We start from the raw sequence: 138,973 nt of genomic DNA on the forward strand, positions 1-138,973 counted from the left end.
CAGAAAGAGATAAGGAAGGGGAGCGGGTGACGCTGAGTCACACAGCTTGCGGGGCTGACTGCTGCCGGCAGAAGGGAGCACCGTCTGAGTTGGACCTCAAACTAGTGAGCTTCCCAGTTCCTGAAAAGTGAGGATGAAATGCCACACCCTAGGCAGGCTCAGAGGTCCCCTGTCTAAAAATTGCAGATGGTTGGTGGGAGATGTGCTTCCTCACTCCTCTGATCTCCATGAGAAGGGGAGATGGGTGAATTCCGATCGGCAAGTTGTCGACTGGGGTCTGAGGCTATGTTGTCCAGGTCTTTTGGGAGAAGGCTGCCCGCAGGGAACCACGTTCTGCTCTGCCCAGATCTTCCCAGGGAGGCCTGAACTTTTCCTGCCTTTCCTGTGCCTGCCTGGGTCTGTCTGCCAAATTCAGAGACTGACAATTAGGAAGCCCAGAAGTCTCATTTGTTCAGAGCACAGGCAGGAAACAGAGTGCCATATACTGGGCTCCCTCAAACCCTCAAATCAAAATATTGTGAGGCATCCCAGCGTAATATACTTTAGGGCCCCTAACTGTAGAAGAAATTTCATGTTTGTTTTTTTTTTTGCCACACTGCACAGCATGTGGGATCCTAGTTCCCCAACCAGGGATTGAACCCGAGCCCCCTGCATTGGAAGCATGGAGTCTTAACCACTGGACCACCAGGGAAGTCCCAAAATGTCATGTTTTTAACACAGCTCTTAAAGCCCTTCACAATCCAGCTCCCACCTATTGAGCTCTCCAGCTTGATGTAATCCCCGGCCAAAGCCAGGCTGTCTGCTCACCCACCTCCGTGCTTTTGTGTCCTTCCCTGGGTCGTAGCCAGCCTCCAAGATGACCCCAGTGATCCCCACCTCCTGGTCCCTCCCCACACCCTTGTGAGATCCCTCCCTTCGAGTGGAGGCTGGACTTATGAATAGAAGGTAGAAATGACGGTGTGAGCCTTGGAGACGACTTCATAGAAGGCTGACTCTCCTCATTCAGCTGGGAGAAGCCATGTCATGACCGGCATAATGGACAGGTCCATGTGGGGAGGGCTAAAGTCTCCTGCCAACAGCCCTGTGAGCGAGCCTGGATCCTCCAGCTTCAGTCATCTTGAGATTGCAGCCTTGACCAACAGCTTGACTGCAAGCTCATCACAGATCCTGAGCCAGAACCACACAGGTAGCTGCTCCTGGATTCCTGACCATCAGAAACTGCAAGGTAATAAATTGCTGTTTGTTTTAAGTTTTGGGTAATCTGTTACACAGCAATAGATAACTAATGCACCCAACCTGCCTTTCTCCTTAAAGCCTGCTTGTTATTCAAGGTCTCAACTCAGACTCTTCTTGCTCCTGGAAGCTTTTCCCGACTCCCTGTAGAAGATACCTGATGATTTAGCCTCCCAACATCCTCTCCATCTTTGGCAATACTGCCCTGACTTTTCTCCCTCTCTTCCTCCCTTCCTTCCTTCCTTTCCTGTGGCCATGCTGTGTAGCTTGCAGGATCTCAGTTCCCCCACCAGGGATTGAACCCATGCCCTCAGCAGTGAAAGTGCCGAGTCCTAACCACTGGACCACCAGGGAGTTCCCACCCCTGACTTTTCTTTAGGAAACCACCCTTCTCCCATCTGAATCTGTGCGTGTTGAATGAGGCTGATTCCACTCTAGGCTCTAGGGGTTGGCGTTCAGCCTAGGCCTGGCCTATCCATTCTCCTGGAGCCCACTGTTCAGGGATGCAACCTAAGTCAGCCCCTGAGGGTCAGCCCAGGAGCCTTTGCTGGAGGTAGCAGGAAACAGGTCACCTTCATCTGCTGGAGTTGCAGAGCTGGAAAAACAGCCTACAGCTACAGGCAGAGCAGGAAAAACAGCCTGAAGCTACAGCTTCCTTCCTTCTTTTTCCTTTTGTTTCATAAGCACAAAAGGAAAGCCTCTCTAGAGATGAAGCCAGACGAAAAAAGATGAGCCTAGGGATGGGGATAGAGATTCCTGATGCAATTATTGAAGTGCCTGGATTCAACTGTGCCTGAAACTAAATCTACCTCTAGACTTTTCTTTCTTCCTTTCTTTCTTTTCCCTTCCACTTCCCCTCCCTCCCTCCCTTCCTTCCTTCCTTCCTCTCTTTCTCTCTCTCTCTTTCTTTTTTTCTCTCTTTCTCTCTCTCTTTTTTTTGGCCTTAGGTAGTGTGTGTTGATTTGAGATGATCTCAGTCATCTTGAAGTGAAAGAGTTCAGACCAATTTCATCCCCGTGGGTGGAATTAGGGACCCCCTCCTGGCCTCCCAGAGCCTCTAGTGCTGCCCCTACCACTGCACTTACCACAAAACTGCACCTGCACAAGGAACTGGTGCCCCTCGCCCTGATTTTTCGTAATGGTACCACACTTTTGCTTACACCACCACCCCCTGCCGCCCCGCCTCTTAAAAACAGGGATGTGTCATGTTCCTTTGTACATCCAGAGGACCTGTCATAAAGAGGTGCTCACTGAATAACTTATAATGAATGAATGGATGGATGAATGAGTGTCTTCTAGTTGGCCAGGAGACTTAGTGGACCAAGAAAGGGGAGTTGTTTGTTCAGAGGCCCTGCTACAAGGCCCAAGTTACCCTCAAGACCTCTCTGAGCTGACAAAGGACTATTATTTCTTAATCTCTTCATCCAGACCACAGCTGAACCAGCCCCACCCCTGGAACACAAACCAGGCTCCTATTACAGAAAAACAAATCTGACCTGGCCGTTTCCCTGCTTCAAACAACTTTCGGTGACGTGTTTGGCAGGAGGGGGTGGAGACCAGTGAGCATTTGGATCCAGGGAACATTCTACACCATAGAACGTTCATGTGTTTATCAATTGATTCATTCAGCAAGCATTTAATTAGCACCTGCTCTGTGCCAGGCCCTGTACATGTTGCTTCATCTTTACAGCAAGCATTTAGGGCCATGTATTTGTTATCTGTTGCTGCCTAACAAATCACCCCAAACTTAGTGGCTTAAAACAACAAACATTTGTCATCTTGCAGGATCCAGATGCAGCTCAGCTGGATGCCTCTGGGTCAAGGTCTCCCGGGAGGTTGCAGTCAAGTTGTTGGCCAGGGCTGCAGTCATCTCAAGGCTCAACTGAGGCTGAGGGATCCACTTCCAAGCTCATTCACGTGGCTGTTGTGAGGCCCCAAAAGATTCACTGTGAGCTCTCTCACGTGGGCCTCTCCACATGGCAGCTGGCTTGCCCAGAGCGACTGATCTGAGAAACAGCAAGAGTGTCCGAGACAGAAGCTACTGTCTTTCTATATCTTAGTCTTAGGTGCGACATGCCATCGCATCTGCCATATTCTGTTCATTAGAAGTGAGTCAGTCATAGTATGAGTGTGTTTCGTGTTTGGTAATTGCAATCATTGTTGCTTTTGTTGTGGTCATCCATGTACAATGCTTGGTGTCAGTCTATTTATCTCTTGTAAAAATAAAATACAGTGTGTGTGTGTGAAAAAAAAGAAGTGAGTCAGTAAGTTCAGCCTACACTCTAAGGAAGGAGATTACACAAGGGTTTGAATACGAGGAGGTGGATTAATTGGGATGACCATTTTAGAGGCTACCTGCCACAGGTAAGGTATTATTATCCTTCATTTCATACTCAGCCAGCCAGCTAGTTAAGCAATGTGTCCATGTCTCCCAGCTAGAGAGTCGTCTGACTGCAGTGCTTTAACATTTCACTAAGCCATTCGGGAGTGAGGTGGAGGAAGGCAGGGGGAAGGTGCTGGTAGAACAGCAAATGGGGATGGAGTCTTTATTAACTATCTACACTGCGTAACTGAATATCCACAACTTAGTAGCATAAAATAAACATTCATTACCTCACATGGTTTCTAAGAGTCAGGAATTCAGGAGCAGCTTAATTGAGTGGTTCTTGATCAGGGTTTCTCGTGAGGCTGTGGTTAAGCTGTGGTCTGGAGCTGCAGCTTTGAAGACTTATCGGGGCTGAGGATCCATTTCCAGGATGTCTCACTCACATGGCTGTTGGCAGGAGGCCTCAGTTCTTTGCCACTTGGACCCCTCTCTAACCATGCTTGACTATCTTTATGACACAGAAGCTGGTTTCCTCCAGAACAAGTGACTCAGGAGAGCCTAAGCAGAAGCCTCAATGCCCTTGCTACCCAGCCTGAAGAGTCATATGCTGTCATTTCTGCAGTGTCCTGTTGGTTACCCAGCTTGGCGCTTCGCAATGTGGGAGGTGATTATACAGGGCACGGGAATATCAGCCACCCGAGGCTGGCTACTATAGGGTCCTGGAAGATTAGTAATCCTAAAACTCAACTTTTAGTAAGTCACTCCCTTGGTCAAAGAGATCCAGAGCTTTCCCATTTACTGTAACACAACATCTGATTTCCTTAGTTCTATCTCACACTGTCTTTTGGGCTGATGGGCCATCTGGGACTGGCAGCTTGGTCTGCTTACAGACCTCAAGTGTCCCCACAGAGATGCTTGTTGATGTGCCCCCTCCCCATCCTGTCTGTTCTGTGGGAAGGCCCGCCTCTCTGGAAAACCTCCATTCAGCCTTTGATACATAGTTGTTGTCCCCCCACCCACCATGTGCGGGCTGTGGTTGGATGCTGGGATAAGATGGTGAGCAAACAGACATCCATCCTCCATGGAGAACGTCCAGGCAACATGGGGAGGTAGACACTAGCCAATTAATAATCTCTTCACAAATTGTGACAAATTCTCCCCCCAAAAAACCTACGGGTGCCATGTGAGCATATAATGGGGGACCTGGCCTACTGTGTACATGGTAGTTGAACCAAGCCAAGAAATTAACTAGGCTGGACAGGTGTATTAGTATTAGGTTCAGGTGTAAGTGTCTGAAAATCCAAAATAACAGTAGCTTAAACAAGACATGTTTATTTCTCTCTTGCTTAGAAGTCTGGGGAGGTGTTTGAGAACAGGTACTGTGCCATTCAGTGGCAGGGACCGAGGCTCCTTCTATCTTGTTGCTCTGTTCTGCATGGCCTTCACCACATGGGTCAGGATGGTGGCATCCACATCCTGGGCAGCCAGATGGACAAAGGGACACAGTGGGTAATATCCACCAATAATCCCTGAAGCAGCCACAAGATGCTTCCCCTTACATCTCAATGGCCAGAACTTAGTCACACGGCCACACCTAGCTACAAGAGAAGCTGGGAAATACAACTCTCATTCTGAACACACTCATATGCCCAGCCAAAAACTGGGAGCTCCATCATCATGCAAAAATAGCAACCATAGTCAACCCTCTCTTGCATTTACTCTGCGCCGGGCACTGCCCTAAGTCCTTGACGCTCATCAACACATTTCATCCTCACAACAGATCTATGAGGATGGTACTATTATTGCCCCAATTTTACAGATGAGGAAACTGAGGTACAGAAGTAAAATAAGTTAGTAAGCAGACAGGCTAGAATGTGATCCCATGCAGTATGACTCCAGAGTATGGGCTCTGTTACCATAGTTAACAGTTACGAAGAAAGTGAGAATCTATTGGGAGACATGCACATTCTCTGTCCATATAGCAAGGTGCAAGGCAAAGATAGGAACATGCTCAAGGCAAAAGAAAGAGCAAATGCAAAAGCCCCCCCCCCCACCGCCCCCTGCATCCCACCAAAGCAAGGTCTTTTATCGCAGCACCTCTCAAACTTAAATGTGCCAGTGAATCACTTGGAGATCACGCGAAACGCACACTTGGTTCAGTAGGTCTGGGCTGGGGCTGAGAATTTGCCCCATGGTGCCTAAGCAGTTGGCCTGTGGACCACCAGCAGACTGTGGACCACATTTTGAGAGGGAGGACTCGTGGTCAAGTGCCCACCACTCCATGACTCCCCTCCTGCACAGGGCTGGGCCAACACACAGTCCTTCGGGCTCAGTGGCTACCCAAGGCCCCTTCAACCTTCTTGCTGCCCCCAGGTTTTGAGTTCTGGCTGAGATTTCCCTCTCTCTCCCAAGAGTGCCAGGCCCCTTGTTGAATGAATCAATGAATGAATGAATGAAAAGGGAATGCTGGAGGGCAAAGGGAAGGAGAGCCAACTGGGTGTATGGTCCAGGGGAAGAGTTTGGTTCACTGCCCACACTCTACACCGGACCGGAACTGGCACCGTGCATTCTGAATTCTCCCAGAGGAATAGGTACCACCATTTCCCCCTATTTATAGATGAGGAAACTGCCAGCTGGCCCTGCTTTTTGAACAGGAGCCCCCACCTTCCTCCCCTGGGGTTTTTCAAGCTCTTTGTTACCACAACCTTGGAGGTGGGGCCAACCATAGAGGGAAAGTTCAGAATGAGTGTCCTCCACCTGGGTGTTGTGTTACAACTACCAACTCCTCTAACCCAGCAATCCCGGAAGGAGATACTGATTACCCGTGAATTTCGCAGAAGGAAACTAAGGCTCGGAGAGGTCCCCGGTGGGCCAAGTCACAAGGCAGGTCTTAGTCTGCTGTCCTGAACGGGCTCGGAGCCGGCCCGGTGAATACCATCGGAATGAACCACAAATGGAAGATGCAAGCAGAGAAGCAGAGCTACCAGGCCAACCACAATAGCTTCAGGTGACGAGCCCTTACTAGGTGCCAGGCATCACACTAAGCAGTCTCCCAACTTTCTCATTTGATCCCCAGGAAAAAGCTCCTCCAGTAAGTGTCATCATCCTCTTTGTGTAGCCGTGGAAAGGGGTGTGGGCTCAGAGAAGCCAAGCATCTTCCCCAGAGAGGCACAGCAGGGACATGGTGGGTCCCCTTTACAAATCTAGGCCTGCCTGCTTTCCTCCTTTCTTTCACAGTATCAGGCCCTTTACTCAGAGTTTGACGCTGTGTGTAGCCCAAATCTGGACCATTCCATTTAATTTTCACAACCCAAGGAAACTGTTTTACAAACGCAAAACAACGTAGGAGGCTCGGAGAGGCAGAGGGATTTGCTCAAGGTCACACAGAGAGAAGGTGATGAAAAACACAGTGCGGGGGCTTGGAAGGAATGAATGCGGGAGTCTTTGGGTGCTCCCTTCCTCTCCAAGCCTCGACCCCCATCGCGCGCCCACCATGGCCAGCCCCTCCCCCTCCCAGCCCCCAGCCCCCAGCCCCCAGCCCCCAGCCCCGAGCCCCTTAGGCCCCCAGGCCCTCAGGCCCCCGGGCCCCTTTAACAGGGCGGCGGAAGGGGCGGCCGGGGGCGGGGGCGGCGCCCAATGGGCTGCGCGGAGCGTCACTTCCCGGCGGCGGGAGGCAGCGGCGAGTGTCGAGGGCTGGGGGCGGCCGGCGGGGGCGGGGCGGCCGGCGGAGGCGTTGGCAGCGGGCTGGGACCCACGCGGCGCCGCGGCCCACCTGGCCTGCAGGGCTCCCACCCCCGGCGGCAGCGGCGGCGGCGGCACGATGCCCTTTGACTTCAGGAGGTGAGTGTGGCGACCCCGGCCACCGGGGAGCCCCCTCCGCAGGCGCGGGGGATGCTCGGGCATGCCGCGGACCCCTCCCGCCTGGAACGCAAAAGCGGCCCTTCGCCCTGTGCACGCCTCGGCAAGCCCTCGGGGACGCCGGGCGGGCCCCCGTGCCGCACACAAAGCCAGCTGGAGCCTCGGAGGGCCTCCTCGTGCAACGGGAAGCGAGGCCACCCACCTCTCGGGCCGCTCCGCCCCTTCCCTCCGCGGAGCCCCCTCCCCAGGCTGCCCCGACACCTCGCAAACTCGCATCCCCTTCCCCCCATGCTGGGAAACAGGTTTCCTCCCTCCCCTAGATAGGAGCAAACAAGCCATCCCCTTCGTCTCCTCTACAGAGCCTCCTTTCGTGAACCCCACCCCAGCTGACAGGTGCGTCCAGGGCACCTCGGATGAGCCCCCAGGGATCCGCAGGGGTGTGCAGACCCATCCCGCCAGACAGCTGCTGGAGGGTTTCAGGTTTCCATAGGCTCAGACTCTCCCTGACTGGCCGAACCGGAGGCCTGTACCCCAGCCAGTCCTGGTCCTGTGCTCTGGGTATGGGGGCTCCATGGGGGAGGGGAGGAGGTAAGGGAGCTGTGGGCAGGGCTTTGCAGAGGGCCTAGCCTGATCTGACCTTGGTTTTCTACAGTCACCACAATGGGCCCTTTGTGGGGTCCAGCCGCCTCATGGTCCACGTTGTGCTGGGCTAGGCCTTCTGGAAGTCTGCCTAACAGGGGGTCTACATCCAGACTTTCCCTTGAGGTATGGAGCCCCAGGGGATGCCCTGGCCTGAGGCAGCCATACTGTGGTGTATAGCCAGAAAAATAGCAGGGCTTAGTGGGGAGGAGCTGGATCAGAATCCTGGCTCTGCCCCCTCCACTGAACAGCTTGGTATATTCTAGAAGTTAGGGGCGAAGGCTCTGGGTTCAGACCTCCCCTTAGCTGCTCAGCTTGATGTCTTGGGCAAGTGTCTGAGCCCTCTCAGTATCTCTGTGTCACCACTTGCAAATTGGGGCTAAAAATAAAGTCCCACCTGCGAGGGCTGAGTGCATGAGAAGCGCTTAATTCAGAGCCTGGAGGGGTGCAGAGCTCAGAAGTGGGAGGTTAGTGGAGAAGCAGCCTCTCCATGAGGCCACTTCCTCATCCACAAAACAGGGATTCTGGTCCCTGCCAGCTCCTTCCCTCCCTACAGGTGTGAATGAAGTCAGGGTAAAACGACAGACTTCCTGGGAAGAAAAGCCTGGCAGTGACCCCCATGGCATGTGGGCATGTTGGAGTTTAAGCATGGAGAGAACAGTGGCCTTGGAACTCTTGCACTGGCTGACGTGGTACTCAGCCTGCCCTGGGCACCACTGCCATCTCACAAACAGCCTGCCCCTTCCATGCAGCCCTGGGGCTGGCACCAGGGTCTCAGACAAATGCTTGCAGACCCAGGGCATTTTCATACAAGGAAAGCCCCTGTGATGGAATTCAGGGGCAGTCCTCATACCGACGGTTAACATTCAGGACATGAGAGAGCTGTAGCTGGCACATTGATTCCTGGTTCCATAAAGCCTCCGCTTACCCAGGTTGATATTCCTGCCCTCACCCCGCATCCCTTTGTGATTCAGTAGGTTCCAGTGATTTTGACCTTATTGGGGAAGTCACTGCTTTCGGGCATAGAATTCATTCACTCTGCACCTAATCTCCCATTTTAGAAGGAGGAAGTTGAGGGCTGAGGGTCTTGCCCTGGACCTCATGGAACTTATATTGAAGGGTGGGCCAGGGTCCCAGGTCACGCACAGCTCCTGACCTGGTGCCCCTTGAGTTGGAGGTTTGGAGTGTCCAGGTACCATGGGGGCCCCAGCTTAATGAGGTGTTTTAATCAATTTCCTTGAAGGCTTGTGCCACCACAGAACAGTGAGAATGGATTCAACACTTCCCATTCACACCTTGGAGGACAAGCCTAGTAACCTACACTTCTTAAGATGTGTTCGTTCCAGGTCTCAGGTTCTAAGGAAGGGTCCACTTTACGCGCACTTCAGTGTTCATTGGTCAAACGTCTACTGAGTGTCTGCTCCGTGCTCAGCCCTCCGCCACGTGCCCCACTGCAGAGCTGGGTGACATGTGACTCGTTTGCCCAGGGCCAGGCAGTGGTGAGCTGGTGGAGCTGGGATTCGAACTGAGGACTGTTAGCTGCAGAGCCTTAACTGTGGGAGAAAAAGGAGGTCTTGGAGGGTCCCACAGCCCTGTCAGATCTCTTAAAAACCATGGGGAAATGGAGAGGGGCATGCTCTGGTTGAACCCCCCCTCTCCCAGTTCGAGGCCAGGGAGAAGACCAGGTTTCCTGATCGTTTTGCTCTCCTTAATACAGAACACAATCAGAAAGGGGGAAAAAGGAACCTCTTGCTCTTTCTTACCAGAACTCCTTGTTTTCCTAGTGCCTGTGGGACCTCGTGCACCTTACCTCCTGTGTGCTTTCCTGTCTGTGAAATGGGGATGAGAACAGTACCTGTTGTTGAGAAGATTAACTGAGCCAGTGTGTGTAAAGCATTTAGATACAGAGTATGCACCCAATAAATATTGGCCACTCTTTTCATTATTTGTGTTCTTTCATCGAAACACCTGTATTTCCTAACACTGTATAATTCACTTAATTATTTTATGCTTATTCTGCTTTTTCCTCCCATGAAAACATGAGCTCCCTAGGGCAAAGATCTTTTTTTTTTTTTTTAACATCTTTATTGGAGTACAATTGCTTCACAATGGTGTGTTAGTTTCTGCTCTATAACAAAGTGAATCAGTCATACATATACACATGTTCCTATATCTCCTCCCTCTTGCGTCTCCATGCCTCCCACCCTCCCTATCCCACCCCTCTAGGTGGTCACAAAGCACCGAGCTGATCTCCCTGTGCTATGTGACTGCTTCCCACTAGCTATCCATTTTTTTTTTTTTTTTAATTTTATTTATTTATTTATTTATTTATTTTTGGCTGTGTTGGGTCTTCGTTTCTGTGCGAGGGCTTTCTCTAGTTGCGGCAAGCGGGGGCCACTCTTCATCGCGGTGCACGGGCCTCTCACTGTCGCGGCCTCTCTTTTGCGGAGCATGGGCTCCAGACGCGCAGGCTCAGTAGTTGTGGCTCACGGGCCTAGTTGCTCCGCGGCATGTGGGATCTTCCCAGACCAGGGCTCGAACCCGTGTCTCCTGCATTAGCAGGCAGATTCTCAACCACTGCGCCACCAGGGAAGCCCTAGCTATCCATTTTACATTTAGTAGTGTATATATGTCCATGCCACTCTCTCACCCTGTCACATCTTACCCTTCCCCCTCCCCATATCCCCAAGTCTGTTCTCCAGTAGGTCTGTGTCTTTATTTCCATCTTGCCACTAGGTTCTTCATGACCTTTTTTTTTTTTTTTTTTTCCTTAGATTCCATATATATGTGTTAGCATACTGTATTTGTTTTTCTCTCTCTGACTTACTTCACTCTGTATGACAGACTCTAACTCCATCCACCTCACTACAAATACCTCCATTTCGTTTCTTTTTATGGCTGAGTAATATTCCATTGTATATATGTGCCACATCTTCTTTATCCATTCATCCGATGATGGACACTTAGGTTGCTTCCATGTCCTCGCTATTGTAAATAGAGCTGCAATGAACATTTTGGTACATGACTCTTTTTTTTTTTTTTTTTTTTAAATTTATTTTATTTTATTTATTTTTGGCTGCGTTGGGTCTTCATTGCTGTGCGCTGGCTTTCTCTAGTTGCAGCGAGTAGGGGCTACTCTTCGTTGTGGTGCGCAGGCTTCTCATTGCGGTGGCTTCTCTTGTTGCAGAGCAAGGGCTCTAGGCGCGCAGGCTTCAGTAGTTGTGGCACACAGGCTTCAGTAGTTGTGGCTCACAGGCTCTAGAGCGCAGGCTCATTAGTTGTGGCGCACAGGCTTAAGTTGCTCTGCGGCATGTGGGATCTTCCCGGACCAGGGCTCGAACCCATGTCCCCTGCATTGGCAGGCGGATTCTTAACCACTGCGCCACCAGGGAAGCCCCAACGTGACTCTTTTTGAATTATGGTTTTCTCAGGGTATATGCCCAGTAGTGGGATTGCTGGGTCGTATGATAGTTCTATTTTTAGTTTTTTAAGGAACTTCCATACTGTTCTCCATAGTGGCTGTATCAATTTACATTCCCACCAACAGTGCAAGAGTGTTCCCTTTTCTCCACATCCTCTCCAGCATTTATTGTTTCTAGATTTTTTGATGATGGCCATTCTGACTGGTGTGAGATGATATCTCATTGTAGTTTTGATTTGCATTTTTCTAATATTAATGATGTTGAGCATTCTTTCATGTGTCTGTTGGCAATCTGTATATCTTCTTTGGAGAAATGTCTATTTAGGTCTTCTGCCCATTTTTGGATTGGGCTGTTTGTTTTTTTGTTCTTGAGCTGCATGAGCTGCTTGTAAATCTTGGAGATTAATCCTTTGTCAGTTGCTTCATTTGCAAATATTTTCTCCCATTCTGAGGGTTGTCTTTTGGTCTTGTTTATGGTTTCCTTTGCTGTGCAAAAGCTTTTAAGTTTCATTAGGTCCCATTTGTTTATTTGTGTTTTTATTTCCATTTCTCTAGGAGTTGGGTCAAAAAGGATCTTGCTGTGATTTATGTCATAGAGTGTTCTGCCTATGTTTTCCTCTAAGAGTTTGATAGTGTCTGGCCTTACATTTAGGTCTTTAATCCATTTTGAGTTTATTTTTGTGTATGGTGTTAGGGTGTGTTCTAATTTCATACTTCTACATGTACCTGTCCAGTTTTCCCAGCACCACTTATTGAAGAAGCTGTCTTTTCTCCACTGTATATGCTTGCCTCCTTTATCAAAGATAAGGTGACCATATGTGCATGGGTTTATCTCTGGGCTTTCTATCCTGTTCCATTGGTCTATGTTTCTGTTTTTGTGCCAGTACCAAACTGTCTTGATTCCTGTAGCTTTGTAATATAGTCTGAAGTCAGGGAGCCTGATTCCTCCAGCTCCATTTTTCGTTCTCAAGATTGCTTTGGCCACTCGGGGTCTTTTGTGTTTCCATACAAATTGTGAAATTTTTTGTTCTAGTTCTGTGAAAAATGCCAGTGGTAGTTTGATAGGGATTGCATTGAATCTGTAGATTGCTTTGGGTAGTATAGTCATTTTCACAATGTTGATTCTTCCAATCCAAGAACATGGTATATCTCTCCATCTATTTGTATCATCTTTAATTTCTTTCATCAGTGTCTTATAATTTTCTGCATACAGGTCTTTTGTCTCCTTAGGTAGGTTTATTCCTAGGTATTTTATTCTTTTTGTTGCAATGGTAAACAGGAGTGTTTTCTTAATTTCACTTTCAGATTTTTCATCATTAGTGTATAGGAATGCAAGAGATTTCTGTGCATTCATTTTGTATCCTGCTACTTTACCAAAGTCATTGATTAGCTCTAGTAGTTTTCTGGTAGCATCTTTAGGATTCTCTGTGTATAATATCATGTCATCTGTAAACAGTGACAGCTTTACTTCTTCTCCGATTTGGATTCCTTTTATTTCTTTTTCTTCTCTGATTGCTGTGGCTAACACTTCCAAAACTATGTTGAATAATAGTGGTGAGAGTGGGCAACCTTGTCTTGTTCCTGATCTTAGTGGAAATGGTTTCAGTTTTTCACCATTGAGGACAATGTTGGCTGTGGGTTTGTCATATATGGCCTTTATTATGTTGAGGAAAGTTCCCTCTATGCCTACTTTCTGCAGGGCTTTTATCATAAATGGGTGTTGAATTTTGTCGAAAGCTTTCTCTGCATCTATTGAGATGATCATATGGTTTTTCTCCTTCAATTTGTTAATATGGTGTATCACGTTGATTGATTTGCGTATATTGAAGAATCCTTGCATTCCTGGAATAAACCCCACTTGATCATGGTGTATGATCCTTTTAATGTGCTGTTGGATTCTGTTTGCTAGTATTTTGTTGAGGATTTTTGCATCTATGTTCATCAGTGATATTGGCCTGTAGTTTTCTTTCTTTGTGACATCTTTGTCTGGTTTTGGTATCAGGGTGATGGTGGCCTCGTAGAATGAGTTGGGGAGTGTTCCTCCCTCTGCAATATTTTGGAAGAGTTTGAGAAGGCTAGGTGTTAGCTCTTCTCTAAATGTTTGATAGAATTTGCCTGTGAAGCCATCTGGTCCTGGGCTTTTGTTTGTTGGAAGATTTTTAATCACAGTTTCAATTTCAGTGCTTGTGATTGGTCTGTTCATATTTTCTATTTCTTCCTGGTTCAGTCTCGGCAGGTTGTGCATTTCTAAGAATTTGTCCATTTCTTCCAGGTTGTCCATTTTATTGGCATAGAGTTGCTTGTAGTAATCTCTCATGATCGTTTGTTATTTCTGCAGTGTCAGTGGTTACTTCACCTTTTTCATTTCTAATTCTATTGATTTGAGTCTTCTCCCTTTTTCTCTTGATGAGTCTGGCTAATGGTTTATTGGGCAAAGATCTTTATCTGTTTCATTCACTGTTGTAACTCCAGTGCCTAGAATAGTGCCAGGGCCACACTCACCCCCAGGATATGTCTCTCAGAGTCTGTCAAGGAAGCCAAAGGCATGGTGTGATTTGATGTGCCTGTTCTTCCTTTACTGGGAAACTTTTCAGCTATGGGTGGTTAATTTTCCCCCTTCCTTCCTTGAACGTGGTCTTCTCTAAGTTGTAGTTGGGGGTGGGGAATAGGCAGAGTACAGAGGAGGGACCCGAGGCCTTCAAAGATGACTTGTGTTTGTTTTGCTCCTGGTGCATTGTTTCATTAATCGCTGGACCTTGCGGTAGTGGAACTGGCCTTGTGACCCAGTTCCGTGGGCGTTGGCCCTGCCCGGACCCAGTTCCGGACCCAGTTCCGGCTGGCCGGGGCCAGAACACCTGCTGTCTCTGGCTCAGGCTTCTGGGGAGGGTGGGGCATTTCCTGCAGCCCAGGCCCAGGAGAGCCTGAGCACGGCTTTCAGGCACGCAGAGGTGGCCGGCTCCCCCCGATGGCAGCCTCTGAGTTGAAACCCCAAGACCGGGGGTGTGCTGCTGTCCTGTCACGGACCATCTGGGACCTGGGACAGTTGACTTACCTTCTCCGAGCCTCAGTTTCTTCATTTTAAGGAGAAGATGGCAATCTTCATTGCCTCACCTTGTAGGGTAGATGTAGGGGCAAGCGAGGTGTCCCTGCAGGGTACAGCCGGCTGCATAATTTGTGGGGCCCAGTGCAAAATGAAAATGCAGAACCCCTTGTTAGAAAAGTATTACGAATGTCAGGACAGTGACAGCAGAGCGTTAGACTAAGCCTAGACGCGGCCCCCTGAGCACAGGACCCTGTGTGACTGCACGGTTCACACTCCTGTGATGCCGGCTCTGCTGCGGCGCCTTGGCTCGGCTTCCATAGCCTCTCAGTCTGGCCTTCCAAGTGGTCTCTCATCTCCAAGAGACCCCAGATCTTAGAACCCCAGGGGAGCTTTCCAAAGTTGACCTGATTTTTTTCACATTCTGGTTTCAACCGTCAAGTGGGGCCCATTGCTCTGATCAAGTACGATTTCCTTAGCTCCCCATGCGGCCTTGCCCGGGGGGGCCCCTGCAGCCCCCCTCACTCCCTGTGCCGGGGTCAGCCCCGACCACCACTGCGGGCTCTGAGCACATAATCAGCACTCAGCAGATAGTACAGTGGCTTATGTGAGTGCCTGTATTTCTACCTTACCTCATTCCAGAAAGATCTTGGGGCTGTTGACGGAAACACGTACTTTACAACAAGTTTAAAAAATATATAAATAGACTTAAAAATCAGGGCCGAAGGGAAATAAAGACCAGACTGGAGGAAAAATTATTTGAAAATCAAGCCAGCATTTCACATTCATTGAGCACTTACTAGTGCCTGACACTGTGGTAAGGATCTTACCTGTGCTCATGCAATTGCCCACCAACCCTGCAAGGCAGACACTGTTGTTATCCCACTTTACAGATGAGCCAGTGCAAGTGCAGCAGAGTTAAGGGACGTGATGGGTCAGCAGAAGGCACTGGGGTTGGAATGCTGTTCTTGTGCTCCAGAGCCCCACTTGTATCCTATAGGATCATCTCTAAAGCTTTGCCCTTCCATTCACAGAGTTCAGAGAGAACTGAAACCCCCTCTAATTGCATTCCTTGGCTTTCTCATCTCTAATCCTTTCCCAGTAGTGTTCATTAAGAAGCTTAAAGTCGTCAGCCTTTATTTTTTTTTTAACTAGACTCATGTGGTCTGACACCTGATTCTGAAATTGTCTTTAAAGAACCCTCACTATGGTCTCACAGCAATTTAGAGCCTCTCATTCTGGAGGGTCCAGGTTTTCCCACTCCGGCCACTGGGGCTTTAGAGTGTAGAGCATATGTTTACCTGCTCATCTGGACGTGGAAGGGGATGGAAAAATCTCTCCTCCTGAGGCGGTTTGGATTCCTGATACCATAGTATCTTGAGACTGGGCTTTAGTCAGCTGTGGCCTCGTTAAGTTCTGTTTCCCATCTGGTAATCCTTTCATTTTTTATTTTGGAGTTGCTCCTGGGCAGTTTTCATCAGACACTGGAGAGGCAGGCAGGGTGTGAGGAGGGCATTTGGGGTGAGGCTTACCCACCACCTCTGTATCAGTGAACATCAGCTCTGCTGTATGTTAGAATCACTGGAGGAGTTTTAAAAATCCCCAAACTCAGGTGGTGCTCCAGACCCAGTAATCAGGATCTGAGGGTGGGGGACTCAGGCATCAGTATTTTATAAAGGTCCTCACGTGATTCCAGGTGCACAGCTAAGATTGAGAAGGTTGCTCTAGATCCAGAGAACCCATATTTAGCAGGCCGAGAGCACAGGGGCAGCCAGATGCCAGAGTGGGTCTTTGGAGGGGAGGTTGGGGAGTAGAGTCTGGTCCCATCTGTCCCCCCTGCAAGCACATTCCCTCCTCTGGGACTGTTCTTCACTAGTAAAGCTGTCACTAAGGCAGGGCAGTGGCGGTGGGGTTACCTTTCCATGGATATCCTTGCTTTGTAAAGTGTGGTCCCCACACCAGCAGCTTCAGCACCACCTGGGAGCTTGTTGGAAATGCAAGATCCCCAGGTGATTTGGATGTACAGTAAGATTGACTAACTCAGCATCTCCCAGACTGTGCCGCTCCGTAATGGGTCCCCCATTTGGAGATCCACAGCACGTGCATAACTTACTGAAGGCTCTGAGAAGTCCTGCACAAAAGGAACCAGAGTCACTTAGCCCAGCTTTTGCCAAACTTACTGTCTAAGCCACCGTTGTTCTTCATAGGCCGGCCAGTACCATTTCTCAGAATATTGTTTGGGAAACACAGCTGTAATTGTTCTTTAAGGAAGTGGTAATTAGCCTAATTGTCTGTTGTCAACTTTAACATTTAGGTCTCTTAATTACATTTGTGTCTATGCAGGAAAAGTACCGGATGGGAAAAAAACCTGCCAACACTAGCATGTATTGGTTTTTGAAAGCCTTGACCCTTGGGAGAGGCAGGAGGAACTCAGGGATCCCCGTACTACCAAGAGCTCGGGGATACGTAAGGCGCTTTACAAATCTCCTCATCCTCTGAGTGGGCATTATTCCTATTTTACATCCAGGGAAATTGACCCGCAGAGATGCTGGGTCACATAGCTGGTGCATCTAGGGGTCCCTGGGGGACTGACAGTAAAATCCTTCCCTTGAATGCTTCCTTCTGGAATCTGCTGGGCAGCACAGCTGGACAGGAAGCGAGATCTGTTTGAAAGGGACTGAATGTTCTGTTTATCCAAAAGGTGGAAACCCTATTTGAGATGAGAGGCCTGGCTGTTAGCAAACTTCAGTCACAGGTCCCTGAACATTGGGTGCTGGTGATGCTTTTCTCTCTTGAGTTGCCATCTGGGGCTCGAATTGCTCTGGAGGAGGAAAAGAGGCAAGGCGAATCTTACTAGTAGTGCCTGACGGTTCCTCAGCTGGTGATGTGTTGCACTCTGTGCTGGGCATGTCATTGGACTTGAAAGTCACACTGGCTCCACGAGATAGATACGATTATTAGTCATTTATTTTTCTATATTTTATCTTTTTTTTTAGATGACTATTTATTTATTTATTTTATCTTTTTAATTAACATACAGTAAAAGTGGCCTTTTTTGGTGTATTCTTCTGTGGAAGTCAAGACTTTACATCGTGTAACCACCCCCGCAGTCTGGATACAGAAGTTTCATCCCTCCAAGAAACTGTAATGCTATCACTTTATAGTCATACTATTAATTCAACGTTTTAAAATTGTGCTAAGAACACTTAAGGTGAGATCTACCCTCTTGACAGATTTTTAAGTTCACACTACAGGATTGTTAATGACAGGCACAGTGTTGTACAGCAGGTCTCTAGAACTTATGCGTATAACTGAAACTTTATATCCATTGAATAGCAACTCCCCATTTCCTCCTCCTCCTGCCAGCCCCTGGCAACCACCATTCTACTCTCTGCCTCTGTAGGTTTAACTATTTTAGATACCTCATATAAGTGGAGGCAATATTTGGCCTTCTGTGACTGGCTTGTTTCACTTAACACGATGTCCTCCAGGTTCATCCGTGTTGAGGATTTCCTTTTTTTTTTTTTATTTTTATTTATTTATTTGGTTGCATTGGGTCTTAGTTGCAGCCCACAGGCTCCTTAGTTGTGGCTTGCCAGCTCCTTAGTTGCAGCATGCATGTGGGATCTAGTTCCCAGATCAGGGATAGAATCCGGGTCCCCTGTATTGGGAGCGCAGAGTCTTAACCACTGCACCACCAGGGAAGTCCCAGGATTTCCTTTTTAAAGGCCAAATAATATTCCATTGTTTGTATACACCACATTTTCCTTATCCATTCATCCATCCATGGACACTTGGATTGTTTCCACATCTTGGCTATTGTGAATAATGCTGCATCTATCTCTTCAAGATCCTGACTTCAATTATTTCGGATAAATACCCAGTCCTGGGATTACTGGATCATATGGTATTTCTATTTTTAATTTTTTGAGTATCCTCCATAGTGTTCTCCATAGTGGCCGCACTGATTGACATTCCCACGAACAGTGTACAAGAGTTCCAGTGTCTCCATATCCTCCACACTTCTCTTTTGTTTATTTTGGTGACGGCCATCCTGACAGGTGTGAGGTGATATCTCATTGTGGTTTCGATATGCGTTTCTCTGATGATTAGTGATGTTGAGCATCTTTCCATATACCTGTTGGCCATTCGATTGTCTTATTTGGGGAACTGTCTATTCAAGTTCTCTGCTCAGTTTTAATCAGGTTATTGGGTTGTGGGGTTGTTGTTGTTGTTGTGTGTTTTGTGTGTGTGTGTGTGTGTTTTGCTGTGAAGTTGAGTTTCTTATGTATTTTGGATATTAACTACTTTTCAAATACATGGTTCGCAAATATTTTCTCCCAGTGAAAAGGTTGCCTTTTCACTCTGCTGATTGTTTCCTTTATTAATTCAGTTTTAAAACAGGAAGCCAAGGTTCAGAGCTGGGAAGTGAACTGGCCCAGGGTACACAGCTGAGGAAGTACGGGACTGGGACTTGAACTTGGGTCTGTGATTCAAGAGCCAGGGTACTTCACCATGGTGCTCTTCTGCCTCGCTGGTACCTTGACATTGTCGATTTTTATGAGTCTCCACCAGGTCTCCACTATCGTTTTCTCTCTTGCTTTCACATCAGGAGCCACTGACATGTAGAATTTAACTAAAATGTCCCTTGACTACTTTGGAAGAAATCTGGTGATATTTGACTTGTTTTGATGTTTTGCTGGGTCCAAGGGTACCTTCATGGTGTGGAGCAAGTGTCTCCAAATCTTCACGGGAAAGTGCTAGGTCGTGGGCCACCCTTTCAGAATGTCCTTCTACGCTGCAGATTCCTCCGAGGGCTGCCTTGACCTGTAAGCTTCCATTTTCCTCATCTGCAAAGTGGGGTGCTCACACTCTCCTTGCAGGATTTTTTTGAGGATGAGATGAGCTCGTGTGGAATGTGGGACCGTTTCCCTCGTCGTGGCCTTCCTTGGTAGCATTGTCCCCGGGCTCCTCGCCGAGCTCTGGTAGACCTGAGCAGAGGGGCATCTGGGGGGTGGACATGGTAAAGCCGGGGCCCCTTGGGTTTGCAGGACCAGTGATGCGCTCCCGTGAGAACACCTGGGGCGATTCAACCCAGAGCTGGGCTCCCCTCTCTAAGTGGCACCCACACGGTGACCCCAGACCCCAAGGCATTAATCTCTGGTGGGAGAGAAAACGGTCAAATGGTCACACACCCAGATGTCCCCAGGCCCTGGGCAGGTATCACGGGGCGGCGGGCAGTTGGGTGCCGGCTGGGGCCCATCAGAGAGTGACGCTCCATTGGGAAGGGGCAGCTCTCTGTGGCTTGTTGCCGTACAGATTACCCAATTTTTAAAGAAATGATGAAAGTCTGATAAATTGTGTGAAAATGATTAGTAACTGCTTTCAGTTTTATTGCTGTTGAACATTATGCTGGGCCAAACCAAAGCCTTCTGAGGGCGGATGATGGCCTGTGGCTGGCGGCATGCAGCCTGTGTGTCTCACGTACCAGTGAACCAGCACACACTCGCCGGGTGGACAGGACTTGGGGCGGTGCCCCTGGACTCTCGGGAGGTGGCCTGGTGGGTCTGGGCTCGGAGCCAGAGGCAGAGGAGTCGAGGGACCCCCAGGTTTGGGCAGAGGCATCCTCGGGGCACGATTCTTCCAGGCCTGGCAGCCAGGGCTTCCCTTCTCTGGATGGTGCTAGGGTGGCACTGCCAGCTCTGCCGCTGGACCTGTCTTTCCTCCTCAGCAGTCCCGGGGCTGGCCAAAGCTCAGTTTGAGTGGCACTCCCTTCTCCAGATCCCTTAAAACCTTCAGCCCTCAGGGTGTCTCAGGTGACCTCCCAGGGCTGTGCTGTGACCACAGTGCCCCCAACAGTGCCCATTTATCAAGTGCCAGGCTGAAGGCCTTTCCTGCATTCAGTTCATCCTCACATCACGTAGGAACCAGCTGTCATTCCCATTTGCCTGATGAGGATGCTGGACACAGAGGGGACAGGACTTGGCCAAGGTCACACAAACCACAGGCAAGTGGAACACTCTGTGATGCCAGAGCTGGTTTTCTTAACCACACTTGTGTGTCCCAGAGGGGAGCATAATCGCCTCGGTTTTGGGGGTCTCTCCATGGAAACCCCCGATGTCAGCTGCTGTCTACTTAGTTGTGTTTACAATTTATTGCCATGGAAACCTTGGCGGGGAAGGGGGCTCTGGGTTGCCTGAGAAGGGGGCTGGGCCTAGGTGACCATTTCCAGTATCTAGGTGACACTGTACATCTGTGGACAGGAGATTACCGCTGAGCCCCTGCTGGGGAGGCGGGGAGAGGGCTGCAGCCCTTCCTGTGGGGAGCAGGTGGGGCTGGCCATCCTGCCCTTTCTCTGGCTGGTCTCTGGAGCCCCAGTCAACAGGCCAGGAACAGGCTGGGGTGGTGGAGTTATTTGTTCGTTGAGCATATTTCTTGAAGGCCTACTGTGTGCCAGGCACTGTTCTCGAAGCTGGGGATATAGCACTGAGCCAGACAGACAGCTCCTGCCCCCCCACCCCAACCTCACGGAACTTATGTTTTAGTTCTGGTATCTGGCGTCTCTCTTTTTTTTAAATTAAAGACACTTTTTTATTTTGGAATAGAGTTACAGAAAAGTTGTAAAGATGGTACAGATACCTCCAATCCAGTGTTCCCCATGGTTTACACCATACATTACCACATTTGTCACAACTAAGAAACTGACTTTGGTGTGTTATTGTTAACTAAACTCCAGATTTTATTTTGGATTTTACCTGTTTTCCACTAATGTACTTTTTTTTTTTTTTTTTTTTGAGGGACTGGTTCTTTATTTCAAAAGGACACATCAAATTTCCAGTATCAAAACAGTTACACTGTTGGTTTTTCTTTCTCCCAATTGGCCCCCAAAGAGATCACACCAAAGGAGAGTACATTTTAAGCCAATTAAGCTGCAGGATGCACACCTAACAGACCTCACTGAAACCTCACCAAAAAGGGGGGGATTTGGTAGGGAAAGAAACTTTAAAAGATCAGCACACTGCCAGCCCACAGACTGTAGAGAGCTCTCACAGCCAGATGGGGTGACCAGTGTGCCCCAAAGAAGCAAAGTCTCAAAATAATATAAAATTTAAAAACAGTTTTGTTCCACTGATGTCCTTTTATTGCTCCAGGATCCAATCCAAGATCCAACATTGCATTCAGTGGTCACGTCTCCCCAGGCTCTGGTTGGGGACAGTTCCTCGGTCTTTTTTTTTTTAATTTTTTAATTTTTGGCTGCGTTGGGTCTTTGTTGCTGCGTGCGGGCTTTCTCTAGTTGCGGCGAGCGGGGGCTACTCCTCGTTGTGGTGTGCAGGCTTCTCATTGCAGTGGCTTCTCTTGTTGTGGAGCGCGGGCTTCAGTAGTTGTGGCTCACGGGCTCTAGAGCGCAGGCTCAGTAGTTGTGGCGCGCGGGCTTAGTTGCTCCGCGGCATGTGGGATCTTCCTGGACCAGCGATTGAAACTGTGTCCCCTACATTGGCAGGCGGATTCTTAACCACTGCGCCACCAGGGAAGTCCCCAGTCTTTTTTTTTTTTTTCTTTTTAAAATTTTATTTATTTTATTTTCTAAGTTAATTTTTATTGAAGTATAGTTGCTTTACAATGTTGTGTTAGCTCCTACTGTATAGCAAAATGAATCAGCCATACATATACATATATCCCCTCCCTTTTGGATTTCCTTCCCATTTAGGTCACCACAGTCCGTTAAGTAGAGTTCCCTGTGCTATACAGTATGTTCCCATTGGTTGTCTATTTTATACATAGTATCAATAGTGGATATGTGTCAATCCCCATCTCCCAATTCCTCCCACCCTCAGTCTTTCTTGTTCTTCATGACCTCGGCAGTCTTGAAGAACACTGTCCAAATGTCCTGTAGAACGTCCCGCACTCTGGGTTCGTCTCATGTTTTCTCGCGATTAGACTGGGTCGTGGGTGGAGTGCCCTTCTCAGCACATCCTGTCAGGGATACCTGGCATCCACATGATGTCACTGGTGGCACTGCCCTTCAGCTGGATCAGGCAGCATTTGCCGGGCTGCCCCCGCCGTGTCACTCCTTATTGATCAGCGGTCCTTCTCCTGACCATCTTCACTGTCAGCTGGCCCTCCTGTAGGGAAGCGGACCACCAGTGTCTAGAATCCCTTGTGCAGTTTCACGTGTTCACCGTTAGCAGTGACTCTTTCTGCTCCGCTGGTGCAGGCCGCACCGCACTGGGCACCCGTATCGCTTCTGAGGGGGTAGGAGGTATCGGGGTGTGGAGTGGTCTGGCCCCCCACGCCGCAATCTTTCCATTACGCCCCATGCCCTCTGAAAGAAGAGGGCTGTAGGAGCCAAAAGAGTAGCCTTGAAAGAACTAGGAGTACTTCATCCAGCCCAGGGAAGCTTTTTTTTTTAGGCATTTTATTTAGACAACTAAAAACAATTAGATGTTCAGAAGCAGTGTACAATGAAAGAGAAATCAAACCAGTTACTTTATCACGTATTCCCCCTCTTCTTTATAACTAAAGCAAAAAAAAAAAAAAAATGGCTTTCTGCTTTAAGGGACAAGTCAGAAAAATAGGTCAATATATTTTCCCTCTCATAATAACATAAACAGCTACAAGAAATCTAACTGTAAGCAGCGAAATTGGGTGTTGGTTTGCATATACTCATTAAAAAGACAGCAGACCATCGTACTACAAGAGTGTAACTCCATCTGCCTTAAGCTGATACTCTTGTGTTTTCAGTTACAGGTATCACCAAGTTGGTTAGTTCCAGCACTGGAGCTAATTCATATTCCTCATTGTTTACTGCTCGTGTTTACCTTAAGCAGAGAGTAACTCTGGAGGCTGATGCTTTTCTCTGTTTTAGTCCATAAGTTGTGTACATCTGCCTGATGCTCAGGCCTTAACTTCAGGAGTTGAACTATAGATGGAATCAGAATTCTCTGAAGCAATTTCTTCTAGCTCCTCTTCCACTGTCTCTGGAAAACTGATCTTCGGCTTTGCCAGCTCACCGCTATCTTCTTCAGGAAGCACACATTTCCAAAGGCTGTATGTTTTTCCTACCACAGTCTGCCATAGTCTCAATGTTCCATCTTCAGAACCACTAGCGTAGAGTTCTCCATCAGGACTAAACCTCACACAGTGAATGGGACCAAAGTGTCCTTCGTAGGATTCTAATTCTTCTCCACTATTATAATCATACTTATAAAGTTTAAAATCTTCACCCCCTGCAACAAGAAATTCTTTCTCAGGATGAAGAGATGCAGAATTGATGGTTGCAGGAGCTTCAAAAGATTTAATTGGGTCCAAACTTACTGCACTGTGAAAAGTAATAGATCATCCGTAAGTTATTACCAAGATCTCTCCCTCAGGAATATATTCCATACTGCTAACAGACATATTAAAATTTAGAGATTTCACTTCTGTCATAGTAGCATGATCCCAAAGGCGAACAGTTTTATCATCAGCTGAAAGGATCTGTTTATCCTCGCTGCACCATAGAGCCTTTTTAATACCAGAGGTATGACCACTGATTTCCTTAGGTTCTGCCTCAGGTTTGTTCAAGTCATATATGCGTAACAGTTTATCCTGTCCTCCGGTTAACAAGTAATTACTATCCTGTGTAAAATCCAGTCTTGGCAATGTATTTATGAGCCAGGGTCATCAATTCATCTCCTGAGACAGCATCCCACACTTTGGCTGTGAAATCTGCAGCTGCTGTAACCACTTTGGTGGCATCCTTATTTACTGTTGCATCCCAAACAGCACCCTTATGACCCCAAAATGTTCCAGTCCAGTCTCCTGTATCTCCCTGGCATAGCATAGGTTTACCATCTTTGCAAGCACTGATTAGGCAATAGCCTTGAGGCATGATGCCACTGAAGGCCAAATCCACCACAAGCTGCGTGTGACGTGTGGCCCGCGCAGGTGAGCGGCCTCATTGCCACAGCAGCTGCGAGCCTTGTGATCCGGTGGGGTGAGGGGAGGGGGAGCCGAGGGTGGTCTGGTCTTTTCGCTCCTCTTGGCACCGACTCCTCGAGGCCCCTCCCCTTCCCCCCCCACCCCGCACCCCCGCCCTGACTCTGGGGTTGGGCCGGAAAGGCGAAAAGGCCAGTTCGGTGGCCCCGAGGTCAGAAAGGGGTTAGGGATGGGTCAGGGAGTCTGCGACAGACAACAGAGCTACTGCTGTCAAGGGAGGGAAAGGGAGGGAGGGAGGAGAGTAGGGGAAGGGGAGAACCAGAGAACCGGTGGGCGCCGTGGCCCACACCATCCAGGGAAGCATGTTAAAGACTCATCCCACAGTCTTTTAGTCTCCTTACATAGACAGGGTGGTAGGCCTGGCCCCGGCTAATTCCTGTGGATTCAGGAGGTGGCTGTTGGCTCCGATGAGACGCATCTCTCCTCTTGTCTCTGCAGGCTGAGATCGCACCCACCCTCCTGGGCCAGCCTTAAGCCTTATCCACCTCCTCCGCCCTCCCTGTTCTTGGGGAGTGGTGATGCGCCGAGATTTCCAGAAGGCCTCCCTGACTGCACTCTCCTGTCTCCATCCGGCTCTGTGCCACGCGCCTCCCTTGCTCCCTTCCCGCCTGGCTTGCCGGGCTCCAGGCCATGGCAGTGTCACTTGTGCCGTCTCCTGCAGGACCCAGCCCAGGGACTGGCACATAGTCAGGGCACAGCAGTTCCTGGGTGATGTGCTCAGCAGAGGCTGCGTCGCACTGTGGCAAAGTAACGGCTTTGTGCATCTCCAACAGTCCTGGGTTCAAGTCTCGGCTTCACCACTTCCCGAATGTGTGACTTTGGGCAAGATGCCCTCTGGGTCTCAGTGGCCTCACTGAAAGATAATAAGCCCACTACTCAATAGTGCCTGGTTCCCAGCGCTGTCATGAGGACTAATTGAGCTCATCTCTGTAAAGCCCTTCAGACTATGCCTGGCATCTGTTAGGTGCTCAGTCATTATTATTTACAGAGAAAAGCACCAGGGTGTCAGGCTGGTATATAGAAACTGGACTAGAGATGGCCCCTTTGTATTAGCCTAAGTCAGCTAATTCCTATAAACAACCTGAAAATCTCAGTGATTTAACACAACAGAAATTCATTCCCAAGGTGGTGGGGATGCTATGCCCCTGGCAGGTACCCTGCCCTCCGTCTTGTGGTTCTTTCTCAAGAGGATGTTGGATTCTTTCTGAGGCCCGGCAGTGCGGGGAGAGAAAGGGAGGCCGTGGAGGGTCTGGATGTGGTGCTGTCATTTCTGCCTTGCCCCGGGGACCTGGCCTCACCCAACTCCAGGGGGTGTCAGGAGATCTGATTGGGCCGTGGACCCAGGAGGAAGAAAAAAGGACGGGCCTTGATACGTGTGTCACTGGCAGAGGTGGTAACTGCAGTCAGTATTTACAATCTCCCACCATTCTGGTACCATCTCCCTAATTTGGGGGTGTGTTCTTAAACAACATGTGTTATTTACTCAATAACTTTAATGGAAACTACTCAGTTTTTGAATTTAACATGTTTATTTATAAAAGGTAACTTCATAACATCTTTGAAAATGGAAAAGCAGTATCACCTGCCACAAATAGATACAAATAATTGCAAGCCTGTTCCGTTCTAGCTAGCTGGTGCGTGCTACAGTAGCTGGGTCTGTTAAAAAAGGGATGTTAGCAAGTGGTAGAGAAACGAGAGGATGACAGCCGGATAACACTGCCTCGAGACATTCTCTTTGTTGTTCTGGAACACTCAAATGAGAGCTGAACAGGGAATGGCCTTCTAACTGTGAAGTCTGATGCCATTTAACCACCAGGTCCCCGCATGGCCTGAAATCACCCAGGTCACACCGATGGCATAGGTGCCACACTTTGGGAAATGGTGGCTTAGGGGACAGTCAGCACACAATTTGTGCACAGGCAAATCCAAACCTTGTTGTAGAGAGAGGTAGATGAAATCACCTGTCACCTCGTAGCACTCATGACTTTACAGTTTCCACCTTGATCTATGAGGGGAATTAATGGTGTCACTTAACCAATGGGAAACTGAGGCCCATAGCAGGGCATGACCCCCGGCTCCCCTGCAGGACTCATGGCCTTTCCACTGTCCCTGGCTGCCATCTTTGGGCGGGGAAGGCTTACCGCCGTAGGTGCGACCACGTGGGCAGGGGTCATGTGTATTCATGCTGCTCTCTCATCTCTCTACCCCTCTCACCCCCATCACCTGCCTGGTACACGTGACTGTGCTGGCACAGGAATGCCTGTCTCCCAGGCCTGCTTCAAGGAGCCAGGAAATCAGAAGATGACCCTGGGCACGCTTGGGTACTTGTCACCCACTCACTGGCCCAGTGGGTGACACAAGATTTGTGTGGGGACCGCATCAGTGGATGCTCTCCCTGGGGAACTACTTACCTGCCTGCTGTTAAGGGGAGGGCTCCCCGTATGTCCTGGCCCATCTTTCTGAAGTTGTTTTGCAGTCCTGACTCGGGTGGACTCCACGAGTGGTTTGCTCACAGGGTAGAGGAGTCCGGCTTCCTCTCCTGCTCCTAAATCCCTTCCCACAATGTCCCACTCATTCCAAGTTATGCCAGCGCCAAGCCCCACTCATTGAATACAGGCAGTGTGCCCCGGATCTCCCAGCAACAGGGCCAAAGGTATTGTTACTCCCATTTGTGGGGATGAAGAGATCAAAGCCCAGGGAAGCAGGGTTCATTCATTCATCCATTCATGCACTCACTCAGAGGTTAACTGGGGAGGCTTCCAGGGACAACAAGACTGACATTGTCTTTACTGTCGTGGCATTTCCAGGGTAGTGGGGAAGGTGGGCAGAATGACAGTGAACAGATAATTGCACAGATGGTTATTGCCCACAGTGGTGAGTGCTGAGGAGGAAGGAAAAGGAGACAGGTGATAACGAGTTTGCGGAGGGTAGCTCGCTGGATTAGCTTGGCCAACTAGTGCGCTCCCTCCAAAAAGATCTTCCCAGACAGCGTACTTTATCTAATTTGGGTCACCCCCCCATCCCTTCCCTGTGTGTATCTTTTTATCGCACCTGGACATGTCCTTCAGATCACTTAGCACAATTGCAGTGATCTGTGTGTGCCATTTGTCACCTGACATCTATCTGTCTCGCTGGAGTCTAAGCTCTTGAGAGCAGGGACCAAATCTCTGCTCATCACTGGATCCTGGTACTGAGCCCAGGGTCTGCACACAGCGGGTGCTCAGAAAATATTTATTAAATGAAGGAAGGAGAGAATCAGATCTAAATCAGATCTAAATCTGTGGAATGTGGGGCCCATGCTCCACCAACCTCACGCCTCCCACAGCTCAGATCTCAGACAAGATGAGACCCCGGAGACCTGGCAGAGTGGTCCAGATCTTCTGGGATTGGATGCTTTGTTGCCATATCTCTTTGTGTTTGGAAAAATGTTTCTAGTTTTCTTCTAAGAGTATAAGTGCATCAGAAAAGATTTATTTCTCTAACAGCGGGAATGGGGAATGTTCCCTACCGAATGTGTCCTGAGGAATTGGGAATCTGACATTACTCAGGCCCTGCCCAAAGTGGGAATGGGTGGCCAGCTGCCTGTCCTAACGGGAGGCTACCAGGCTCCCCTCACCCCTGCTAGCTCCGCTTGCTTGAAATGGCACTTTAGCCCCCAGAATCTGAGGTGGGGAAGCTGGGAGGGAGCAGGCATCTGATATTCCACACTCACCCCAGCCAGGGGCCTAGGCCTAATTGTTCCCATTTTGAGAAAACAGAGGCTCAGAGAGGTTGAGGGCTTGGCCCAGAGTCACACAGCCATCAAAGTAACAGCCAGCCCCTAAAGTCAAGACTGTCCAACCCCCAGAAAATGATACTTTCTGTTAGATCACCTGACTGTGGAGATTCAAGGTGCCCAGTTTTCAGTTTCAGTCGAGTAATCCTGTTCTCTCTAGAACTGACAGGTTTCCCTAATCACCTGGGTCCTGTCCTGCCCCCCACCCTCAAGTCCGGTCCAGATGGGCCTGGGAATCTGCGTCTTTCAAAGTGTCCTCAGTGATTCTTAGGATCAGGTAAGCTGGGAAACCCTGAAGAGGGGTTCCCCATTATGACTTAAGTGTAACTCTGGGATTGGGTACCACAAATCTTAATTAACTTAATAATGATTATCATGAAAGCGTCACATGGGCTTAAGAGTTTAGAACGCTCTTGGAAGATGAGTGTGGTCTGGGGATGATCGTTTTCTCTGCAAGTGAGAACACTGAAGATCGGAGGGGCCACAGGAGCGCAGCTTTTCTGCACTTGGATCCCATACTTCTTCTAGTTTACCGCAGAAGTGTTTGCATCCTGGTGAGTGTTAGGTCCTCAGATCGTTCCTGATGACGTGGCTGTGGGTTTTGAGCCCTCTGTTCTTGGTGCAGAGAACTAGCCCTGACCCATCCTCTGCAGTCAGATGTTTCTGGAAGGAGGGAAGTGAGAAGCCACAGATGCTGGACAGTTGGAGAGGGTGGTGATAGAAGTAAACACCTACTGAGCATCTCCTGGGCATCAGGCACAGTGCTACGCACTGTAAATCTATCATTTTATTCAGTTATCACAACAAACCCAGGAAGTGAGGGCTTTTACTTACCCCATTTTACAGATGAGAAGGCTGGTATGTGTTCAGGTTCCGGGCTGATTAGACTCTGTAAACACGGGAGCTGGGAGGGCATGGAGATGGGTGGAGCCAGCCCCTACCTTTTGGAGCTGGGAGCCCCGCCCAGATTCACCCTGCGAGCCAGGTGGCTGGGCTGGTTCCACTCTCCGTCCTGCAACTTGGCTTTGGTTGGCCGAGCTTCGAAACTGGGGCACTCTCAAAGCCAGGTGGTTTGTCAGAGCTGAGTTAACCCTGAGTCAAAGGAGGAATGAGAGGGTTCACTCACCCGCCTCCTCCCTGCCCCGTCCCCACCCGTCCCTCCCTGGGTCAAGCCCCTCACAGTGGGGCCGCACAGACGTGTCACCTGACTTGGACCTCTGCCTGCCTCACACTCACTGGAACATGAAGAGTCAGCTGCCCGGGACTTAGCTTGTTCTAGAGCCATTGTTGCGAGGTCCCAGGCAGACCTGGGATAGCTGGGCTCTGAAGCCTGGCACATCTGAGTCCCAATCATGGTGCTTCTGCCCCCCTCACTGTGTGTTCTTGGGCAGCTCACTTCACCTCTCTGAGCCTGCCTTCTGGGGACATGAACCCTGACCTCACAGGATTACTGCTGGGAGTCGAGAGCACCTTCCACAGCTACTGGCTCATTGTAGGTCCTAATTCAGTGTCATGACGCCTCTACTTCCTTCCCCCATTTATGAAACTTCCTGTCATACTTGATCTAAGACAGAGATTATAAACTGGCAGCATTGGGGGTCAAATTCTGTCCAGTCACAGATGCGATTATTTGGTCCTCACATTTAAAAAAAAATTTAAAGTTAAATGCCAGCATTTCAAATTAGGAGATTTCACATAAAAATCTGGATTTCCAGTGCCTCTAGAAGAATGGGGCTCCCAGGCTTCCCTGGCCAAAAGGAAAGTGCCAGAGAATCAGAATCAGGTGTACTGTTATCGTTGAGGGGAGGGGGCAGTATTGTATTTCTCGTGCCTCCACTTTGAGCCCAATGACTAAAGATTCTCTTAAGGCCACCCCACAAGGAAGGAATAGTGACTCAGAAATGGCTTTTAATCTTTCAGAACGCTGGCGCAGTCTGCCCAGGTGCCACGTGTCGGTGGGTTAGCTGGCAGGACCTGCTTCCTGTAGGCCAGTGTCATCTAACCCAGACCACCTCCTACAGGCCTCATGCCAACAGTGGACACCAGGGAGCCAGTCAGGGAGGTCTCCCTTTGGAAAGAGCCAGTGGCCTTTGGGAGACAATGGAGACCAGGGTTGAGAGCTTGATCTCTTGAGTCTCCCACCAGGCTATCAGTGCCTTGCTCTGCCTTTGTCACGGTTGGGTCCCCGGGGCCTAGGGCAGTGACGGGCACACTGAAAAAACGTGTTGAACAGTGAATGAGCAGTCTCCCTGGAGTTGAACCGCAGCCCTGCTACTTGCAGAGTTGATTTGCTAGCACTTTACCCACATCATCAGCGGGGATGGTGACGGTACCTTCCTCCTGGGGGACAGTAGAACTTCAATGAGATAACTCGGCTAAATTACTCAGCACGGCACCCACCATGGTAAGTGACCAGTACGTGTGGCGTGATGATTACTTAGTTGGCACAGGTATTTCTGTGCTTGAACCTCGGTACAGGCCACCACTTGGGCCTCTCTGACCCTGCGGGTGGCGGTGGTACAACTGCTCGAGCATGCTGGTGGTAACAGCCCGGAGGAGAGGGGGCACATGGACTTGACCAAGGGTGAGGACCCCTGAGGAGAACCACCTGTTTGTCAGCCGGTGTCACTCCCTAGTGTAGAGACGTGGGATGCGGACGTGATGTCCACCCTCCCACAGGCTGAACTGGTTGGCCATGTGCTGTTGTCGCCTGAAAGACACTGCACGGAAGACACAATGGGTAGGAATGTGCCCTGGGCCCAGCAGGCTCCATGACGTGTGAGCCACTCCTGAGTCTCCTACTGCCCCAGGTGGAAGCAGCTAGAAGAGTCACAGCTGCAGCCGCCACGGCAGTGCATGCTGGCCTTTAGAGCCCCTTTCTAGCCCCAAGGGCTCCGGAAGTGGAAGGGCTGGTCAGGCTACCCAAAGTAGAGCGTCTTCCTCAGTGGGACCTTCTGCTTGATAACTCTTGGCTGTTTTTAGCACACTTACCCAGCATTTCCCTCCCTTGATCACCCACAGCGGCTCTGTGGGAGAGGAGTTACCCCTTTCACAGATGGGAAAATTGAGGCCCAGGGAGTCACAGTCTGCCCAGCTGGCCGGGGGCAATTTGCTTGTTCAGATGATTCCCACGGCCCCACCGAGAGATCGTGATATGGGGAATCAGGGCCCCGGCCTCTGTATTTTTTTTTAAATAAATTTATTTATTTTATTTATTTAGTTTTGGCTGCTTTGGTTCTTTGTTGCTGTGCGCAGCTTTCTCTAGCTGCGGCGAGCGGGGGCTACTCTTTGGTGCGGTACGCGGGCTTCTCATTGCGTGGCTTCTGTTGTTGCGGAGCACGGGCTCTAGGCACGTAGGCTTTGGTAGTTGTGGCATGCGGGCTCAGTAGTTGTGGCTTGCGGGCTCTAGAGCGCAGGCTCAGTAGTTGTGGCGCACGGGTTTAGTTGCTCCGCGGCATGTGGGATCTTCCCGGGCCAGGACTCGAACCCGTGTCCCCTGCATTGGCAGGCGGATTCTTAACCACTGTGCCACCAGGGAAACCCCAGCCTCTGTATTTTAAGCAACCTCTCTGGGAAGTTGTAATGATCAGGAGAGGGGGGAACCCAAGTAGGGACTCCGGTTTTGCGCTCTGGCCCTGCTGTTTGCTCAGTCAGCCAAATCATCTACTTCTGCGGGCTTCCCTTCCTCAGCTGTGAGATGGGGAGAGAAAGTGGTACCCACCTCAGAGGGTGGTTGTGAAAATGCCACAGGCGGTGGGTTGGTTGGTCAGTGTAACATTATTAGGATTTGGGGAGGATTGATTTGTTGCTATTGTTCCACATGGGATTTGTTACAAAAGCAATTTAAGAAAGAAAAGAGATACCTGTGAGTAATTTACAGCAGTGTCTTCTCATCTCCTTTGAGGTAGGAGTCTTAGGATGCTGGGATCAGGGTTGCTCTGCCCCCATTTTAGAGATGAAATGACTGAGGGGGCAGGCTGGACTTTGGAACTCCCACGGGGGCGGGGCGGGTGTGGAGGTGGCTGCAGCAGTGGGGTGGGGCGTTAGAGGTCACCACACCCCACCACCACCTCCCCTGTGTGGCGTTTCTCAGAACACCAGGAGACACCTCCGGGTAGGGGTGGTCACGCTGCTTTCCAGGAGGGCCGCGGGGGTGAGAGAGGAAGCACACCCACCTGCCTCCCACACCTGGGCTTGATCCAGGCAACACGGCCTCTTCTGTTCCCCCTCACTTCTCCACCGGTGGCTTGGCTGCGCCAGAAGTTCTCCCTAAAGCGTGTCTGCTGAGATGGTCTCAGTCCATCCAGCGCCCTCCTTGCTCATTTGCTCGTTCGTTCATGTAACTATTATCCGTTGAGCACCTACTGTGTGCCACGCGCTGTGCTGGTGCTGGTGTGCGGAGCTGAACCCCACGGACATGGTACCCACTCTCAAGGAGCTTCCATTCCAACAGGGAAGATAGACAGTTAAACTATCAAGAGTTATCTGAGCAAGAACGTCCAGGGATCTTTGGGGATATTCTGATCTACCTTGGTGCGGAGTTCTGAGAGGACCTCCCCTAGTGCCACCTCGAGGCCTTGTGATGAGCAGAGCTGGGCAGATGCCAGGGCAAGGGGTCCAGGCCCATCCAAAGGCAGAGGCAGGAGTCAACTGTCAGCACTTGGCAAACTGGCTGGAGAATGCATCGGGGGCACCATAAAGAGTGTGCCCTTGACCCTCAGCACAGTGCGGACAAGTTGGAGTGGGGAGCTGGGTTCCGTTTGTGCCGTGGGCAGCCTGCAAATCTGCGCTGCAGGGACGGGCCTGGGTGCAGCCCGGCGGGGACCAGGCCAGCAGCCGCTGGCTCTTGTGGTGTCCAGTCTTTCTGCCAAGAGGCCTCTTTGATTCACATTTTCCACATGGACTTGATGTTTTAGAAATGTTGACCTTCAACTAATCAAATGTCACTTATTAAATTGCAAGTCATATCCTTTTCAATTTACAAAAAGGACAGTGGACCGGTGACTTAGTTCATGGCCTGTTGGCAGGAGGGAACTTGACAGCACTTGAGGCCAGAGAAAAGACAGGTGCCTTATCAGTGACCCCCCCTCCCCCTGTCCCCGTGTCCCCAGGGGGTGGGCAGCACGTCTTCTCTGTGAGAAGCTGGGCTGAGAGTGAGGCTGGGTTAAGAGCCAGGCTGGAGACGCTGTGGCAAGGCTGGAACGCCAAGTGCAGGTGGGCGAACTTGAGCCTCCCTCTCAAGAAGCAAAGAATCCTCTTAGAAAGGTGGGGTCAGTTCATACAGGCCGGAGTAGAGTCAATGCCACGTAGGCAATGGCACCTCAGTAGAAAAGAAGGCAAAAGGCAGGATGTGCACAAACAGGGAGTGGGGGGCTTCCTGGAGGAGGGACACTCGAGAGGAGTCGGGTTGGGATCAGGGGAAGGGATGGCATTCTACCCGAGGGGCTCTGCAGCCTGATGAGATTGGGAGGAAGGGATAGCCGTGTGGGAAAGGGCAGGGGATACAACGGGCAGGTGAGGTAGGCCTGGTTTGTAGACCACCCAGAGGAGCCTGGCCTGGGGTCTGCATGTGCTGCATCAGGCAGTGGGGAGCCATAGCAAGTTCTTGAGCAGGGACGGTGCTTAGGAAGGAGAAGGGGATCAAGTGAATGTAAAAACTCCCTGGGGCATGGACAAAGGGGAACTAAAAGCCCATTGGCTTGGGTCAGTATGTTTCCCAAGACAGTGGGGGAGTGTTCTCCCTGATGGGGTGACTGGCCCTTACTCACACCCTCAAGGAGACTGAAGACAAGACTGTCAGACCATGGATGCCAGCCTGAGGCTGAATCCATGCATATGAAATGCCTAAAGCACATTGTAGACAGATGGGCTGCCATGGAATTGTAGCCAAGGGTTGGGGCCCCTGAAAACCCCACAGCAGGAATTTCACAGATGGGGAATTTAAAAGCATTTTGGAACATAACATTGGGCTCCCAAGGCCACTAGTGGACCTGAGGAACATGTTGATGTATGTTGAAGTTCACTAGAATAATACACTAAAGAGAATATCTGCAATGTGTTAAGCATCTTAGATTAGGAATAACAGGAACTTCTTTCAGCTTCAGTTTCCTCATCTGTAAAATGATCCTAACGATAGTGCCTGCTTGCTAGGGCTGTTCTGAGGGTTAAATGGACTGATGCAGATGAGACGCTTGGCATTGGACTTGGCTGGGCTAAGTTCTCAGCTGATGGCCTGGACAGTCCCTTTCATTCCTTCTTACCATCCTTACCTGCTAAAAGCATAAGCATCTCTGCTCCAGCATTTTCAGGGAGATGCTTATAAATTTGTTTCACTTTCTTGCAGGGATGCCTGGCATAAGAGACTTTCCCCCTTGAGTCTAGAACTAGACTAGAGTCTAGACAATGGTGTGTGGCAATGAGCAGTCACAGCCCTGACCCCACCCCCTCCCAGCTGTGGGATCCCAGGCAGGTCCTTCATCCTCTTGGGTCTCAGTTTTGTCACCTGCAACAATGGGCTAGTACCCCACCCCCACCCCCGCCCAGGCACTGTGTGAGGCAAGATGAAATAGTGTCTGTGAATTGTCAGCAAGTACTCCATCATGGCCACCTGGTCACCAACCCCCAGGACCCCAGGCAGCCCTCATGTATGACTCAGTCCCCTCCCCATGTTCTCGTCTTCCACCTTCCTCTGTAGCTCCTAGAGTGGGGGTAGTAGACTCTGGGTCTCTCCACCTGCTCTTTGCTTTACTTCCCTTTTCACTTTTCATTCCCTGGGCTGCTTGTTCAATCATTCATTCATTCGTCCATTCACTCGCTCATTACGTACAAATATTTATGCTGCTTGTTGTGCTAGGCACCTGGGGGGCCAGTGGTGAACGAGAGGCATATAGCTCCTCCTGTCGCGGAGTCTTCATTTTCAGCAATTAAATCAAACATCCAATTAAATTTGTACTTATCAGTTGATATGAGGTCTGTGCAGGAAAAACACAGGGGATTCTTCTAGAGGTCAAGGGAAACCTCACGGCAGTGATGTTTCAGTGGCTGTCTGAAAGGTACTTGGGGTTCATTAGGGAGGGAGGCCCAGGTGGAGGGAACAGCATGGGCAAAGGCCCTGAGGTAGGGAGGTAGCATTGTCCATGTGGAAGTGGCTGCAGGACAGAGCCGGGGAGAGCCCAGGCTGGAGGACTCAGCTGGGCCAGGCCGTGAGGGACTCATAGGGCACGATTAGGAAGATGACCTTTATCCTGAGAAGCCTTTGGCCCTTGAAGCGTTTGAAGCAGATCTTCATGAAGAGTTCACTCCGGACTGAAGGGGAAGAGCAGAGCCGTTAAGAACCTCCTTCAGTGTGCAGGTGAGGGTGATAATGCACTACTGCACACCCCGGGTCCTTTGCTCACACACTAGAGGAGCGACTCATGAATTGCACTTAGCAAGACGAGAATCCTTGTGTTGGTACAGAAGAAAGTCGCAGATGGCGGGATCGTATGTCCTGGAAGCTTGGGGTGGGGCTCAGGAGCCTTTGCCGAATCACTGCCTGTCATGTGATCATGATGATGGTAATGCAGGCTGCTCAGAGGAACCCAGGAAAAACCTACTGTGTACCCAGCAGGTCCAAGTTCATACTCTCAGCTGATCTTGCCAGCGCCCTACGGACAAGGGTGGGAGTGTCCTGTTGTCCAAAGAAAGAAAACAGGGTTGGGTGTTTGGTGAGGGATCTGCCCAAGATCGTGAGGCTCCTGCCTGCCAGGTGTTTTGGGCCAGAGTCCCCACTTCCCTGTCCTGTAGGTAACAGCAGGGAGAGCACGTCTGTCTTTCTGAAGCACTTTGGACAGGTAATACCAGGTCAGGACGTCCTGTGGCCAGAGAGAGCCTGGGCCCCAGAGAAGCCTCTCTGAGGCTGTGACTTTTGAAGCTCACATTGCCTTCTGCCACCTACCTAGCCCAGGCTCCCCTTCATCGCTTCCCAGGATCCCCCAGACCTGGGTGGGCAGTGGGTGGCCTTACCTGGGATGGCTCTGCTCCCCTGCATGCCCCTTTCTGTGTCCCCCCACCCCCAGTTTATCCTTTCAGGCTTTGGGTCGAGGCAGGGCTGTTCCCTGTAAATACCAGTCCCCTTACATGAGCATTTTTCCTCTATGATTTTTCCTGTTTTGATGAAACACTGCTCTTGGCTGTACAGGTTCCCAAGAGGGAACCGAGGCCCCGGCTCGGCTAGCCAGTCATTCAGGAACTTTGCTTCCAGGCCCAGCCCCACACCCAGCTCGCATTCCGCCACTGCCATAACCTTAACCTCCCTGCACTGTGTGAATGGGGCCCGTCCCTCCCCCCGCTCCCAATTCCCATGGTTCCCATGGCCACCTCCTTATCGCTATTCCCAGCTGACTGAAAAGGGCTGCATTCCAGCCCCAAGTTAGCCTCGCCCTCTCTCCCCCTTTCTGTTTTCTTCCAGACTGAGGGGTGTAAGAGTTTACTAGGGTTAATGGTCCTGCTACCAGTGTCTGAGCCCACTGCATCCGTCAGGCTGCCTGTAGGGAAAGGATGGGGTGGTACCTTAGCCCGTTCATTCATTCGTGCGTTCAGCAGATGGCACTGAGCACCTCCTACGTGCCAGGCGTTGTTTTAGGCACTGGGCACAAAAAGCGTGGAAGTTAACAAGTGTCACGGAGGTGAGGCGCAGCTGCTGTCTTTGGCTGAGCTTTGCAGGTTGGAACAGAGGCTCAGGGTGCTGATGCAGGTTTCCAGGGGCTGCTGGTCACCTCTCTGCCCACCTCTGTGGGGAATCACGCTAAAAGCCCCTCGGGTGGGGCCCCTGTGAGCCCAGTGTAGCCCTCACACCTCCTCCAGCTGAGTGCAGGCGAGATTGCAGCCCTTGCCCTCCGCCTCTTGTCACGTGTCCTTGAGCAGGACAGACAGCCAGCCCAGCTGGACACGGTGGCCTCGCCAAGACCACAGCACGGCCAGTAGGTGGTGGTTCTGGGCTTTGGGAGCCAGGTTCTCTCACTCCAGAGTCATTTATTTGGGGTTCTTGACTATTTGTTGGCCGGGTTATCTCTGTTGCTTTTTTTCCTGTGGTGTTTCTTGCCTTTCAGCGGTGCTGTGCCTACAGGCCTTGTCTTAATCCCCCGGCTCTGCCAGAGGTGCTTGTTGAAAGTATTTGTCCTGGGTAATTGCAAGCTTTTAATCTTACTTTTGACGCACATTTACCCATCCCATTCTCCTATGTGTTTGTCCATTACCTATTCATTCTTTCAACAAACAGCATTTATTCAGGACCAGGCCCCTGCGTGCCAGGGAGGGGAGGGACAGGTGAAGCAGACTTGTCCCCATCCTCAGGGAGCTCACAGCTACGTGGGGCAGTGGGCTTGGTACTCCAATGCAGGAGGTGGGCCGACCTGCCTGGGCCTTGATGCTGATGATGGGAATAGCTAACCCTGAGGCAGCGTTCTCAGGGCACCTGCACCGCCTTCTTGCATCTATTAACTGATTTAATCCTCGTGACCACCGCTGTGAGGTGGGTATAGGCTCTGTTATTATGAATAACATAGTACATATCGGGAGCTAACTTGCCCAGGGTCACCTGGCTAGTGGCAGAGGCGGGATTTGAACCCAGGCTCCCTGGCTCCCCAGTCTGGGCCCTTAACTGCACCAAGCTGCGTGACTGTGAACTTGCTAGATAAAGCAATGGGAACAGAGCGTGCAAATCACAGAACTGCGAAAGAAACAGACTGCTCCAAGGCTCGCATGGCATAATCGAGGCCAGCCTGAGTGGGAGCTGGTGCCGAGTGTGGGTCCCCGAGTCAGGGCAGGGGGATGGGCCGGGGCTCAGGTCCTCCCCGAGCAGGAGACCCAGAGTGATCTCGTGTGAGGAAGGAGCCAGGGCGTTGGCCGCGCCCGTGTGTCTCAGTGAGCACAAAAACATATTCCAGAGCCAGACCCTGAGTTCCACAGTGTTTGGAGCCCTGCCTGAGGGCCTGGGCCAGTGCTGTGTGGAGGAGGAAGGGCCTGGCTGGGGCAGACGGAGGCCAGGCCAGCCGCGGCCGGAGCCTGGCTCTGTCGCTGACCGCCGGGGTCACTCTGGGTGAAATGCAGTTCGCCCTCCTGGGCACTCAGCACGCTGCCGCAGATCTACTGCGGAGAATAATCCGGAGTCCTTTCCCTGGCCTGCAGGGACCTGCGTGATCCGTCCTCCCCCCGTGTTGCTGACCTCATCCTGGGCCTTCTCCACTCCCTGTGCTCCAGCCATGTGGGCATTGCTGCTCCTTGACCAGGTTGACCACGCTCCCATGTTGCCCCCACTGCTTGGATGCCCTTCCTGGGCTCTTGGCATGACTGGCTCCTTCCCTCCCCTCAGGTCTCTGCTCAGAGGTCCTGCCCTGACCACTCATCCTGAAGCGTCCCCATCACACGCTCTCAAATCACCCTGTGTGCTCCTTTGTAGCTCTTAGCACACTTCAGGACAGTCCCAACTCCGTTTTGCTCTGTCCCCTGCATGAGAACACAAGTTCTTCAGTTCATAGGCCTTGCCTGTCTTGTTCACTCTCGTTTCCCCAACACTATCAACGGTGCCTGGTGCTTGTGGACACTAAACGTTTGCTAGCTAAACGAATGAGCCTCAGTTTCCTCATCTGTAAAATGGGAAGCAGCTCGCTGATCTACTAAAGTTGGTGTAAAGATTAGAGCGTGTTTAGGTTAAGGTGCCTCGTACAGGCCTGGCACACAGTAGGCACTTAGGATTGGTAAATGAAGCACGTGCTGAGGCCCAGGTGTGAATTTCCAGCCCAGTATAGACTCCGTGGATGTTGCATAGCTGGGTTTTTTGACATTGCCAGAGCAGCCTGGTGCTCCCCAGCTCTGAAAATCAGGGTGATGAGTGGGGCAGGATGAGGTGAAGGAAAGAAAGAAGAAAAGAGAAAAAATGAAAAGGAAAAAGGCCTGGGATGCAGTGGATTGTTTTTTTCAGTGGAAACGTAGAAAGAGATGGTTTCTTGCAAAATCAGGTTTGCCCACTGGAAACTTTGTAAATTCCTGCCAAGATCTTTTTTTTTTTAAGACCATTAAAAAGGAGATAGGGCACAGGTAATTCCAGTTAATAAATGTGGAAAGAATGATAGAATTTGAAAGTCACCATTAAAACTCCACAGTAATAATTATTTCAGTTAAAATCCACTAATTTTGGATGCCAAAATTAGTGGGCAGAAGTTTAAGCAGAAACAAGATATTTGTATAGTCTCAGAGTATCTCCCCCGAAATATTTAGTAATTACAAAGTGGGAAAATAGTAACTGCCAGGAGAATCCTGGCAGATCGAATCTTAGCCAAGTGATCAAGGCTAACAGCACAGGTGATAAGACATACGGCATCATGTCCCCGATGTGGGGCTCTAAGGAGGGCACAGCACTGTGGGATTCTTCCCAGAGATGCACAACCTGACTTAAATCACCGGAAAACATCAGACAAGCCTGGTTTGAGAGGTATTCTACGAAGTAACTGACAAACACTCTTCAAAAATGTCACAGTCATGACAGACTAGGAAAGATGCATGACTGTCACAGATTAGAGACTAAGGAGGACCCCGGATTGGATCTTAGACCAGAAAAAGGACATTAGTGGAAAAACTGGTGAGATCCTAATTAAGTTTGTCTTTTCCTTAATGATATTGTACCAAGGTTAATTTCCTAGTTTCAAGAATTTTTCTGTGGTTTTCTCTGGTTCTGTAAGATGTGAACGTGAGGGGACCCTGGCTGAAGGGTGTGTGGGAACTTTCTATGCTCTCTGTGCAACTGTTCTGTAAGACTCAGATGATCATGAAATAAAAGGTTTAGAAGGATGGCACTAGATAAAGGGGGAAGATAAAAAAGTATGGCAGGAAAAATCTAATGGAGACTTCATTATGGCATCCAGACGGCGCAAATGAGTACGTGTTTGCAGAAAGGCCCGGTGATGGTGACGGGAGTTCTAAGGCACGGAGGTAGGCACCTTTCAATTGAAAAATCCCGTTTCCTTGAAGAATTTTCCGCAGCTGGTTGGCTGTCTGGCCTTGACTTTGCCCTTCCTTAAGGGGCTCTGGTTCTTCTCTCCTGAGTTCTGTCACCGCTAAATCAGCAGAGGGTATGTCCTTTAGTGACGCCTATTGATGTCAGGCTGTACGAAAGCACGGTAGGATTCACCAGCCGCAGATTCGGGAAGTCCTTAGCAGCGTCTGCCAAATTTATACCATTCCCGGGCCACCTTCACACTTTTGCCATATCTACCTCTACCCATACTATTATAAAATTTCTATTTTATTTATATGGACCCACTTTAAAGATTCGAATAGGTGAGTTAAAAAGAAAAAGTAAAACCGGAAAAGGTAAAACCAGTGTCATTTGCCGTGAACCCAAAGTATCCATAAAATTCAAAGCAGTGACTTTCAAAGAAAATTCGAGCTTAAGGCTGTTGCTGGTAGAAGGTTCTGAGCCTGAAGCCTGCTCTTCGGTTTATTAAAAAGTGAGATTATTAGGTGTTAAAAGACCCTCTGGAACCAAAATGAGACTTTCTTCTAGACTCATTCAAGAGAATTGATGGAGAAGTAGAGTGGGAGGAACTCCCTCACTGGGTGATTCATGTTAATTGCTGCCCTGCCCTGGTTCCACCTAAAACCATCTCATGCCGGAGCATGGAAGCTCCTCCAGAGCCATCTAGCCCTCCCTGAGGGGCAGGAGACCAAGGGCCCTGGGGCCCAGCTGGCCACACCGTCAGCCTGGGCGGCCGTGAGCCCTCCGTCTGCCTGGCCCACCTCTTTCTTCTAGCCCCAGGAATTCAGATCTGACTTTGTGAGCCCAGATCTGAAGCCACTTCTTCTGGCCAGCTGTCCCTGATCTGCCCTCAACTTCAGAACATGTTGGCTTAAAAAAAAAAAAAGAAAAAAAAAGAAAGCAAACATCTGACTTTCTAGGAGATACAAGAATTATTCTCATACTATATTATTGTTCCTACTTAATTCCAAGAACCAGGCTTTATCATGTTGAGGTGGTATCTGCTGTGTCACAGAGCTGCGTGGGGTTCGATAGAACAGGGCTCTTAATCATTTTGACATCTACCCTTTGTAAGAAATACATTTTATATTGCAACCCAGCGGACAACATGTAAAAACTCAACGTAGCAATGCTTCCTTTATACAGGCAATGCAAACAGCTATTTTTTTATTCTATTGTAGCATTTTTTAAAATGCTGGTTACAGCTCACTAAGTTGATTTCTCAACTCCCTAGTCATAACTTGCAGTTGGTAAAAACACTGCTCTAGAGGATGACAGCATGAACCATAGTAACAGGTCCCACTTTTTTGAGTACCTAGTATGTGCCCAGCACAGTGCTGAACACCATCTTGTTGAATCCTGACTATGTTTGCTCATCAGACTACTGAGTCTCAGAGAGGGACGTCATTTAGCCCAGCTCACAGAGCGTGTAAGGGCAGAACCAGGATTGCCACCTGGTTGCGCATGTCCTTTGGGCTTGGGAACACTTCCCCTGTGTATCTGCCTTTGTACCTTGATCAAGATTGTCCCCAGAGGAGGTGTGGATAAATGCATAAATGACAGAATCAAACATCAAGTTGGTATAGAAAGATACTCAAAAACCATCTCTTTAATTTTACTCTTAAGCCAGTGCAAGGGGTTTCCAAACCTGGCCAATGATTTGATGTTCTTTCTTCTTAAATTTTAAATTAATTTTAAAACTGACGTGTAGCTCACCATAAAATGTACAGCTCAATGGCTTTTTACATACATACCCATGCCACCACCTCCCCAGATTAAGACAGAGAACATTCCCAGCCCCTGGGAAGACTCCCTTGTGCCCCATCCTGGTCAGTAACCCAACCAAGAGGGAACCCTTTTCCTGGCTTTCCTCACCGTTGATTAGTTTTGTCCATCCTTCAAGGTCACATAAACAGCATCCTACTGTATGTGTGTGTCGGCCTTCTTTCATTCGGTGTAACATCTATGGGATTCACCTATGTCGCGTTGTGTCAGTAATTCATTCATTCTTGTTTTGTAGCATCTGACTTCTTTTTGGTACTTTAAGCTTTAAAAAATTTTTTCATACACTATTTTAGGCATATCAAATAGCATAGAGACTAATCCATACCTTCCCCCCATTTTAAGAAACACACCTTAAGCCCCCATATTCCTCTTCCCCTGCTTTCACATTTCCATCTTTGATGCATCCCCGCCTCCATCCCAGAATAACTACTCTCCCAAAAATGGTGTTGATCCTTCATGCACATGTTGGTAAATCTTTACTACCTGTGTGTGAAAATTCTTAGTGGGTCTTTCTGGATGCTGGGTGTGTGTGCGCATGTGTGCACATGCATTTTTTTTTTTGCATTGCTGAGCCCAGATAAAAAATATTTTTAAAATGTTCCAAGTCTTTCTGGAACTCAGAATCATTCTCCATGCTGTTGAGGTCAAGAGAGTTGGAGCAGAGTCCAGAGGGAAAGGCCAGTCGGGGAGAGGCAGGAAGAGAGCAGAGTGGGCACAGAGATCCCAGGGGCAGGAGGAGGAGCGGGGGGGCGGGGGGAACTCCTCACCATGTGAAGCACCTGTAACCCTGGGTCTCCGGATCCCCTACCTTCTGTCTCATCCTGGACCCATGGGGACCTCAGTGTGCCCCTCTTTCTGACTTGATTTCCTGGATCCACTGGTGCCACCTCTGCCGCAGCAGCCCTTGGAGGGATTTGAGGGGGGGAAATGAGGTTCTCCTTTGGGAAGAAGAAAATGCTTGTGGTCCTCTCTACCTCACACCCTGCAGCCTCGTAGTAGCGGGTAAAGCGGTGAGCACTCACTCGTGGGGCCAGGCACTGCGCTAAATAACTACTCTCTCTGTACTAATACATGGACCCCCTCAGAGCTACCCAAGGAGGGAGCACTGTTTGACAGACTGGGAAACTGAGGCACAGGGAGATGGAGTAAATTCCCAAGGCCACAGCTAGCTAGTGACGAATGTGGCCTCACACCCAGAAAGGCCGGCTCCAGACCCTGTGTGACCATACACCCTCCAGCCTCAATTCCAATAGAGCAGGGAGGCCCATGGCCTTCCCTTTCTGGCACTCATCTCCTTCTATAACTACACATTTGTTACAGAGCTTTGTTTGACTCTGGCTCCAGGCAGGCAGCGACTGCCTTTGTTTGGTTCGCCTTGTATCTCAAGGGCCTAGCTCAGCATCTAGAACAGAGCAGATGCTAGTGATATCTGCGGAATCGATGCTGAGTGAAGGAATGAATGGGCAGAAGCAGAGCTGGGAAACCATTCACGAGGTGGTTTCTGCAGACGCCAGGCTTGCCTCCGGGCTGTGGGGAATCTGAAAGCCAAGGGTCTGAGTCGCAGCTCCAGTGCTCCCTGGCAGTTGCCACCTTTATCTTCCTCATCTGGAATGTGGGGATTGTGACACTTCCTCCCTCCCAGGGTTGCTGACACTGCACGGTCAGGTGTGCCGCATCACAGACCATCCTGGGCACAGGTGGGGGCGATGGGTTTCCAGGTGGGTGGGCCCTCCGTAGACAAGAGGCCAACGTCATTTCATGGGAGAGCACAGGAGTCCTGGTTCAGGCCCAGCAGTGGCATGGGACTCGCTGGTGGGAAGCCGCAGGAACAATGCTGACTGGCCTTGGCCACTGCCTCTGAATTTCAGCTCTCTGCTGTCATTTGACACCAAGAAGGCTGCCAGCCAGCTAGGCTGCAGAGGTGTTACTGCCCCCATTCCTTGCTGACGTCCGCTGGGTCCTGGCTGGGCAGGACAGCACTTGCCTCTCTCCATACTCGCTCTGCTTTGAAGACACTCCTCCTGGCCCTGGTACTAACCAGCAGGCCTTCATCTCCATTCTCTAATACACCCACTGTTTACCTTCTCTGCATCATGCACTCAATGGGGCTGTTCACAGGAAATGCCAAGGACCTCTCCCAAATAGCTTTGAACTAACCTTTTGTGGTTGCTTATTGGGTGCTAAGGGCCCTTTCTGCATTCCAGTTAGTGATCCCATTTGTTTCTCAAAATCCCACTAGAAGGGGGATGTAATCAGCAGAGGTTCAGAGAGGTCTAGCTAGTTGCCTAAGCAGGATCAGCATTAGAACGCCAACCTGTGTGAGTCCAAATCCAGGGTTGTCTCCACTTCCCCCTCGTACTGCTCTGCAGAGAGGAGGCAAGAGTAAGCCCACGAATGGCAGTGACAGCCACACCATCGTGATGATGATTGGCAGTGATGATAATTGCAGCTGACATCTGTCGTGTGCTTGCTCCCTGCTGTGACCTGTCATCCGTGCCTTCCATGCTCTTCCACATATAACCCGCACTCCCGTGAAGTCGTCAGTACTTTTATTCCCATTTTACAGGTGAAAAACACTGGCGGTTCAGAGAAAATTTTGTCCAAAGGCACACAGCTAATACATGAGGCAGTAGAGCCCCTGGCATTGCAGATCCACGCCTCAGGGATTGAAAAACTGGGTACACTGTTGTTCATCCAGACACTGGACTATTACTCAGTACTAGAAAGAAATGAGCTACCAAGCCATGTAAGGCCGTAGATGGGGTATACTTAAATGCGTATTACTGAGAGAAAGAAGCCAAGCTGAAAAGTCTACATACTATATAATTCCAACTATATGACATTCTGGAAAAGGCATAACTGTAGAGACAATAAAAAGAACAGTGGTTGCCTGGGGTGGTAGGAGGTGGGGCAGGGATGAATAGGCAGAACAAGAGGATTTTAGGGCAGTGAAACTACTCTGTATGATACTATAATGGTGAATGTGTGTCATTTTCCATTTGTTAAAAACCATAGACTGTACAACACCAAGAGTGAACCTTGTTGTAAACTATGGACTTTGGGTGATAATGACGTGTCCCACCTGGGGAGGAGGAAGGAGGGGGTGAGGGAGGTGATAACCACATTCTTTGGTCGTCATTGCCTGGGACAGCGTGTGCTCAGGGAGGCTGGCCTTGCCACTGCCAGGGCATTGCAAAACTCAAGCTCAGTTGAATCGATGTCCTTTGGAAAAGTACGTTTTGCTCAGGAGCCAAGTAAAACTGAAAATTTTGCAGCCAGCACACTGAAGTCGAGAGCCCTGACTCACACTGAGTGGGAGGGAGGAGGGCCAAGCTCAAGGCAGGCCTCGGCGCTCAGGTGCACCCAGGCTCCCTCTGGTGCCAGGCCCCTCAGCCAGCTCAAGGCCCTCAGTTGGGACATGTGCGTGCTGTGGGTAGTATCCTCAGATGGCTTTGTCAGGACCCAGACCCCCTTGCTGTTTAGAAAAGGTTCTGTCCCTACAGAGCTGTGGATAAAATGAATCACTGTTAAAGTCAGGTTTTCTTATTGGCTTGCATTATTGGTTCAGAGATGACTTCTCTCTAAGATAAGTCTTTGGTTGATTTAGGGGCACCTGGGTGTCATGGGAAGAGCCCCAGGTGCGACTCACAGGTAGTTCTCACTTATGACATTAGGCAATTCAGTGTTGCTTCCTGAGCCTCAGTTTTTCTGCCTTTAAAATGGATCTGGACTAAATCAGCCTTGCTGACTACCCAGGAAGAGCGTCACTGGTGCCCCCAGTCCCATGTCCTCGGCAGACGTTGCTAATCCATCCCAGCACGCACACACTGAGTCCAGTCCCAGCCTTAGCAGCTGGGCAGCCACTAGAATTGATCCCTGAGACAAACCTTCTTGACCACACAGGAACTCCATGATCTCAAAGTTCCCTTCTAGTTTTACAGTGCTTAGGTCTTCTTGCCCTCTCCTATTTTTTCAGTCCTACCATCTATTCTGATGCAAAAATACTTCAAGATTTAAGGCCAAGTTCACAAACTGATAGTCTTCAGGCCAAATATGAGCCACAGAAGTGTTTTCTTTGATTTGCATATTGTTTTATTTAAAAAACAAAAACAAACAAACAAAAAACCCAAAACAAACCAAAAAAACTGGTTGCCATCATTTTTAAATTGGTAATTTCACATAAGCCCCAGATTTCTGGTTTTCCCTGATCTGGCCGCACCAGGGTTCCTTGTTCCAGCCATGGGCCAAGCCGGGGGGCTTTCTACCCTCTTTAGATGAGCTGTGGACCCTCCGATTGCTGCAGGCCCCACCGACCCACTTCTCTCATCTCAGTACCTGCCTAGCCTCAGCGGGTATTTTCTACTGGGGAGCGTGTACTTCCTTCAGAGAGACACAATGCCTGGTTGCCTCTCATTTGGTGATGTGAGCAGCTAGGGGATCAGTGTCTGGGCCCGTTGATGCATTTGGGATGCTTTCTGTTTCCTGGAATCATTTTCAAAGGGAGGGGTGTTTTCTATCTGTGAATAATCACCCCCTGGTGAAGTGGTTTTAAGTCTTTATCTTCCCATGTGGGCTCTCCTGAAAGCGAGGGCTCCGGTAAGCCATGTGCTGGTGAGGAAAGCACAGGTTGAGGCAGATGGAGGAAATGGGGTGGTAGGGAGGAGGCCCCCTTCCCTCCCACTCTCAGTCGCTCACTCCCTGCCTCACATAGGTCTCATCCGTGATGTCTCATTGCTGGAGCTCCCTGAGGGGACTCACCTGCACATCTCAGGTGAGCTCTTGGCCCGGAAGGACCACCAGTCTTCTATGACTCAGCGGATCTCTGGTTGCTTAAAAATGATGCTCCCCACTTAAGTGCCGGGTAATGGGGACCCCACACTGTATAAGACCAGTTCCTGTCCTTGAAGAGTTCACAACTTTGAGGGGAAGACACCAGTAGTAGTTCTCTTTCTTTAATGACTATAATGCTATGATATAAAGGACAGATAGAAGGAAAACAAATGATAAAGTAACACAGGTTTGGTTTGGTTTGGTTTTTATATTCACTAGTTTGTTGTATTTTTCAGACTCCACGTTTAAGTGATAACATACAGTATTTGTCTTTCTCTGTCTGACTTATATCACTTAGCGTAACACCTTTCAAGTCCGTCCATCTTCTTGCAAATGGCAGAATTTCATTCTTTATGGCTGAGTAGTATTCCATTGTGTATATGTATGTGTGAATATATATATATATATATATATATATATAACCACATCTTCTTTATCCATTCATCTATCTATTGGTAGATACCAATAGTATTAGTGAGACAGAGTGGGCTGTGCTGTTCATTCATGATTGTACATATATAATGTGCAACACATATATAATGACAGTACACCATGTGTCAGATGATGACAGAGGGAAGCTCAGGGGCCATGGCAGCCCAGAATAGGGTGCCTCAGCCAGCCTCATGCTGACTGGAGGTAGCGTCGCAGAGGAAGGGGTGTGTGAGCTAAGTTTTAAAGAACTACCTGGGACTTCTGACCTCACCTCCCAGTGCAGCTGTATCAGCCTCCTTGCTGTTGGAGGAACCTGCCAAATATGCTCCTTGCCTCAGGGCCTTTGCACTTACCGTCCCTTCAACCTGGAACTCTCTTCCCTGGACATCGAGGTGGCTGCTGTCTCACTTAAATGAGATATGTGTTTTGCATGTCACCTGGTCAGATGAACCTTCTCTGACACCCCTCACACCCCATCTAAAGTAGCACCCACATTACATTCTATCTCCTTAGCCTGGTTTATTTTTCTGCATAGCACTGACATATATTAGTTCATTTATTGTTTGTCTCCCCCACTGTGGTGTAAGCTAGGTGAAGGCAGAGTGCTTTGTGTCTGACCACTGCTGTATGCCTAGCACCTAGAACAGTGCGTGGTCCATAGTGAGCACTCAGTGATGACAGGGAGAATGAATGAGCTGGCAGAGAAGGAGAGACAGGGGCGCTGCAGACAGAGGGCACAGTGCATGCCAAGGCACAGAGCTGGCACAGAACGGGCCTTTCTGGAACAAAATATTGGGGTCATGGGGTGAAGAGGCAGATAATAGAGAGACAGGGGCTGGGGAGACCACGACAGGTCTCCTAAGACCCTAGCTGTCTTTATTTTTCCGTTTTATAACCTGTTTATTTTTTATTTTTTTTTTTTTTTTAAGTTATTTATTTATTTATTATTTATTTATCTATTCATGGCTGTGTTGGGTCTTCGCTTCCGTGCTAGGGCTTTCTCTAGTTGCGGCAAGCGGGGGCCACTCTTCATCGCGGTGCGCGGGCCTCTCACCACCGCGGCCTCTCTTGTTGCGGAGCACAGGCTCCAGACGCGCAGGCTCAGCAATTGTGGCTCACGGGCCCAGTTGCTCGGCGGCATGTGGGATCTTCCAGACCAGGGCTCGAACCCGCGTCCCCTGCATTGGCAGGCAGACTCTCAACCACTGCGCCACCAGGGAAGTCCCTATAACCTGTTTATTATAGAACAACTGAAAAGTACCAAGATGTGCCCAAAGGAAAACGGTCACCAACTAAACTCTCCCCCAGGCCAACAAGGAGAACCCTTTGATTCCTTTCCTTGTGCCTTTTTGCATGGGACTGTCTGAACATCTCACCTTTTAACTTGTGAACCACCTTGTTTCCTAAGGCACACAGCTGCTCCCTAGGACGGCACAGTAATTTCATGTCCAGACAGATGAGGACGCAGACCTCAGCTTTGCCACTTGCTGACTGAGTGACCTTGGGCTTCCGGAGCCATGAAACTTGGCCGGAGTTGTCGCTCTACATGGGACGCCCTTCCACCCCTTTTCCCCAGCCTCATATCTGCTTGTCTTCCTGCACTCAGGGTCTCACCCCCTCTACACAGTCTTTTCTGAGCCCCAGTTCCTTTTCCTTTAAAAATAGGGGTGAACCTTATTTTGGTATCTCGAACGGGTTTGAGAATTTGATGAGATGACATGAGTCAAGAGGCTGGCTCCTGGGAGGTGCTCAGTAAATTCTGTCCTTCCCCTCCTCGTAACACCAGGGCCACCTCCAGCTTTTTCTCTATTATACTTCCCTCACCTGCACATCTCTTAAAATCTTAATCCTGTCCTAGGCTTCTAACCCCAGGCCTAGCCAGAACTCAGCCTTCACTTTTCGAGGTAGCTGAGATGTAATCCAAAAGGTGGTCTCATGGCACAGAGTAAAACTGAATCCCGTGGGCAGGTGGAGGTCAAAGGAGATTTGGGGTCCATCGAAGGGAGCCCCTTCCACAGGTGTCTCGGCACAGCTGTCTTTTCCCCCAGTTCTCTCCTCCTAAACTTAAAACACCGGCACCAATCGTTTCTTCCTTTTAAATCTCTGCTGAAGGCCGTGCCCTGGCGGGGAGCCAGGGGCATGAGAATCTAATCCCCGGAATAGCTCCTGCCGCTGAACATTTAAATGCCGTCTGTATTTTTATCCAATGATGGGTCACTTCTGAAAAACCCCGCTCAGGTCCTGCCCCTCTAAGAATACATTTCCATTTATAGCGTCTGAGCTCGGGATGTTGTTGTGTCCCGGTGTGAGGCCAGCGGCTGCGTCCTGTTTCCAGTGATTTGGAAAGACGTTGGGGGCCCTGGTTGTCCCCCCACCCCAGCCCTCCCTCCCTGTGGCCTTGACGAGTGGGAAGCCTGACTCCCAGCCAAGCCCTGGCAGCCTGATGGCCTCAGGCTCCAACACCAGGCCTTTCCTGTTTCTGGGGGAGCGTGAGCTCATCGGGCTGTTGCAGGGTGGGGGAGGCCAGTAGGGGTGAGGGGACCCCCGTTCAGCTGTGATCTGCTGGGGCCTCAGTGGCACCACACCACAGTTCCGTAGCTCCATGGGACCCTTCCTCCTTCCCTCACTCAACAAGCACCCAGCCTGCTGTCGGTGCCAGGTTGTGTACGGGCAAGGGAGGCCAGCACGGAAAGCTAAGGCCCCCAGGGGCTGGTATGGAGCTTTGGGGAGGCCGCAGAGAGTCAGTGCGCAGCCTCTGGGTGAGGCTGACCCGGGTTCCATTCCTGACCCTGCCTCTTGCTGGCTGTGTGAGCTTAGGCAAGTGGCTCAGCCTCTCTGAGTCTCGGTTTCTACATTTGTTGATGGTACCTCATGGGTGAGGGGGAAGGGATTCAGTGGGATAAAGTAGGTCAAGGGTCTTAAGTAGTGCTTGGCCCATAGGGTAGGAGCCCGGGAAATATCAGTCCCCTTGCCTGTCCCTCTGTTGACCTGTAGTAACTCAGGTGGGTGCACGCAGAAAGTCTTAGGAAATAAATTTGAAGTTGGAAATAAACACTTGACTTATACCTTAGCAGTCTTTGCATGCCTTGACATCTCCTGAACTGCACTTTTTTGGCAACGCGAATTCTTGCCCTCCCCACCCCCATGCTGGTTTAGTTCATTCTGCAGCGGAGCCCTGGAATCTGCACATTTAACCAGCTGACTGGTGGATTCTGAGGCAGTGGTTCATGGACCAGACTTCGAGAAACACTGCCTCCTTCGTCCATTCTAAAGTATTTCTGTAGACCTACTGTGTGCCAGGTGCTTCTCTAGGCTCTGGGCATATAGTGGAACTCAAAGGCAGGCAGGCCCCTGCTCTCCTGTAACTTATATTCTAGTGATGGAGTGGAACAGTGAACAAACACACATAACACAAGGTAGTGATCGCAAGTGCTGTGAAGAAAAAGGCAGCAGAATAAGGAGATGGAGAGTGGTGTGTTTTAGCTGGTAGCCAGGACAGGGCTTTGAGGAGGTGACATTTGAATGTAGACCTAAAAGAAGTGAAAGAGCAAGACAGGAAGAGATCTGAGGGGAAAACATTCCAGATACAGAGAACGCAAGGGCAAAGGGCCTGAGGTGAGAGCATGCTTGCTTGACTGTTCAAGGAACAGATTGCATAAGAATTTAGAGCTAATGCAACTAAATGTAAATACTAGTGCCCCCTCCCTGCTGTGTGTGAGCTTCGTCCTCCCCCATGAGCCTGGGTCCAGGTAACAGGTAAGGGCGTTGTCCAGTCCAGTGAGGCCTGCATCTTTTTACCGATAGACCATCTAAAGCACTTTCTGAGAATTGCCTGGATAGTTATCTTCCTGATCAGCTATTTTACTTTCCTGCTCATCATGGTGGCCAAGAACAGCACATCTCACCACTTCTCAGACATTTGGGAACCCCAGGAGGACACAGGCTGTGACTTGGAAAGAATCAGAGATCCTTATCTCTAACACAAGATGTTGCTGCCCTTGCCGTGTTCCACGTTAACTATCTGCAGATGTGCACATTTGGATCCCATGATCCCTGTGGCTCCTCCTACCTCATTGTTTTGGGAACAGGTTTTGTGTGAGATGCTGCTGAGTTTTGTTCTGGACCTGTCAAGTGTGAAGGGCAGGCATGACGCCTTTGGGAATGAGGATGGTCCTTGGGCATTACTGTGTGAGCGCCATGAGGACAGGGACTAATTCTGTCTTGTTGGCTTTCTCCTGTCTCTCTGGAACTCGGCACAGTAAATTAAGGCATAGATAAGTTGGGGGTGGGAGTTAAAAGAGAAGGGGCCTGAAGACAGACCCTTGGGGGTATACCAAGATATCAGGGGCAGGAGGAGGAAAAGGAACAGACACAGAAGATGTTGAAGAGCGAGGATGCCATGGTACTTCAGGCAGCCAAGAGAAGAGAGAGATCCAAGAAGGAAGGGACAGTCAGCAGGATTGGTGCAGAGGCAGTACTGAGGAGAGCCAATGGCATCAGACCCTTAGGGACTCTTGGGTGATCTTAGCTATAGCACGAAGAAAGAGTGGGTGAGGGGGGCCTGGCATCAAGCTGCTGTGGGATAAGGATCAAATAGAAGGTGAAATGTGAGGTTATTCTAGGCCAGTCGTTAAGAAGTGTGCTGTGTACTTCCTACTGCATCACACTGAGAGGGGTGCAGAATAACTGGCTGTCTTCCCTTTGAGATGCTAAGATCGGTCAGTGGGTTCAGGTGGCAGCAGCCTGATGCATCTGTTATGAAATTTCCCATCCTTGCTGACACATGCCTAAATCCAGTATTTCATCAGAGAATGCACAATGATGATTTTCCTAATTCTATTAGTCCTTTCACATTTTTCTTTGAAATTATTCTGTAAAGTGGGACTTTGTCCTCATCAGCTATTTGGTTACCTAGATATACATTGTGTATACCAAAAAAAATCAGAATAAATGCTTTCTCTTTATTTACCAGTTTTCAGAATAATGGCTTAGCATCTTCAAAGGTATCCAAAGAGGCTTTTGTTTGGTTTTGTTTTATGAAGTATCACTATGAGCTCATAGATTGCTTAATGTATTTGATGTGTTTCATTCGTGGCTATCATGAAAAAGTTTTTTTCCAACAGTTTTATTGAGGTATAATTGACATACAATAAACTTCACATACTTAAAGTGTACAGTTTGAGAAATTTGACACACGTGTACACCCATGAAACCACCATCACCAGATCATGAACATGTTCATCAACCCCCTGAGTCTCCTCAAGTCTCTCCCTTCTTCCCTCCCTGGGCAACCAATGATGTGCTGTCACTCTAGATTAGTTTATACTTTCTAGAATTTTATATAGATGGAATCATACCATATTGGCTTGCATTCAGCATAATTATTTTGAGAATCATCCATCTTGCTCCTGTCGATACTTCATTCCTTTTTACTGCTGAGTAATATTCTGTTTTGTGGATATGCCATCTGTCCATTGGCCTGTTGATGGATATTTGGGTTGTTTCCAGTTTGTGACTGTTACAAACTAAGCTTCCATGAATATTCATTTTCATATACATGTCTTTGTATGGGAAAATACTTTCATTTCTCTTGGGTAAATGCCTAGGCATGAAATGGCTGGATCATATGGTAAGCGTATATTTAACATTTTCAGAAACCGCCAAACTCTATTCCATAGTGGTTATACTACTTTACATTCCACCAGCAATGCCTGAGAGTTCCAGTTACTCCATATCCTCACCAACGCTTGGTGTGACCAGTCTTTATAATTTCAGCCATTCTAATAGTATCTCTGTGGTTTTAATTTGCATTTGCCCAATGACTCTGATATTAGCATCATTTCATGTGGTTATTCACCATCAGTGAATCTTTGGCGAAATGCCTGTTCAAATCTTTTGCCCATTTTTTAATGGGTCGTTTGTTTTCTTATTCCTGAGTTTTGAGTTCTTTGTATTGAATATAAATCCTTTAACAGACATGTGATTCACATATATTTTTTCCTAGTATGTGGCTTGTCTTTTCATTCTTTTAACAGTGCCTTTTGAAGAATGGAAGCTTTTCATCTTGATGAGGCCTTATTTACGATTCTTTTCTTTTATGGATCATGCTTTTGGTGTCTTATCTAAAGTCTTTGCCTAACCTAAGAGCACTAAGATTTTCTCCTATGTTTTCTTCTATAAGGTTTATAGGAAGTCTTGAAGTCAGATCCAACTTTGTTCTTTTTCAAAGTTGTTTTGGTTCTTCTAAGTCCTGTGCATTTTCACATGAATCTTAGAATCAGCTTGCCAAATCCTACAAAAAACGCCTGCTGGAGTTTTGATTGGAATTGAGTTGAATCTACAGATCAATGCCATCTTAACAGTATTGAGTCTTCTGACCCATTAACACAGTGTATTTCTCTGTTTACTTGGGTCTTCTTTAATTTCCCTCAGCAATGTTTTATTGTATTCAGTATATGGGTCTTGCACTTCTTTTGTCAAATTTATCCCTAAATATTTAATATTTTTATGCATCTCCTAAGAATAATAGAAGTAACCGTTTGTGTTAGCTTTTGGTTACACCTTCTATTGTTTCTTTTTAAAGATATAAACAAGGATGGAGATTTATTTTTATCACTACCTCCAGCTGCTCCCCACCCCAAACACACACACACAAAATTGAACAGAACACAGTGTTCCACAGTTTGCTTTTTTCTCTTACTCTATAGAGACCCTCCTCATTCCTCTTTATCATCCTCCACTTTATGGATGGTCTGTAGTTTATTAACTGGTCCCCCTGGATGGACGTTTGGATGGCCTCCAGTTGTTTGCTGTTACAGCTGGTGCAGCGGTGAGTAATAGCCCTGTGCCTACGTCATTTTATATTTTCACCTGGAATTTACTGAATACCGTTAATGGGCCAAGCCCCACACGACCCACAGTGGATTCAGGAACAAATCGGACTGTCCCAGCCCAGCAAGAGCGGAAGACCCTGCAGCCGTCTCGGAGCTGTGCCAGGAATGTATACGTCCACAGCGCCCAGGAAGGTGGGGAAGGCTGCCTTGAGAGGGGCCTTCTGGAAGCTCAGCAGTCAAATTTACTCCTCTTTCCCTTTGGCCAGGGCTTTGTGGTCAGAGAGGGTATTCTGAGACAGGAGAGGTCACAGGTGGAGGCGATTGAAGCTGGGAGGTCACCCTGTAGACGAGTGACCTTCACAAGGGCACCGAGATTCAGGGAGAGAGCCACAGGGGATGGGCTGGAGAGAGAGAACTGTGTGCGTGTTAGTACTGTGTACACAGGGCATCATCACCCAGCCCTCCCGCAGATACAGGCCTCTACCCCTCCCGCTCCCAGCCTGTCTCCCTGTCCCAGGCAGGTGTGGGGTACAGTGGACAGAGCAGAGGTCCTGAGGCCAGACTGCAGCAGTTCGAATCCTGGCCCGGAATCTTGGGCAAGTGAGATGGGGAGAATGCTGGTATCCACTGAACAGGGCTGTACAAAGGATGTGAGCTAATGAATGGACAGTCCAAGTCCAAGGCTGGGTGCACCGTGATCCCTCACAATGGGGACAGCAGCAGTGTAGCTGTGATTGCTATTGTTATTATTATTCCCCCCTCTAAGTTCCTCCATCTGGGCTGGAAACAGACATGTTTTCCGCATCCTTCTGACAGAGGGAGGAGTGGTGTGTGAGCTCACAGTAGTAGTTTGAATGTCAAGGACAGGATTCGGGGGCGGTGAGAGTGATTCTGGGGCTGATTAGAACTGGTGCTCGCACGGTTCTCTCCCAGCCGCGTTAGGCTCTGGTGCGTCCATTTGTTTACCTTTGTGTGCCCTTCAACACACGTGCATGTGCACACACACACACCAGCGGTTCTCAGTAAGGTGGAAGAGATGAGTAAGTGAACCAACAAGCACATTTTTCACCCAGCTCCCTGGGCTTGACACCGAGGGCTCTGACAGGCTGGTGGGCAGGGGTGAGCAGGCCAAAGAACCAACTAAAGCCTCACTGCCTATTTTTGGGATGAGTGACCCACCACTTCCAATGACTTGCTCCTAAATGGCGTCTAATTTCATTAGGCCGTGGAAACAGTGACATCACGAGCGCCTGCCTGGTAGCCGCCCACACATGGCGAACCACAGGGCGACCTGAGATTTGTCTTCAGGAGCAGGGGAGAAGTGAGGTCCCAAGCAGCAAAAGTTAAAATAGCAAGAGCTGAGGCATTCTGCTATGAAAAGAAATTACAGAAGAAATCCATTAGTCAGAGATTTCCAGCGGCAGTTTCCTTGCTTGGGAGCAGGAGAAGACTTATGCGTGTTTATCTTGGGTGAGGTTATGCAGCCGTCCCTCGCTCTGTAGGCTAGATGTGGCCTGTACAGTGAATTTCTGTTAAGTAAATCCTATATTCTCATCGACGTCTAGTTCCGATGTTGACGTATATTTTATCCGAAGGAATTTGTTTGATCCTAAGTTATAATGAAGTTAGAGGCACGGATTGAGCACCTTTTTGATTCAAATAGTGACACTTGTACTTCCTGCACCTTTATAAGAAGTCACAAATTCAGGTGGACTTTATTTTTCCCCTGGGGGGTTCCTTTGCCCAGTTCTCTCCAAGTGTGCCTTCTCAGGCACAGAGCAGAAAAGGACAGGGAAAGACTGCAGGGGCGATCAAGGCCATGGCCATGACTTCACCCAGACGGAGCAGAGGCAACTGGAGGCGTCTCTGTGGAGAGAACATAGGCTCAGTGGGGAAATGAGCTTCCCGCCTGGGAAGGTTTTCTCTGCCTACAACAGGGTTTCTCAACTTTAGTGCCATGGACATTTGGGGCTGGTATCCTTTGTTGTAGGGGGCTGTGCCTTGTAGGATTGTAAGATGCATTAGCTTCCCTGGCTTTCTACCTGCTGGATACCACCCACTCCCCGGGGTGACAACCAAAAATATCTCCAGACATCGCCAAATGTCCCCTGGGGGGCCCAGATTGCACCTGGTTGAAAGTCAGTAGCATGTGACATTTCAAGAGCATGAGATAACAAGGATTTCACAAGCTTTTTATTGGCTTGTTTTTGTTTTAAATACTCTGAGTTTAATTATACCTTGAATTGGGTGAGTCACTCCTTCTTGGGGCTTCTGTTTTCTCTTCTGTAAAATGAATGGGTTGGACACAGTGATCTCAGAACACCTTCTAGACCCAACAGCAGAGCGTGGTGAAGGCAGGAGGTCCCCTGGGGTCTCCGCATTTGGGTCCTGTTCCAACAGGTGACAAACCTATGGTCCACCTGGCTCTGGGCACTGCTCCCATTCTTCTGGCATCTAGCTCAGTCTTTCTTAAGTCCAGTTGATTGCTTTCTTGCTTTCATTTAAGCCCATTTTGCATTTTTTGTAAGTGAACATGTCTAAATACGGTACAAGGAACCCCTGAGGACCCATCACTCAGCTTCCCCACCATCCATTTCATCTTAATCTTGTTTATGGGGCCAGCCAGTGGACCTTATCTTTGTATAGATTCATCCATTGACCCATTCGTTCAGATCAGTTCCCCAAGGGCCTGGATCGGGCAGGGCTGGGCAGCAAGGAGGCCCAGGTTCTTCCCGTGAGAAACTCACAGTCTCGGGGGAGGACAGGGAAAGAGCATTTTTTGACAAACATAAAGAATCTATCCTTTAGCTTTCTCTATTTAAGGCCAAGCAATTCCAATTCTTTAATCTTTCTTCCTAAGAAGTATTTTCCACGCACATGGTCCTGGTTTATCCCCACATCGTTGGGAAAAGCAACAAGAACGTAAATTAGGCCTGGATTCAGATCCCTGCTGTGACACTTCATAGGTGTGAGAGCTTAGCCAAGTCAGCAGCCTCTGAGCCTCATCTGTAAAATGGGATGACAATCCCCAACTCACAAGTTGGCTGAGAGAATTAGATGAGAACATGTCGGTCCAGGGCCTAGCATGAGTCCAGCACACACTAGATGTACACTAAGCATCCTCTCCCCTCTCCCCCTTTCTCCTTACCCTTTCCTCTACATTCTCTTAACAGTGGGTGGCCACATCTAATCGCATCACCACATCACCGCAGCGAGGGACTGACTAATGTGAGCCAGAGACGACGGCTGACTTCCTGATCTGTCACATGCCTGGGTTCTCACCAGCCTCCCGGTGGCCCGTTTTCTTAGTGACATTCACTGCTGACTCACTTGGCTTGTGGTCAGCTCTGAACCCAGGGTCCTTTTCAGCTATCCCTTTACCCTACCACCACTCCCCAGCTTGGATTTGCGGCATGGGAACGGAATCATTATCAGAGAACATTCTGTTTAGGTGGCCCTTCTCAAGGAGCCAACAGCATTGCTAGACCGACAGTTCCATGAGGGCAGGGGCCGTGTCTACCTTGACCACTTTCATTTTCCCACCATCTAGAGCACTGCTAGTAGGTACTTAGTAAATACCTGTTGAATTAATTAATGTGTTTTGCGCTGGTCCCTGTTTTCCAAGAGAACCCCATCTTCTCTGAGGCAGCATCTTCAGAAAAGCAAATAAGCAAAACCTCGAGACTTTAGTTTACCAATCAATGAGCTCTAAACTGATTCCCATAAGTACAGGGCAGTGGAAGGACAATGGCCTATGGACCCAGACTTGGGGTTGAATCCCAGCTCTGCTAAATTGACTTGCTGACTTTGAGCAAGTTGCTTATGGCTGAGCCTTAGTCTTCTTCCTGGAAAAATGGGATATCAGTATCTGCCAGAGTTACTGTGAGAATTAAATACAAGTATACGTGGGAACACACCCCACATGGGATGGCAGTGATTTTGGTTTGCGTCATTCACTCTTTCCGGAGCACCTACCTTCTTCGACTGCCATTGCCTCCTGTAGTTTTGTCCAAGTCTCGCCTCCTCTCTTAGACCTTCGTTCGCTCAGCCTTCATCTCCCCTCCCTCTCCTGACAAAGACATACTCTGCCTGACACCCAGCACACCTGGCCAACATTTGTTAAGCCAGCATCTCAAATTCTGATGCCTATAGGGACCAAGCATACACAAAGAAAGCAAGCTGGGTGGGATTTTTACATGAAATCTCCCACTTAAGCTTTAAAAAAATTTTTCATTAAATTAAAAAAAAATCTTAACTTTTCATTTTGAAATAATTGCAGACTTGCCAAAAAATTGCAAAAATAATACAAAGACTTCCCATATGCCCTTTACCTAGGCTTCCTTAAATGTTATGTAACATTATATAACATCTTATATAACCAAACCATTTTCAAAACCAGGAAAAGAACATTCTACAGTACTATTAACTAATCTATAGATCTTATTCAAATCCCATCAGTTGTCCCACTGATGTCCTTTCTCTGATCCAGGACAGCCTGCAGGGTTTAGTGGTCACATTTCTTTAGTCTCCTCCAATCTCTGACAGTTCCTTAGTCTTTACTTGCCTTCATGTCCTTGATACTTTTGACAAATGCTGGCCAGTCATTTTGTAGCATGACACTCAGTTTGGATTTGTTTGATGTTTTCTCATAATTCATCTGAGGTTGTACGCTTGAGCAAGTTCCCCACAGGAGTGATGGGGTACCCTCCCCAGTACTTCATATCAGGAGGCACATGATGTGTCTCCTTACTGGTGACACTCCCTTTGGTCACTTGATTACGGTGATGTCTGTCAAGTTTCTCCTCTGTAAAGTTACTCTTTTTCCCTTTATGATTAATAAAGATTTGGGGGGGGGAGGTACTTAGAAGGTATGGAAGTACCCCATTCCTCATCAGACTTGATTTACTTATTTCTTTATTTACATCTATGTAGATTTTTGGCTTCCTATTTTATCTAACGGGTCATAATCTATTACTGTGATTGTTGATTTTAATGCTTACATTGCCCCTTCTTTGGCCAGTGGGAGCCCCTTTAAGCTGGCTTCTTGTCCTTTTGATATGTCCCATCATTCTTTCTTGCTTTGTGACATAAGAAGATACTCCAAGTTCATCTTGCATTTTCCCTACCCAGCCCTGGAATCAGCCATTTCTCCAAGGAGCTGATTCCTTTGAGTAAAGAATGATATTTAGAAGCCAAGGTTTGAGGTCCAAATGTGCTCATTGCTATCTGGCTGTCACTGTTCCTGCACCCTCTCTATAGAACGAGCTAGGAAGTAAATGTATATGTGATGTGTCTACACACATGGATATTTCTCTATTTGTGTATGCTGAAAACCATGAATTCACAGCAATACCTTCATTTCCACTCTAACACCATGGGGTTTATTCTACTTCTCTCTCTATGTATACCTCCCTTCCCCAACAGTGAGGCACCCGGCCCCCATTATCCTCACTGTATTTATATATTTGATCAGCCCCCTGTATGCAACCATCTCCCATCTCTCCCTCTCTCACCCTTGTCAGGTTCTGACACTCTGCTCTAGGCCACCCCCCGCTTCTTACCCTGGGCAGCCTTTGACTTCCCATAAAACTCCCAGTTTTGAAATGGTGGCTCATATATTTATTAAACCATGAGGCCCAGTTTCTGGCTGTGGGCCCAGGGTAGTAACCAGGTATTAACTGGACCAGGAAGCTGGCTTGTAAGCCCCTCTTGCCTCTCCAGCATCCACTCCCTCCATTCCCATCCTAGCACCACAGGCAGGTAAACTTTGCCTTCCAGCACGTCAGGCTCCGTCCTATTCTTCGTCTCTGCTTTTGCTATTCTTACTACCTGGACCAGTCTCTGCCTGCACCTACCCTTTCTCCCATCCTCCTGCTCAGACATCAGCTCTTTCTGGAAGCTTCAAGATGACCCCAGGTGCCCTTTCCAGGTTCATCTGGCACCTCCAGCAAACCCCATGGTGGGGCACCACTGCATTCTCCTTTTGATTCCCTCTTTGTCTTTGCTGCTAAACTACAGGTACACAGAGCTGAGGGCTGATTTTATCTCCATGTCTCTAGTACCTAAAAGAGGGCTAGCACATAGTAGGTGCTCATAAATGTCAGCCAAATAAACATTAATCATAGTAACAGCAAATACTGATATAGTACTTTTGGGTGCCAGGCATGGTTCTAAGTGCTTTATATGCACTAAGTCATTTGGTTCTAATCCCTATGCAGTGAGATAGTTACTGTTGTTGCCCCCATTTTGCAGACAGAGGAACTGAGGCACAGAGAGGTTCAGTGACGCTCCCAAGGTCACACAGTGGTGGGGTCACATTTGAGCCCAGGCAGGCTAACTCCCCAGTACATACTCTCTCCTCTAATATGCCTCCCACAGGTAAAGTGGGCAGCATTTTCAGAATAAGGGAGGTGAGTAGGTATGGATAGTTGAGTCACATGAGGCCCCCACCCCTCCTGACCACACTCCCAGCCCCAGTTTTTAGCGCCCTTCGGGGCCTAAGCACAGGAGACTGGTGGCTGAGCAGGTGGGAGAGAAAGTGATACCTTTTAGCTCTGCAGCCTATAGGAATGTTTTCTCCTCTGAGGTCTTGAGGAACCAAGCACCTTTCACGTATAATTAGAGTGAATGCACAGGAGTCAAGTATCAGATCTTATGCAAGATTTCCAAGTCATTGCATTGGGGTTAGCACGGCACTAGCCTTGTTTCCCAATCACCCAAGAGGAGCCATCCGCCAGCCCATCACCCCTGGAGGGCGGAGCCGCCAGCCTCTTCACCAGAGAGCTGGGAACGGGCTGTGGACTTAGAGCTGCTTGCTCATCAAGTGAAGGGGAAGAAGCCAAGTGCCTGGGAACGCTCTGTGTCAGCTCCTCTGCTGACGTTTCTTTCCCTTACTCAGGGGCCTAGCGGGGTCTCGTAGTAGTACAGAAAAGGAAACTGAGGCTCAGAGAGGTGACGTCGTTTGCCTGACATCACACAGCAAGGAAGAAGACCAGCCAAGATTTGAACCCAGGGCAGTCTGATTCTAGGGCCTTAACCCTTAAAACAACTGGCCAGAATTACACCCGTGTCTGCCTGACTCCAAAGCCCCCAATTCTTCCACCACCACCCCACCACCCCTGTCTGCTCTGGTGGGATCCATATGAAAGAAAGGCGTCTGCTCTGTGTCTGGGCAAAAACCCACGTGAGCTGGAGCCAGGGCTGTCACCAGCCGATGTCAGCCCCAGGCAGGATTTTCTGTTAACCTCCTGCCTTGGAGTTCAGGAGAATCTCCAAGAAGAAGGCTGCAGAAGCTGGGGAAGTGGGGAGTGGAAACAGGAGGAGGCAGAGACAGGAAAGGGAAGAGGGGGCGGAGAGGTGACGCCAGGCAAGAATGCAGCGCCGTCAGAGAACTCAGGAAAGACTGCGCTTGCCCGTTCCCTTCGGCGTCAGACAAAGCCAACGCTCAGGTTCAGTTCATTCCCCCAGTGCTTACTAGGGGCCTGTTGTGCCCCAGGCCCAAGCAAAGGTCTGGGGACGCGGCAGGGGACAACACTTAACAAGGTCCCTGCCCTCATGGAGCTTACATTCTGCTGGGGGCAAGACCAACCAAGAACCAGAATCAGATGAGGGGTCCAGGCCATCTGTCTCAGGGGCTGATAAGTAGTGAGGCAGTGCGACAAGGGAGGTGTGGGAGCCAGGATCCCATGGGGGGCAGGGGACGTCCTTCAGGCCTCTTGGGAGAGCTGGTTCGGGGAAGAATGGCGGCTGCTGGGCACACCAGCCAGCACCATTCCCCCCGCTGCCTGACACCTGCCCTTTGCGCCCACCTCACCCCGTCCCCTTTGCTCTCCGCAGGTTTGACATCTACAGGAAGGTGCCCAAGGACCTCACACAGCCGACGTACACCGGGGCCATTAGTGAGTAGCCCCCTCCTCCCTGTTGCTCCCGACCCTCTCCCCACCCCCCGTACCTGTGCCTGCCCGCCCTCTGCAGAAATGCTGGGCCAGGGAGGGAAGACATAGAGACAGGAGGAGGGAAGAAATGATGGGCGTCTTGCTGGGCCCCGCCTCTAGTCCCTCAGCTCTTCTCTGTCCTCACTGTAACCCTGGAAGGTATAGCATCACCTGTTTCTGAAAGGAGACACCAGAAATCAGTCATCAAGAGTGGCTGCCCCAGGGACTTCCCTGGTGGCGCAGTGGTTGAAAATCTGCCTGCCAATGCAGGGGACACGGGTTCGAGCCCTGGTCTGGGAAGATCCCACATGCCGCGGAGCAACTGGGCCCGTGAGCCACAACTACTGAGCCTGCGCGTCTGGAGTCTGCTCCGCAACAAGAGAGGCCGCAATAGTGAGAGGCCCGCGCACCGCAACGAAGAGTAGCCCCCGCTCGCCGCAACTAGAGAAAGCCCACGTCATCAACGAAGCCAAAAATAAATAAGTTAAAAAAAGAAAGAGTAGCTGTCCTTGGGAGGGGAAACGGGGGCTCACGGGTTGGAGGGAGACTGACTTTTCTCTTCACACCTTTTAGACTATTTGAGTTTTTGACATAAGGATGTTTCTATCCATTTGAAAAAATAATCCTCTCACTCAGATTTTGGTTTCTGAATGCCAGTCTTCTACTAAAAGGACCCAGGGCTCCTGGGAGAAATGACTGATTGCAGGGCTGGGGCAGGAAGTGTACAAAATAAGCCTGGGACACCTTGTGCCAGAAAGCAAAAAAGTGCCCGGAGGAAAAGAAAGGGGGGCGGGGGTGTGTCAGCACACAGGAGCCAGCCTGAAAGAGGGCAAAGACCAACACAGGGCAATCTGAGTAACACAATAAATAATGGCATTATTGGCTTGTTACCCAAAGAATTAAGAAAAAGGTCCAGGAGTCCATACTGATCTAAATAAATGGGAGAGAAGGGATGAACCTTCCTTATAGAGGAATTCCAAATAATATTTATGAATATATGCCCCTCTGAGAGGTACAGCTCAACTCTCCTCTCCTGGAGTGTGGGCTAGTGACTCACTATTAAAGAGGAGAGAATGGAAAGGAAGTAGTAACTATGGTGGAGACATCCAGAGCCTGCCCCGTCACCGAGTGACAAAGGTTAGCATCAACCAGTGAGGAAGAGGTCACGTAGATGTCACATGCCTGCTGCCTGCCATGGGATTTGATGGGAAGGACACCTCACCTCCGTGAGATCTTCCCCCAAAACCACAACCCAGTGTAATCATGGAAAAGCAGCAGACAGCCCCAGCCTGGGGGACCCTCTACAGGACACCTGGCCAAGACTCTTTGAAAGTAGCAAGGTCTTGAAAACCAAGAAAAGACTGAGGAACTGTCACAGATTCGAGACTAAAGACACGATGACTAAATGCAAAATGGGATACCAGGTCTGGTCCCGGAACAGAAAACAGGCACTAGCGGAGAAATTAGTGATCTAATAAGTCTGTAGCATAGTTAACAGTATTGGACAATGTTAATTTCTTCATTTTGACAAACATACCAGGGTTATGTAAGATGTTAACATAAGGGGAAGCTGGGCGAAGGGCGGATGGGAACTCTCTGTACTATCTTTGCGTCTATTATTATTCCACAATAAAGTTTATTTAAAAAAATATAAAAACAAACCAAAAGCACTTTGCAAGCAGGAAGGCTCTACCCACATTTTCCAGATGAGAAAATGGACTCAGAGAGGTGAAGTGACTTGTCTGAAGTTTCACAGCTTGCAAGAGGTGGGCCTCTCCAGTGCTTGGTGTGGGAGAGGGACCCTCCCCATGGACTGTCCCCTGAGCAGGGCCCTGGGGCCGGGCAGTCATATTGGAGTCCACCGCTGCTTCCCAGGGCAGGCCATTATCAGGTCAGGGGATGACCTTGGGGATCCCCGCACCCTGGCTGGCTCTGCCTCTAGCTTAGGTCGTCCAAGCTGCAGATGCCTTCTTGAGTCTGGATGTCCACATCCCTGGAGATGTGGACATTTTAAATTGCTAATCCAGGGAGAGAATTTTTGTAAAAAACATTTTATTGCTACAAAGGGAAACAGGCAGCAGGATTCATGTCCTGCTAGCTTCAGGTCTGGCAGAGCTGTGTTCATTCTCCCATTTAGCAGCTGGGTGACCCTGAGCAAGTCACTTCATCTTTCTGAGACTCAGTTTTCTGATCTGGGGGTTAAGTGTGATCACGCCTGTCAAGTATGGGGTACATGCCAAACTCTCAGTGCTTGGACCGTGCACCTCTTCTTATCACTCTCCTCTTGGAGCCCACAGCCCATGAGGGTCTGTGACCGCAGAAGCTGTGACGCTTTGTGCCTTGATCCCCATGGAAAAGGTACTCGGGGCACATAAGAGGAAAAGGGCTCGTTCATCTACCCGTTCAATTAGTTTATGAACCTGGTCACAAAAATTCCAACAAGGCTTCCTATCCCCTTCCTACCACCAACAGCTCAGGCCGCTTCTTTGCAGGCTCTGCAGTCCTGTCGCTTATCGAGTATGTTTAACAATCAGGTCTGTATCCCTCTAGAATTTTTAAAAAACATATTCAGTCTTTGAAATACCTGTGTCGTCATTTTAAGCACAGACAGGAGCGTACTGGGCACACCGTCCTTCCCTGCCCTTTTTTAACTGACACATCCTGCACACCTTTCATTCCAGCACGTGAACGGCCACCATGTGCTTCTTTCCATTATCTGGCCGACCCACGGTTTATGTAACCAGCCTCCTGAGGATGGGCGTTCTAATTCCAGCTTATTGCTATTATAGACATCCTTGTCCATATGTTTTTGTATCCTTGTATGGTTATTTCTGTAAGGTAACTTTCCTAGAAGAGGAATTACCGGGTCAAAGGGCATGTGCATTGTGAAATGCAGAAGGTACTGCCAAGTGGCCCTCCGGGGACGTGGTTTGATTTGTAGTCTCAAGCACAGTGTGTGAGAGGGCAAGTTCCCTTGCACAAGAGGAAAGGCGTGAGCACGGGAAGCCAGCCCTTAGCTACCATTTAGTGAACAAATATTTATCAGCCAGGTCTGGGGCCAGGCCGTGTGCCACGTCCTGGGACCAAATTGATGAATGGGCTTCGGTCTTTGTCCTTGAAGAGTGCATGGCTGAGCAGGCAGGCAGATGCAGAAACACGCCATTTCATGACGTCATGGTAAGTGCTATTAATAAGTGAAGGAACCAGCAAGGGCACTGGAGACTCACGGGTCGAGGCTTGAATTTTGCCTTCTCCACTGAAGTGCTCATGTGGCCTTACATAGATTCCTTGACTTGCTGGTGTCTGGGTCTTGGGTCCGGTGCCCCCTTTGCTGGCTGCACCGGATCTCCCACTAGCAAGCATCCTCCTGGCGTCACATTCCTACTGTCCAGTGCCTGAGTCAGTTTCAGAAGAAGTCTGGAGTCATAGAGCCTGAGCATCTTGCCCAAACATGGATTGAAAAACTCTTCAGTATCAGAAGGCCTTTCTGGTGGAAATACTTCCTACCTGCCTTCATGTTTTTTTATTCATTCATTCACTCACTCAACAAATATTTATTTCATACCTCCTCTGAGCCAGGCACTATGCTAGACCCTGAGGCCCCAGGGGTGCTGAGACATTGTCTCTGTCTTTCCAGTCTGGGGACAAGGTAGGGGAAGCAGACACACAGCATGGGCTGCTGGATACTCGGATTCAGCTGAGCAGACTCCGCACTTACCCAGCTGCTGGGTCCAAGCCTGGGACAACGCAGGCAGGTTTCAGAAGGAGGCCTTCCCATCCCTATCCCCCCACTTCTGATCTGCATAGAGTCAGAAGTTTGGGGCCTGATTGCAGGCTTGGAGCAAGGAAGGCAGCTAGAAAACCTGGATTGGCCTAAGTCAGCATTGACCTTCAAAAACACCTCCCGAGTTTGGGCCTGTTCATCATTACAGCAACCTGTGGGTTGCTGGCGCTTGAAGGTGGGGTGGGAAGGGTGAAAATGGCTCTGAAACATGGGTCAGAAAAGGTGTGAGATTTCAAGTGAGAAGGGTGCTTTGCCCACCTGGCGGGATTCTTTATCAGGAGGCATCACAGCTGCAGTTTGCAGGTGAGAAGGGGAAGGATGTGAGCCTGGGAAATTTGGATTGCCAGCTGGTCTTCTGCAGTGGATTTGTTCAGCAGCTGGAGAAGACATTTGAAATTAATTTCTATGCCATGAAAACAAACAAGCCACATGGCCACTCTGTATAAACTGATGTGGGACCTGCTTAGACATAGATTGCTGAGTGAGCAAAGCACGGTTGAAAGCATGTGTACAGGGACTTCCCTAGTGGCACGGCGGTTAAGAATCCGCCTGCCAATGCAGGGGACACGGGTTCGATCCCTGGTCCAGGAAGATCCCACATGCCGTGGAGCAACTAGGCCCGTGCGCCACAACTACTGAGCCTGCACTCTAGAGCCCGCGAGCCACAACTATGGAGCCCGCGAGCCACAACTACGGAGCCCGTGAGCCACAACTACCGAAGCCCGCATGCCCTAGAGCCCGCGCACCGCAAATACTGAGCCCACGTGCCGCAACTACTGAAGCCCGTGCGCCTAGAGCCCGTGCTCCACAACAAGAGAAGCCACTGGAGTGAGAAGCCCATGCGCAGCCACGAAGACCCAACGTAGCCAAAAAAAATAAATTAAATTAAATTAAAAAAAAAGAGAAAGCATGTGTACATTATGTTATTTGATTAGATGAAAAACTCGTATACCCATGGCAGGACACAGGCTGTAAGGGTGGTACCTCTGAGCAGGGGGCTGTGGGTCGGGAGTGAGAAAGAGACTCACACAGTTTGCCTTTTTATACAGCTTGATGATTTTTCTTATCACTTGCATGTATTACTTCTTCCAAAAAAAAGTAAAACCCTTAAACTCTGCCCTGTACAGCTTTTTCAAAGTTTGGAAGAACTGGGGAGTCATTCTAGTATGCCCCATGTCTGGGTGTGGTTTTGGAGGCTTGGTGGGGACTCTGGGGATGTCCCTGTCCCGCCCTTCACTTGGAGTCTGAGATCTCGGGGTTCCTTTTCTTAGGGCATTGGCTCTAGACCGCTCAGGTTCCTGCCCTCCCCACCCCGCCCCCCCACCTGCCACCCAGTGTGTCCCTGGGCCACTCTCGTCCTCTTTCTGAGCCTCCATTTCTACACCCTCACACACGGACTCATACCCTCTTTCACACGGGAGTGTGACGTGACAGGTATCTGTTAACACTCCCAAAGCAGGGCATGTGGTAGGTGCCCCACAAACACTTGTTCTCTGCCTTCTTGCCTCAGAATGTTTTTTTTTTTTTAAATAAATTTATTTATTTTATTTATTTATTTTATTTATTTTTGGCTGAGTTGGGTCTTTGTTGCTGCACACGGGCTTTCTCTAGTTGCAGCGAGCGGGGGCTACTCTTCGTTGTGGTGCGCGGGCTTCTCACTGCAATGGCTTCTCTTGTTGCGGAGCACGGGCTCTAGGCATGCGGGCTTCAGTAGTTGTGGCGCGCGGGCTTAGTTGCTCCACGGCATGTGGGATCTTCCCAGACCAGGGCTCGAACCCGTGTCCCCTGCGTTGGCAGGCGGATTCTTAACCACTGTGCCACCAGGGGAGCCCAGAACGTATCTTTGACTGTATATTTTGCCATAGATAGATGATGATAATAATAACGATGGTGATGATGACAAATAACCTGGTTTCAGCGTCAGTCAGGACGGCTCAGCCAACCAGGTACAGACTCTCAAGGATGTGGCCGAATCAGCAGGTGGTACTGGGAACTTTTCTTTGCGGGAAACTGAGGGTCAACCCACTGGCCAAATCACCTTCCCCAAATCACCACACCCTCCAAGGTCTCCCTGATGAAAATCCTAATAATGAGCTAATGCTTGAGCCATTATTACCTGCCAGGCGTTATTTCAAGTCCAGTTTCTGTGTTGTGGAAATTCTCAAGCAGCCCCATAAGGCAAGTGCTACTACTGGTGCCATTTTACAGATGCGGAAACTGAGGCAGAGAGAGGTTAAGTTAATTTACCCAGGGACACACAGCACGTGAGTAGTGGGACCACACTGTGTGAGCCATTGGCCACGACATGCCTCTATGATAAACCCAGATGAGGCACACTCAGCCCTTATTCTGTATTCTGGGGGCTGGCTCCCTGCCTTATACGAAACCTATTATTACCTCCTGTGTGCCCAGCCCCAGGCCAGGCACTGGAGCTGTGGAGTTTTTGCCTTCCAGGGTATCTATCACTCTAGTGAAAGGGAGAGCCACAGATAACATTTGGAAGGTGTTCAGATAGAGGCAGGGAACACAGAGGAAAGAGTGACCAGCTCAGCCTCTGAGGGTTGGGGGAACTTCTCACCAGAAGGGACATTTGAGTTGGGCCTCAACCTGCAAGGATGAGTAGGAGTTCACCAGGCAGAGAGGATGACCAAGGAGGAGGAGGGAAGATGGGGAAGGACATCCCAGACAGGAGCCATAGCATATTTAGGAAACAGCACGTGGCTCGAGGTCGCTGGGTGGTTAGATGTAGGGGGAGTATCTGGAGATGAGTTGAGGGCCAACCCCTGGGGCACTCGTTATGTCCTGACCCAAGGAGTGAGTCCAGGGTCACAAAATCCAACCTCATCAAGGGCCAGGCAGGCGAGATAAATCCAAGTGATGTGGACCGACCCTGGAGCTCCATTCTGCTCTCTCTGCATTTCAGACTTGTAGGACCCCAACTCTTCACTCCCACAGAGAGTTGTCCCTTCTTTTGAAGCACAGCACTGAGTATCCTCATGTTCTCGCCTCTGCTAGGGACACGGGCACAATGTTGATGGGACCACAGCGGGTGGTGATGGACGGCAACCAACACTCTGCCTCAGCCTTGGAATCTGGGTGGCAGGAGGGGATGGTGGGGCCTGTAACAAACTGGTGAGCTCAGAGGCCCTGTGGGAACAAGGGCTTGAGTGTTCTGGAGCAGCCAGAAATCTGGACTTTTATGTGAAATCTCTGGATTGTTCAATGTCAACTCCAAATTTTAAAATATGCATCAGTCGAGCCAAACAGAACACATCTGTGGGCCACCGATTTGCAGCCCTTATTTTCTGACTGACTTCTGCATGAGAATGCTGTTATGGAGGGAAGGCGGGCTGGCCCCTTGGAGGATCTGCCTATTTGGGGGCATGGGGGGGTGGGGAGGTCCACACGGGAGGGTCAGATCAGTTCCAAAGGTGGTCTACCTTTCTGACAGTGGGGCTGCTTCATATTGAGGCCAAGAGTAAGAAGGGGCTTTGGGGAGGGTCTGTGGGCCTCTGTCCCCCTCCCTGTAAGCAACTTTTCTCTGAGGGCAGGGTCGGGGGGCTGGCTTCCCTCCATCAGTGCCCACCACCCTTAACTGGGTGTCTGTGTTGTTTCTTCCAGTCTCTATCTGCTGCTGCCTCTTCATCCTCTTCCTCTTCCTCTCGGAGCTCACCGGATTCATAACGACAGAAATGTAAGTTACATCGCCCACTGGTGAGGCATTCCAGAGCTTCTGGGGACCCCAGGTGAGAAGAGAGAGGGGCTTCTCGGAGAGAAACCTCCGAACCTTCTACCTCCTGTTTCCAAGCCTGTGGCATCAGTCACTCCTCTGTTTCTTAAAAGGGTTTTAAAGCCAGAGCGAAAACCAACATTGCTTTGTTAAAGCTGAAGAGAAAACTTTGGTTCCCTTCTGGGGTCACGGAGGCACCTCCCGGGTCCGCAGATGAACAGAAATCATTTGCTCATGTTTGCCGTCCCTGTGTTTGGCCAGTGGGCTTTTTTCCCTCTGAGTCATCACAGGGTCGTTTGATGTTAAAGCTGGAAGAAGTCAGAGAAAAATGGGGGCAGCTTTCTACCCGAGGCGGTGGAGGGGGCGGGGTTCTGACATCGGAGCCTGGCCCCCTCAACCAAGCCCCCTTCCCTGTTCTAGGCCCACACTGGGTGAGGAGTCAGCATGGGCTTCCTGGCAGCGGGTTGACGCACTGTGAATCCATCCCCAGTTCCTAGAATCATCTGTAGTTCAGATAACCTAGTAAATGCTCTGGGGCCTGTGTAACACCGAATGCCATTGGAATTATTCAGTCACAGCCTCATCAGATGCCCCTCTGAGAGGAATTAGACCCAGAAGCTTCCTGCCTTCACCTCTGGCTTCCAAGCCTCTGCATTTCCATGTTTATAACCCAGAAAGTCATCACGGGGCTGGGCTCTGGCCACCCACTCCCCTGTCCAACACTGGAATTTTCTTTCTCACTCATGGAATTTCTTGGTTTCCTGTCAGCCACAAGACAATAGGAAACTGAAAACATAGCTGCTCAGCCCAAGATGGTCCTTGTTGCTCTGTAACCATTACTGCCTTAATCCTCAAACAGCCCTGGGAGGTAGTTGTCCCCTCTTTATAGATGAGGAAACTGAGGCTCAGAGAGGTGAGGGGACTTGTCCACTGTCTTGCCCACCGCACCCTCCCCCCCACCCCAACTCGTTTCTGAATATAGCTTCCCGCCCTCCTCTGATGTGGGAGAGTTTGTCTTCCGTCTCTCTCTGATCCTGTTTTTAACTCTGATGGCACCAAAGCCCCAGGAGCCTCATGGAGTGTTGGAAAGAGCACTGGACAAGGCCTTGGGAGAACCAGGGCCAGGTCCTTGCTCAGTTACCACCTGCTCTGTGACAGGTGGCAAGTTGCCAAACCTCTCTGGGTCCCAGTATTTCTGGCCAAACAAGGGAGGGTACATCAGAGGCAAGGCTTCCTTCCAGGTCTGGGGAAGCTTGTCTGCTTCCCAAGACATAACTCCTTGACCAGGCAGGGGTCAGACAAGGAGCTTTGTTCCCCCTGGACTCTGTCCCAGTCAAGTGTGCACCTTTGGGCCACTGGATATTTCACGGGTCATCCCATCATGATTTGGAGGTGGAAGCAGGGAGAGCAGCCAGAAATTGAGACCTGCTGGCATTATGAAGGACCTACTGTGTGCCAGGCACCTGCTGGTCTCTCCAGGTCACATCCCATTCCCTGGGAGGGGGTTTCTGTGCAGGCCTCTCATGTTCGGAGCCAGATGAGAAGTGGTACCCAGGTGACAGCAACAAGGAGGGAGCCCTGACCGTATCCCAGGTGCCAGGTGCAAGGCTTTACCTATTCCAGGCAGGGACACTAGCAAGTGCAAAGGCCCTGAGGCAGGAATTACCTGGTGTATGTGAAGACAGAGAGCTGGTGTGGCTAGAGCAAAGTGAGCAAGCAGCGAGAGTAGAATACGGAGCAGGTGGACCCGAGTCAGGCCAGGCTCTGTACATTGCCATGGATTAATGGTGATCATCCTTGGTCCTGAGCCCTCAGAAGTCAGGCATCAGGTCTGTCCGATTTACTACCGTGTGACTCCATGCTCAGAGAAGCCAAAAATGCAGGCGGTGGACACAGATGGTCCACAAGCAAACGCAACGGAATGTATCAATTAGTGATAAGGGCTCTGAAGAAAAAACAAAGCAGGATAGGAGATAGAGAAGGTATGGGATATTTTGTGAGGCTTTAACAAGATTATTGACCTTGAAAGGTGCTTAACATAGTGCCTGATATACTTTAAGATCCATATCCCTTCAGGCATTTATTCATTTCATATTTCTTCCCTGTCTAACAGGAAAAAGGTTGTAAGGCCACTCAGCACCTGTCATGTGATGAGTACTCTGTGAGTGTTAATTTTTTTGTCTCCCCGCCTTGAGTTAAGAAGGGGCCTCCCTCACCTCCAGCTGACATTCTGAGAGGCAATTCATTCAGCCGATCGTCAGCTTAGCCCATAATGAGGCAGAGTGCCTTGGCAACACCCCAACAGGTAAATTTGGACGTCAGAGCTGGTGACTGCAGCAGGAGGAGCCCCGCTGCTGCATGCAGGGCACTTGAGCAAGCCCGGACAGCTCACTCCATTTACCAGGGCAGGACTCACTTCTTTCTCAAGAGCACAGTGTGTTCCCACTGCTCTGTCCCCTTTCCCTCTCCAGGACTTCCTCTTCCCGGCTCCTGGGGGCATTCTGAACACGCTGGTCCCACCACATCCCCGGGGAGGAAGAAAGATGAGGGGAATCAAAACACGAGGGGCCATTCATTCAGTGTTTGCCTTGTGTCTGGCCCTGGGCTAATAAGCACTTCCTCACCGGCAGTGAGAGGGCTGGGGAGAGGCAGAGCAGTGAGGGTGAGAAGAGAGACCTGTCCGGGCCAGAGGCTCCATCCATGATGATGCGGTGACCCTAATGCCTCCTTTCTCTCTGCGGCCTTGTGACCAAGGTGCAAGAGTTGCCCAAAGGGAGTCCTCGCGGGCGAGGGCTCCACAGGAAAATCCAGAGGACAGAGGATTGCACCTTGGGGTCCTTCCTCTATCAGAAGCTTCTCCGACCCCCGGGAAGCCCTGCTGATCCGGGAAGGACCGCAGGTCACACTTCTTTTCCTTTTCTGGGTGGCTGGCCCTCCCTGGCAGTTTTGTGACCACAGTGGGTTGGCCTCCCCACCCCCGCCATGAGATTGTAACCCAAGGAAATGAGGTCACCTCTGGTTGGATCAACATTGCTCTAACGCTGGCCTGTGGTTATCAGTGACATAAGAGGCTATTCTGGCCCAGCCCGGTGGGGAGGGGAACCTGTTTGGGTGATTGGACTTCAACCTGGACATTAATTATCCTTGGGAAAGTGGCCCCCCCAGGGTGCTCTGAGGCTCTGTGTTTGTAGGGGAGTGGCATCCTGCTCCTCAGAGAACGTGGCCACAGAACATTCCAGCCTGTGACTGCCCAGGCTCCGGCTGCTCTTAATTATTAACCTGATGAGGATTTATAACAAGAAAACGTAGTAACTGGAACTCTCCATTGATCATTTATAGCTTAATACAACTCAGACTTTTCAGTTGTGATTTATAATAGGCAACCACATGCCAGCCACCTAAGCTAGCACTTTACAAGCTCATCTTATTTAACGGTCACAAAACCCCTTGAGCCAAGTACTACTGTTGACATTAGTCTCACTTTATAGCTGGGGAAACTGAGGCACCAGGAAGCTAAAACCACAATGCAGTTGGTAAGTGGTTAGCGCGAGAGTCAAACCCAGGCCTGGGGCTTCCCTGGCGGTCCAGTGGTTAGGACTCTGCACTTCCACTGCATGGGGCACAGGTTTGATCCCTGGTCAGGGAACTAAGATCCCACATGCTGTGTGGAGTGGCCAGGAGGGGGAAAAAAAAAAAAAACACCCAGGCCTGTCTGATGCTAAAGCATAGAATTGGTACCCAGATCCCCATATCCCGTCCTTTTCTGCCCAGAGCATTTTGGAGCCCCACGGACATGGCAGCTGCTGCTTTTTGGTCAGAATAGTTCACTGGGAGACTTGGATGCGCCCTTCTGGGGGGAGGTGGCCTCACAGGCAGGAAGCCATTGCCCACCGAGTTGGAACTTGGACGTTACCTTGAACTGTGTCCTCACACGCTCTAGTAGCAGGCCCAGAGTGGGTAGGCCAGTAACTTAACCAGGAGGAGGAGCTCGATGGCTCCCTAGGAGCCCAGCTTACCCACTCTGAGGCCTGGATTGTGAGCCAGGGCCGGGTAGAGAGCCATGGTCATCACGTGGAGGAGCAATGGGAGGCCTGAAGGCTTCTGAGCATAGAGTGATGGGATGGGGTTCGTGCCTCGGAAAGATCACCTCTTGCAAAGATGGGTTTGGGGCGGGGTGACCCTGGAGGCCAAGGCCTGGTGAGGGGGCTGGGCGATGACCCAAGGCAGAGGGGCTGAGGGTCCCAGGGTGATGGCTTTGGAGAAAGGGGGTGGGGCAGGACTAGGTGGCTGCAAAGAGATGCTTTGGGGACATCTGCCTGGTAGGTAATAGGTACACTTACTTACACCTGGAACGGTCTAGATTTGAAAACTCAAGGTCCCGGAGAGCTTGCTTGCATAACCTCATCCCTGCCCTCCCACTCCCACCCCAAGCCCTTTACTGCGAGCCTCACTCCTGGGTAAGTTTCCATTAGATCAAATTATTAAGCATGGAGGTCAGCGACTTTGGGCAGGAATCCGAAGTATTCAAGTGCTCTTCTAAAAGCAAATAAAATTGTTTTCTGTAGATGTCATTGGACTCACGCCCCAGCCTAGAATTTCAAGGCCCTCCGTTACATTCCACCTACTCTCCCCCCACCCAAACCTCCCTGGTCCCTTTCTTCCTCTCTCCCTACATGGCCACTGCTTACTGACCCCCATGCAGTCCGACGCAGTGTGGCGTCCCCCACCTGGAATGTGCCCCACCCCCCAAACAGAGGTTGTAAGCACGAGCTCTCTGCTACCGCTCAGGGAGCCCTCGTCCGGGGCAGGGCTGCGGGTGGGAAGGAGGCAGATGCTGCAGCTCCTGGTGGGTAGAGATGACAGAGGGAGGCTTGAGGGACACAAAGGGAGTGGAGCCCTTAGCACCTCCTGTCCTGTAGGTACTTGGGCCATGGGTGGGGTAGGGTGGGCATCTGCAGATTATCAGAAAGATGGTGGCCCCTGCATCACAGGTCTGCTTGGGGACCACCTGCCTCTCCATCTTTCATTGATCCTGCCCCACCCAGTGGAATGTGGTGGAAAAAGCATGGCTCTGGGCATCAGTGGCTCCAGTGTCCAATCCTGCCTCTGCCTCTTCCTCTTCCTGGCTGTGTGATCTTAGTCAATCTTTTATCTACCTTCCTCTGAGCCCAGTTTCATCCTTGTGAAAAGAGAACAGTAGCTCCTATTAAACGCTGGCTTGCTGTTTAAATGAGATAGTACTGATATATGTGAAAAGCCCCAGCATAGTGCCTGGCACCAGCTGGGTGCTCAGAACCGGGACATCTTGGATTAGTTCTAAGCAAGGCAAGCTTTTGTGTGGGCCTTAGAATATACCAGGGGCCTTGCACACATGTTTAATCCTCACCACAGTGCTGTGAGGTAGATCCTGTCTCTGTGCCTGTGATTATCAACTCAGTAAACATTGTGATGTTCATAATAACAATAAAAGTAGTGAGCATTCACTGGGCACATGCTCTTTTCTAAGATTATGTCTATGGTTGTCCCTATTTCACATCTGGGGAAATTGAGGCTGGTGAAGAAGGCAAAGCCCCTTGTAGAAGGTCAGCCAGCCAGTGGGTAGCAGAGCTAGGATTTGAACCCTGAGAGCATGGAAATCCAACACGCCGCCTTATTCTCTTTACCCAGAGGGGCCTGTGCTCTGTGCTAGGCCCTCAGACACAAATGATAACGTGCACACCCCTGGCCCCGGGACAGCCTGCAGCTTTACTGCCAAGTCCTCACACAGCCCTGTGAAGTAGCGAGAACCGTTAGCCCTCTTTTTCTCCTTTTCTTCCTCCCCCCTTTCCTTTTTTCCTTTCCTTCTTTCTCGTGAGGTATGTGTATGATGTACAAACGGCAAAGTGCACGAATGTTAAAGGTGAAGCTTGGTGAATGCTTGCCTGTGTTCACACCCGTGTCACCATCACCCTGTCAAGACAACACGTCTCCACCTCCTGGGAGGTTTCCTGGAGCCCCCTCCCAAGTCAGGAACCACCACCACCACTGTTCTGACTTTTATTACCATAGATTGATCTTTCCTATCTTCAGACTTCATAGAAAGCTTTCCCAGTTTTACAGTTGGGGAAACCGAGGCTCAGAGAGGCGAAGCAACTAGTCCCAGGTCCCCCAGCTTCCAAGTGGCAGAGCTAAGAGGTGAGCCCACATCTGTCTGCCACTGCCCCACGGGTTCTCATCACCCATGCTGGTGACAGGAGGAGTCAGGCCCACAAGAGCCCCCGAACAGCAGTGGTGAATCCACAAAAAGCATTGATTTTCCCTCCAGGTGGGCTGATTTCTAACCTCTGTTTGCCTTTTAAAATCAGTTCAGCCAATAACGTTAACTAGCCTTGGCAGGCTCCCGCGAGTGGTGCTGAGGGCAGGCCTGCAGTGCTGGCATGGGGTGGCAGGAGGCCAGGGGCCCTGGAACATTTTCCTTGGACGTGGAAGGCAGCTGTATTGACCTCATGGGGCGGGCGGCACAGGTGATTGAACCATGTTTATCCTGCAGCCCGGAGCCCGTCCAGAAGGTGCCTGGGAGCAGCCAGTCCTGGCCTTACGTAACCAGACTGGCCCCAAGCTCTGCAGGCCAGTGAGTTTTCCATCTCCTCTGCAGCACTTCGGCCCCTTTCTCTGGGGCGGCACTTCAGCCCCTGGGAGCCTGGGTTCCGTGGGCTGGGAGAGGCCTCCTGGGGCCTCGAGGGTGAGCTCACCTTGGTGCCACACCTGGGATTCACCTTGCTCTGTGTTGAGGTCACCTCCAGAGGATTGCCAGGGGATGACATCATCCCACAATCCCTCAGTGACGTGCAGGGGCCCAGCCCCCAGCCTCCCAGGTAGGAAAGGTGAGTAGCTTCAAGGAAGAGTCTCACTCAGCTGGGAAGGGAAACTGGGGGCTCTCTCTCCGTGATGTTCTGTTAATCACCCAGTGATCTCGTTACTCAGCAACCCTACAGAGCTGCGAATTAAGGCAGGGGTAGAAATTGGGCACTGAAGGCTTAAGAGCATTTGGCTGTGAAGAAGTTGATTTTCCTCCAGCATAACCTCCTGTGGTCCCCATCGCTCCTCTGCCACTGGCTCATTTGTTCTTCCTGATCTCTGACGTGGGCCAATGCTATGAGCCTGCCAAGCCCAGGCCCCTGTCTCTTCTCTCACACCCTGTGGCCTCAGAGGGCAAGGGCCCCGCTCAATTTCTCCTTTGACCCTGGATGCTGAGGACGAGAGGGAGGGGAGGCAGTGTGAGCCCTGGAGAGCCTGGTGGAAGGCAGACCTGAGTTGGGGTTCCATCTTGGCCAGCTCTTGCTGTGTGACCTTGGGGATGGGACTCACCTTCTCTGAGCCTCAGTTTCCTGGTTCTAAAATGGGGATCAGTGGAATTCCCTGGTGGTCCAGTGGTTAGGACTCCATGCTTCCAGTGCAGGGGGCACGGGTTTGATCCCTGGTCAGGGAACTGAGATCCCGCATGCCGCGTGGCACAGCCAAGATAAATAAATAAATAAAATAGGGATCAGGACATTTCACAGGAGCAGAAGGGATAAGATGAATGCATATAGGCCTGATGGGGGCCTTTCCTGGCTTAGTGGCCTGGAGGCCCAGCGATCTGAAGGCTAAGCCGAGTCTGTTGCTCTCTTGTCTCTGGAAACATCCCTGTGACCCCCACAAGGAAACAAGCTCCAGGTATCTTTTTGAGCCTACATTTTCTTGTTAATTGAGCATCAGCTGTATCACACTAGGAGCCAGGGGCACAAAGACAGGATCTTAGTAAAAATGAAGTGCCCTTGCCCTGGCCTGACTCATTCTTTCCCAAAGAAGTGGCCATTTACAAGGCTGTCTTAGAGGCCAGCTGTTTAGAGCTGACAGTCCTTTATTTTACAGCCTGTGGACAGGACCCACGGGGCCTGATTCATGTTTAAAATAACCACAGCCCGGCCACCTCAAGCACTGCCCCGTGGCTGCCCGTTAGGCTGGCCTTGAGAATCGGTGCCCTCTCCCCGTGGGGAGTTTACCCGGGAATCAGAAGTGAGCTTCAGCCACAGCCATCTGGTGTCCGCTCAGCGGCTCCACGGCGATATCTCCAAGTCACCTTGAGCTCGGCACGGCCGTATGGAACTCGGTACCTTTCCCTCCCCAGTGATCCTGCTCTTCTTCCAGGGGCTCCCAGCCCAGTGAATGGTTCCAGAAAGAAACGTGGCCGTCTACTTGCATGCCTCCCTCGACCCGCCCCTGTGCCCTGTCCGTCAGCGAGTCCTGGCTGCTCCGTACACCATACCTGCATCCCTCCCTCCTCTCCATCCCCACCACTCTGAGTCCAGACCACCATCTCTGACCTGCACCACTGCAGCAGCCTCCCAGGTCTCCCTAGTGCACAGGGCCCTCTGGTTGGTCCTACGCCTCCAGAGGGATCCTATCAAAGTGCCAGCCTCACCATGCTACTGTGCTTAGGATCCAGTCTGATGGCCTCTGGCCCCCACCCCTTCTCCGACTGCGTCACACCCGCTTCCCTTGGCTCTGTGCTGCAGCCATGGTGACCTTGGTCCAATTACCCCAACGACCCATGCCCTTCCCGCTTCCAGACCTCTGCAGTGCTGTCCTGACAACTCTCCCTCCCTCTTTGCCAGGACAGCCTACTCATCCTTCAGACCTCAACTCCCGTCAGAGACGGCTTCCCAGCCCGCTCTCCCCAGGGGTCTATCACCCCGTGAGTCCCTCCCACGGCATCCCACAGCTTTCCATCAAAGTTGGGATAAGGTGTTTGTTTAGGAGCTGAGTGGTCTATCTAAGCTCAGTGAAGGCAGAGACCGTGTCTGTCTGGTTCCTCGCTGTCTCTAGTGCCTGACAGGTAGTAAGTGCTCAAAAAGTATTTGTTGAATACTTAGCATGTTGCTAACAGATCCCAGTGTGGTGCCATTGTCCCCAGCAGCAAGGTGGCCTAGCTGTCCATGGAGCCACCTGCCCACACCGTGCCTCCCCCGCCCCACCTAGATGCCCACCTCCCTGTCCCTGAGAGCTGCAGGTATGTTACCTTACATGGTAAAGGGAACTTTACAGATGTGATTATGTCAAGGGTCTTGAGATGGGGGATGATCCTGGGTTATCCAGGTGGGCAGGATGGAATCACAGGAGTCCTTACAGGAGGGAGTTAGGAGGTCAGAGAGGAGAGAAGATGCCCTGCGGCTGGCTTGGAAGATGGAGGAAGGGGCTATGAGCTGAGGCCTCTAGAAGCTGAAAAGGGCAAGAAAACTGATTCTCCCCAGGAGTACAGCCCTGCAGACCCATCTCAGACTTCGGACCTCCAGAAGTATAAGAGAATAAATGTGTATTGTCTTAAGCCATTAACTTTGTGATAATTCATTCCAGCAGCCACAGGAAAGTAATACATGTATTCGTCTAGCTGTGTCTAGAGCTTTGTGAGAGCCTGGGTGAGGATGAGTACCCAGAGAATCCTCGACTTCCCAGCCGGCTGGGGGGTTGGGAGGGTGGGGGGTTGAGTGGGAGGAGCTCAAGAGAGGAGGGAGTCAGGAACCGTGGGCCTGTTGGTACCTGGCCCTGATCCCTAGAACGGTCTCAATTTTCATGTAAGTGTTCAGAACACGCCATTAACAGTGGGTGGTGGTATCCCCATTTAACAGAAGGGTTCACAGAGGTGAAGTTATCTGCCTGAGTTCCATAGAAAAATGGCAGAGTCACGATTGGAAAATGAATCCGTCTGACTCCGTGCTCTTGCCGCCGTCCCGTCCAGTCCTTCTCCCCTCCTTCTAAGGGGTAAGGCCGGCATTTGGAGAGCGCCACGGAGATGGGAGCCCTGCTCCCCCTGTGCTTGAGCAGGTCCAGGCTTCCCCCAGATGGGAGTCTGGGTTGTCTGAGCAGTGGTCACCAAGTGAAGTGTCCCTGGCTGTCCCCTGCAGCCGGGATGGGTGTCCCCATCTCAACAAGGCTTCTGTACTTGTCTCCTTCAGTGTGAACGAGTTGTACGTCGATGACCCGGACAAGGACAGCGGGGGCAAAATTGACGTCAGCCTGAACATCAGTCTACCCAATTTGCACTGTGAATGTGAGTATTCCCAGCAGCTCTCTGCTCCGGCAAGACACTTCCTCTAGACAGTGCTGTGTGTGCAGAAATGGCGAGATAACCAGGACAAGTTAAGTGGATGGCAAGCTGCAAACAACGGGCAGCAGGAAACTCTCCCCGCTTTTGTGGGGCAGGACGTAATCAAATGTGCACACACTTGGATGTTTTTTGGAATAAAAAAACACAAGACACTGCCAACGGTTTACCTCTGGAGAGTAGCCATGTTGGGAGGGGGGAGGCGCGGACAGTGTCTCTGAGGTCCAGCTCCCAAGAAGTAAAACCTAGATTTTCTGCAAGTGGTTTATTGAGAGAGGGCTCCCAGGAGGAACCTGTAAGGGCATGAGGGTGGTGAGAAGACAGACAGAGGTGTGTGTTCAGCTGACGTCTAATTGCGGCCTGATCCCACGGGGAGCCATGGCGTGTGAATGACGTCGTAGTCTGTCTCGCCTGGTAGCAAGGGGGCTGGGCTGTTAGTATCCATACCCTCGGCTGATGGGTACAGGGTGGTGTGTGGGGATGGGTGGGGGCCGTGTAACCTCCCAAGCATCCCAAGGCAAGGGGACCTCCAACCAGCCAAGAGCAGTCACCAGGAGAAGGATGCAGCTCTGAGCTGTTAGCAGCCGTGGCAAACATCCTTTTTGACTTCACACTCCATCGTGTGTCTGTGTGTTTTGTTTTGTTTTACTTTATGTGTTTCAACCAGGAGAATGAATTACCTGTGTAAAACAGAACCCACTGGGAGTCTGGTTTGGAGTCAGATTCTGGCTCCTTTGTTTACTAAAACTGTGTGACCCTGGCTAAGGTGACCCCTCTGAGCCTCAGTTTCCTCAACTGTGAAATGGGTGTAGTGCCATCTCTTGCTTGAGGTTGTTGGGAGGATCTAATGAGCTGGTTCCTAGATTTGTTAATGAGTAGACTGGGTTTCCAGCTGTCCCTCTGCCCCAGCCTGGCATGGACCCCATGCAGACCCTTCTCCTCCTTCTACTCCCTTCCTTCCTCCTGAAAGGCAGAACATTGGGCGGGTCTGTGGCACAGATGGGGAGAGATTCCGCTCTGTTATTGCTTTTGGTGAGAATTACATCACAGTTTTGAATGCGCCATGGGCCCCGAGCCAGGGAACCTGTTGAAATGGGTTGGTTTTATTTTTATTTTTTCTCTTTCTCTCAGAGAAATAATTTGTCTGGCAGCTTCTCATTCAGGAGTTGGTTGTGTCTCTGGAGCAAGGAAATTCTGAGGCCAGAGGACTGGGACCCGGGGGGCAGGGGCAGAAAAGGATGTGGTTCCAGGCTCGGTCCCAGCTCCAGGCGGTGGCCCAGGAGGGGTGGGCGACCTGAAGCTGCCGGCTGTGCTAATCCACCGGGCCCTGCCCACCCCAGCGGCTCCCACTAGAGCCCCGCACTTCGGCTTTTCTTTCAAAGAACTTCGAATTTTTATTATAGGAAAAAGAAAATGCGTGCTCACTATTATACCTTTGGAAAATCCAGAGCAGCAGAGAGAGAAGTCGCCCATAATTCCACCCCCGCTGACAACATCAGTTGACATTTGATGCCGTTCCATCCCGTTGGCCTTCCGTTCCCTGCATTTCTAAACATGGCTGAGATCATGCTGCCTGTGCAATCTCATATCCTGCTTTTAAAAATAATCTTTTTCTGGTAAACAACTAATACAGGGATACATTGTTTTATTTTTAAAAAAGATACATGTTCAAAATACAGAAATATATAAAGAAAAAACTAAAAGAGGTACGTGCTTCCCACATGCCGACCACCGCAGAGGAAGCCCCTGTTAGCAGTTGGGACCCCTTCACTCACCCCTGTGTGTCTCTGTCTGTCTGTCTGTCTGCAAACATATGTCATGTTTGGTGTTTTTTGTTTTTTTTTTTTCTTTTTACATAATTGGGACCCAAGTACAGGGAACCTTTCTGGGATTTCTTCTTTTTTCCATTTATATCATGGAGCTGTTCTTATATTACTCATAATATTAGTAAAATAATAACCACAGCTGCCATTTATTCAGCTCTTACTCGGGGGCAGGCCCTGTCCTGAATCCTTTGGCTGTGTTTGTGCCTTAAGATGAGAGGTGTTCTAGCAGAGTGGCCAGAGGGTGTGGGCTCTGGATCCAGACTCTATGGGTTTCAAGCCAGGCGCCATTGTTTCTTAGCTGTGAGATCTCAGGCAAGTTACTTAACCTCTCTGTGCGTCAGCATCCCCCAGTATAGGATGGGTCTGATAATATTATCTTCCCCACAGGGATGTTCAGATGGTGCCTTCTTATGGAAAAGGCACTTGGAAGAGTGTCTAGCCCATAGTAAGTTCTGTTTTAATTTTTTTAATCCTCGCAAGCCTAGGATAGAACAAGCAACTGAGGCACAAAAAGGTTAGGTGACTTGCTCGAGGTGCCACAGTGTAGGGGCAGAGCCAGGAACCACAGGATAGGACAGACAGGACAGCCCAGACAGCCCCAGAGCTCACACTGCCCCTCCCCACATATGGGTTTGGCTCATTCCTTGTACCCACTGCACAGCATTCCGGAGGGGGGCTGTGCCATTGACCAGTGCCCCGTTGACAGGCAGTTGGGTTGCTTCCAGTCGTCACAATTTCAAATAAGGTTGCTCAGAGCCTTGTGCACACGTCTGGACGCGTGTGCGTCTGGAGGACGGGCTCCCCGGGGATGGAACTGCTGAGTCAAACGGGGACCTGCTTGCATTTCTTTTAATCCGAACATTACGACATCAGCATTTCCCACGTACGACAGACCCGGAAGCATCATTTTTAGTGGCGCGTCGCACTCCCTTGTATGGATGGGCCCTCGCATACTTCCATGCCCATTGAGGAATACTGGGTTCTTCCCATTTTTCCCTTTTACAGTCAGCTCACTGGAAATTGCTTCCAGCTGCTCTTTCTCTGTATCGCAACCTGCTTTCTAGCGCTCCGATCAGGGAAATCTCTGCATTTCCATAGTTTCCAGGGATCCTCGTTTGCCTCTTGGACCATCTCAGGGAATACAGTTGGCTTGGGCCTGCCCATTTTGCAGATTAGGAAGCTGAGTCACAGTAGGTGATGGAGAGTCACATTGGAGTCAGGACCAGGACTCCAGACCCCTTAGTGCACTGAGGAACCCAGAAAAGTGCCCACACTCCTGGAGGGCAGGGCCTGGAGGAGCGGGCATTGGGTAAAGGAAGATGTGAATGAATGACTGCCTGAGCCTGAATGACGCCCAGGGAACCCAGAGACTGTCTGAGATGCAGTAAGTGCTGACATTTATTATGTACTTGCCACCTACTGAGCATCAGGCCCCCTTCTAAGCCTTTTCGACACATATTAATTATCTGATCCTCGTGATTCTCCAAGGAAGCTTTAATTGTTATCCCCGCCCACTCCTCACTCCCTCCCCCCACCCGCGCCATTTACAGAGAAGGAAACCAAGGCATCGAGAGGTTAAGTGCCTCAGCCAAGGTTGCAAGCTGGTAAAAGGCAGGGCCGGGATTCAGACCACCTCCTAAGCCTGACCCTCTGCTGCCTCCCTGCAGCCTCACGGCTAGCAGGCTCTGCACCCCTGCAGCCTGCAGTCCTCCATCCCTGGCCCACTCAGCTACTGCCTTCCCTGACTCTTTCCAGCCGGCAGTGGCAGTGGCAGGGGACAGGAATGCTCGCTCGCTCTCGGTCCAGCCATCACTTTCTCCTCCTCCTCTGCTGGCTGACCCCTTTCTCTGTGGCTCTGGGCCCTAGACTGTGAGCTCCTGGATGGCCGGGGGCCCTGCCTGTCCATGAAGTGGATGAATGAGGGGTCCCGAGAGGAGGGGACTGGTCCCGTTTTTCTGGATGTTTGTGACTCTTCTCTCCTTGCCTCCTGCAGTGGTCGGGCTCGACATCCAGGATGAGATGGGCAGGCACGAAGTGGGGCACATTGACAACTCGATGAGGATCCCGCTGAACAATGGGGTGGGCTGCCGCTTCGAGGGGCAGTTCAGCATCAACAAGGTACAGAGACCCTGCCTGGTCCCCTCTCACCTTGCTCCCCATCCCCGTGGTCCCCTTCCTCCCTGGAAACTGGATGGTGGAGCTGTGTGCCCACTTGCCCTCCCCCGTGTCCAGAGCCCTGGCAAGCTGAGGGCCAGCATCCAGGCACCTGGCAGTTCCTGCTGAGAATCTGGGGCGGGGGTGGGTTTCAGGCTCCCTGAGGTTTGGAGCCCCAGCTGGCTGGTTCAGGAAGGAGCTACTTCTCTCCCCGACGCAGAAGGAGTGGGTGGTGAGAAGACGGTAGAATTGGCAGCCCTGAGCCCGAGTGTGCATCCTAGCCCTACCCCGTCTTGGCCAAGCAATGCCCTCCAGGTCACTAGACCTGTCTTAACCTCAGTTTTCACACCTTTAGGCTGAGGATGTGATGATATAGTAATATGATACCTTCTACTTTACAAAGTGTATGTGATGATTAAATGAGCACACGTTCATTCATTCAAAACACTTTTATGGAGCACCTGCTGTGTTCCAGGGTGGGTTACTGGCTCTGGGCAATGCCTGGACTAGGTGGGCAGCGTTCTTGCGCTGGCGGGGCTTCCGTTCTAGTGGAGCGAGGCAGACAGTGTGCAGACTGGAAAGCATTTCAGTGGGTGGTAAGGGCTGTGATGAGGAATGAAGCAGAGGAGGAGTGAGAGTGGATAGGTTTGAAAGTACCTGGTCAGCTCCAAAGGACCATTCAGGTATTGCTGTTGTTTTGTCGCTAGAACCAGGAACTTCAGATCCTAAGTTAAAGGTGTGAGCGCGGTGCATTTGGGAGAGCTGGGGAATCCCGGCAGCAGCCAGCACTCTTCTCGGCTCTTTTTTCTATAAGATTTATTTATTTATTTGGTTGTGCCGGGTCTTAATTGCAGCGCACGGCATCTTCATTGCTGCGCACGGCATCTTCATTGCTGCACACAGGATCTTTGTTGTGGCATGTGGGATCTTTAGTTGCTGCATGCGGGCTCTTAGTTGTGGCATGCGGGATCCAGTTCCCTGACCAGGGATCGAACCCAGGCCCCCTGCATTGGAAGCACGGAGTCTTAACCACTGGACCAACAGGGAAGTCCCTTCTCGGCTCTTTTTATGTGTTATCGCAGTGGAGCCTCTCAACAGCCTGTGAGGTGGCACCATTTTACAGATGAGGAACCTGAGACCCAGAGAGGTTAAGTATCTCGGCCAAAGTTGCACAGCTATCCCCATGTCCCACAACTCCCCTTCCCAATCCCAGCCAGGCTGAGCCGCTGGCTTCTGCCTGCCCTCCTGTAGCCTCTGCTCAGATGCCCTTCCTCTAATCCCTGCCATCTCATTGAGAGGTTGCAAACTCACTGGCCACACACAACCCAAAAACCAGTTACATTTGCCCCATACAGTATTCAGATCCATCAGAGTCAATATCAAAAGACCGGGAGTCCAGATTTCTAGCTTTTAAAAGTCAGAGGCTCTAGCCGCACTGGACCCGAGTTTCACTGGAAACAACGATCTGGAGCTAATGACCCCTTTAGACAGTATGCCCTCCTTCCTGCAGTCCCCGCTGGATGGCTGTGAGGCTTGGCCCAGATGCCTGGGACACCTGGACCTGTCTCTCTGTCTCCATGTGGTCTCTCCATGTGGTTTTCTTCCATGACAGCTCAGGGCTCCTTAAGAGCTAAAGCAGACACTATCACTTCTGCCAAACTTTATGGCTTAACAGGAATCAGGTGCCTGCCCAGGTTCCATGGGGGAGGGGGGGACCACCCAAGGGTGCGGGTGCTGGGAGGTGTGGTTCATGGGGACTCTCTTTGCTGATTAGCTACCACACAGGGTCTTCGCTGTGCCCCGTGATTAGGATTTATGGTGCTTGTGATGGTAGCCGTTTGAAGGTTTTAAGCAGGGAAGCAATGCAGTCGGATTTATGCTTTATAACCTCACTATCCAATACAGTAGCCACCAGCTCCGTTTAAGTTGATTAAAATTAAGTAAAATTCAGGCCCCCAGTCTCACTAGCCACACTGCAGGCTCTCCGTGGCCACATGTGGCTAGTGGCTGCCGTGTTAGCACAGGTAAGAAACATTTCCATCATCAGGGAGAGTTCTCCTGGACAGCAAACCTTTAGAAAGATCACTGTGTCATCTGTTTGGGGAGAGACTGGACAGGACCAAGAGCAGAGGTCACAGACAGTGCTTGTGGCAGTGGCATTGGAGAGAAGGGTCCAGATTAGGGAGGTGGAGTCAACAAGACTTACTGATCAATTGGTTGTGGGTGGTGAGGACAAGAGTGGAATCAGAGAAACCTCTTAGGTTTTTGTCTTGACAACCAGGCAGTCCCATTTTCTAAATATGGAAGCTTGGGAAAGCATGGATTCTGTGCGAGGTGGGGCTGGGACTCGGTCCTTCAGTTTTGGACACATTTCATTCAGGATTCCCATTAGAGATGTTAAATTGGAAGTTGAGGGGGTGCTTGTGGAGTGCAAGAGAGAGCTCTGGGCTGGAGATGTAAATGTAGGAGTCATCGGTAAACAGATGATGTTGGCCTTCATAGGCCTACATCAGTGCTACTCAAAGTGGGGCCCTCAGATTGCAGCAACATGGATGGACCTAGATGATTATTATACTAAGTGAAGTAAGTCAGACAGAGAAAGACCAATACCATACGATATCACTTATATGTGGAATCTAAAATATGACACAAATGAGAGCAGACTTGTGGTAATCAAGGGGGAGGGAGGGTGGGGAAGGGATGGATTGGGAGTTTGGGGTTAGCAGATGCAAACTATTATATATAGAATGGATAAACAACAAGGTCCTACTGTATAGCACAGGGAACTAACTATATTCAATATCTGTGATAAACCATAATGGAAAAGAATATTTTGAAAAGAATGTATATATGTGTATGACTGAATCACTTTGCTGTACAGCAGAGATGAACACAACATTGTAAATCCACTATACTTCAATAAAAACAAACAAACAAAGTGAGGCCCCCAAACCAGCAGTATCAGCGTCACCTGGAACCTGTTAAGCATGCAGATTCTCAGGCCCCACTTTGGATCTACTGAATCTGTGTTGTAACAAGCCCCCCAGGGGATCCTGATGCCACTCATGTTTGAGGATCATTGGTCTAAGCTAGATTACCTAGGGAGAGGTGTAGAACGTCCTAAACCTGGGGTCCACAGACGCCCCAGGGAATGCAGATCAAATTCAAAGAGTCTGTGAACCTGGATGGGGGAAAAAATGACATGTTTATTCTTACGAAGCTCTAACTCCAATTGAGCGTTCTCTTCTATGATGAATGTAGGCAGTGAACCATAGTAACATTAGCAGCACCCTTGACCTTGTCACCAATAGAAATTGCCGATATGTGTATCACATTAAAATTGTCACAGATCATTCTGAGCTGCTGTTTACACTCATTGCTGTTTTGAAATTACAGTAATTTGTTGACCTGCGATCAGGTCTTATTATTTGCTGCATTATCAAAGAGGCATGTGCAAATGTTTGATCTGTTTTAATTACTGTTTAAGACATCATTTCTTTCCTCTGTGATCCTATGTGTTTTATGCATTCGAAACTTTTAAAGCATTTAAAACGTAGGTGTCGGCAGACTGGCAACGGGTCCGTGGCACCAAAAATGTAAGAACCTAAGGTCTTGATAAGGATGCAGTTTGAGGACCGATTTCTGATGCGTGCCAGTGTTTGGAAGTGGGGAGGAAGGATAGAAGGAGCAGCCAGATAGGTAGGAGGAAACCAGGGCTGAGCGGGCCCCAGAATCTGGAAGAGAACATGAATCAAAGAGGAGGGCTGGTGCTGCAAGGACAGGGTGGACCACTGACCCATGTGCTGCAGAGAAAGCCCACGTGGGAGAGAAGGGGGCCACTGCACAGCCAAGCCCTTGGGATGCTGGCTGCAGTGGAGGGCATGCCTTGGAGATGAGGGAAGGCCAGTGTGGGCACAATGCAGGGAGGTGGGCGAATTGTTGGTGGGCCAGGCTCTCACTCTGCCTCTGATGCCCTCTCTCTGCCCCCATCTACGTGCCTGGAGAGCTGCTGCTCACCCACAGGTCTCGTTGACATGGGTGCCTGAGCGGGAGCCCTCCCTCCCCTTCCCCTGCCCCTGCCTCTCCCATCATGAACCTTATGTTGCTCTTGTCCGTATCACATTCTGACTTCCTTTGACCATTGCCCCCCGCCCCCGGCTCATTCACTCATACATCCTTCTCTTGAGTGTCTACTGTGTGCCTGGCTCCACACTTGGTACCGGGGTGCAGTGCCCAGAGAAGCAACTGATGTCCCTGCCCTTAGTGGCACTTACAGTCTATTACGGGGTGACAGGTAAACACTCAAACAAGCCAATATATAATTTGATGAAGCAGCCGGGAAGAGAATGAAGGGGGTGTTATGGTGGGGAATTAAGGAGGAGACCCACTGAGATAGGGTCATAAGGGAAGGCCTGTCTTCGGGGTTGAAAGATGGTTGAAGATGAACAGACACATGCCTGCCTCCCTATTGGGGGGGCCTCCCCTAGGAGGGTATGATCACCTGGGTTAAACAGATATAAACACCTCAGATGGTGAACAGGAGGGACCACGTTTACTCAGCACCGAGTATGGGGTGGGCACAGGAGAGACGGGACAACCACCCAGGAGATGGCCCAGCGCCACACTCTCCTCAGCTTGGCAAACATGCCCCAGGCTGCGGGTGGCTTCCCTTAGACAGGCTCCAGGGAGGCCCCCCGCTGGCTCTGGCTGAACCGGAGCTTGCTCTTTGGGGTCAGACAGACCTATGGTTGAGAATCCTGGCTACAATGCTCACTGGTTGAATGACTGGGCAGTTTAGCCTCTCTCAGCCTCGGTTTCCTCATCTGTAAAATGGGATAATGATACTGCACTCACAGGTTGTGAGTTGTGAACAGATTAAAATCTGTAAAGCACATATGGCAGTAGGGATGGGACAAGTCTCGGTGCCCTTCCCCGGCTGGCCTTAACTCCTGTCAGTGGGGTGTCTGTGATCTCATCATCTGGCACCCACTGTCACTTGGCTGCAAGTGTGCTCGTGAAATGTGCGTGGATAACGTCCAAGAAGTGAGTCTTCTCTGGTCAGGGGACAGCTGAGATTCTAGAATAGGGTCACACCAGCCCTCACCTTTTGGCTGCCGCCACCTATTGGGTTCTCACCCGACCCTTTACTAGTATTAACTCATTTAGTCCTTGTGACAGTCCTAAGGAAACAGGCACAAGGGATTAAGTGACCTGCTAAAGGGCCGGGAGCTAGGATTTGAACCCAGGCTGCCTGGCACCAGGGCCCCTGCTCTGTCTCCTGCACCCCTGCTTGTTGCTGCTTCTGGCCAGCATCTCGGTCACAGCTGAGGCCAGCCTCTGCCCCCCCACCCTTGGAGGGTTAAGAGTTCGTGTCTTCCTGGAGCTCTCAGTCAAGGGGTGCTCAGATAAGAAAGCCAGCCGTGATGACGGGCGAGGTCAGCAGCTGGCCCCCGCCCCTATATCTCCCAGCATCAGGCTCACACTTGCCCTGTGGCCCCCTTATCCATCCATCAGGAAGTCAGCCAGCAGCCAGATGTCAGAGTTCACATGTTTCAAGCTGCGCCAGCAGCCCCCAGCAGGCCCCCAGCAGCCCCGGAGTCCTTGCTTAATCACCCACCCCCCTGGAGGAGGACAGAATGGGCCAGGGTTTGGGGCCTGGCTCCATCTATATGTTTTTAAAACCCGTCAGAGACAATGACGTAGGTTCCTAAGTCACAGCTCTAAAAGCATCGTCTTTGCTTTCTTCAGCCCAGCGTGTGCTGGCGTGAGTCAGCCACCTGTGATGGATTCCGTGCCGAGGGGGAGTGGGTCACTGAGTCACAGCCTCAAGGGGCAGCAGCGGGTGGCACATGTGCGGGCGCCAGCCTCCTTGACTCACCTAGCTCTGGGAGCGTGAGGCCCAGACTCCAAACCCAGTTCTGAACTCCGCCCACGGCCCTGTCCATGGGAGGCCCCATGTCACTGCATAGAAGAACTCTGAAGGATGCACACCGGATGCTATTTGTTTCTTACTTCTGGGGGCGGTAGGCAATGGGAAGTTCAGTTCTGACTTTATCACATGGATTTTTAATAGTGAAAATATATCCAGGTATTATTTATATAAGTAAAAATGAAGTTTAAAGTATTTTTAGAATACAGTAGGGTTTTCCCCACACCCTGCCCATGTACATGCTTGTTCCCTCTTCTGGGAGGGTTCTTGTCTCTTGGCTCAGACATGTTCATCCTGTAAACCCAACCCAATAGCACCTGCCATCGGCTTTGTATTCACCTCATTTAATCCCCCCACAACCTTTTTCGGTTATTATCCCCATTTTCTTGATGGGGAAGCTGAGGCACAGAGTGGTTAATGACCTTTCCCAAGGTTCCCCAGCTAGGAAGAGAGGACAGACTGGAGCCCGCATGTGGCCCTCACCTGCTACTCTACCATGGGTAATCGGGCCCCTGAAGCGGGCCGTGCTATCCTTCCAGGGAGATCTTTCAGAGCTGTTGTTTCTGTTCACCCCAGCCAGACCCAGCAGGTTGCCCCCCCACTCCAAGCAGCCCATGGCACACTTAACTGTGAGCTCACTGAGCCTGGGCCATGCCCTGTTAGCCTGGTACCTCTCACGTCAGTCCAGAGCTTAGGCCCTAGTGAAGACATTAATATTCCTGCGGGAAACCCACAACTTTGTGTTTGAGACAGGCGTGCTTACAAAATAAGCGGATGCTAAGCTGTAAACCTTATTCCTTCCTCTAGTGCAGCTCGTTAAACTTTTGTTGAGCTGGAATAAAATAAACCCTGAGTTTTTCAGTGTGGTGTTTGGGGCCTTTGCTAAACAGCCCCACCTCCCTCTTAATGCCTCTTTGTTTCCTGCTGTGGCCACTCCCCCAGGCCTCTCTTTTATTCGGGGTTCAGTAATACCAAGCTCTTCTAGTTTCTTACACATGCCCACCAACTGGGCAGTTTCTGATCTCCATACTTGTTCATGCTGTTCCCTCTGCCCAAATGCCTTTCCCCTTATCCCTGAGTGATGCAGACTCATCTTCAGAGCCTTAGCACAGGGTGATCTTTCCCTTGAGAACACCCACAGCTGAGCTGGGGGCCCTCCCCCGTGGCTCCCACAGTCTTTGCATCCCTCTGGTCCAGTGTAGGTCATGCAGTCTCATTTTCTGTTCCAAGTCTGTGTCACAGCAGGCCAGGGGCTCATCCAAGGCCAGGCTTTCGTCTGGATCATCTCCCAAGCTTTGCACCTCCTGAAGGGCTGGCTCCATGTGGCCATCAGCCCAGGGCCGCTGAGGTCAATGGCTGTGGTTTTTTTTTTTTTTTTTTTTAATTTATTTATTTTATTTTTATTTATTTTTGGCTGCGTTGGGTCTTCGCTGTGCTGCGCGGGCTTCTCGTTGCGCTGGTTTCTCTTGCTGTGGAGCACGGGCTCTAGGTGCGCGGGCTTCAGTAGTTGTGGCACACGGGCTCAGTAGTTGTGGCTTGCAGGCTGTAGAGCGCAGGCTCAGTAGTTGTGGCACAGGGGCTTAGTTGCTCCGCGGCATGTGGGATCTCCCCGGACCAGGGCTCGAACCCGTGTCCCCTGCGTTGGCAGGCGGATTCTTAACCACTGCGCCACCAGGGAAGTCCGATGGCCGCGGTTTTGTCAGGTGACCGTAGCAAGTTTCTTCACTGCTCTGAGCCTCAGTTTCCTTTTCTGTAAAATGGGAATTACCAGGTGTCAAAGCCAAAAGTGCTGTTCTAAGGATTAATGGCATTTACTCATTCTTTCATTCATCCCATACATATTTATTAAGCACGTGCTCTATGCCAGAACCTGGGGAATACAGCATCAGATCAGACAAAAACCCTGCCAGCATGGAGCTTATATTCTCGTTGGAGGACACAGATGAGAACAAGATGAGGATAAGATGGCGGGTGATGCTGAGTGCTTTAGCGGCGTGAGGGGCTTGGGGGATGTGGGGGTCAGTGGGGCCCCAGAGCAGAGACCTGAGGGAGAGCCATGTGGAAAAGGGTTCCAGGAAGGGGGCGCAGGCACAAAGGCCCGAGGACCACACTGGCACTGTTGCCGGCGCAGCAGGAGGCCGGCGTGGCCAGAGGGAGTCAGCAGAAGAGGACGTGAGGATGTGGCTTCAACTCAAGAGAAGGGAAGCCTTGGAGGGTCCTGGGCAGAGGGGTGACGGGATCAAACATTGGGTTCCAAAGGCCCCCTCTAGCTACCGTTGGGGAAAGGCCTGGGGACCCCAAGGGCAGAAACCTGGAGCCCAGTGGGGAGGCTGCCGCCTTGTCTGGTCTAGGGAGGCAGTGGAGGCTTGAGGGCTCAGATGCTGGGCGTCTCGAGGGTGGAGGTGACAGCATTTCCTGATGGGTGGGACGTCAGTGTGAGAGAAAGACGGGGCCAGGATGACACCAAGTGTTGGTCTGAGCAGCTGGGAGGAGAGAGGCCCCCGGAGTCTCCGTGGAGGCCCCATCAGTGCCGTTCACTGAGTAGACATTCATTCAGTACCTCTCACTGGCTGCGCTCTGCACAGCCTTGAGACCCAGGGAGGAAAGTGGGCTGCTGTTGTCTTGCCTTCAAGGAACCCCCAGTCTAGGGTGATGGGGCAGATTTGGGTGAGTGACGGTGTTGATTTGGAGTTCAAGGAAGCTTCGTTAGTCTGCAGGCCTAAAGGTCATTCCCCGACCCCCCGGGGGCGGGGGGGAAACAGCCAGGAAGTTGATGGTGGGCAGTTGCCTTTTCGAGCCGTGGTCTTGTACCAGGCACCCAGCTGGGTCCTTCACATGCACCCTCCCACCCACAGCCCCAGCAGTCCTCTCGGGTAGCCACTGTTGTCACCCCCTTTCCACAGACAAGGAACCAGAGGCTCCTGCAAAGTTCCACTGCTGGGAAGTGGCCAAGCTGGGATCCAAATCCAGATCTGCCTGACCCCAGGGTGAAGCCCTGCACCCCACCCTCTGGGGCAGCTGACGCAACTCCTAAACTTTCCATCTCTCCCCCAGGTCCCGGGCAACTTCCACGTGTCCACACACAGTGCCACAGCCCAGCCACAGAACCCGGACATGACCCATGTCATCCACAAGCTCTCCTTTGGGGACACGCTGCAGGTGAGAGGGGCACAGATGGGGTGGCTGGAGGTGGGCGTCCAGGGGCTGCATCACCAGAGCCTTCTGTCCTCCCTGGACATAGAGGGATGCCCTCCAGAGGCGTCATGCCCTTCGAGCCTCTGCTCCATCAAACAACTCCTCTGCCTTACTTATGAGCCTGCGGCTGCCATGTCATCAACGTTGCACTTGACTTGGAACCTCGGCTTGAGACCGGGGCCTGGGAGAGGGAACTGGCTTTCACGAGCAAGTACTAAGTGCTCGTGCTTTCTCTGTGCCAGGGCAGCCTCATGAGGCAGGAGGCGGCACCGCATCTTACAGACCTAGAGCTGGGCCCAGAGAAGCCATTTGTCCAGGACCCCCCAGCAGGCGTCTGCCTCGAGTCCAGTGCCCTGTCCGCTGTAGCGTCAGCGCCCATGTCCATTGAATAGGCGTGAAGGAAGTGTCCTGAGACTCCTTGTTGTGATTTTGATGGAGAGGGCCACGTCCAGCAGGCCCGGCCCGACAGTTTCCTCCCCATGGCAGCAGACGCTGACCGCCTGATCTCTGCCAGCTGCGGGCAGGGCAGCTGTGATGTTCCATCTCTCCTCCACCCCCAGCAGCACAGTGCTGAAGGAGAATTCTGCCACACCCTGCGTGACAGAGGGAATCGAGGCTCAGAAGGGGAAGTAACCACTCCAGCTGTGGTGCTGGCATCGCGACCCGGCTCCTGACCCCAAGCCTGGCTTGATGAGAATCCTGTTTCCTGGTTGAGGTTGCTGGGTGGGTGCCCTCCAGGCACGGTGAGCTGTGCACGGGGCCCTCGCAGGCCCACAGGCACACGCATACACACTGTTCCGACACCGTGTGCACACACGTCTGCTCAGACTCACGCACACAATCATCAGACACACACCGCAAAGTGTGCCCTGACACACGTGTGCTCATACATGCTCCCTAAGACCACGCACTGGACACACACACACCACCCAGAGATACACACAGACCCACCTGGCTGGGACATCTCACATACAGAACCAGAGGCACACACATGCCTGCACTGCTCCACTCCCCCCACCCCCCATACATGCTGCATACGTCCATGTGCAGCAGGAATGTTGATGCTGGTTGAATGCTTTGTGCGTGCTGAGCACCTTACTTCACAAGCACGATCCTCTTTTACCCTCTCAGCAGCCCCAGAGGTAGATACTATATATTGTCTCCATTTTTCAGATGAGGAAACTGAGGCACCGAGAGGGTAAAGCCTGGTGCAGAGCCTGGGTCTGAATCAGAGTCTGGTTTCGGGCCGCACCGTGGGGACCGCCTCCCGTGCCCTCTCTCACTCCTTTCTCCCTTCGTGTTGCTTGTGCTTCGTTCCCGGGGCACCTTTGCCCAGCCCCAAGTGGCCCGGTCATCACCTTCCCAGCCTTTCTGGAGGCCCCAGAGAATTTCCTCTGGGAGACGGTGCTTAGGAACAGAGAAGTCCCAGTCTACCTGGGCCAGACTTGCTGTCTACACACTCAGTGAAGCACGGCCTGCCCTGGGACTGTGGACTCACTTCCTGCAGGTGAAGTCACACAAGCTTCACATGCACACCTCCCATCTCTCCATCCAAGGGACTGCTGTGTGGAGAGGTTCCCCAGCCTGCCTTGCTGGGTTCAGATCCTGGCTCCACCACTTACTAGTTGTCTGACCTTGGAGAAATTATTTAGTCTTGCTAAGCCTCAGTTATCTCATCTGTAAAATGGGGACAACAATTGTACCTGCCTTGTAGAATTGTAGTGAAGATAAAATGAGTTAATGCACGTGAAGTTCTTAGAACAGTTGCCTGGCACAGAGTAACCGGTCAGTGAAATGAGCTCTGGCCATTGTAGTTGTCCTCTGTGCTCTCATTCTGCACCAGGCCCTGCAGGGTAAGATGCTGCTGGCCCACAGGGGCTCACACGGCCATGGGGGAGACAGACGTGGGGTGCTTACCACCCCAGTGGGATGGGAGCTGACAAGCCACAGGCAGGTGGAGGGCCGAGGGCCCTCCATATATGAGCAGTGGGCAGCACCCCAGCTGCCTTTGCAACCCACCAGCTCAGCAGATCCTCGACACAGCCGGGGAGGTAGGCACTGTGAACCCCAGTGTGCACGTGGGGAGACTGAGACCAGAGTCACGACCCAGGGCCGTGCATCTCACTGGCAGCACCACCAGAATCCACACTCCTTCCTCATGGGAACTTTTGACCTCTTCAGCCTGCACTGAAGCCTGCACTTTCTCACCTAGAGAGCAGTGTTTAGATGACCCTTTGTTTAACCCTCACAAGAACTCCCTGAAGGATGCTGGGTGGCATTTATTTTTCCTGAGGAAGAAACAGGGTCAGAGAAGTTCAGTAACTTGCCCAGAGTCATATAGCTTGAAAACCAGGTGTGTCTGGCCCCGGGTCTTCTTTGACTGTGCCTCATAGGTTCATGGATTCATCAGACCCCCCTCAAAATTTCTGCTTTGCGCCAGGCTCTGTGCAAGGCTCTGGGGCAACAACAGTGGATAAACCATACAGGATTCTTGCCCTCAGATGAAGAAGAGATTAAATGTAAATAAACGTAGTTACAAGGGACAAGAGAAGCATAGGATTCGGGACAGTGATGTGGAGGTGGGGGCGGGGTACCCCCAAGTCTGGGAGGTCAGGGAGGGCTTCCCTGAGGAGGTGACATCTAAGCCACGCGCTAAAGGGTGAGAAGGATTTGGCCAAGCACAGGACAGGGAAGTCTTGCATATCACCCCTCTCCTAGAGAACCCACTCTATGGCACATCCAACCAGTCATTTTCACAGAAAAGGTCACTTTCAGAAAAAATGGATCAGCAAGTGTCCATGACATCAGAATGATATTCTGTACATGAGATGCCAGAGGCTCCTCAGAGTCAGCAGAGAGGGCTCAGCAGTGTCCATCTGGAGGGGGGAGCAGAGTTTTAGGTGGAGCGAGAGACCCACGATAGGTTTAGGAAGGTGGGGGCTGACCCAGGCAGGTGGGTGTCATAGAAAGAGCACCCACCTGCCGTGTGGAAGACTGGCCGTGAGGCAAGGCTGCAGGTAGGGAGGTGAGGAAAGGGCTACAGCCAAGGCCAGGGGGCAGGAGGAGAAGAGAGGAAGGACAGGGGAGGGACAGGGGCAGCCTTGCATTGCTGTTTGCTGCTAAAGAACACGACAGTAACAGCCTTCGGCTTGGCCCTTATGGCGGAAATAGGATTTTTTAAAGATGTAGAACACTTAGCTGAGGATTTATCTATTCATCCATCATCCATTCAACAAATAATTATTGAGCACCTACTATGTGCCAGGCCTTGCACATATTGGCGAGGATGAGCGTGGTCCCTGCCCATGTGAAGTATCGTATAGTCTAGAGGGGAGGACAGAAGTTAATCAAATAATCATACAAATGAATGTCAGATAAAACCATGACATGCAACGATGTGAGGGACTATTCTAGCACTCTTGCCTCTACAGCCACTGTCCTCTTGGGTTAGAAACCAAGTCTTTAGACAGTCAATCCCGTGGCAGCAATGGACAAGCTTTCCTTTGAGCTTCTTGAGAGTGCGCAGTTCTGTTAAGTGCTCGATAAAATCAGTGACCTGAGACCAGGATCAGGGTCAGGTCACCCACTGTTCCTGGAGTGGCCCTCACTGCAGGAGCCTGTCCCCTCCTACCTCTCTGACCTCTTCCCTTCCCACTCCTCACCCCCTTCCTCTCTAGGGCTACACGGGCTCTGTTTCTCAGTCTCCAGACTCATGTGTTTGCATGAGCTGCTGGCGTGATTAACTTCCCACTTTCCTACAAATCTTGGTGTCAGTGTCACTTCCCCCAGGAAGCCCTCCAGGACGCCTACCCCAGCAGCCCCTGTTAACCATGCCTATGATGACATGCTCCATGTATCGGGCATACTTTGTCCTGCTTTGGATTCTCCTTGAGGCTGACCTGGTTTCCCGTTGTCCTCAGAGGAGAGGTGGAACGTGGCCTTCAGCCCCTGCCAGGGGGACACAGCTGGGCCGGCTGCCGTGAGGAGGAGTGTCTTCACAACTGCTATATGTTCCCCACAGCAGACAGGGTCGGAGGCCAGCAGCCCTGGGTCCTCTTTCAGAGGGCTGTGGGGGTCTCAGGAGGAGCATGCTGGGACCCAGCTCTGCCTTTGCTTGAGTTTTCTGTGTGCCTTAATGGAAAGAGCCATTCCATGTAGGCTTGAGGTCAGACAAACCTGAATTCAGAGTTCAATTCAGCCACTTACCAGTTGTGGGATGCTGGACAAATTTTGGTGCTTCTCCAAGCTTTGGTTTGCTCTTCTGTAAAATGGGCCCATGGTCCATCATTAGGGGCATTAAATGAGATGACGCTAAGTACCCAGGACTGAGTGTCTCATAGTAAGTGCCCAAGATGGGAAGCAAACTAGTGCCTACCATGTGTCGGGCCTCTGCCGCGTCTGTATTTTGCTCCCCACAACGTCTCTACGAGACAGACCATGCGGGATCCCCGTTTTACACACGGGTAAGGTCCCTAGACCAGGTTGCACCTGGCCATTCTCCCACAGCCAGGACCAAGCCTAGAGGTGGTAGCATCCTGGGGTCAGTCCCTCACTGTGCTTCTCCACAGGTCCAGAACGTCCACGGAGCTTTCAACGCTCTCGGGGGAGCAGACAGACTCACCTCCAACCGTATGTACCCCATACCCACACTGGGAACAGCTTTCTGCCCCAAGATTCCCAGTGCAGCAGGGAGGGAACGGGGCGGAGAAGGAGGGAACGTTTACCAAGCCCTCGCTGTAAGCCAAGCTGTTAATGCTTCATTCCCACAGCTAGCCTGTGAGGAAGTGGAACTATCCCCATCTCACAGAGAAGGGAAGAAAAGTGACTTGTCGTGGCAGTCCTAGGCACATCATCACTGCTCCATGAATACCGGATGTTATCATTATTATTATCATTACTGCCACATAATTGTAGTCAGTTGAGATAATCACCCTAGATCCCACAGGGAGTGGTGACGGAGCCAGAATTCATCCTGGCTCCAAGTGGCACCGTGAGAACAGGGCTGTGGGTGGCTCAGCCAGATCTGGCCACCTGGGCTGCCCCCCACCCCACCCCCTCCTCCTGCTTCAGCCCCTCCCACCCACGAATGGCCCCTCCCTGAGCCTCCTCCCCGCTGGGCTCCCTGGCACCTTGGCCCAGATTAAAGAGCGTGCCACATCTTTACAGACCTGCAGAAGAGCACACATACCGACACACCTGTGCAGACGCACGTGGGGCCTTGCACAGAACGGGCCTGGGAGGTCTGTCTGCTCAAGCGGATCCACCCACTGGGTGCTGTAGGACAGGTTACCAAGACTTTTCTTATTTCCTCACCTGAGCTCACCTTTTCACCCATATGTCCTTAGTCATTTATTAAAATACATTCACAGGCAGACCTCGGAGACATTATGAGATCAGTTCCAGGCCACCTCAGTGAAGTGAATATTGCAATAAAACAAATCACATGAATTTTTTGGTTTCCCAGTACATAGGAAATTTATATTTACACTACACTGAAGTCTATTTAGTGTGCAGTAGCATTATGTCTTTAAAAACAATGTAAATACCTTAATTTAAAAATACTTTATTGCTAAAAAATGCTAACCATCATCTGACAACACAGGGTTACCACAAACCTTCAATTTGTAAAAAAAAAAAAAAAAAAACACAGTGTCTTTGACGGGCAATAAAGTGAAGCAATGAAACGAGGTGTGCCTGTCCTCTCTACCAGCCTAAGCATGGAATGGAATTGGGATAATCCAAGCAAAAGAGAACTACCCTCCATGACCTGCCCCAACAAATCAAGCTTCTCATTTCTCCGTGTCCCTGGGAATCCTTGCCTGTGAGCAGAAGTCATTTTTTCCAAGCAGCTTACCTTCTGATTTTTGTGCCTGGTGTTATATCATAACCACAATTCGTGTACAGTTTTTCCACTGGTAATGGAGGCACGGTTGCCCATCTAGCAGCTCTGCTGTGCTTTAAGGCACTGTCTTTTCATGGAAAACGTCTGTGGTTTCTACCTTTTCACCATTGCAGTAACGCCTCTGATATTTACAAGACTTGCTTTACATTTACCGTATTGCTTCCCAGCTGGGACCGTACCCACTCATGCTGCTTCCCACAGCATGTCAGTGTGTAACTGCGCCCCCTGGTTTTCACGCAGATGTCTGATTATACTGGAGGGAGACGATTCTTCGTATGGTGGGGTGTTCATCGTGGTTCTGCGTGCGGGTAGCGTGTTGTCCCAAGGGGCCTGTCCCCACCTGCTTGCAGTTTAGCCTGGACCTCTCAACTGCCTGATATTGGAAGAAGATCAAGCTAGGAAGGCCCCAGGCTGTGCAAGCTGATGGAGGGTGTGGGCAGAAAACCTTTCCTGCTCCCGGACTACTGACGAAAGCCATCTCAGGCTGGCTTCAGTAGAAAGAGAGTTGCATGAGATGCACCAGACAGCTGGGGGTAGAGCGGGCTCCCATTTCCTCAGCTCTCAAGCCCGGTACCACCCCCCACCCCCGTCCCCGCCGCTTGTCCCTCTGCTTCCAGGTCCCCCATGGGGGGCTGCTTCTTGTCATTCAGGTCTCAGCTCAAATGCCACCACCTCAGAGAGACCCTCCCTGACCACCTTTTGTACAGTAACCCCCATGCCTAGCAACACACCTGTTTTTCTTCCAGGCACAGACCACTCTGTTTGAAGATACTGGCAGTGACTCTATTGTACCAAAGGCCTTAAAATTGGTCATTGCCTTTGAGTCATCAATTCTACTTAGAGGAGAGTAAGCTAAGGAAACAAATAAGAGAGTGTGCAAGGATTTAGGGAAATAATGGTCATTTAGGTCATTGTTTATAAGAGTGAAAATGAGCCACAGCGTCAGTGTCTGGCCCCAGGGGCCTGGTTGAGCACACTGTGCATGGCCTTGCTGGGGGATGAGTGCAGTGACCGTGATGTGGCAGAACCTCACTGGTGTTCAGGCAGCAAGCAGCTATTGAGCACCTGCTATGTGCCAGGCGCTGTGCAAGGGGATATGGCGATGGATAAAACCAATGCCGTAGACCTTACGCTGTATCTTAGACCTGAAACAGTGTCCACGGTGTTCAGTTCTCAGAAGAAGGTTCAGTATGATCCAATTTTATATTTATGTTTAGGGAAATAGAAATATAAGTATAAATAGAAGTCTAGCAGTGCACACATGAGAATGCGAATCTCCGATTTTCTGTGGAGGGTGGCTTTGTGGGTGATATTTTTTTTTTTTCTTTACGATCATCTGTGTGTTTTACAGATTTGAACAGAACTATTACAGGTGTGATTTTCATAAGGCATTCACTCTCTCGTTCCTTCAGGTTTTTAACGCAGGGCCATGGGCATTTGGAACTCCGTATTTCAAGTGTGGTCTTTGTGCTCCTGGCTTAAAATGCAGATTCTGAGCCCCACCCCAGACCCACTGAGCAGAACCCCTGGGGTGAGGCCCAGGTGTCTGCCTTTTAAATCCTGGGTGGCCCTAGTGCTCCTGACAATCTGAGCACCGGCGGGGTTGAGCGGAGGGATGTTGGGGTCTTCATGGGCTTAGCCCTGAGGCTGCAGGACTTTCCCCAGGTTTTTAGAGGAGTCAGGTCACAAGAGGGTTCAAGAAACACCGCCCTTTCCTTACCAAGACGCAGTGTTGGCAGGAAGAGGCTGTGAACACCATCTACATCCCCTACCCTTTCACAGAAGATGAGTCCAAGGACTCGGGACTGACTCAGCCAGGAGACCAGGATTAGAGCCCACAAGCCTGAATTTCTGTGTTGTTTTAGCTGCGTGGTCCCTGACCCGAGATTCTAGAAGGCAGCAATAGAGGGGTCTGTGAGCTTCTCCCAGCATCCCAGAAGGCCCAAGGGAATATCACCTTTTCCCGGGATGCTATTTAGCAACTTTGGGCCAGCATTCTATCAGCCTAGTGTTTGATTCCGGTTACCTCATGCTTATCAGAAGCTGATTCATCTGTTCTTCTATTCATGCCTCTGTCCAGTCAGCCCTCCATCCATTCATTCATTCAATAAGCATTTGCCACTGTCCACTTTGTACCAGGCCTTGTGCAGGGTTCTAGGGACACAGAGATGAGTAAGGCTCAGTCCCTGCCCTCCGCAGTCTCCCCTATCCAGTGGGGAAGGGGTAAGAGTTACAGTGGAATATGACAGGAGCAGGTGGAGGAAGAACTAATCTCCCATTAATTGAAAATGGGGAAAGAAATTAATCAGTCATTATAGATAGGTGCAGTTTTTCTGGTGGGTGGATTCTTTTTTAAAACTTGAACCCAGTTTTTTTTCCAAAAGTAACAATATTCAAACAGGACGAGAGGGTGCACAGTAAAATGTGACCTTTATCAAATCCTGCCTCCTATCCCGCCCCCCACCAGAGGCTAAAGCTGCTAATAGTTCCTTGGGCATCTTTTCAGAAAATTCTTCTCTACATTCTTCACGCATGTAGAGAAGTGAGTCTTCCCTGCCCCCAATACATGGAAACATGTTATTCACCCTGGTCCATAACTTAGTTCTTTTCACTCAGTGATACCCACTTGGAGAGTGGCCTCTTCCACACCCCCTCCTCAACAGTTGCCCTGTTGATGGACATTAGGGTTGTTACTAGAATTTAACATTATATACAGTGCAGGAGTAAAGATCCTGACCGATGGAGTCTTTCAATTCCTGGTGCCCAAAGGGAGAAATGAAGAGGGGTCGTTTGGTGGTGAAATTGTGCAAACTGAGTACCTCTCCACCCCCCGCAATGCCAAGCAGGTTTAGGGTTGAAACGAGCTGCCGGCCGGGCAGTACCCATCCCCCTGCCTCATGCTGCTGTGTCCTTCCCGCAGCCCTCGCCTCCCACGACTACATCTTGAAGATCGTTCCCACGGTTTACGAGGACAAGAGTGGCAAGCAGCGGTACTCTTATCAGTACACGGTGGCCAACAAGGTACACGGGTGGCAGCTGCGTGCAATCGCGCCCTCTGCTGGCTGAGAGCCGAGGTGACAAGTGTCTGGGCGTGATCTCTGATTCCCTTCAATGGGCCTTTCCTGGAAGGGTGATCTACCCTGGGTAAAGATGGGAGGCCAGTCTCAGAGTCAAGGGGACGAAATCGAACCGGGACATAGGGTGTGATATGTTGGAGAAAGAGCAGGCAGGTGGCCTGTCCCAAAGGTCTAGGGCTTGCAGACATCTCCACCACCCTGTATCTGGCCCTGGTCATTCAGGCACGGGACCCTGATTGGTTAGCACACAACAGATGCTCTGGTTCGTGGGGCACAAGCTCGTTATCCAGAATCATGAGGCTCTGGAATTACACCAGATGGCTGTTGGTTAACAGGTGTGTCCCAGGACCCCAATACTCAAATTCACGGAGAAGCAGGGAGGCCTTGGTGGGAAGCAAAGCACAGTCAGAGCCAGCAGAATGGGGTGACAGACAGTGGTTTCAAGCCAAGACAGCCTCAGTCTCCCCGGAGGTGACCCTGCCATGGGACATGAATGCTTGAAGCCCATTGGTTGAGGCACCCCCAGTAGACCCCTTTACACCAGGACTCTCCTTCTTTTTCTGTTCCAGGACCGCCCAGACCCCTTAAGGTGATATATTATTTGGCTCTAATTAATAATAAGAGTAGTAGCTATCATTTATGGATTACTTACCACGGGCTGCACATTATGCTAAGCTCTCTACCTCCACCATCTTTTTCAGTCATCAAGACAGCTCTGACATTGGGACTATTATTGTCCCCATTTTATAGATTTGGCCACTGAGGCACTGAGAGGTGGTCCTGGAGCTATAACATGGCTGAATGGGGATTAGAACCAGCTTCTCCTCCAGCTCCAAAACCTGGTCTCTTGATCACATCACCTATTCAGTCTGAACCAGGGGCCTCTGAGTCTGCCAGGCTGGGAGCTACTCTCTCTTGGGTGACTTGGGGTCCCTCTACTCTCTTCCACCTGCACTGATGCTCTGGTGTAACTCTCTGAGGCAGAGGGGTCCTGTTTCTTGGCGGGCATCTCACTGGAACCCTCAAGTGCTGACAGCATCTGACAGATGGGAGAAGGTGGAAGCAGTGTGAACAGAAAGAGTGTGGGCTGTGGAGCAAACTTCCGTTTCAAACCTGGCTCGGTCACTCACTAGCTCTGTCACCTGGGACAAGTCACATAACCGCTCTGTGCCTCAGTTTACTCATTTGTAAAACGGGGATGGTGCCCACCTCATAAGGTCGCTGTCAAATGAGGCAGTGTTTTTAAAACCACCGAACCCACAAAGAAGGCTTTGGCAAGTGGTACCTACTGCTGCTATTTTTTATTATCTTCCTCTGTCCCTCAGCTCTGGGCTGTGACCCAGACAGTCACCCTGCCCCATGAGCTCTCCCTGGAGAAAGCTGATCTTGTTTTGCCCAAGGCTCCTTCCCTTGAGGCTTTGGCAAAGGCCCAGCAGCCAGGACAGCTTGCTCAGCTCTCTCTGCGGCCTCAGCCCCGGCCTGCCCTGTGAGCGCGTGAGGCTGCGCCCGTCGGGGTCGGTGGCAATCCAACAGAGGAGGCAAGTTTCAGGGTTGTCCTTGGAGAAGCTGCAGGACTTGGGCCTTAACATTTGAGGTTGGGGCTAAAGTTTGGTCTCCAGTTGCTGAGGAAAAATGAGACTAACCGAGAGGTTTTCAGCATCCTGAAGTGGATGCACTGTTAATTCAGCCCCTTGGCATCCTTGGAGTCCCGGCCGGTGCCTTCTGAGGAAGGCTTGTGGTGGGGCTGTGCCCTCTGACTTTCCAGTTCTGTGTGTTCCTTCTTTGAAGAAGCTTACTCCCCACATCTCTCTCTCTCTCACACACACACCCCCCTCAGGATGTCATGAGGACTGTCCCCTCCTCGCCAAGCTGTCCAGACACCCCTAGGGAGATTGGGCCATTCGTTCATGGTGCTGCAGTATTGCACATATTTTTACATGCCTCCTTCTCCAGACTGTGGGTCCCTCTGGGGATGGGGCGGGGCGTACTCCCCTCAGGGTCCCCAGCAACCAGCAAGGGGCCAGCACACAGGAGAAGTGCTCAGTGAACTATCACTGAATAAACAAATGGATTCTGCATGGCCCAGGAGTTGAAAGGAGAAATAGGCCTTTACTCAAACTGAGCCCACTCACGCTTGTCCTTTGACAGCTCTGCTCTCCTATTTTGATTCTGGTGCTGCTTCCGAGGTCATGCAGTCCATTTCCAAGCAGCCCAAAGGGTCCAAAATGCTCCCAGTGAATGGTGGCCATCCAGATGCTGATGGCAGAGCTACTGGGGGGAAGGGTGTGAGAGGAGGGGTCCGTGGAGCCTGGCTCTGCAGGGGGAGGGAGGGAGAAGAGCCTGTTCTTGTGGGTTTCCGGGGACCCTCTGCCACCCACCCTCCCCCATCCCCCATGCGACACAGTTTGAGCCTGAGTCTCACATCCCCGTCCCCTGTTCGCTCTTCTTCCACCCCAGGAGTACGTCGCCTACAGCCATACTGGCCGCATCATCCCCGCCATCTGGTTCCGCTATGACCTAAGCCCCATCACGGTCAAGTACACGGAGAGACGGCAGCCTCTGTACAGGTTCATCACCACGGTGAGTGGGCGGGGTGCCTGCTGTGAGCTCCTTCTCCTGGCACCGCAACCGGTTCTCCAAGAAGCAGGATGCAGCCCACAGGGTTAGGGGCTCAGCCTGTCCACACAAGGCTGGGACCTCTAGGATGTTTAGAAATGTCATCAGAAGCACATCAATATCGATGGCATTTCATCAAGAAAATCTTTTCCAGAGGGGAATGCCACTCAATCACTTCGTTCCTTAAGCAATTCCATCTTTATATGGCTCAGTTAGATGTTCCTGATTTTCTACAGTTTTTTATTTTTATGGAAATTATTCTTAGCAGGGCTTATCCTTTCCTGTGTAAGTTTTACAGTGAAGATTTCACTCATTTTTTTCCATGTCTATTTTCTAACTCTAGCTGCTGATATTGTCATGTTTTTTTCTTTCTTTCCTTCCTGCCTGTTCTCTTTTTTCTTTTTTGCCATTGTCTCCACCAAGTCCAATCTTCTGTGAGGCAGCTTCAAGCTGATGTCAGTTTTCTTTGATGCTGACTATTTCTATCAAGGACTATCCTGGCTTCCCATTGAAAATGTCCTTGGGGTCAGAACAGCCAGGTCACAGTGCCCTGCTCCAACCAAGAGGCCTGGAGAAATTCGGTAAGCCAGAGTCAGTGAAGCTGGAAGAGATGAGGTGATTTTCCCTCCCTCTTAGATTTAGAAACTGCTTTTCTACCTCTTCATACTTTTAATAATGATTCAGAATTAGGTGTCCAGCCTTGGCACTTTCATTTTCTGCTCTGACTAGATCTGTATTAGGACTCTGTTACAGAAGAGACAGGACCCCACATCAAACTGGCTTGAAGGATAAGTGGGCTTCAGGTATGGCTAGATCCAGGTACAAATGTCTGGAATAGGTCTCTCTTCATCCTGCTCTCCTCTGTACTGGCTTCATTTTCACATAAAATTTACCAGTAGAAAGTACCTCTTTCTCAGTAATCCTACCCCAAGTTATGGATAGAATGGCACTGTCATTGGCCTAGCTCAGGTCCCATGCTATCCTTGTGGCCTGGAGAATGAATGGTGTGCTCCAGTTGGCCAGCCCCACCCAGACTGCAAGGACAAAAATTACGAGGGGGTGGGGTTCCGCAAGAGAAAAATCAGAGACCAGTTACCAGAAGAGGAAAGACTGGATGCTAGGCGGCCAAAAGGCCAGATGTCCACTACAAGGTCTCCATCTTATAACTGATGAAATAGGAATAACAGTCCCCACTTTTCCTACCTCCCAGGGCCTCGTGGGACTCAAAGCAGATTACGAAAGGGAAGCTCTGAAATTATAGAAAGCCATGTGGATACAAAGGGTGTCAAAATTTGGTGCTTATATGAGCCTCAAAATGGCCTTTTACTGTTCTCTGACTCCATAAAAATTTGAAACTTCTGATCGACCAAGGGCACCTAACATAAAGCTAAAACACCAGACACAGATTGGGAGAAGATATTTGCCACACATATAAGGAAGAAGTATGCTTCAGAATTTATACATTAAAAAAAAAAAAAATTTCTACAAATCAGTAAGAAAAAGTTACCAAAAAGAAAATAGGTAAGGACTTGACCATTGACAGAAGACACCACACTGGCAGTGGAAAGACGCCCAAGTTTACTAGAAATTGGAGGAATGAGGTTCAAAACAACCCAATTCAATCCTATCAGATTGGCAGAACTTAAAGACCTGCCACTGTAAAGATTGGGAGGATGCAAAGCAAGGGGACCTGTGTATACACTCTGGTGTAAATGGGGTCAGCCACTTTGGAGGGATACATACTAACCCTTTGGCTCCAAATCAGGGAAACTGTGAGCAAGTGATTCTACCCAAGGCCCCACAGGGTAGCACACTAAGTGGGTCTTGGCGCTGATTCTCAGCCAGTACTCTTACTGCATACCCAAAATTGGACAGAAGCGAAGACATAAGGAGGCACCTCTGTGTGGGCGTGGTCTGCATCTCAGAGGCCCTGGGGTCTGCGGCCTTGATGGTGGCAGAGAAACCCCTGTGCCCACACCTCACTGTAGGGTCGGGAAGGATCTTCATGGCCCCCTTCCTGTTTCCCCTGCATTCCAGACAGCTGAGGCGCTGAGTGTTGAGATCCCTTGGCAAGTGGCTGAGAAATGAAGCGACTTCATTTATTTGCTAAATGTTTGCTAAACTTTACCATGCGCCAGGCCCTGTGCTTTGCAGCAGGGATAGCAAGTTAGATGCAATCCCTGCTCTTAAGCTGCTCCGCAGCTGGTGGGGGAGATGGGCGAGCACACAGAACTGCAGACCCATCCAGCAGGGGCTCCGATGGAGCTGTGCACCAGGTACCCCAGTGGCAGACTCCCTTCTGTTTGGAAGGTTAAGAGAAGGAAACCCCAAGATGGGTCTTGAAGGGTGAGGAGACGTTTTTTAGACTGGTGAGTGAGGGAGAGAGGGTCTTAGCAAAGGGAATAGTACATGCCAGGGTGCCCAACATAGCGTGTCTTGTGAAGGCCATGTGGCTTCTTTCAATGGGGAAGGAATTCTGAGAGCTGGAGGTCCCAAAAATCCCAGGGGAAGAGCCCGTCCTGCATCACCCAGAGGCCTTCTCCTCCTCCCTTTGGCCACCAGCCCCTCCTCCACCCCAGCCCTGCCCACCTCCACCTGAGTGGGGGCCGTGCTGCGGGGAACCTCCTGACATCATTAGCCTGGTGGTTTTTCTGAAGGCCCCATGCTGCCATTTTGGTTGCCACGACAACCGTGGGGTCAGCCCAGAGTGAGCCAGCCGGCTGTCCCTGGCAGATGGCGTCATTGTGGAGCTTCAGAGGCCCCTGTCACAGGGCGGCAGATGTGGGGATGACGCTTGCACGCGGACACACAAGCACAAAGACCCCCGGGAGCCCTCGCCGGGCAGGGTGGAGGTGGGATGGAAGTGGAGGCACCTGCTGTGACTTCTCTTTCTCTCTTTATGAAATCAAACACTTGTGTGCACTGGGGGCCTCTGCAAATAGCTCCTCAGAGGGGCTGCTGAAGAGGGGGCTGAGGCCAGGATGTCGTCACGTGGCGGCCGCAGGGCTGCGGCGGCAGCTGTGGGTGGGCTGGAATGAGGGGTGGGTGCAGCCAGGGGCGGGGGAGTGGGTGTGGAGGGGAGAGGCATTCTAAGTAACAAGCACCTGGCTTAGTCAGGGTTGCCCCTTCCAGGCTCTTCTGGTCTGGAAAGGACCTTTTTTTCATGCCCTGCCTGAACAGAGGGGACGCCCTCCTCCTGGAAGCCTCCAGCAGGCTGCCCGGGCTCCTGTCTCTGGACACCCAGGGCACCTTGCTCAGACCTCCACTTTGTGCTTTTCCAGAAAATTCCACCACTGAGAGAATAAAACAGATGGTGTTTAACACCATGAAAGGGATCCCTTTCAAAGTGCCCCCTCCCACACATGCACATTTGTCCCCTACCCCTGCCACTTGCTGAAGCCCCTTTTTGGAGATGGCCTTCAAGTGGGTGGTGGTGACAGATCGGGTGGCTTTGGAGGTGTCACATCACTTTCCTTGTGTGTGTTTTATTCTATTTGTGGGGAGCAACCAGAAGTCACCAAGTACCAAACTGGGTCAGTATGGCCATGACGGTTTTTGTCCACAAAAAAGTAGCACCTGGTTATAATGACACGCCCCCGTTGGATAACAGGGTTAGCCGAGTTAGACATCATCCCTGCCCTCGAGGTGCTCCTTGCCAGTGAAATAATCCCCCAGAGTTTAGATTGCATCTCATAGTTGCCAGGCCTGATTATGATGAGCTCCAGGCCTGACTCACCTCTGTGTCCCTAGCATCCGGCACAGGACTTGGCCTGGATGTAGGTGCTTAGAAATATACAAGGGATAGCTGCTTAAAGAAGTGATCATATAGCTGCACTTATTAAGCATCTACTAGGTGCCAGGTAATTTTACAGTCCTCTCCTTTAACCCTCCCAGGAACCCTCCAAGGTAGATGATATCATTCCTGTTTTAGATATGAATTAACTGAGGCCCAGAGAGGTAAAGAAACTCTTCCAAGATCTCACAGCCAATAAAGTCAAGGCTGAGACTTGACCCCCAGACTTGCCTCTGCCTAACCCTTTGGCTCCAAATCAGGGATCCTCCCATCACCAGCTTGGGAGCCTTCATTTTCCAAAACAAAGGCTCTCAAGGCTGTTCCAACAACAGAGCCCCCAGAAGCCATGGAGCCCTTGATAGGACACCAGGATCATTTGATACAGTGACTTCTGTCCTGGGAATCAAGAAGAAATATTATAGCAGGAAACAAGGCAATATTATGAGCATGTGTGATAAAATCACAGTCATGCCCATGCAAGCCATAAAAAAAGCAAACTGTCCATCTAAGACTGGTTGGCTGGTGGTGCGCAGGTTTTCCTACCCTTATCTGATTACCTTTCACTCATCTGTTTGGGACACCTGCAAAGATTTTCCATTGACAAAAGGCAGCAGGTGTGTGGAGTGGGGGGCACATAGGATGGTTAAAAACAAAAACAAAAACAAAAAACTGAGAGGAGACAAACTTAAAACTGAGAAGGTTTTACGTCTGAGACTGTGTGAGTTGGGAAAAGACCAGCTTGGTAGCTGGACTGATACAACAGCCGCTTCAGACCCTCCATTCTCTCCTACTTGGGCTTTCCTCGGTGTGTCTCTCTTCCCAGGACTGAGGGCTCCAGGAAGGAGGGCTGGCTCTCAGTCACCTCTGCTCTCCAGACCTGGCATAGCCCGGGCAGGTGATAAGTGGGTGTGAAACAGTGAGCAGACACGTGGAGGGTGTACACCTTGGTCCGGTCCCCACAAGACAATTTCTATTATTATCTGAGGAGCAGAACAGAACCCAAATTAGCAGCCCTGTTATTCAGGCCTGGAAATGTGTATGTAAAAAAAACACTTCCGTTCTGGTCCTTCTGGACGTTTGAGCAAAGCTAGTTCTTTCAGAAGGTTGTGTACCAGGGACTGATTGCTCCAACTGAGTCTGAACACCGATATCACAGTTGGAACAGGAACTCCTGGTACTTGCTTTTCTAGGGCAGGTTCTGAGACGAATAAGGAATATTAGAAAGGCGTGGGCTCCATTTTATAAACTACACTTATTTTTACAGCCACACAGCGTCTTAATTCATAAACTTCCCTGAGGGAGACCCCTTACCTTTAGGACATTTGATATGTAAGACTTAACAGAGCCGAGAAAACAAAGTATAAAGAAGCCCTCCAGGCATGCAGATGGGAACTGAGGGGAGCCTTCAGGTGGGGGAGAAGCAGGGTGAAGGAACAGGAAAAAACAGGCCCTTTGCAGCCTCCCAGACCTGGATGCTCGTCACCCTTGCCTACTTGGTAGCTGTGTGACCTTCGACAAGTGGGTCCCTCTCTGAGCCTGTTTTCCTCACCTGTGAAATGGAGCGCACCCCATTTGCCCTACTACTTGCAAAGAATGAATGAGGAGGCAGAAGAAAGTGCCATCTCAGGCCTGGCACATAGTAGGTGCTGCACTGAGGTGGTTTTTTCAGAGGGGGCAGTGGGTATTTTGCAGCTGCAGCCACTGTAAAAATGGCAGGGAAAAGCCTCCACTCTCCCCACCTCCCAGGCTCCTGGACTAAAGGGTGGAAGTGGGCAGTCTGGCAGGCGTGACACGACTGACTGGAGACCACCACACCCTCTCCCCCCCACCTCCCCACCTCTCCCAGGCCCAGTCATCAGCTTCCCTTCCATGACAGCCTCCACCTCTGCCCAGCCACAGCCCTGGTGTTCTCATCCGAGGCTCCAGCCTGTCTGCCGCCACCGGCATCTGATGGGACTCCGATTCATTATTTTTTTCCTCACGCTGTGCCTTTTGCACAAGCTTTTCAAGCAAGGCTAACTGGACGAGGAAAGTGAGCGAGCAGTGCCCGGGCACTTAACGGTGGTACATCAGGCAGCTAGACAGGGCCTCACAGTGAACCCCATTTCACAGATGAGAGAAACTGAGGCTCTGAGAGGTCAACTGGTTTTCCCGGCCAGGGTCGCAGAGCTGGTATCCGCCCCCAGGAATGTTTACTCCAGAGCCTGGTGGAACACAGAGGGATTCAGCCCTCCAGCTGGTGTGGTTGGAACTTGTCCTGTCCATATTATAAGGAATCAAGAGCCATGATTAAAATGTCAGGGGAACACACACACACCTTCCTTTCAAGGTAGACGAGCTGACTTCATTCTCCCCGCAGTGGAAGGTAGGGAAGCTGGGGGAGCCGCGGGGAGGAAGCCTCGCCATAAGAACAGAGGGGCATTATTGATGACTTCTGACGAAAGCAAAGTAACGTGCTTCGCCCCGACTCACTGGGGCCCGCATATCAGATGGTCCTTGTCTTCATTTCTGGAGCTGGGGCTGCTGACCAGAGTAGGGTTGCAGGTCCCGGCTGTGGTGGCCCCTCCTGGCTCAGCGGCCCTGCTCTCCCGACCTCCACCCTCTCCGCCGGAAGTTGTCCCCCTGCCTCAAAGCTGAGAGATGCAAGAGCGTAGGTAGCAGCAGCAAGGGACCAAGGGAACAGGCATTCAAGGGTGTATGTGTAACACGGGCAATCCCAGGGCAGTCCTGAGGGGTGAGGATTAGCCTTCCCGTTTGTGAAAGTTAGGAAACTGAGGCTCAGGGAGCCATGGAAGTGGGCCCAACATCCTGCCTGAGTCTCCTCCACACCCCCAGCTCCTGGGCTGACACCCCTTGTGTGAGTCACCTTTGCCCCCTGCCTGGGGCATGGAATTCTTCTACTCCTTTTGTAAGACGTTCGTTCGTTCATTCACTCCCTCACTCCCTCACCGACTCTTTTATCGGTTCTTTCCCACTCACTCACGCACACACACACTCCTTTACTCAATGAACATGTCCTGAGCCTGCTGTGGGTCGGGCTCTTCTGCTTTCTTCTCTCCCTGGGGCAGTCGGGAAAGCGAGCTTTAAGCAGTAGGGTTGGGGTAGGGGACTGGGGGTGAGGGGTCGCTCCCTGCCTGGCCGAAGACTGGAAACAACCTCTGGCCTGAGGTGCTTTGCCCCCAGGGATGTTCTTCATGACAAACCCACCTGTCTGGCACTCAGCTACTCCCTCTGTAGAATGGGCCCTCGGAGGGCTTGGGACCTGAGCAGCTGTAAAGAATCTGCCTGTGATGCCTGGGACACCCTTGCCATCCTGTCCTTCCATGAATGGCTTGTCCTCTGCTTAAAGAGCCAGGTAGAGAATGGAAATTGAGACCCGGAGGCCTGCTCTGGGGAATAAGTGATATTTTACCCATTGTTCTTCTTAGAGTGGGTCTCAGAGAGGTTTAGAAAATCTCAGATCTTAGCAAGAAGGTTGGAGCCTTCCAGTCACCTGGAAGATGAGATTAGGTACCATTTACTGAGCACCTACTAAGTGCTAGGCACTCCAGAGGCATTGCCTGCAGTATGACAGTTGGCAAAGTAGAGACAGTTTTCCCATTTTGCAGATCAAATAACTGAGGCCCAGGAAGGCTCTCCCAAGTCCAGAGTTAGAAAGCGACAGCCACGACTCGGCTTCTGAATTCCAAGCTCTTTCTGCTGCCACAGCCTGGAAGGCCACTGTGGGCTCCCCAGTCCTCACACCCCACCTTGGCCGTGTACCCTGAGGACGTTCACGCCTCCCGGCCTCTGCACACCATGGAGGCCCGGTTCTCCTGGCTCTTCTGCATGCAGAGCAGCACGCAAGGGAACTAAGTGTCGTGGGCATGATTTGCTTCGTTTTCCTTTTTATTCATTTATATTCATCTTGGGCCCTATCTTCCCAGGCCAGGGAAATGCCAAGTCACCGTCCTCCCTTCCACCAGGCCTTTCTTTATCTCTTCTCAAGATCCCTATCAGCCTCCTAGCATCTGTGGTTGGTCATGTCCCCCCGCCCCCCCCCCCCATCAGCCAAATAATGGTGAAGCCTGTGATCTTGCCACCACCAAGGTAGAGCCTGAGTCCAAAGACAAGAGACATACCCTCTGGTGCAACCTCGTGGCTACATTTATTTCCCTGCGTTTCAGAATGGAGAAACCGTGACCTTCTCGGGATAAGGGATGGCCACGACTGACCACGTGGGATGAGTCCAGATGTGGCAGCCTCCTGGTGCTGGGGGTTTCTGTGGCTACCATCTGTCAAAATCCAGGGCACGCCACAGCCTGGGAGCACCCCAGGACCCTCTCCTCACGACCCCTGCTTCACCTCACACCAGCCACCACCTGCGGATGTGAGCAGGTCAGGCAGGCCAAAGGCAAAATAATGAAAGCAGGGGGCCGTGGCAGCATCAGGCGGGCTGCTAGATTTCTCTCAGCTTTTGAGGAGTCCCCCGCTGCCCCACTGAATATGCCAGAATTCCTCCTCCTCCATTGACCGGTGACCAGCACCTTGAATAGATGTAGAATAATGGGGGACATGCAGCTGCATTGGGTGATGTCAGTAGACACACACAGTAGCTTCCTGAAGAGCCCCTTAGCCTTAGGCACCCTGTAAGTAACTCAGACAGGGTCAGCTGCCTGGCGGCTTACATGCTCCCAGGGCCTCAGTTTCCCCACAGCTCTGTGTTTTCTCATGTACCTCAATGAATGTGTTGTGTCTCCTTCTGTTCCAGGCCTGCCCGGTGAACGGAGGCTTCAGTTTGGGTGCCAGGTGTATGTGAATCATAGGCACACGCAGGTTCCAAAGCGTGTAGATGAATATAGATACGTGTGTGTGTGGTTATTTTTTATTTTTTTATTATTTGCTCCATTGCACTTAAGTCACATTTTCCTATCCTCTGATCCAAGCTCTAAAAGCATTTTGCGGTATAAAATCGCCCATCATCTGATCCACTCTACCAAAATAACCCGGCTCCCCTGCCGTCATCCTCCTTGAAAAGGGGCCCTGCGTCATGCTCTGAGGCTGGCGGGGAGAGGCCTTGCCCACTGAAAACACTTCATAATAATCCCCCCAGTGCCCCCCATCCTCCTCTCTCCCTGGGGGGTTGCTCCGGTTTCTTGGGCTGTTATTACTGGAATGCCAGCTGCTCTACTTACAGCCTATCTGTACAGACCTGCTCTGTCTGTCTGGGGCCTCACAGGCCTCCGCTTAGCTCATCTCTTGGAAATATAATTTTAAAAATAAACGCCGGTTCGATTCACACTTCCCTCTTGCCTCTGCTGTGTCTCCTGGCCTGTTCCGCTTGGCACCAGAGGACCCAGTATGGCACTGCTGTCTCCCAGAGTCCTCCGATGGGACCTCCAGGGCGGCCTCAGGGGCCCTCCGGGGCTGCCCAGATTGGCTTCTTCTGAGACCTGTGGTCATTTAAGTGCCCCTTAAATGTGGCAAGGGAGAAAGAGTCAGAGCTCTGGGGGCAGACAGACTTGGCTCTGCCCCACACTTGCTGTGTGACCTTGGACAGACTACTTCCCTCTCTGGGCCCATGGGTACATGAGAGAAGAGGTGCCTTCCTCTGGTGGGTGGTATTGGTTTTTATGAACGACATAAAGTGTGTCTTTAGGGGAAAAGTACATTTAAAGTTTCCTTGCAAAACTTTTATGCACTTTAGTTCTTTGATGGTACCAGAAAGCAGCTCATAGGTAGGCCAGAAAATTTTGAGGAACACATAGCATTATGTTGACGCATCACAAGTGGAGTGCTGACAACTTCAAAACAAAGTAAATAATTCGTTAGGTGGGCTGTTTCATGCCTGGGAGGCAGCAAAGGGCCATGTTGAGAGTTTTGAACTCCAGTTCAGCCACTAATTACCGTGGCATTGGATGAGTGACTGAGTGTCCCTGTGCCTCAGTTTCCCTGGATGTAATACAGTTATAAGAATAGTACCTCCCTCCTAGGGTTGGCCTGGGGATTCAGTGAGGTGGGAGGCATGAGCATTTCAAAGCGTGCCTGGCACAGAAAGGTGCTGTGTAAGTACTGTCTCTTTTGTTGTAGTTCTTATTTTATTATGTGACAGGAAGTGAGGAAGTACAGGCATACAGGTGACATTCATGACCATCCCCGGACGACAGCAGTTCTTAATCGGGCAGTTTTGACCTCCAGGGGACATCTGATAGTGTTTGGAGACAATGTGACATTTTGGTTGTCACAGCAGGGAAGAGAAGGTAGTACTGGCATCTCATGGGTGGGGGCCCAGGATGCTGTTCACCGTCCTTCAAAGTACAGGACAGTCCCGACAACAAAGAGTTATCTGGTCCCAAAAGTAAATAGTGCCGTAAGAAACTGTGCCCCGATACAAGATTTCTGGTAGCAACATAGGCCACTCTCTTCTCTGTAGCACTTGCCTTGGTTGTAATTTTCCATTTATCGGTAAGATTATTTGATTGCTACCCGTCCCACTGATATAGTACAAGCTTCTGAGGGTGAGAGGAGATTGGTTTCTCACTCCGGCCCATCCAGGCCAGTGCTGACTATTCACCCCACCCCAGATGTTACTCAGTCACTGGCAGCACTGGGCCTGGACCTGTCAGACCCAGGTTCAAGTCCCCAGTTTTGCCACTTCTTGACTGTATGACCTTGGGCCAGTGGCCCTGCCTTTCTAAACTTCCGTTCCTTCATCTGCAAATGGGATTGTAAATATCTGATAAATTTAGAGTAGAAGTTAAGACCACAGGCTCCAGAATCAAAGACATGCCCAAGTTCAAGTCACAGCTCTGCTACTTATTATGTGAACATAGTTACCTATTTAAGCCTCAGTTTCCTCACCTCTGAAATGGGTCTAATAATCCCCCTCCTTTCAGAAGGTTAATATGGGAATGAAAGGAGCTGTTAATGGTTACTTTTATTATTATTTCATTCATCAACCAACAAGTGGAGTTTTTGAGCCCTGAGTATGTTCCAGCCCCCGTTGGTTACCACGTGGTGGGCCTAATGGGGCAGAGCGTCTGCACTTGCTGAGCTCATCATCTCGTGATTTGGGAGGGGTCTGGCCTGGTGCTCCCTCCAGTGCTGACCTCTGACCTCCCCTTACCCCTTTCAGATCTGTGCCATCATCGGCGGGACCTTCACTGTTGCCGGCATTCTGGACTCGTGTATCTTCACAGCCTCGGAGGCCTGGAAGAAGATCCAGCTGGGCAAGATGCATTGACGACCCGCCTGGCCCAATGGCCGAGGACCCAGGGAGACCGCCAGCCCTGTCTCCAGCGCCCCGTCTCCTCCTGCCTTCTATCTGGCCCAGGATCTGGCTGCGTCCCAAAGTGGGGGTGAGGGGAGGGAGGGGGTGGCTCACAGGTTCGCAGCTACCTCTTTTCCCCATGTTTAACTGTAGATGAATTACACTGCCTGAAGTCTGGGTGCCCCTTTCTTTCCCTGAGGAACCCCAAGACCAGAGTCAGGCAGGGAAGGTTCGGGGATGCTGGAGACCACTCCTGGGAAAACTGCAGTCCTTTCCCTGTTGGGCAAGCAGCTCAGAATCCATCTTGACCAGTTCTCAGCCAGGCTTTGACAATCTCTCAGAGCTCCCCACCGTTTGGTCCCACTAATCACTTGGTTTCTCCCCTGGGCAGCCAGCCTGCAGACCTGGGCTCTGGGCTTTGGGCCAGGCTGCCCAAAGGTACCTCCCACCTGGTGCCTTCAACAAAGAATGGTACTTCCCAGGCAAGCCCCTGACACGTGGCCCTGTAGATGGAGCCCTTGTTTCTCCATTCCTTCCTGCCCGACCTAGAGCCCAGGCCTCAAGGCCCTCACCCCCACCCCTTTCTTTTCTTCCCCAGAAGCAGATGCCCAGTTGTTGGGCAGCAGCTGTGTAGACTCGAGTCTGCCTACTGGTCCCTGGGTGCGTGGCGAGTTCCCCTTCCTCTCTCTCTTCATTGTTCCTCTGAACCCCCTGCCAATGTGCCTCAGCCCCCGTGCTGTGTGGCCACAGCGTGGCTTGGTGGAGGGGCTGGCTGTGACTGGGAAGTCATCCTTGGAGAGCCAGACATGGTTTGTGCACTTATGTCCAGATGGGAAGCATCCTTTTCCACGACCCTAAAATAATCATGTCTCAGCCTCTCCCAGGCGGCTTGCTGTCGGTCCCAAGGCCTTAGGTGGGGGAAGCAAAGCAGACCAGCCCTTCTCCCATCTTAGCATGTCCACCCTCGGGGCTCCCAAGGGTGCATAGCGCTTGGACCTCTCTGCAACCCAGTTGTGGCCCACTTGCCCCACCAAGCTCCCCACTGGCTGGCCACACACTAACTCGGTCCTGTTCCTGGGGCGGCTCCACTGTTTCCTCACTTGCTCTTGGGTGGGTCCCTACCCCACTGCTTTCCCCCATCCTTCCCCCTTAGTCCTGAAAGGGAGAGGCAATGGTCCAGGCATGAATTACACCCAGGGAATTTTAGTTATGCCCCCCCCCCTTCCCAGGGAGAGAGTCGCCCACCTGTTTTCCATTTATATCAAGATTGTTTGCATACTTTTGTAATTAAGGGGAGTGTAATTAAGGGGAGTGGAAGGCGTTTTTAAATTATCTCTGTGGATGGTTCAAGTCTGCCGTTTGTAATTTTTGACTCTAGATTCCAATTAGAAAAGCTTCCCCTTTTGCATATGAGTTGACGAATGTGAGTGTAAACTGCATTTGTTTATTTCTGGTATCTGTGGCCACTCAGATGGATTTTTTTTTTTTTTTTTTGCATTCTCTTCCCCAGTTACAGAAAGGAGCCCCTTGGGTGTGTGAATACGTGTGCCTGTAAAGGGTGGGCAGGGCAGGGTGGGGAAATGTGTGGCATGCAAGTGAGTTGAAATCCCACGTTTATGCATTTAAAAAAAAAACCCAACTCTTGAGGACATAGGGGATGTCAGTTTCCTATGGAAGAGACACCTCTGACCCATTATTCTTATAAACAAAATCTCAAGGGAAAAAAATGTTTTAGTTCTTTCTCCACTCATTGGGTTCAAATAGATTAAAAGGCTGATTTTCAGAAATATTGCTGTGTGTTGCTTTCGACTTGATTGTGTCTGGGTAGCCCGGAGGCTGGGATCACAGAACAGAATTTCATTCTAGAGAAGAGAAACTGGGAAATGTGGAGAAGATCTGTGAGCATGATCAGAAAGTCAGGACCCCTTGGATTCAGTCCTTCCTTTATTGAATCCCTACAGAATGTCCCCTGATCTGCTACTTGCTTTTTTCTTTTTAATTTAATTTATTTTATTGAAGTATAGTTGATTTACAACCTTGTGTTAACTTGATCTGCTAGCTTTCCAGTTGTGTAGCCTCAGGCCAGGTCCTTAACCTCATGGTGCTGTTGCAGAAATTAAATCTATAATGGGTGCCAGTAAGTTATACTGGATCAGAACAAGCTCATGTATGCAGGAAAGTGGTACATAGTAAATTTTCAAACATGGTAGTTGTTCCGTATAGGTATTCCCAAATACAATAAGGGAGATCCACCATCAGCTGTGAGAAGGGGACTTCCATGGACATTTGCCCTCCTGCTGCCCAGTCCTCCAAGGCCTTCACTGGAACAGCACGGACGTGGATAAACACGTCAGAGATGAATGTGAGAGCAATCCAGTCTGCGAGAAACTCTTCACTGACCCTCCCCATTCTCTCTTTAACATTCTGTGCGATACTTGAATTACTGTGACACTCAAAGCTAGTGATGGAGAGCATATGCCCACCGGTAGTCAATGAGGTGTGCTCCCAAACCTGTTTGTACCAGCTGTGCTTTATGCTGTAGTGATGTGACGTGACTTAGTTAACCAATGAAGTATGACTGAAAAATGGAAGAGTCTAGTAAAACTAAGTTGAATACTTTGGAGAGACCTGATAAAGGTGAGTTGCCACCCCCTCCTCAAAATGCTACCGAATTCAGGGAATTCCCTGGCAGTCCAGTGGTTAGGACTCTGTGCTTCCACTGCAGGGGGTACTCAGCCCCTACCCCCCCCCAAAAAAAAACCCACGAATTCAATGTGAATAAGGCAACTGAGAAGAGTTGGGGTGGGGGAGTCCTTGAGGATTCTGCATTCACACTGAAAGTAAGTTCTCACTCCACATTAAAGAAAACGAAACCTGGAGCCCTGCGGTTGGTTTATGTAAGGACATAGTTTACATAAGGAAAATGAACTCCAGCAGAGGTTTCTCAATGAAAAGCCTTGCTCAGGGTCAAAAGATGGGCTAATGTGGGGTTTTTTGGGGGTTTTTTTTCTTTTTCTTTTTTTAAATATTTACTTATTTATTTGGCTGCACCAGTCTTCACTGTGGCACGAGGGATCTTTGTTGCTGCATGCGGGATCTTTAGTTGCGGCATGCGGGATCTTTAGTTGCGGCATGCGGGATCTTTAGTTGCGGCATGCGGGCTCTAGTTCCCTGACCAGGGATAGAACCTGGGCCCCCTGCATTGGTGTTACCGAGTCCAAGCTCGCTCTGCTCGCCGCACGACAGGCCGATAAATAGACAACGTGTTGAGGCAAGGAACACAACTTTATTCAGAAAGCCAGCAGACCGAGAAGATGGTGGACTAGAGTCCCCCCAAAAACCATCTTATTGGGTCTGGATGCCAGTTTCTTTTATAGAATCAGAGAGAGAAGTAAAGTAAAAAGGGCCATCAGTCTTGCAGAACATCTCCTGGAGTGGCCAGCCTCCGGGAGGGGATGTGTTAATTTCTTGCAGCCATTCACAGGTGGGTAGGGTTCCCTGAGGCAGGCCATTATGTATGATTATAATAAAAGCAACGAAAAGCAAAGGCTGAAGTCAAAGAAACAGATCCAACATGGAGTCAAAATTGGCTCTTCCCTGTTACACTGGGAGCGCGGTCTTGACCACTGGACCACCAGGGAAGTCCCAGGCCAATGTGTTTTAAGTTGATGTAAAACCTTTAAGGTATATGTGTGTCATTTTTATGATTTCTCCCTTGAACCAGTTCTTTCAGTTACCTAACCAAGTGCAGACTATAGTGTTTTCGTGCAAGAGGATTTCTCAATCAGGGCTTATGGTGCAAACCCAGAGAGGTGTAGGTGACGGGTTGGGGGCTGTGGTGGTTCAGGCAGAAAAGGCTTCTCCTGGGGAGGTGTTACAGCTGCAGAACAGGTGAAGTCGTAGAGGTGCTTCGGTGAGGAGCGACCCTCACATGCTGAGCTCACACTGCTTGGGGTCGAGGTGGGGCTGTGAACCTTGGGAAGAAGTGGGGTGTGGCAGTGCGGCTCATGAGTGGCAGCTGTATAGTTTTTATAACTAAAAGTCACAGATTTGATTTTGGTTCTTGCCCGAAACAAAGGTACACATTTTCTCAATGTGCCAGGGCACTGGCGGTCCTAATCCCTTTTTAAGAAGCTGGTTCCTTAGCTGCTCCAGCAGATAGATGTCGCAGTCCAGGAATGTGTGGGGCCCTGTGTGGAGAACATTCACCCAAGACCCTCCCCTCCCCTGCCCCCCAGCAGTTGTCTTCTGTCAGTTATGTGGTGATGAGGTCATGCACTTTATTCTGACCAAAATAACTTATTTTTATCTCAACTCTCGTAGTAATAGCTACCAATGGTTAGGCATTCTCCACGTGCCAGGCAAGGAGTGCTTGTTCAGGTCTTGTCTTTTTTAATCCTCACAGCAATCCTACAAGGTGGCTGTTACCTCGTTTTTAGGAAGAAGAAAACAGAGATTTAAGTAACTTAGTCACAGAGCTAGCACGTGGTGAAGCTGGAATTCAAACGCACATCCGCCTGACTCCAGGGTTATGAAGAATTGTATGGTTCTGGCTTACTCGCCACAGTCATCTCTGTCAAAAGGCTAAACCAACCCCCCCTACCGCCCCCCAAAAAAGGGGGTGGGTGGGAATTGAAAGTAGTGAGGGTACTTTTGGTTTCTGTTTTCTTCCTTTTAAACAGCCTGCAGGACTTCCCTGGTGGTGCTGTGGTTAAGAATCCGCTGGCCAATGCAGGGGACACGGGTTCGAGCCCTGGTCCGGGAAGATCCCACATGCCGCGGAGCAACTAAGGCCGTGTGCCACAACTACTGAGCCCGCGAGCCACAACTGCTGAGCCCATGTGCCGCAACTGCTGAAGCCCACGTGTCTAGAACCCGTGCTCCACAACAAGAGAAGCCACTGCAATGAAGAGTAGCCCCCGCTTGCCGCAACTAGAGAAAGCCCGCGCACAGCAACAAAGACCCAACACAGCAAAAAAATAAATAAATAAAATAAAAATAAATAAATAAAAGCCTACAAAGGAAAGCCAAGTTGAACATTGGAGATCTTCTTAAGCAAAAAGTTAAAACCCTTACAACATGATTTTAATTACACAAATAATACATGCTCATAGCTCCACTGAAGGAAAAGCAGAAAAGAGCAAAAAGGAAAAAAAGGAAAATTAAAGTCACGCATAATCCCACTAATCAGGGATCATCATGGTTAATGTTTTAGTGATATTCTTCTGTAAACAAAATCGGATCATGCTGTTAACATTATTTTGTAGTTTACTTTTTTCCTCACATAATGGACACCTTCCAATGTTAATAACAGTTGATCTCCTCATTATCTTATTGGCTGCCAGATAACAATAATCATATTGAATATCTCATGGTGGGTCACATTCAGCCTCTGCTCCCATCTCATTCAGAATCTGTTTTCTCACCTGTAAAAGGGACAATTTAAAGGGTTGTTTACCAGAATAAATAAGGTAATGTTCGTAAGCTGTTAGCACAATGTGTGACAGTAAAATGCTCAGCCTAATACAACTAGCCATTATTATTCACTCATTTAAGAAATAATAATTTCTGGGAATTCCCTGGTGATCCAGCGGTTAAGACTCCATGCTTTCATTGCCGAGGGCCCGGGGTTCAATCCCTGGTCAGGGAACTGAGATCCCACAAGCCGCGCAGCGTGGCTTAAATAAATAAATAAACTTTTTCTTTTTTAAAGAAATAATTTCTACCATGTATTAAGTGCTTACTTTGTGCCAGACGTTGTGCTGAGGGTTCATTGAATCCTGACGCCAAACTGATGAGGGGGGTACTCTCATTATTCCCATTACACAGATGAGGAAAGTGAGTGACCAAGAGGCTAAATATCTTATCCAAAAGCTCCAGAGCCAGGAAGTGGTGGATATCCAAACCCAGGCAGCCAGAATCCAGGGCTCTCACACTTTCCCACCACATCACCCTCTGCCTTGGAGACATAAAAATATTCTCCTGGCCTATCCTCTGAGCCAGGCACTGCTAGGCCCTGGGGCTTCTACACCAGTCCCTGTACATGTTTCCAAGGTAGTCATGAAGCAGGATAGTAGCCAATTCTACTAAATCCTTATTAAAATGACAGAAACCCTGGCTGAGGTTCTCTCATCATCTTATCTGGCGATGTCCTTGTAGCTGTCTTAATTCTGTTGAGCCACAGTGGGCAGAGGGTGGGGGTAAAGAAAAGCCTTGCCACCCTGGTTGAGAGTGAACACATCTTGATAATCTTGGGTTGTAATGATCTACCCTCACATGGCTGCCCCTCACCAGTGAGGCCCTGCACTCCTTGGGAGCAGGGACAGGACTTCACTCCTCCCCAGATCTCTTTGATCTAGCCCTGTACATGTGGCTCCACGTAGGTACCAAATAAATGGTGAATAAATTAATGAGCAAATGAATGAATGTGTGGGTAAATGACTTAGTGAATGTGATAGGGAAGTAATGAATGAGCAGAGAAGGAGCCAGTGAGCAAGTGAATGAATGCATGAATGAATGAATTCATCAGGGGGCTTTGGTCTGATGAACACTGTAAGGGCTGCTCTGAGAAGCCCTCTATGACCATCTATGTGCACTCGGTCATAATGGCGTCTGCCCCTGCCATGCCCATGAGAAGTGGCTTCCTTTTCCCCCCCCAGGTTTATTGAGATATAACTGACCTATAATATTCTGTAAGTTTAAGGTGTGCAACGTGTTGATTTGATACACTTACATACTGCATCATGATTACCACAGCATTAGTTATCACTCCCAGCACCTCACATAATTACCATTTCTTTTGTGTGTGTGTGTGTGTGTGTGGTGAGGACATTTAAGACCTTCCTTTCTTATGACCCTTCCCCCACTTCCTTACTCTTGGAGCCTGTAATGGGTGGTCTTTCAGTTGCTATTGCCTCAACAAATTTCACCCCGCTTACTGCTGCTACCCTGGCTTCTGCAGACAGCCCAGGTGTAGCCATCCTCCCTGAGTCTGAAGGCCAGAGGGCTCCAACACTGACCTCAGGGGATCTGGAATTAAACCTTAAACAGCACCCAGCAAGTCTAGAGATCAAGCCAGATGCCATTGTTGATCATGAGTATGAGTAAATGCTGGTATTTCATAATTTCATCACCATATGTTAGGGAACACCCATAAACTGGGAGAGAACAGGGGACCTGCCTGAGTCGGGCAAGTCTTCTTTTTTTTTGGCTCCACCGCGGGCATGCGGGAACTTAGTTCCCCCACCAGGGATCATCGAATCCGTGTCCCCTGCAGTGGAAGCACGGTGTCTTAACCATTGGACCGCCAGAGAAGTCCCATCTCTTCTATATTTCTATGTGGCGTCTGGCACAAAGTAGGCGCTCAATAGATATGAACTGAATGAATCAATCCATTCAATGAATGAATCAACCAATCACTGAGAGCCTCCCGCACAGCGGAGCCGGGATTGGAGGTCTTTCATTCCCAGAGGCCGCGCAGAGGGACTCTCAGTCTGACGAGAAGGGTGGTGCCCGCGACACTGGGTTGCCTACCCAGGGCGGGAGGCGGAGCTCGGGCACCACCAGGCGGGGCGAGGCGGGGACAAGGTGGGCAGGGCGGGGTGGGCGGGGCCGGAATGAGTGGGGCGGGGCAATGGCTACAAACCCGCAGGCGCGCTAGTCCGCAGAATCCAGGCTGCCCTAGCCGGCTTTTAAAGAAGACTCTCAACGGAGTTAAAAGGGGAGGGAGAGCACAGCTTCAGTTAGCATGGCTCATTGCACGTGTTTACATCAAACACGGAAAGCTTACAGTTTGCGTCATTGGGAGTTAATGGCAAAAGTCTGACTCTGGTGAGGCCTGTCCTTAGGGCTGTCCTGGAGCAAGGCCTCCGCTCTCTTTAGGAATAATAGCTGGCTGTAATTGAGCGCTATGCGCCAGACACTGTTCTAAACACATAAAACGGATTAACTCATTTAGTCCTCATAACAACTCTATGAGTCATCTACTTAAGATCATCCCCATTTCACAGATAAGGAGCCAAGGTCCAGCAACGTGAAGAGGCACTTGGGTTCAGGTCTCACTACAACTCCAGCTCTTCTAAAAAGGGCTAAAAGACTGGGGTGAAGTTTTGCAAAGCCAAGTGGTTGGTTTGTGATGACGCTCAAACATGGGTGCGCCTCAAAATCTTTGGTAAGGGGAAGTGCTTGCTCTAAATTCAGAGCCCCTGACCCCGACCTAACGCTGTCTGATTTCTTAGGGCTGTTGGTGGAACACAAAAATCTGCATTTTGAACAGGCTCCTCGGTGATTTTGAAGAAGCAAGTTAGCCGATTGCATTTACAGCAATGTTAAATCATGATGTTAAATCCCCCCTACCATACGCCTAGACGACCTCTGCGGAGGGTAACAGGGGCAAAGAGTTTGGGGTAGGAGAGAGACTACTGAAAATGTACCTATGAAAAGAACATCAACAAGCCTTTATTGCAGGCCCCTTCTCCTCAGCGGCACCAAGTCACCGGGTTCCAGGCATGACTCCCGGAGCCGCCTAGCGCTCCCATGGCCCCCGAAAACGAGGCACTGCGATCCCACCCCATGCCTGAGGGGGCGCTATTCAGTTTCGTTCCTATAGGAATGGAGCATTGCTTTCTTTCTGCGCTTGCGCGGCAAGGAAGCCTTACTTCCGGCCTTGCGCGCCCAGGGTCTGAACCCTGCGGTCGCCAGGTAGGTGAGTGCAGGGGCTGCATGCCTCCCTAGAGATCTCTCTGCGTGGCCCCCAACCGTGCAGTCCGAGCCCTCCTCCCTCAGTCAGCCTCAAGGTCCCAGTGCCACCTTCGCCCCACATCCGTTTAGTCAAGCATGTGCTCCCCACGTACGCCTTGCTCTGTGTAACACCCAGAGCCCTCACATCCTTCATTTTCCTTCAGTCGCCTTCTTCCGAGGCCACCTCCCTAGAGCCCTTGCGCGGGGATGGGAGAAGTGTCCCGGATGGAGAGAATGCCCCGGTACCCCATTGAGCGTCCCTTCGCTCTCTCCCTTGCCTTTCTTTGCAGACCGTCACCATGAAGTTCAACCCCTTCGTGACCTCGGACCGCAGCAAAAACCGCAAACGTCACTTCAATGCCCCCTCCCACGTGCGCAGGAAGATCATGTCGTCTCCGCTCTCCAAGGAGCTGCGGCAGAAGTACAACGTTCGCTCCATGCCCATCCGCAAGGACGACGAGGTCCAGGTACGTGTCCTCCGGGCTCTAGTTACCCAGCTGCGTGGCGCTCGGGCGCCGCCTCTGCCTGAGAGCGTCGAGTGTGCTTGGACGTGGAGGACTGGCAGGTAATGTGACCCTGCAGATGTGTTAGACTGGAGATGGGGCCCAGAGTCACCAGAGAGCGCCTGTCCAGCCTAATTTAGAGCATTCCAACTCAATTCTTTAATAATAATAATTTGAGAAATATACTGTCCCAGCCAAGCAAAACTCTTGTTTTCTTGCTTTGTCTGCGAGGCTGCTAGTTTGCCAGGCATTGCCCAGGGTGGCTATTTGAACCAGACTTTGCAGGGGAATGTTTTGCGATAAGAGTAGGGTTTTGGTATCATGGAGTTTAGTGGAAGCTGGGTATTTAATGGTGCTGGACTTGGCGGGGAGAATGGAGAAGCAGCAGCAAGTCAGAGGCCTGAAATTGTGAGAGTACAGCCCATGTGAGAAAGTATAAGCCCTCTGTTCTCTGTGACTGGAGCTTAGGATTAGGATGTGTAGTAGGGAGGGGAAGTGAGGGTGAGTAAAATAGACAGGGGCTATGTTCATTCCCTGAGGGAATATTTATTGAGCACTTACCAGGCAGTGTTCCCTAGAACACTAACAGTGCACAAGACCTACAGGCCCCTCTTAAAACCTCAGCACTATTGACTTCTTGGGCTGGATGATTCTTTGTTGTGCTGAGCTCTCCTGGGCACTGTAGGATGTTTAGCAGCACCCCTGGTCTCTCCCCACTAGATGCCAGTAGCACCTCCTCACAGTTACGGCAAGCAGAAATATTTCCAGGTATTGCCCAGTGTCTCTGGGGAGCAAAATCCACCCCTGCCACCCTCCCCCAGTTGAGAACCATTGTTTTAGAGAATGAAGTAAGGGATTTGGTGGATCACCTAAGGCACTGGGACTCTGAAGCTTTGAGGAGGAAAAGAGTGGAAGCAGGGGATAAGTTAGGCTGAGATTGTGACAGGAATCGCATAGAAAAAAATAATTCAGAAGTATGGTTCAACCTCTTCTCTCCTGGATCCTTCCCATCAGACATGTTCTAGAATGGGGGGATTGCAAATGCCTCTAGGGTCTAGTTAGGCAAATTAAAGGAAGTGGGCTCTTTTAAGAGAGACAGTCATATACCCTCAGCCCATTGCTGCGATAGGGAAATGAAGACTCTTTAGTTACATTCAGTTGTTGTCAGATTCTTCAGTTTTGCAAGAGACCTGGAAAATCTGGATTCTTTACTTTACAGAAACTGCTTTTGGCTGAGATCACCAATAACCTCTTATTTATTTATTTATGTATTTATGTATGTATGTATTTATGGCTGCATTGGGTCTTTGTTGCTGCGCGGGGCTTTCTCTTTGTTGCAGTGTGCGGGCTTCTCATTGCAGGGCACGGGCTCTAGGCACATGGGCTTCGGTAGTTGTGGCACGTGGGCTCGCTAGTTGTGGCTCGCGGGTTGTAGAGTGCAGGCTCAGTAGTTGTGGCGCATGGGCTTAGTTGTTCCACAGCATGTGGAATCTTCCCGGACCAGGGCTTGAACCCGTGTCCCCTGAATTGGCAGGCAGATTCTTAACCACTGCGCCACCAGGGAAGTCCCCACCAACCTCTTTATGACTAAATTCAGTGGTCACATCTTGGTCTCACTGTCCTTGACTTTTGTTTTTGTTTTTTTTTCTGGCTGCGTTGAGTCCTTGTTGCTGCGCGTGGGCTTTCTCTAGTTGTGGCGAGCGGGGGCTACTCTTCATTGCGGTGCGCAGGCTTCTCATTGCAGTGGCTTCTCTTGTTGCGGAGCACGGGTTCTAGGCACGTGGGCTTCAGCAGTTGCGGCACATGGGCTCAGCAGTTGTGGCTCGCGGGCTCAGTAGTTGTGGCTCATGGGCCCTAGAGCGCAGGCTCAGCAGTTGTGGCGCATGGGCTTAGTTGCTCTGCGGCATGTGGGATCTTCCCAGACCAGGGCTCAAACCCGTGTCCCCTGCATTGGCAGGCGGATTCTTAACCACTGGGCCACCAGGGAAGCCCCGTCCTTGACTTTTTCAGCAGCATTTGGCATAGGTTGCACCACCTTACTTCTTGAAATAGTTTCTCTTTTTAGCTTCTGTGACACTTCAGGTTCACAATTTACTTGCAACTTCTCAGACTCCTTTGCTGGCTATTTCTCCTCTGTCTGGTCCCTAAATGCTGGAGTTTGTCAGGGCCTGCACCTGGTCTTCCATTGGCTGGCCTACGTGGTCTACCTAGGTGGTAATATTTATTCCTAAAGTTTTAAATGTCTGCTCTGTGCTAACACCTTCCTCTTTTACATCCCAGTCCAAACTACTTTTCTGACCACAGAGCTGTAGATCTAACTGCCTGCTGAACATCTGTATTTGGATATCTCACAGACATGTCAAGCTTCTTATGCATGAGATCCTGATATTCCCACTGCCTCTAAGATTGGATTCTCCTCCCATCTTTCACACCTCAATAAGTGACACTTCTATCTCCCCACTTAGGTATACCATAAACCTTTAAATTATTAACTTTCCCTAACCCCTGTCTTCTAATCTATCACTAAGTCTTGTTGATTTTACCTCCAAAATAAGTCTTGAATCTGACCACTTCTTTATATTTCCATTTTAGTTCAAAGCATCTGTAGCTTCCACTGTTACTCTAGTCCATTCTCCACAGAGTGGCATTGTTTGCAAATCAGATCCTGCTTAACACCTATCAGTGGTGCTTGATGTGCTTCCTGTAAAATCTAAATCATTGACAAGGCCCTGTGTGAGCCAGTCCAGGTCTAATTCTCTGACCTCATCTCATTATCCCCCACATGCTCTGTACTTCAAACACATTGGTCTTTTCAGGTCCTTAAATGCACCTAAATCTTTTCTCCCTCTGCGTCTTTGTCCAGAACGCTCCCTCTGCCTGGAGTGCTCTTCTCCCCTTTACCTGGCCAACTCCTCCTTTTGCAGCTCTTATATTAATGTCAGTTCCTCAGAAAAGCCTTCCCAGATACTACTCAGTATTTTAGTATAGCATCCTTTATTCTTTTTTCATAGCAATGAACACAATTTGAGATCTTTTTTTTTTTTTTTGAAATCATTTTTTTAAAAAAAACTGAGGCATAATTTACATACAGTGAAATGCACAGGTGAGTTTTGGCAGATGTAAAACCATGTAGCATCACCTTAATATGACATAGACCATTTTTTATCATCTCAGTATCTTCCCATGTGCCCTGTTCCAGTTAGGATTATATATTTGCATGTTTACCTGTTAACTGCCTACTACCCATCAGACTAAGCTCTGTGAGGCCAGAGAACTTTTCTTTTTGGTTACCTGACCTCAGTGCAGAGCCTGGCACACAACAGGGGCACAGTCAATATTTATTGAATGGATGAAAACTGTTGACTGGATGGAATTGGAAGGTGAGATAAAGAAAAGGAGGGCAGGGGCTTCCCTGGTGGTGCAGTGGCTAAGAATCTGTCTGCCAACACAGGGGACATGGGTTCGAGCCCTGGTCCGGGAAGATTCCACATGCCACGGAGCAACTAAGCCCACGCGCCACAACTACTGAGTGTGCGCTCTAGAGCCTGCGAGCCACATCTACTGAAGTCCGTGAGCCTAGAGCCCGTACTCTGAAACAAGAGAGGCCACTACAACGGGAAGCCCGCGCACCACAACAAAGAGTAGCTCCCGCTCACCGTAACTAGAGAAAGCCCGTGCGCAGCAACGAAGGCCCAACACAGCCAAAAATAAATAAATAAAATAAATAAATTTTTTTTTAAATGTGTAAAAAAAAAAGAAAAGGAGGGCAGGGGAGAAGAAGCTGCCATTTTTTTAATGCCTGTGGGGTTATGAATGGTTTCCTTTTTAGATATGAAGAAAATGAAACTCAGGTAAAGTAATAAGGAATAATATAGAAAATGAGTGTCTGAGCCAGGAATCCAGGTCTCTTAACTCCAAAGGCCATACTGAGTAAGCACTTCTCTGACCAGGAGAATAAAATCATCCCAATTAGGTTTGTTAAAACTGCCTTTTCTCTCTTGGGATCTTCTAAATCTCACCTGCCTCTTTCTCTGAGCAGTTGACTATGCCTCCTATTTTACAGAGGAAATTAGAACTATTGTCCAGGATCTTGCAGAACTCCCGGCTCCACACCCTCTGACTTACCTGCAGTTGCACCCCTCCCGTCTTCATTCTCTCCTGTTACAGTGAAAGAGAAATCCCTGTTTCTGTGTAAGCTATCCTGCTGCCACTGCATGTGACATCCACCACTCTCTTCTCCCCTCTTGAGATCCTTCTATCCGTTATCCCCTTTCTCTACAGTTTCCTTTACCTCTTCCTCCATACTTGTTCCTTCTCATCAGCATTTAAACATATTCATGTTTCCCCCTTTAAAAATAGAAAATTATCCCTTAACTTCACATCCACGTTGAACGTGTGTCCTCTCTCATCCTCTTCAGATCCAAGCTCCTTGGGTCAGTCTTTTTCACCTTCGTCTTCTCACCTCCGGTGAACTCATTGCCTTATCGTAACGGCTTCCATCCCACCACTCCATCGAAAGCACTGTAGCCATGACCACCAGTGACCAGCTTCTTGTCAGCTGTTACTTTATCCTTCCAGTAGCTGACCATCCTAGGGCATTTGACCTTCTTGTCTTGGCTACTCTAACACCACACTTCCTGGTTTGCCATTCTTCCTGGCCACTTCAGTCTCTTTCGTAAGCTCTTCCAAAATGTTGGCTTTTCTCAGATTTCTACATTCTCGTACCACCAGCTCCCTAAGTAAAATCAGGCTTTGAGTTGCCATCTCTTTGGATGACCCGCAGGTCTTTGTCACCAGCCCAGTTGGCCTTCCCGCTGTGTATGGAATTTTCATGTTCCATGCCTCCGGGAAAGGCACATGCATCCATCCAGTTGCCCAACCAGACTCTGGATGTCATCCTCGCCTCTTCTCCCTCACCTTTCCACAGTCGATTGAGTCTTATCCTGTCTCCCTCCTCGCTGGGTCTAGCGTTTGTCCACTTCTCTTTATCACAGGTGTTCCTTTGACTCCTTTTATTAACATCTTTCTTCAATCAGGATGATAGTTAATAGGGGCTTTTTCACCTACTTTTTCCATGTGAGGGTCTCTGGTCACGTAGACTGTGGTGGATTTTCAGTGAGTCATGCATGGCTGTTGTCTTTTCAACCTGAAAATCACCCTGGTGAGTAAGCTGAACAACGTGGGTAGACATTTTAGGAGTATTGAGATTCGCCAATTCTTTACATGTAGTATTTCCTCTATGCTTATATGGCTACTGTTTAATAGGCTCCTGCCTTTAGGGAAACCATAATCTAGTTGGTTTTTGAACAGAATTGGAGTATGAGCTGACTTTTAGTTGCAAAAATAGCCCACAAGATTTTAATTTAACGTTTTATTTTTTTTCTGACTATAAAATATTTGTATTAATTGTAGAAATCTTGAAATTTAGAAGAACATAAATTAAAAAATAGTCATTAGTAATTCTCCTTCCTTCCTAATGGCAACCATTATTGACATTTGGATATATCTTCATCTCATGTTACATGCCATATATATATATGAAGCATATACACGTAAGATTCAGACTATATATATAGCCTTGTATTCTTTTTTCTCTAAAGGTCATATCTTGAGCATTTTCCTTGGTCATAAATTGTTTTTTGAAAACATGGGTTTTAGATGGTTGCCTGAGAATCTCAATATAACTTTTTTTTTAATTGAAGTATAGTTGATTTACAATGTTGTGTTAGTTTCTGGTGTACAGCAAAGTGATTCCGTTACTAAGTATAATTTCTTTAACCATTCTCTGTTTAGATCTTGAGAGTGATTATATATTTTTTTTATTTTACTTTTTGTAAAAAATTGAGCTATAATTGACATATAACACGTATTAGTTTTATTTATTTTTTAATATTTATTTTTGGCTGCGCTGGATCTTCATAGCTGCGTGTGGGCTTTCTCTAGTTGTGGCGAGCGGGGGCTACTCTTCGTTGCAGTGCACGGGCTTCTCATTGTGTTGGCTTAGTAGAGCTACTTAGTAGTAGTAGCTCTCTTGTTGTGGAGCACGGGCTCTAGACGCATGGGCTTCAGTAGTCGCGGCACATTTTCCCTAGAGTGCAGGGACTTCAGTAGTTGTGGCATGTGGGCTTAGTAGTTATGGTGCACGGGCTTAGTTGCTCCACGGCATGTGGGATCTTCCTGGACCAGGAATCGAACCCATGTCCCCTGCATTGGGAGGTGGATTCTTAACCACTGGACCACCAGGGAAGTCCCTAACATGTATTAGTTCTAGATGTACAGCGATTATATTTTTTTACTCTCAGGACTAGTCATGTGATGACCATCTTAGGTCAAGGAATGTTTTGTTCAGGTAAGAGAAGAAAAAAATACAGGCAAAGAATTTCCACCTGACTTAGAATAATACAAAGCAGATTTATACCAAAAAAAACCCAGCTGATTTTGATTGAATCAAAATTCAAAATTTGCCTGAATACAGAAAGTTCTATTTTTAGCCTGTGTGTTCCTGATAATTAGTTTCCTCACTATGATGTTCAAGCATTAGAAATGGGGAGAATTTTCTTTTGTATTTTCTCTCAGGTGGTTCGAGGACACTACAAAGGTCAGCAAATTGGCAAGGTAGTCCAGGTGTACAGAAAGAAATATGTCATCTACATCGAGCGGGTGCAGCGTGAGAAGGCTAATGGCACAACTGTCCACGTGGGCATTCACCCAAGCAAGGTATGGCCTGGGACTGCGCAGTAGTAGTGGGCGTGTAGCATAGCATTCCTACTAGAGTTGTTGGCTGTTGGTACTGTCTGCATAGGCGGCCATGGTAAGGCCTTCCTTGGGAGGAAGGCTTGGTTGGTTCACTGGCTTAGTGATATCGTAAGAGATCCAGTTCCTTTCCCTATCTGTTTTTGTCATCCTTGGTGAAGGCCCCGTCTGCAAGCTGGTAGCAAGAGTGTTCCAGGCATTCCAGGCATCACTTTCCCACTAGAGAGTGTCCAGAGGGAGAAGAGAGAACACCTCTTCCTTCGGCCCTCACACCCACCTGGTGGAATATGCTGTTCCTCCTTTAACCTCCCATTTTATACGTTGTATTGTAGGGTCTCTCCTCCAGAGTTTCAGATCCTTAAGGGCAGAATGGTTGGATCTCACTCATCTTTATGATCTCTGTATTGCCCAGTAGCTGGTGGGAATGCAGGTATTTTTAAAACAATGCATTTTGCCAGCCAAGGGCATTTTGCCAGCCAAGGGCAAATTATACTGCCAACATGGATAGACAAACCATCCATGTCGGTAGTATAATGTTTCACAAGCTAAATGACACTTCGTACCACTAAATTATCTAAAATGGTCTTCTAGATCCTCAAGAGTTAGGAGCTGGGCATTGGGTAGCAGAAGAAGGAACCCAAGCTGCTGTTGTCGAGGGGAGATCTGCTGTATAAGATTAATTGTGGTTATAAGTCCTTTCTCCTTAAAAAAAAAAAAAAAATTCAATATCTGTTTATTCTCTCATGCTAACAGGTGGTTATCACCAGGCTAAAACTGGACAAAGATCGGAAAAAAATTCTTGAACGCAAAGCCAAATCTCGACAAGTTGGAAAAGAGAAAGGCAAATATAAGGAAGAACTTATTGAGAAAATGCAGGAATGAATATTACCTTTTGTGCAACCACGGTTTATCTGTAGATTCTTTTGCCTGGTGTGTATTCCTTTGAAACTTTTCGAGGTGTCTCTGGAACGTTTCATTTCCTTCCTGTTTCGTTATTGATATGTGGCTCTGTATATCTACTTTTGCTGTTTCGATTAATAATTTTATGAATAAAAATTGGACATGTTTTCTTGTTCCAAAACATATTTATTGCCTTTTATGGCTCTCTAGTAACACAGGGTTTATCTGACACTCTGTTGTTTCTTAATAAATGTTGATTGCATCAGTTATTTCCCATTTTGACTGGTGAAGAAAATGAGTTTAGGTTAATTGTCGAAATCCCAGAGAGCATGAGAGATAGAGCTGGGATTTGAACCCAGGCCTCGGTGCATCAAAGGACATTCACCTCCCACAGCCATCTGCCTCTGGCGTTCCTCCTGCTCTTAAGTCAGCCCTTTCCTGGAGTCTGACAAGAGCCTACACATTTATATGGAACAGAGAAGAATTTACGTATTTGTAGCAGTAAAAGCATTAGTGCTTAGTGGGAAAAGCACTGTCACCAGTCGTCAAGCTCCAATCCCAGCTCTACCACTGGACAGTCAAAAAGGCCTTTGAGCAAACAGCTCTTCTCTGAGCTTCCATTTTCTCAGTAGTAAAAAGATGGTAATACCTTCATTGCCTTCCTGTCTCATGGAAAATGCAGAAATAAAATGCCAGGATCAAATGGGCTACTTCTGAGCACACTTTGAAAGTGTGAGTGTATAAATTCTAATATCGCTATTATTGTTCACTTAACTTCTATTTCACATTCTGACATTCACTTTGCACTCAAAGAAGGAATGATTTTTCACCGAAGATTGCTAAGATCACACACCACAGAACTCAGTATGCATGCTCTGACTGGCATTGATTTAAGAGTAGGCGGAATGATACTGGCTCTGTAGCCAGACGGATCTTGATTCAAGTCCTGCTCTGGTCTTCAGACAGCCATTTTTATGACCCTCTGTTTCTCTAGTGTATGTAAGAAGCTGGAAACGCTAATCTTCAAGGCTGAAAATTAAAGTAGCAGTCCACCAGATTCCCCTGATTTTAGGAGTCACGTGGGTGGTTGCTAAAATAGTCCCCACCTCTTGTCTGGAGATTCTGTGATACAGTACGTCTGAAGAGAGAACTCTTCAGGTCTCGTGTGCATTTGTATTTTTCATATAGCCCTTGTATGATGCTTATGACTAGGTAAATTTGGGAAACTGTGGATTAGGATGCATACATACACAGCACATAAAATAGAGCAGGTGCCCAAAACGTGGCTATGTTAGCACACTGAACTGTATGTCTAGGGAGCATAAGTAGGTCAACCAGAGGGCTGTGCTTTATTTTTCTAATTTGAGGTTTTGTCTTCATTCTCGAACAACACATGTTTCAGGGCCCCAAATTTGCATAAAAGTCAGATTTCAAACTAGATTATATTTGTACTAGGATGACATCTTCTGATGGCTGGTCTGGGCCCTAGGCTCCAGCCATAACGCTCACCATGAAACCTAAATTATATTTCCTAAGAGTTAGATTTGGTTTGTTTTCAGCAACTTTGTTCAATACAAGTGTTAGATAGGAGCTCTGAGAGCTGTAATCTCCCCCAAGTCACACCAGGCTTTTTATCATCAGCCATGTGAATAATAGTGCATGATCAAGAGCAGGAATTTGACATCAATTGAGAGCTCTAATCCCAGCTCAGTCAGCTCCTAGCTGTGTGACCCTGGGCAAATGGCTTAACTTCTCTGGGCCTCAGGTCTGTCATTTATAAAATTGAGATGAAAAGAGTACCTACCTCTGGGACTTCCCTGGTGGCGCAGTGCTTAAGAATCTGCCTGCCAACATAGGGGACACGGGTTTGAGCCCTGGTCTGGGAAGATCCCACATGCCGCGGCGCAACTAAGCCCATGCGTCACAACTACTGAGCCTGCGCTCTACAGCCTGTGTGCCACAACTACTGAAGCCTGCGCACCTACAGCCCGTGCTCCGCAGCAAGAGAAGCCACCACAATGAGAAGCCCGTGCACCGCAATGAAGAGTAGCCCCCGCTCGCCACAACTATAGAAAGATGGCACGCAGCAACGAAGACCCAATGCAGCCAAAAATAAATAAATTTATTAAGAAGAAAGAAGGAAGGAAGGAGAAAGAAAGAAAGAGAAAGAAAAAAAAGAGAAGAGTACCTACTTCACAGAGTTGTCAGACTTACTACTTGAGATACTGCGTGTAAAGCACAGAGAACTCAGCAAATGTTAGCTATTGTCTTTCTGAGGAGATTGGCAGCGCGTTTGTCTGCGGGAGCAGAGGGGAAAGTTTTTCTCCAGGGAGTTTGGATAAATGCTGGTTCTTCAACAAAGGGGGAGGGTTTAAAGGCAGCAATGTTTGGGCTGCTGCAGGAAATGGAGACTGCAGAATGCCAGCTGGGTGGGCCTGCTTATCAAGGTTTTGGCCTGGGGGTTTTTAGCATGTCTCCTGGAATGAGTTTGAATTAAGCAGTTTCCTACTGACCTTTTCATCAAATTTGCAGATGTCCATTCACTTGAGTGAGTCCCCTTGTGCTATTTTGGGAAGACTCCAAACTTTTAAACTTCACATAACTGCTTCTGAATGTCTGCTTTCATAGTGCACTTGGGTTGAGATGTTCAGCTACAGAGGTTTCCATGTGAGTTGGGTAGGCAAATAAGTAACCAAATCTTCTGGGAACCCGGCAGAACTGTACTAACCAAGAGTCCTTCATACTCTGCTGATGCTAGACTTTGAGCAGTTCCAATCTGGTAATGGCTTGGGTCTTTGTTCATTGTTCTTTTAGTTTTTTTTTTTTTTTTTTTAAGAAGTAATGTATATATAGTACAACATAAAAAGGGACAAAAGGTATACAGTGAAAAGTAAGTTTCCTGGGAATTCCCTGGTGGTCCAGTGGTTAGGACTGCGCACTTCCATTGCAGGGGCATGGGTTCAATCCTTGGTCGGGGATGGTTGGGGAACTAAGATCCCACAAGCTGCTCAGCATGGCCAAAAAAAAAAAAAAAAAGGTAAGTTTCCTTGTCACGCTGACTCTCAGTCACTAAGTTCTCCCCAGAAGCAGTCACTGTTTCCAGTCTTTTGTATCCTTCTAGAAATATTCTGTGCATATATGATTGGGTTTTTACTCAAAGTTTGATCTGTAAAGAAGTCTTCATGAGAACAGCAGGTCATCCAAATTTAAATAACTATATGAGGTTGATGTATAGCCTGAACACCATAATTACAGTATAAACATGCACCAGTAATAAATAAAATATTCTTTGTCCATCAGAAATAATTAAATCAACCACATCCTAGCCTATCCCTAGTAGGAGGGCAGCTAATTCTGCAACAGGTTTTTAAAGGTCTCATCTTAGGCCTTAGATGTCTCTATCTTGTTAAGTAGTGTATAATTTAAGGGTTTTTTTGCTTTTGTTTGGTTTTGGTTGACTTACTATTTGAAATAGGAGAGGTAGCATGGCTTAGTGGGAAGAACAGGAGCTACGAAGACCTACATTCAGATGCCAGTTTTGTCGCTTAAAACAGCTAGACTTTGGGCAAGTTACGAATCTGAGCCTCTCTTTCTTAATATGTAAAATGGATTTAATAACATCTATATTAGGTGTTGTGAGCACTGAATGAGACAGGTAATTCAAAGTACCTTGTTTAATGACTGGCACGTGGCCATCGAGAAATGGTAGCTGCAATTATCAGTGGTGTCTGCCGGCAGTGCATGTTCCCTACATATGTGCAGAGCAAACAAGTAGTGAATTCTGCAGAATTTCAGCTTCTCCACTAACTTCCAACGTTCTCAATCAACTTGCAAAGGAGCTTTATGACTCCGTGGCTTTGTAACCCTGCATGCCTGTTTAGGGGTTCCTTGGGGTTTGCGCTGTAGTGTTTTATGGTCCACTCTTGTTTATTTCATCCTACTGAAGTTGCCTCCGAGAATTTTCCTCTAATTTAAAAATTATTGAGGGCCCAAAGACCTTATTTATGAGGGTTATATCTATCGATATAATTTACCATATTAGACATTAAAATTTTAAGATTTATTTTAAATTCATTTAAAAAATAATAAACCCAAAACATGTTAACAGAAATAACATTTTTAAGGAAAATAACTATCTTTTCCAATACAAAACAAAAAAATGTTGCAAAAAGAGTGACATTGTGTTACATTTTTGCAACATTCCTTCATGTCTGGTTTAGTAGAAGGCAAATGGATTCTTACAATGCTTCTGCATTCAGTCTGTTGCAATATGATGTTTTGGAAGAAAAGGAAGCAAAGGAAGAAAATTCAACCTCACACAGATTGGTAGTTAGAAAAGAGAGGACTTGGTGGACCCCCTGGGAGAGTCTCAGGGACTCCCCAGCAGTCCTGGGACCACGCTACCCAAAGTCTGGTTTATTTCCCGCAGGAGACTTCAAATGCCTTGAAAGCAGAGAATATTTCTTCATTCAGAGGGTCACTGAATCCTAGTTCCTGGCCTTCTCCACAATTTTCACTTGGAACATGTGATAAAATGTTTTGGACAGCCTGACTGATAGAGGGAGCTATTGGCCAATACTAGCCCACAAATATAATACCGAGATTAAAGACTTTTCTCTCTCACAGAGGCTGAAACAGATTTCGACAGATCTGGTGTCTGAACAGCCACATCCCTGTGCTCCCCAACATCTGCTTCTCAGAGAGGCTGCCAAGAAGGCAAGGCAAAAGTTAGACTTACCAAGATCAACTTAAAAATATCTGCATTTATTTTAAAAAGGAGAAAAAAATTTACAATAGCCAAAAAAGTGGAAGCAACCCAACTATCCAGCCACGGATGAATGGAGAAACAAAATGTGGTACATACATACAGTTGAATATTATTCAGCCTTAAAAAGGATGGAAATTCTGATACATGCTACAACATGGATGAATCTAGAGGACATTATGCTAAGTGAAATAAGCCAGTCACAAAAAGACAAATGTTCTATGATTCCACTTATATCAGGTATCTTGAGTAGTCAAGCTTATAGAAACAGAAAGTAGGATGGTGGTTGCCAGGGGCGGGGGGAGGAGAGAATGGGGATTTGTTTAGTGGGTATGAAAATGTTCTGGAGATCAGGTGTACAACAGTGTGAATATACTTAACACTATTGGACTGTACACTTAAAAATGATAAAGGTAAGTTTTATGTTATGTATATTTATTTTGCCACGATTAGAAATAAGTTTTTAAAAAAAGAAATGGGAAGAAAGAGCAAACTTTTTTCTCTAATTTAGTCCTGGCTGATTTCACCCTTTTTTTAAAAAATTTATTTATTTATTTATGGCTGTGTTGGGTCTTAGTTTCTGTGCGAGGGCTTTCTCTAGTTGCGGCAAGCGGGGGCCACTCTTCAGTGCGGTGCGCGGGCCTCTCACTATCGCGGCCTCTCTTGTTGCCGAGCACAGGCTCCAGACGCGCAGCCTCAGTAATTGTGGCTCACGGGCCCAGTTGCTCCGCGGCATGTGGGATCTTCCCAGACCAGGGCTCAAACCCGTGTCCCCTGCATTAGCAGGCAGACTCTCAACTACTGCGCCACCAGGGAAGCCCTTCACCCTTTCTTAACTATTCAATTCAGTTGTACAAGTGTTTATTGAGCACATTCTATGTATAAAGTGCTTCTAAGGAACAAAGATCAGTTAAACAGTGCCCTCTAATCATAATCAAGGAGTTTGCCCTCTAGTAGAGGGTTGGTTAATTTATGCATACAAACAAGTAGAAGGCCACAAGACATGCAATAACAGAATGAAAATAGGTCTTGGTGAAGGTGATGCCTGGACTGGAACTTAAGGACAATAGAATTTCTGTTGAGACTGAGTTGTTGCGGGGGGCAGGATGAGCACAAAGGAGACCAACTAGTTTCCTGCCTTGTCCTTCAGGTAAAGGCTTGGAATCGGGTTTCAAGAGATATTAAAGATCTTTGGTCCAATTTCCCATTTAATCCAGGAATCCATTCTAGTTGAATGAAGAAAGAAATCAGGAGGCAATTCCAGGTAAGGAAATGTGACTATTGCAGGGAAACCATGGTCCAGGGTAAAGCACATTGGATTGGTTTATAGATTTGCTTTCCCATCTTGCTTCTGCCTGAGAGCTCTGTCAACCTCTCTGAGACTGGGTTCCTCTGTTCCAAGGTTGTCACATACTACAACGAACATATGTGAAAATCCTTGGCAAGCATTTGAAACTCCATGTTACCTTCTCCTTACTATTCTGGCTAATTTCTACTCCTCTTTCAAGGCTCAGCTCAGGACTGGCTGGGATGGAAAGGTTGTGCACTATGGTCCACTCTACCTTCACACTGCATTGAGTGGCCTGCTCACAAGTCCATCTCACCAGCCTGTGAACTCCCTGAGGGGAGGCGGTGTCTGTTTGATTTCTGTAACCCCCAAACTTGGCACAGTGCACAAGTCATTCAGTAGGTAAGTAGCTAAGAGCACTGGCCTTGAAAATCACACCGTCAAAGGTTAAATCCTGGCTCTGCAACTTAGTAGCTATGTGACTCTGGCCAAGATCCTTAACGTCCTCCCTGGGCCTCAGTTTCTTCAACGGCAAAGTGGGGATAATAAT

The 138,973-nt window shown here is 49.7% G+C and overlaps 2 protein-coding genes and 1 pseudogene across 3 annotated transcripts; 2 read left to right on the plus strand and 1 right to left on the minus strand.

Moving 5' to 3' along the window:
- Nucleotides 1-7,264: 7,264 nt before the first annotated feature.
- Nucleotides 7,265-117,262, plus strand: ERGIC1 (endoplasmic reticulum-golgi intermediate compartment 1). The gene is made up of 10 exons (XM_068536369.1): nt 7,265-7,399; nt 62,000-62,061; nt 69,503-69,575; nt 79,586-79,680; nt 83,554-83,678; nt 92,698-92,802; nt 97,407-97,467; nt 101,661-101,761; nt 104,275-104,397; nt 115,341-117,262. The coding sequence occupies exons 1-10, from the start codon at nt 7,380-7,382 to the stop codon at nt 115,446-115,448; spliced, it is 873 nt and encodes a 290-aa protein (XP_068392470.1). The 5' UTR covers nt 7,265-7,379; the 3' UTR covers nt 115,449-117,262.
- LOC137755404 (serine-threonine kinase receptor-associated protein pseudogene) lies at nt 23,212-24,913 on the minus strand (annotated as a pseudogene).
- A 6,842-nt stretch (nt 117,263-124,104) lies between the features above and the next one.
- On the plus strand, nt 124,105-132,555 carry RPL26L1 (ribosomal protein L26 like 1). Of its 2 annotated transcripts, none has more exons than XM_068534626.1 (4): nt 124,105-124,175; nt 124,505-124,681; nt 131,294-131,434; nt 132,224-132,555. In XM_068534626.1, the coding sequence occupies exons 2-4, from the start codon at nt 124,514-124,516 to the stop codon at nt 132,350-132,352; spliced, it is 438 nt and encodes a 145-aa protein (XP_068390727.1). In that variant the 5' UTR covers nt 124,105-124,175; nt 124,505-124,513; the 3' UTR covers nt 132,353-132,555. The 2 variants fall into 2 exon arrangements, with proteins under 2 accessions (XP_068390727.1, XP_068390728.1); XM_068534627.1 differs by having other exon boundaries at nt 124,116-124,179.
- The last annotated feature ends 6,418 nt before the right edge of the window (nt 132,556-138,973 follow it).

The sequence above is a fragment of the Eschrichtius robustus genome, chromosome 2, assembly GCF_028021215.1.
Source record: "Eschrichtius robustus isolate mEscRob2 chromosome 2, mEscRob2.pri, whole genome shotgun sequence".
In the NCBI taxonomy this organism is placed as follows: Eukaryota; Metazoa; Chordata; class Mammalia; order Artiodactyla; family Eschrichtiidae; genus Eschrichtius; species Eschrichtius robustus.

Bases quoted from the DNA above. Each gene is read 5' to 3' on its own strand.
- ERGIC1 (XM_068536369.1), top strand. From the start codon at position 7,380: ATGCCCTTTGACTTCAGGAG. The intron at 62,062-69,502 runs GTGAGTAGCCCC...TGTTTCTTCCAG, and splicing joins GACGTACACCGGGGCCATTA to TCTCTATCTGCTGCTGCCTC. The intron at 83,679-92,697 runs GTACAGAGACCC...TCTCTCCCCCAG, and splicing joins GGCAGTTCAGCATCAACAAG to GTCCCGGGCAACTTCCACGT.
- RPL26L1 (XM_068534626.1), top strand. From the start codon at position 124,514: ATGAAGTTCAACCCCTTCGTGACCTCGGACCGCAGCAAAAACCGCAAA. The intron at 124,682-131,293 runs GTACGTGTCCTC...ATTTTCTCTCAG, and splicing joins GCAAGGACGACGAGGTCCAG to GTGGTTCGAGGACACTACAA. The intron at 131,435-132,223 runs GTATGGCCTGGG...TCATGCTAACAG, and splicing joins TGGGCATTCACCCAAGCAAG to GTGGTTATCACCAGGCTAAA.